Source organism: Cygnus olor, chromosome 7 (genome assembly GCF_009769625.2).
Source record: "Cygnus olor isolate bCygOlo1 chromosome 7, bCygOlo1.pri.v2, whole genome shotgun sequence".
NCBI lineage: Eukaryota > Metazoa > Chordata > Aves > Anseriformes > Anatidae > Cygnus > Cygnus olor.
The window spans coordinates 22235326-22379504 of record NC_049175.1 but is presented as its reverse complement, the minus strand read 5'-3'; the positions used below and the strand labels follow the sequence as shown (position 1 = coordinate 22379504).

Sequence of the window (144179 nt, the reverse complement as noted above, 5' to 3'; positions counted from 1 at the left end):
AGAAAAAAGAAAAAGAAAAAAAAAGAAAGAAAAAAAGCATTTTCAATATTTTAAGTATTATCTTTTACAATATTCTGTAAATGGAAACCCTTCACTTCATGAAAAGGTTCCTCTACCTCACTCTTCTATGAATATACACACAGCGTTTTAGCTAGAAGTGGATGCACTAGTGACTTCATAAGCCAACAGAAAATGTTCTCTATTCAAGCAACATTGAATTAGTTTTCCTGAGGAACAGCTTTACTGTAGACCAAGCTTAAACAGCACATTGAGTATCACCCTAGAAACCTTAAAGTTTGCTTATAATGAGGGTAGTCCAGTGTCTCTTCTGCTGATAAAGCAGATGAGTGTGTCACAGCAAGAGAAAATGTAGAATATAGATGCAATTTTTATCAAGGTTTTGCCACCACCTGCAGCAAGCCGACTTTAAAAAACCCTTGCTTCAGAAAGATAAATTCCATTTGAACACTAGGAAAAACAAAAACAAACAAACAAAAAAAGCAAACAAAACAAACACAAAAAAATAATATGAAGGTGGTCAAACACTGAACCACATTGCCTAATGAGGCTGTGTGTCCATCCTTGGAGATATTCAAAATGCAACTGGACATAGCCCTGAGCATCATGCTGTAGGTGAGCCTGCTTTGAGGAGCAGGGGTCTCCTCCAGAGGTCCTCACCACCACCATGAAGTAATACTACACCATTGCATTTCCACTGAGATCTTGTTACACTTTGGGAATTAAGTAAAATCAACACTACCGAAGTTTTTTTTTTTTTTTTTTTAAAGTTGTGATGTCAAAACAAAATAATATGGATGCAAATCACTATTTATATTAAAAAAAAAACACAACAACACTCAAACATTTAGACAATACAGCTGTTTTAAAAAACACACTTTAACTTAATTAATGCAATGTACCTATAGTCTTTTTCCAGCTACAGTTATTCAAGCCATTACAGAACATTTCATTTTAGTAGCTTTTCCACTTACTTCACATATCAGTTAGAAACATCTCTTTCCCAAGTATGAAGGGCTTATCTTCATTCTGTAGGCTTAAAAACTTCCTAATCTATATGTTAGTTTTAGCCAAGGGGGGCTAACTGCAAGGGGGGGGTCTGGGGGTTGCTATAGAAATTGGTCAGTATTTGGAGACTAGATTCTTACATTAATGATTAGAAAACCTAAACTTCTAAACATGTATTAAAGGGTAATGGCTTTTGGAGGCTACAGATGAACATGTAGCAACATTCTGGTCAATTCCACAATTTCCATTCAAAACTTAGCGGGCAGCACTGATAAAGTTCTGATACTATCACTTGTTTCACTGATACCAGGAGAAATAAGGACTGGACTGAAAGTAGGAACCTGCTTTTAACAGGCAAGAAAGTTCTACAAAAATAAGACAGACACCTCAGCAAAAACATAGAATTCAAGAGAACGGAGAGATTCTTCACTTTTGAGGTCTAGGAAACCTGGATGAGAAAAGGGCTTCAAAGCCCTTCCAGCAGAAAGGCATAATATTCTTTATGTCGAGCCATATGAACTACCTGTCTTCATAAAATTGTATTCAGAGAATTACAATATCTTCGTATCATTTCAACAAGTTTACCCATTGTAGACATAGGTCAGTCTGTTATTAAAAATTATAGAACCTAAGTAGATTTTAAATTAAGCTTTAAATTATTACTTTCCAATTCTGTAGCAAATTTCCACAGGTAATTCAATGATTCCATGGCCAAGGGTTGCCCAAGTTATCACAAGAATCCCAGGATATTTCTCCCCTATCTTTTTGACTGTTAAGTCTCAGGGGAACATCCACCTGAGCAGCAGAACAAAATGGACAGTAATTGTAAGTGGGGAACAGGGAAAGAAAGAAGCAATAGGGACACAAAGCTGACCTAGGAAATTAAACGAGGTACTAAAAAAAAGTGTTTCGTTCAGGTTCCTGTTCTTACCAACTAAGAATACAACGGCTTTCGTATTAGATTAAGCTTCCTCCGTGGATTATTGATGGACAGGCACAAGGTAGGGAATTTACAAAGGACCTAGCATCATCAGCAGAAATCTGTAAGGTTCTACACTTTATAAACAGTAAGTTGCAAGAAGAATCTAGATCAGAGTGGAGAGTAGACTCAAGAGTATAAAATGTTCTGCTTAAGACAAGAGGAGGAAGTGGCCTAGGCAACTCTTATCCTGATTTCAATGTATACGAAGCATTATAGGTTTTTTTTTTTTTTCCAACTATATCAACTATAAAGAGGACCATTAAAAAAAAAAAGGCAGGATAATTTCAACATAATTTAAAAAGATACATCAGGCTGGAGCAAACAAGTTAACCTTAAAAGAAAATATTAAGGTAAAGGATATCTCTTCAAATTTCAGCAAATAATTTGACATGGCATCACCCAGCAATTATTTATTGATTTGAAAACGGTGTAATACAAAAAAATAAAGTAGATATAAAACCAACTACAGGTGAGATAATGAATGGACTTATTTAAAAATCACTTTTCAGATGGATTTTGTCATGTGCTCATTTGTGAACTTGGCAAAAAGTAGAGGTGTTTTGATAAAAAGAGGAGGTATTCTTGATACAAGACTCTCACTATTCTACAGTGGACATTGGAGGACCTTTGGGATAGATATATTAGAAATGGGAAAACATTTAGCAAGTCTTCAAAGCCACATGAATGCAAATAGCAGAATTTCTGATGGCAGGGTATCTTATAATTTCAGAACTACAGGAAAAAAGAATTCACATCTCTACTGCAAAACTAATCCAATTAGGTATACCTGTAGAACAAACTTTATCTTCACCAGTATCTGATATGGTATTTTTAGTAGACCAAGTAGAGCATTAGAACTGTTATTTAAGACATAGGGGAGACACTTCAGGGACACAGCATTGGATGCAGGTGAGATATGTTCAGAATTCAGGAGAATCAAGTTACTAGTCTCTGTATGTATCTTGTTTTACTTGACAGATTTGCTCTGGCTTCTTTGATCTTAGCACATGAAAGACACATGATCAATGTTTATAATTTACTGAGGAATATACACAAAAGAAGGAATTGCCTTTAAGTAACAAAACTGAGACACTACAAATCAGGAATCAAAGAATATATTTAGGCTGGAAGTTAGAAGAAAGTTCTACATATTACAAGAGAGGTTTCAAAACTTTTAACCAGAAAGAGCAACAGGGCAAAGTACTTAACTAGCTTTAAGGTAGACTGTAGTCAGCTTATGACTGAGATTAGATAATGCTGTTGCCTAACCCTGAAAAGGCCTCTTCTTCATCCCTGAATTAGTATGGTGAAGAACTGCTCCCTGTTCTGCTCCCCTCCCTTCCCAGGTTTTTTCTTCCAACTATTCCCACTGAAGTTCAATTGGGGTTATAAGAGGACTGAAACAAACCTTTCACCTTTAAGAGAAAACAGTCTTAAGACTCAAACCCCCACCCTACTACCTTACATTTTTATAGAATATTGCATCAAAGTAGATGACTGGAGGCTGTCCTTGAGATCGAAAGACTTAATCAGCAACTAAATAGAGCAGTGCATTGTAAACATACTGAAATGATACAGCTTCTTTCAGTCTTCATTAAATATTTGTCTTCCTTGCTAGTTTAATAGATCTCTGCTTACTATATAAATAGCCAAAATAGGAATTTGATTATACTCTATGCATATAAGTCTGATATCCTGGCACTATCCTTTCTATAATGATGTTGCTATCTGAAAACCTCACATAAGATTCTAAGACATAGATCTAATCATCCCCCATGTAGCATACTGCTTTGATGTTAATCATTGACCACTCAAAAGTTTTCTTATGTCAAGCACCAAAGAGCGAATCAAAAACAGCTACAGAAAATAGAAAGGGTATATTCATATGACTACAGATATGGACCAGTTGCCAAGTAGTTATTTTTATAGCACTAAGAACATCAAGCAGTGGTGCAGTGAGCTAACTCTGATCCATTCAGCAACTTTTGAAGCCATGTCTATCGAGAAACATGCAGCATTATGGTCTCATCACAGAAAAATATACTCAGCCTGTTGCAAATATTGAGAAAGTAGGCGGGTCCATCATTCGCTGAAGTCACCATGCCTGCAATCTATTGTATCAAACACAATCATGTTATTATTGTATGCACAGTGAAATGCCTTGGCTGTAAACACATTTCCCAATGTCCTTCTGGTTGACCAATGATTTTTTTCATTGTAGATTAGAAAAGAAGCAAATGCTTTTCTGATGTAACTTGAACCACACTCTGGCAGCCAAACATAAATTTCACTTCAGAATCTACACAGGATGGGAACTTAAGCTATGACAGAAGTTGGTCAAACCCCTATTTTTTTCAGAATTTCCTTGTTATTCACATGTAATCTACATAGTTAAAGCACTGTGACCCTAACAATGCTGTTTAAAATGAAAAAAAGTATTTCTATTGCAGTGTTATCTCAGACCAGTAAATGGCTACTGCTTAGTATGCTTTGGCCACTTCGGGGACCATTGCTCGCCATAGCATTTTCAGTTAGAAGAATCAGAGAAGAAAATAAATTGCTCTCCTGTTTCAAGTTCAAAGATAAAGCCACGTTTACTGACTGCCATTTGACCTCTATCATCTCTTTTTCTGTGGTAAATTAAATCCAGAAAAACAGAATCCTTTTTAATTGGTAGACTAAACTGAGGATTCCACCTTAAATGACATAAACTGCTATATATGTGAATATGACTTAGTTCAGCAATGACATGAAGTACTGGAGAAAATGAATTTGACAGACTGTCAAAATTTCAAAATGTTTCCCCCCATCTCTCTAGCCTCCTTTACATTTGCTGTCTTTTTTACTTTCAGCCTGTGCTTATTTTTGGCTCCCTTATTCTATAGCTGTAGAACAGTGATAGGACGACCACTGCAAACATCCTGGTCTTCAAAGTAAGCATATTCAGTGGTTAGCCTAGCTCATATGTTCTTTCCTACCTCTTAGGCTTCTGGATTAGTATTAGTATATTTTATTAGTTTAGCCCTCTGCTGCCACTTACATCCATACACTTTTACAATAAGCCTACAACTGATGAAACTTTCAAATCACATGTGCCACCACTGTTGAAGAACACAACCTCCTTCATTCCTTCACTCTGATGACATGACTTAATGCAATGTACAGTCTCCAACTACAACACATGCAATCTTTTTAATTAGAAATTAGTATTTTTACATAATTGAAACAACATAGCAATAATATTTGTCATTTACAGTATTATCAAAAATATGTTGGGATACTAAAGTAATTAAATCCAATATATTTTAGTTCTGAAATGACAAAACCTCAGACTAGTTTTGTCAGCAACAAAACTAGTCATATATTGCAAAATTCACTTGTGCAATAAAACTAAATTAGAAATTAGAAATCAAAGAATTTTTATAATATGAAACCATGATCTCACCAGTCTGAAAAAAAAAAAAACCCACCATATTTTCTAATATATGAAGAAATATCTGACACAGGAATAAATATCCCTAAAAACAAGAATCTTACTGAACAGTAGCTCGCCCCAGTTCAGCTCATTTAACAGACAAGTGTCAAGAACTATTGTAGTATTGCCTTAGAGGCAGCAAGCAGAATTAGTGGAAGCAGCTTATCGCATTTTTAATGGTTCCCTCAAAGGATGGAAATAATCACAGCAGTCATCACACAGATTTCAGTTGCTGTAGTTGAGAAAGTCAGCCTTTTCAATGGAAGCTGTGGTCTCCCTAGTCCAAGTTCTCTCCCTTCTGTATATCAGAAAATACGGTTTTGTACAGACAAAAACCTAAAAGTAAAATGTAACAGCCTGGTCATTCTCAGTCTTTCCATGTGTAGCAAAAATAAGAGGGCATATGTGAAACTAAAACAGCATCCTTACACTGCCAACCATTTCCAAGTCTGCAAGAGATTTCAGGCTATAACGTGTAAATCATTATTATGTGCTCCGATAGTACTTTCTATTTAATCAGGAGAAAAGAAAAATCCCCTTTAGAATTACAACAAATAACTACAGTTTAGTTTTAAATGAAATGATGTAGTTTATATCTGACCTGAGTTTCAGTCTTTTCCTAGTGGGAAATATAAATTCAGCATTTGGATACATAATCCTACAGCTCTCAGGAGCCGATTTCACCGCGAACACTTTACATGATTTACAGCTCTCCTCCAGATCCAGATGACAAGTCTCGACGGAGCAGGTGCAACGGGGTATATTTCCTTCCTTCAGAGATAATTTCCTCGTGTGTAAATTAATTAGCAACTCTTCATCACTCTCGCGTAAGAGGGGAAGATGAAGCTAATGGATTACCAGCGGTTAATTTCTCACGCGGAACGAGTGACCCGGCAGGCTGGCGGAGGGAGGGGGCTCGGCGTTGTTACCGCCGAAGCCACGACGTTTTTGACAGCGTCAGCGGCGGTAAAAGTGAGCCCGGCTGCCGCACAGTGATGCCAAGAGAGCAATTTTTAAACCACGGGTAGGACTTGTGGCGGAGGGGGGGAACCTCAGGGACGCGAGGCGAAGCCTCCCCCGCGGTAAGACACGCGATCCTGCCTCCCCCGCCCGGCAAGTTGAAGCCGCCCGGCAAGTTGAAGGCGCCCGGCCAGCGCCGCCAACCCCGCACCCCACCCGGCCCTGCCCCTTCCCTCACGGCCGGGGGGACGAGGAGCACGGCGGGTGTCTCTCGTTACCTCCTGCGGAGCCATGGAGAGCGCTGCGGGTGCGGCCGCGGCCTCGACTCCGCGCGTCTGGCGGCGGCGGCAGCTCGGCACCGGAGCTCTCCTCACGCCCTCAGCCCTTCGCGCTCCGCCGCGAACCGGTGGCACAGCCCGCTCGGCGTGAACGCATTAACAGCGGCCGCATCATGATTAATGCATCAGCCCCGCCGGCCGGAGGAGGAGGCGGCAGGCGGGGGGCTGCGGGAGGCAGGGCAGGGCGTACGGCAGCCTCCCTTCTCCCGGGGTTCATCCCCATACCCGCCGCCCGGACGGGGCTGGCCAGGGGGCGCCCCTCGCGCGGGCAGCCGTTGGGCTTTAACGGCCGCGGCTCGCATCCCCTCAGCCCGCGCGCAGGGCGCTGGGGCCGGGGTCCGCAGGCAGCGCGGTGCCAGTCGCGTGAGGGCTCGCTCCGGGCCAGCGGCGCCACCGGCTCCTCGCCCAAGCCGGCGCCGATCCGGGCACGGGGCTTTCTCACTGTACTGCTGCTCTGAGAGGCGCCCTGGATTCCTTCACATCCCGGTTGTTTAAACTTGGGGTGCACTGGACTTGGAGTTGTTTCCAATGGGGGGTTAAGAAAGCAACAGCTCGGCTTTTAAGGGGGTCAGACAGCTGCTACGCGAAGAACTGCCACAAGAAACGTACCGCTCTAGGCAGGAACCCCCTTGCATGTCTCTGAGTTTATTTTTCCATTCCACAAACAGGTGGAAGTCCTGCAAGTCCAGCAGGCCTCTGATGCTCACTACCAGATGTACTAAGTCTACAGCACCAAGGAGATATTCGCTCTTCCAGCCTCCTCTCTTCTTTGGCAGCTCCCTAATCAAGCAATGAAATTGGTGTAGAACATGATTTAGCACCGATTTACTACTTCCTCACCTCAGCTATAAACCTGGTCTGCCTACCTAGTAGCATCTTCATGCTTCAAGGAACTGTACTTCAGTAGGAGATTACCAATTCTTTATTGATCATGTGCCAGGAGCAAAATTTTCTTCTGTCACCTCTTGTGGAAGCAAAATATTTTCGACCTGACACAGCTATATATAGAGATTACCGAGTATCAAACAGAATTCATAAGCTGTACATAGAGAGATCCCCCAAACTGTCACAAGTCCTTAGTTAGATAATCATAGACAATGAGGATTAAAGCTGTGTAAGGAGGAAGGAACAGAATATATGATGGAAAGGTGGAGCCGTTTTATGGGAAATTTTCATTTCCATGACGTGTTATTTTTATTTTTCCTTTCCCATTATGCTGTAGATTTTGTGTTACTTGCATACAAAAGAGTAATTACTTGCTACTCCACAGCTGAGGTTGTATTGTAATTTGCACTTATAGCAGGACTAAAATCTCTGTTTCATACTTGAGTGATTGCAGTTAGACTACACATTTGGCACAATAACACTTCAGAATTACAGCTCAATTTTCTTTTCCTTTTTTTCATAATATTTGTTTGCCTCTTGTAAAGCGAAGAACTTAATTGCCCTCTTTTTCAAATGTTTCACATTTTCTTCGCATTTCTGAACTCTTATAGAAGTAATTCTGAGGGTTCCCATGTATTGCAAGCCATTCTTCCTTTAGAATAAGAACCCAGGTAAAGCCAATTTTGAAGTGTGTGTCTTTACAAGTTTGTAAAGCTTGTGTCCTGGATTAATATTTTGATGATTTTTTTTTTTTTTTAATCTGATGTCTGTTTTTCATGTTGTGTTCATTTTCCTTATTGTTTTCTGATGGCTTCTAGCTATAGTCACTGTATTACTTCTTTGTATTTAGTACTGGTGCTCCAACATCATTAAATAATATTAGATGGAACTGTTCTGTCTGTTTTTATTGGAAAAATAAAGTTTGTCAGAATCATATTTTTCATACGATTACATTGGTTTTAGCACAAAAAGGTAAAAAAAAAATCAATTAAAACTTTGAATCACCAAGCTAAAACTCTGATTTTCAGCAAACTACATTATCTAACATCTTCTATAATCGAGTGGTTTATTTTAAAATCAGTCCATTTCACTGTTCCAACTGAAGGCAGTTCCTGAACATCACTACTGTGACTAGAAATCATCTCATTTTTTTCTCTCTCAATCACATCGTTGAGTGATATTCTCTTCTGTACACCATTTGATTTATTTATATAAAACACAGTTTTTATGTAATTCAACCAGGTCCTCTTCTAATCTCTTTTCATAAAGCGAGTTCTCTGTATCCCTGATGACCTCTGTAACCTATTACAGTTTGATTTAGTGTACCTTAAACACTGATGGACAGATTTTTACATGCCATTCTTCTAAACTCTAAGTAACATGCAAAATAGCCATTAAGTGTCTAATTTAAACAAAATCTTTATTTAAACATTGATACAGACAGTATTGGCCTTACTTTCTTTCATGACTTTCCAGTGCAGATAGCTTATAGCTTCTCTGTGCTCAGCACTAACGACATTTTTTTGTCATGCTGTTTGACTTCAGATTCACAAACTACCAAATCATACCAAACGTTTTTGTTAGACTCTAGTTCATAGTGATGTTTGTTATCCTATAATGTAACACCATTTCTTAGGTCCAATATCACATATGTGCTATTGGCAAGTTGGGAATCAACAGTAAATTTCATTTTTTTTTTCCCTAAGATTACTAGTGAAACTATTAAGGGATACTGAAATAATAAGACTGATTCTATGAAGTTCCATGTTATGCAGTTGTTTTCTTTTCAACACAAGCTGTCTTTCTTTTGCAGCTCCTTATCCATCTCAATTTTTTTGTGCTAGTTTTCATATATTCCATTTAAGTAATTGTCCATATGGAGATGTCTTCTTCTGGGCATCTAGCATTAAACTCTGGAAAAAGCATAGGTGTTTAATGAGGTAGTGGATGGATTGTCATATGTTTGAGAGACAGGGATAAAGGTAGAGTATAGACATACTGAAAGGCTATAGATGAAGAACATGTATGGCTAGCAAGGTGAGAAAGTCCAGTGTCTCTGCTGTGCTAGAATCTCCTATTTGCAAATAGCTTAAGACCGTGACTCAAAATAAAATCCACATGGCTAATTTGGAAAGAGAAAGGACATATTTTTAGTGCTTTCCACCTGTTCTAAGTATTTTTGGAAATTCTCCAGATTCCTTATCACAGAACTCCATTGCATGGGCAATTTCATTCATGAGTCATCTTGATGACTTCTGAGTAGCTATGTACCTAAAAAAAGTATTCAAAATGTCAAACACTGGATCTGTTCTATTGTTTTTATTTATTGAAGTACAACTTTATAATTCTAATAGATGATTAACATCCTTCCTGATGCCTTGCTGGTATTATAAGAGGGACAGATTTATTACATCTGGATGCATAGTTCCAACTGCAGCACCTGAACTTATCTGGACACAGAATCATTGGAAATGTTTCAAGTTATATCTGTGTTAACATTACAGATCACTCTGAGTTTCAGTGCTGCCACATCCAGACATTTCTTCTTGGCACATCTCTGCCAAAGACTTTAGTCTAAATCTTGATCACATAAAACTCAAAGAAATTATGCTATTTTTCTTCAACAGGGCTAGGATTTCACTCACTGAATTTTCTCTGAGGATTCACTGTATTTGACATGAAATCCCTAAATAAAGTAGTTAATATGAACATATAAACGTCAGAAGTTTTCTAGATTTCTTCTGGAAAATTAATTATATTGAAGGAAGACAGAATTAATCCTGATTTGGTAAAATTAAAGCAAATTATAATAGTACAGCTATCTGAAATATCCCTGTCCTGAAGGCCATATGACATTTGCTTGATTCAAGACTCAATACTCAAATTCTGGTCACCATTATTCATCCACTAAGGTTCATAAAGTCAATCTGATTTATGACTAATTCTGGCCACTACACAGAAACTGTGGTTTCAGTTCAGCCATGACTGGGTGTTTATTTCAGTCTGAAGCACAGACTAAAACTCAAGTCATAAAGGGTATCTTTTGCCTTGATTTTCAAATAATTTTAAAGTGAATTAAACATTTGACAAATAATGGGGAAAATCTATCTTTCTGTACTCAAGTCGCTAGAGTTCATTTGGAGTGAATTTGACTCAACATTTCCTTGTTCTGCAAAGACATTTTCTTTGCAGCTTTATAACAAAGTGAAATTATCTAGACAAATGTGAATTTCAATTTACATAAAACTTACACAGACTTTATCATATGAAACCTCGGGGCTTGGCATCTGCAGTATCAACCTTTGAAAGATTCCATGTTTATTTAGTAATTGAGTATTGTAATTCCTGACCTCTTAATTATCATGAAATGACTTTTTACTCACTGAATTTGTAAAGACTGATAGAAATCCTTATGAATACTAAAGTGATAGACACAAGTTACTGAGAGTACGTCAATGTTTTCTCTAAGATAACTGAAACTTATTTTAAAACAGTGGGGTGATTCTATAATTGCTGAAGGATTACTGAGGGCATTCCAAGAAAGCGTAGTTAATTTTTGAAGCTGAAACACTTTACCATATACTCTATTTCTGATTTTTAAAATTGCCTTTGATTTGAAATATCCTCACTTATAAGGCCCTTGCACTGCACTAAGTTGCATCACCAGATGCAGTAAACAGAAGAAAGGACAGCAACTTGGAAGGGTGAATGAACAGTCAGAGCAAGGATTAAGATGATCCAAAAGGCAATAACACCCCAAATTACTAGTCCAGCTTGAGTTTTACCTTCTGCAGACTCAGAGCAGACTGTAACTAAAATTGCTTTTGTAGTTCCCTTACCCTGAAAACATTCCAAAACTACACAGCCAGGGTAAGTTGCACACAGGGCTGGTGCGTATAGTACACCTACTCTGAACATCCTCCTTGGCCAAAGACAGCATTGCAGATGCCCTTCTAAATCTCGATGCATTTCTTGCTTCTGGTGCAACAGATGTGACATCACCAGAAGGAAAACTCACTACATCATAATGCTGAACCAAGACCTTTACTGGTTTGCTGGTCCTGAAGTTTCAGCTGAAATGTGGTTTATAATGCTGTAAAATTATAGGTCAGATAAACCTCACTGCAGCTCTTGGGTATAGCTGTCCCTCTTCATTTAAGATAGATGTAAGAAGTCATTATGCTCCTTTGCAGAAACAAGTAGCTGGAATGACCGTAGTCTCTAAACCCCAAACACAATTACACATCTATGTACAAAACAAAAGCTTGGAAAAGCCAGCTCAGAATGTGAATGAGGTGGGTGGAGTGGTTTTGCTCTTTTAAGAAGGAAATAAATACAAGTGAAACAAATAGAGGCTAAATATGGAGGACATAAACATGCAGACACAGCCAATATATAAAAAAGGAGCTAATGTCAAATTAAAGCCAAAGAACAGGTACCTTGGAGAAAACTTGAATAAGTTTTGGACTGCTGGTGAAGACTGATATGGGTTGGATCTCTGAAAAATGAAGCTTTCTCCATATGTATAATTTCTGGAAATGGGATTTTTTTATGTCACTTTTTAGAAACAGGACTGCACTGAAGAAAGATCAATCTCTATTAATAGTTCCTCCATCTAGTGGGAATATTCTCCACCCCCTCCTCCCCCCCTTTGACCAGCCTTTGGGCACAATAAAAAGCTGTGTGACAGATAGCGATAAATCTCAGATATAAATACACATACTGTTATTAAAGTGATAAATCTTGTATATAAAAATATATACTGTTATTAATTGACTTATGCAATTCCCACCTCCCATTTTCAAAGTAACACCTTTCTTTAAGGTGTTCGTAGGAATAATTTATACTTTGGGAGTTGAAACTGGTATATCTAGCTATCTTTCAAAGACCACAAAGAGTAGCTAAATCAAAAAGACATTCCTATACATAGGAAAAAGTTGGGAATTAACGACTTTTTTTTTTTTTTGTGAAGATTTAGGTGCTTAGAACCTCCTCAGCACACCTACACCCCTCTCTCTAGGAAGTCTAGGAAAAAAAGAGGGAGAGAATGTAGCCAGGTATGTTTTGAATTTGCCCCTGGAGCCCTGAAAAAAGTTTAGAGAAGGACAGAGCCTTTGGGGCAGTGGGCTGACTGTCTGTGGCGTAGAGCAACTGGTGAAGGAATATTCTATTGCTTTGTTCCAGGAAATAGAATTTTATCGTTTCTTGTAAACAAACAGAATCAACTCAAAGAAATAGCCTTGCAAGAGGACACGCCCACTTTGTCCCACTGTTCAACCCACTGAAGCACACTCACACATTCCTGATTTATACAGAGCAGTAAACTGTTTTCTCAGATTATCTTTTCTAAAGCAAATCCTGAGGTTAATCTATATAGCAGAAATGATTTCCTTAGTGCACATATAACTGGTGACTTTGTTATTAATCAGTGCTTTTTTTTTTTTTTTCCTATACCTGGAAATAAATGAAATGACTTACATGGAAGATGCAACACATTCATGAATGAAACATACGCAGTGTGAAAGAATGAAACATAAATATTTAAAATGGACATCTCTGAGCTTTCTAAATCTCACAGGAGATTTGCAAAGACTCCTAAGCTCTTTAAGGTTAACACCCAAGTATGGAATGATTTTTTATTTTTATTTTGCTACATAACTGTACATGATATTGTGTAAAGGCCACACTAGGGCAGATGATGATTACTGTAAATATGGTAAATATAGATGTTTAAAATAAACATGCACATATGTATTTTATTCAACAGCAGAAAAAAAACATCACAAAGAAGAAAACAGTAATTTCTTAAGTACTTAACACACAAAACAATTCAGGCTGTTAAAAAACATCTGAATGCCATGCTGGATCTGATCGAAAGTCCAGTACTCTGTACCAATGTATAGCTCATCTATTTTCCTATCTAGGACACTAGCAGATGGTTGGAGAAGACTACAAAAAGAGAACATGTACAAAGAGGTCCTTTGTCCAAGAGCATCCTTCTACCTTCTGGCAATAAGCAGTATTAAGATTTTCAGTAACAGGGGTTACATACTGATTTACCGTGTTTAATAGCCACTGATGGACTGAATGAAGAAAGAACAACATAAGCAATGTTTTAACACTTACTGAAAAGGAACAGTGGCAGCTATTGAATCTTCAGTGCCACCACATACAGCACCTGGGTTTTCCTCAGAGGTCTCCTATCTAATTACTCTCCAAGTTTGACTTGCTTAGTTTGTGAGATCTGACAAGATCACAGCCTGAGCTGGAGCAGCGGGGATTTAACTTTTATTTAGAAAACTTAATTAGGAGTTTTTATTTATTTATTTATTTATTTTTCTATTTTATTGCTGTTAAAAACACACATACATATGCACATGCAAATACATAAAGAGTAAAAACAAACCACAACAGTCGGTGATGTTACTTGCTATAGAAATAGCAGTGTTGACATTAGCACTTCAAAGGGAAGAAGCTATTTTAAAATTTAACTGCCTGGCAGATGCAGCAGATACAGAACAGGAACCAACGAGAGGTAAGGAGGGAGGAAGAGTAGGAAGAGAGGAAAATGAGTGAGTAAGGGCAGGAAAGCAGATGAACTGTACACTAATTCAAGGTAAAAATAGCCAAACTCTGTGTACCGACACTGAAATGTTGGCAATGTGGAACCCAGTAACAAAATTCCCATTGACTTGAGTGAAATCTATCTTTCACGCTACATCAATAGTTTTACATACTACAGTGTGTCAACACAACTCCTCTATGTATTTATTTCCTTTTTGTTTATAGTTGCCAATCATTAATTCTACAGTAATTCTGCAAAGGTTGTCAAATCAAGAAGGAAACTGACCTTCACTGATTTCAGTACTAGATTGGAAATCAGAATAGACACCTGTAAGTTTTTATGGCATAAATTGCTATTCACAGCCAGGGTATACAAACCATAAATAGCCATTCATAATATATTAAGCTCCTGTATTTTGAAGCAACTGGTACAGAATTTCAGCCACCTGACTCTTGGACTGGTAATCATCTACTACAATGCTGAACTCCAGACGCAATAATAATTTCAAAGGGAGGGATTTAAAACAGTATGTTCAGCCTGTAATGAAAGATGCATGGAATGGTTAGACAGTCTGTATTGTTGCAAAACTGCATTTTCTTCAGGCCAAAAAAATATTAATAGAAAAATATTTTATATACAGTCAGTCTGATTGCAGTGGCAACACTGAATAACCTTAACTGGCTCATTAAATCCATCTATGATAGAATTTTTCCTTAATCTGTTCTTTGATAATAGCAGAAATAATCATGTAGATAATTTATTAGATGATTACGATTTTGTCATTTATTCTTAGATCTGTTCTGAACAGACTTTAGATAGCATGGTTAAAAATCTTCTGCCCTTACCACTGCTGTTCCAGCAGATTGTTCAGGTAAAACATATTACAACAAGGGTGAAGAAATATACCTATGTTAAAATAATTTACAGGACAGCCTTTGCCTTGATATCACTGATCCATTTTGGAAGCACTGCAGGACATCATTTCACACAAGAGTTTTGGAGGAAAGTAGATGTATTCTCCTATTGCTCCTAAAACAACTATGGCATATACATTTGCTTGTATGATGGGAAACCAAACTCTGTGAACCATGTCAGGTTTTCTGAGTAGCGTATCAGTAACTGTATCTACCTTGAGGAGAAGCTAGGAATGCAGGAAATGACAGAAGGTGACCCATGAACTTCCACGATCATACTGGAAGAACTGTACTTGGCCCTCTGTAAGGTCCAAGAAAAGAAGGATACATACAGCTTTACTGAATAGGGCACAATTCCAATTTAGGCTCGTGACAAATGATTTTCTCTGTTTTTCATAAGCAGGAAAATGAGAACAAATTAGTCTGTTAAGAAAAATGCTACCAATTTTTTGGTTGTTTGTTTTCCTGAAAGTAGTACTTAAACTGACCTTTATTCATGTAAATGCTCAGAATATGTTAGATGGAGATTTGATTTATCCAGACATTACACAATGGTCATTATCCTCTTCTCAGTTAAAAAATTCATTGTGGTTTAAGAGATGACAGTAAAAGACACAAAGGATTAATGCAAAAACAGGGTAAATCCCCTATTTTAAGGGAAAATGTGAAGTCTTATCATCCTAGTGAAACAGACAGATAGATGGTTGTTAACAGTAATCATATCTCATATCTTTATCTTATTCACCCCGTCTTTTATGTGTTTTCTCCAGTTTTCCTTTCCATATTTGTAAAGTTCAAACCATTTAAATTTCTTTTATATGTTTGGTTTGGTTGACAGTCATTTAATTAATTTTGTAAAAATCAGCAGTTTTGCTCCATGGCCTCAACAGCTGAAGACCTTGTCAGAAAAAAAATCTTGTTATAAGTTAAGAGTTCTCGGCATCTTAAAGCTCGACTTTCTTGTGGAAAACATTTTCAATTGTTTACACATGTATCAAGAAGTGGACCTTTCACATCTGCTCCTACATTTGTGGAAGTCAATGGAGTCTTTGCCATTGACCCATGACAGAGGAAATTGAAAACATCTGACTGAAGTGTTTAAAAATTTGCATCACAAAATCAAAATCAGTGTCTGTTTGAAGCAAACTGTCCTTGCCTGAAACAGCCTAACTACAGAAATAAGACAAGAGGTGAACAAGGAAATACACACTTTTTATAAGTGAGACATTGAGGAAATTATGGTAATTAAAACAAAGGGTGGCCCTTGGCTTCATTTAGTTTGCTGATTATTTGGGATAGTTTTTGATATTTCAGTTAGATGTTTCCTTGATAAGTATGTACAGTAATTGGGTCACTTTAACACATCAGAGCACCATGGGACATTTTAGCTAAACAGAATCTACTTCTTTTGGACTCTAACCTATTAAAGAAACTTATTCAATAATGATATTAATTTTTAAAAGATCAGATTGATATTAAAAGAACAACTTAACATACCCGTCAAAAAAGAAATAACTAAAATAAGGCATTTATATTATTTCTATAAGAAAATAATGGTATCTGTGTTCTTCTGATGTTAATTATCTTTTGTTGTGGATTTTACTCTAAAATAATAAACCTAATCTATTGAACAACCTTGCCTTCATTTTAGGATACATAACTCATATGTCACAGTCAATTCTTTCACCACTGTGTGTGTAACAGTGGAGAGTTGCTTAATTAGACCTCCTTCCCTCCCAACACGATACAACAACAAAACACAAAAAATAATTGTATTCCTGTGGTTTTAGGTACCACTTAATGACCTAAAAAGAAAACAAAAGGCATATGAGCAAAATAAAGCCTATGTTATTAATACAAGATTCTTTGTAGGCAAAGGCTACTATGCAGTTTAACACAGAAAATAGTGGAACAATTTGCCTCAGAAGTTTTCCTGGATTGACTTAATTATATATTAACTCTACAGGTAGAGATAATTACAAAGATTTAAATATGTCTTAAATTCTGACATTTCCAACCTATGCAAACCTGGAACCTAATTTTTCAGAGTGGATTGTAATTTCAAAAGCTAGCAGACGATGATGTGGTAACTACAGGTACTCAACTGCTTAAAAATATTCCTATACCCAATATCCAGTATATGAGACACCAAAAGCAGAAGCACTTTTAAAAAAATCTTGTTTGGTACAGCAAACCTCTTTTTGTGAACTATATTTTACGTAATCTAGGTCTTTGGGTACCGTTATACAAGGAAGATAAAAGGAGCACAACAACAGCAAAAACCCTCCTAAAAATCGTCTTTAGTCATTCCCTAGATCTATTTTGCTGTTTTTAAATAAAATGGTCTTTAACTTTTTTTTTTGTTTGCTTCCAAGAAACAGTTGCCACACTCTTACTCAGAAAATTTCATAGAAGACATTCTAGAGATTTCAGAATGTATGCACAGTCATTTATCACTGGGGATCCAAGATATACCTTTTTTTTCTGTCTGCTGTGGAAGCAGACACCAAAGTTGAAAGTAAATATATTCATGTGACATTTTGGTCAAGTTCTAATTTGGGTCATTTTGTAAAGTTGTGGTGTTTTTACAGTGCTAGGCAGCTGAACACCACAACCGTTCCCTCAGTCCCCCTCCTTAGAAGAGGAGGGGAAGAAGTAAAGGAAAGAACAACTCATGGATTGAGATAAGGATAATTTAATTAAAGGGGAAAAAAATGATGATTAAGGAAAGATTATTATTAATTAAACAATTTAACTAAAGGGAAAAAAGAGAAAGGGGAAAAGGAAGGGGGAAAGGGAAAAAAAAAACAAAAAACAAGTAAAGGCTGTGTGGAAGTGCAGAGGAAAGAAATTACTCTCTACTTCCCACAAATGAGCGATGCTTGACCACGTCCTTGAAGCAGAGCCTCAATGCACATAGCTGGTGTTTGGGATGACAGACGTTTTCACAACAAGAGCCCACCCCTCCCCTCTTCTTCCTTTTTCCACCTTTTATTGCTGAGTGTGACATCATATGGTATGGAATATCCCTTTGGTTGGTTTAGGTCAGCTGCCCTGGTGATGTTCCTTTCTCACTTTTTTGCCCACCCCCTAGGAGGGTTAGAGAGAGTCCTGATGCTATGCCAGCACTGCTCAGCAGCAGACACAACACTGGTGTGATACCACTGCTGTTCTAGCTACAAGTGCAGAGCACAGCATTGTATGGACTGCTGCAGGGAAAGCTGACATCCCAGCCAGACCCAGTACAAAAGTTTATTCATAGATGTTAATTTCATGATGTACAGAAAACTACCATCTAATGCAATATTTAGAAACTTAAAACAGAAACTTAAACAAACAAACAAAAAAACCTACAAAGTAGATTTGTTTCAAAAAAATAGCCAAGTTAACAAATGAGAAATTGAAATTTTTCTTTAATATGATAATATAATTTGTGATGCAAAGAACATCTATTGGCTGTTGATAATGACCAGAAAGATGACATTTTCAAGAACATAACAGCAATTAGAATATTACTAAAATGCACAGAATACAATGGGCCGTTATGGTAATTACGTAGATTATCACAGAACAGTACTAACACTATATCTGTGCAGTTCCATAGTATGAGATGTTGCAAGCAATGAAGAGCTGATACTCTAGGTAGTCAAGAGCAGCAAAGAAGAGTTTATTTGGGTATTACAGATGAAGTAGTGAGGTCCAGAATGAATAAATGTCCCTTGTAAGGCTACACAGCTTTCTAGACAAAATAAGAAATAAACCTTGTTCATGTTTCTTCTGCAAATGTTAAGTCACTTCTGTTATTTACTCGATGAAAATCACTCAAAGCCTTAACAACAGGTATGAGATCTTAGTATTCTATATCAGAGTGTCCCACTTTGGTACTTGTACCCAACATTTCCTCAAATATTCAATGAGAGTTTAATCATTTTCTGAAATGAGAAAAAGTTTTCAGCCATTCTGTTCATCACAAAAGTTATTAGTGTGCTAATCTTTGAAAAGAAAGATCCTCCAGTATAGAACTTTGTTTACTGTTAAGGGCTTGAGATGCATCCTTGCTGGTGATGCACCTACCCTAATACCTTGGATCCAAACATCTCTACACCTACACAGTAATTCTATCCAGAATCAGATCTTGTTTTCTTCAGAATTCAAGAATCTTATATAATACTGCTGCTAATAGGATGTGGAAACTCAAAACCATTAATCTGACTGATAGGTCACTTCATCAAGAAGTGGCTTCAGTGCTCCTACTAACACAACGCAATTTTTGCCATGACTTCAGTGGTCTGGCGCCTGTAACTTAGACAATTTTCTCCAGCGTTATATATCTTGTTTCTCTGTTTCTTATATATATAAATTGCAGTCCCATAGATCATATTCTGTGCTGTTGAAAGATGCTTATGAAGAAGGAATGAAAGCTTACAGAAAATAATTTACAGAAAAGACCTGGGGTGCAGATATTCGGAAGTACCTTCCTTTTTCCTTCATGCTCAAACACAATTGAAACGCTGTTATAAAATCTTCATTGATAATTGCCGTAATAAAAGCACAACAGACATAGAGTTAGATGGGCTTCCAAGTCACTGAGGTCCTGAAAATTTATATTCACCCTTAAGCATGCAAAGGTATGGTTTAAAAGAAAGAATCATAATTTAAAACAGGCTTAAAACAATTTTGCACATGCATTCCATATATTTTTCCTAGCATTGTTGCTTTCTAAATTTGTAATAATGTTACAATAACTCCCTCTTATGCATGTTTGACGTGAAAAAATACCTCTAATAGAATAGTTGAAATGATCTATGATAAGCCTCTTCTCAGATAATTTTTTCCATTTTGCAAAGTGACCCAGAGTTACAAACTGCAGATTAAGTTAATTTAGATAAGATGAGTTCACATTTCAAGGCAAAAATAATCAGTCCCAAAGTTTAGCAGAAAGAAGGAGAGAGAGTATTTTTTGATATATTGCTATTTCTGTCTTTGTGGTTCAGCTAACTAGAAGGTTCAAGCTCCAAGGCTGAACCTTAATCTGCCTTTTATTTTATACTCCTGGGTTCTCTAGGAGGGATCTCCACAAAGAAGGCTTACTGATTCTTCAAGGACAGCTTCAAGAAGTCAGAGATCTCGAATATTGGCCACACTATTCTGTGGTCAATAAACAAAGGGAAAAACCCTACTCCTGAGCCAAGTTCCTCTTTTTGATGGTTTACCCCTGAAAAAGAAACCTCATCGTGAGCCCCCTTCTCTGAAACAGCTGGTGTCAGGAAGTACTTTCCTGTCTTCCCATTTTTGCCAGGCTTGAGTACCTTGTCAAACTTTACAGCTATGCAGGCAAGGCAGCACCTTGGCCCTGATGATGTAGGAAGTGAGATATATGTTCATGAAAAAGCCCAAGAAAATTCCAAAGAACTTTTGTGATGTATCATGTCAAAGCTCCATTTATATGATGTTTTGGGAATCTGTACAAAGAACTCAGCTTCAGAAGGGTTTGATGTACCTTGAGGCATTGTCCTGGAACAAAAGCATACAGTGCAATAGAACTTCCTTGCAGCAATTATTTTCTCCTTTGTAGAAACAACACCTCAAAATGACTCCCCAGAGTGAGCTGTTGATTGTGTGGCCTTTTTCTTGTTAAAGTCAGAATCTTAACATTTTAAAGCTTCTAATAAGCATTTTAGTACAGTTTGCTAGCATGGAAGCTGCTCATTATGAGCTAATTGTTTCAAAGAGTTGCTGAAAGTGCTTAAATGTTAAATACATGCTACTGTAAGCAAATATTCACAAGTCTTTCAAAGCAGATGTTTGGGAAATGGTAGGCTGTCTGCTCATGGTAGCAGTACACAAAGGACATGAAGAAGTGGGTTTTAATAACAAATATGCTCAAAGCTACATGGATGCTAATCCACAATGTTTCTTTTTAAAATTTCAATTAAATGCATTAGGCAGCAATAACCCTAATAGTTTCTGTAAAGCCAAGTTCACTGCAGACACCAGTAATTCCTGGCTTTCCCCTGTTCTCCCATTCACCTCTCTCTGCAGCTTTCCTACCCACTCTCACCCCTTGTATTCCTCTGTCAGCTAGGGCCTTGTGTGCTTTAATCTGTGGCAGACCACTCTATCATGGCATGTCTCCCACATTCCCTTTCCGCTCACAGAAGGGCCCTGCATTTTCTATGCTATTTGCTAAGTGAGAACTACTATTCCCTGACAGCTCTTTGATCCACTTCATGGAAAAGTCTGCATTTCCCCACCTTAAGGGTGCATTCCATTACAGACAGCTGCAGAAATACCAAAGCTGAGATTCTGCCAAACACATGGCAAAAGCTCCATTGTCTTCCCTCTTGCCTTTTGTTTTTCCCTGGTACACTCTCAGTTCAACAGGATGACGAGGACATTCAGAATGGCTAGGACATTCAGTACATAGCATGTTACAGGCAGAGAGATGCTATTACGTTGTTTTTCTGGTTTTACAAACTTGAACATTTTTACTTTAATATTTTTACTTTTTTTTCCCTTCTTTTGTACTACAGTGTTTACAGGCAGTTGCTCTTTGGAAGTCTGAATACCATATGGTGTTATTTATGGTGGTATTTATGGTGAATATATTTGATAGAATTTAAATACGTAGCACATCATAGTACTCTTTTGTCATTAAGACATCTGAAGGATCTTTGCACTACTGAGCTCAAAAACTAGGTAACAGACCCTTAAATCTGTACAGATTACCATTACAGCAAGACCAATCAGCTGCTAAATGAATGTCACATTGTTCTTAATGCACTGAACACAAGATCAGAACAAAACCCATTGCTGTACTTCAGATCTGAGCTTAAGTTGTATCATGAAGTTCCAAGACAGTAAATACATTACTACAATATTATACTTAGCCTAAGCTTATTTTTTCTGCTTGCTGATCCTTGAGTTTATTTTTTTAAACACATGATTTCTTATCCATTTCTCTTCCCTCAGAAAGTCTCTCAGCCTTTTATTATACTGAATTGGAGCTAAAAAGACCCTTCTGATCTGGTTCCAGGAGTGAATTAGAAGAGAGCTCTGCACAGACAAGCAAAACCTGACATCCAGTCTCCCTTAGCTACATTTTTCTGTACTTCTAAATTTTAACCATTATCACTCATTTATTGTAACCTCCTGTGGCTTTTGATATACACAGAGCTTCTTTGCTTGTCTCCACAGATTTCTCATGACTCTCTACTTCTGCTCACAGTTGTGCCCCTCCCTTCTTCCTTATTATTATACCTTTTCTTTTCATGGTGAACCACCCATGAGCTATGTCAGAATCTCAAAATAAGAAACTGAGTTTGCTGAATCAGCAAGTGCCTTAGAAAATATCATTGAAAAGTACTTTGCTGCTAGGGCAAAAAAGAAAAAAGCTTATTCCTTGCCCAAACATCCAGATTACACTTCTTAGGCTCCTTATGGTTACATCTATTCATTAGTTGTATCTGTTTAATGTTTCTATTGAAGTATGGCTTGATTAAATATCCCTTCAGTTAACTCTGTTTGGTGTCTCTAGATTGGACTGGACTCTTACAGATTATTGCTGTACCTGATGATTTGTGCACAGGGTATGCCAGGAGGGCTTTACTCATCAACATGGCATGGGGACTTCCTTCTTTCTTTGAAAATACCTGTGTTTAAAGCAGAATTTGAATGGCAGAGCTGAATCAAAAAGGGCAGTCATTATCGCCCCATGGGCCTAGCTCTGTTAAGGAACTTTGAGAGCAGACTGGAATTTCAGTGATTGCAGAGCTGAGTCCTTAGCACTTTTTACCATCTTACAGAGTTATGTTGAAGAAAATTGTTAGCTTACTTTACCAACCTGTTTGGCCACCAGAGGGCAGAGGCTTATGTCACTCAGTTTCATGTACTGTCATAAGAGAATGTCACTGAACTTTAATGGGGAAATTTATCATGGTTTAAAAAACAGGGTGAAAAATGAAATCCTATTAACTATTTTTAAATGACTTTAAGCTAAAAATCCAAACACAACAACAAAACTCTGTCATCTCTCCTGCAATGTATACTGCTGCCATGGTTTGTTTATAAGGCTTTAATTACTATGCAGTTATGCAAAATGGAGGCTATATAGAAAAAATATCATGTATATATTGCAATTTAAATAAAGCATATTCTAACAAAGTATAGATTTCTGTATAGTGATTTGTCTGCCACAACTTTTTCCAGTGCCTTCTTAAAGATAGTGGTAGACATGGTGGGAGGAGATAGAGCACATTTATGTCCGTTATTTTGAAAAACGTGTCAAGCCAAGATACTGGAACCTTTATGTAAACAGGGTCAGTTGTTTCAATGCAGTAAACAGGTAGATTTTGAAGTGGGAAGGTGTTAGGAATCCAAAACTATTATGCTAATTTTATGGCAAGTCACACTTTGAGTGTAAAATACTTCATGGCTCTCTTTTCTTTGTATTATTATTATTATATTATAAAGATAGAGCTAGAATTGTTCAAAAATTATCTGGATTTGATTAGAAAATGTTTTTTGTGAAATACACATTGTTAGACATTTACCAGGCTGTACTCAGTATAAAACTTCACACCTATACGGTCTCTTTAATTATCGCTTGTACTTTACTGGGAAAAGAACGATGACTTGAGTTTGTATCCGTAGAACAGCAAAAAGATGAGAAAAAAATTATCTGCAACTTCATCTAGTCTTAAATGTTCCAGAATTTTTGTCAGCAAGGAGTTTAAAAAGCAGTAGTTTAGTAATATTGTTTAGCTGGCAGAAATGAGTAAATCTGCCACTATAGGCATAAATAGGCCTTCTTTTAGGAGATACAGTATTAGAAACAATGCATATGTGATGCTCTGACCTGCTGTCATTACAACACACTGCTGGCTCGTGGCTGATTGGCTAGTAGGGAAACTCAAATCAATACAATAACATTTTATCTTTAAATTCTGCACTACTATAATCGTTTTGATGAAAAATGATTAAATGAAAAAATCAGGCTCCCTGTTTTCACACTGGGATACTTTCCATTTGCATACACTGACTTTCACCACATCAAAACTTGCTATAAATGGAAGTTGATAGAACTATGATTTAATGATTTGTCAGTTTGGATTTTTTGACCTCGTTTTCTACTGCTGCTTCATGAAAGAAGAAAAAAATAAACACAAACCAACCAGAATATATTCTCAAAATAGCAGCCCGTATATCTTGCCTATAATTAAATTCAGAGGTAAAAAAAAAAATAAAGTTTCCATAGATTATCAACTAACTTAACTATTAAAATAAAACCTCCCAGACCCATAAGTGATACATTTGTCATTAACATACCTTGCTTCAAAAGAGCAAGAATTTCTCTTTCCTCTTCCAGATATTGCAGCTGTAAACCAAAAGCAGTTCTTGCCTTTCTCAGGCAGTTTTTCTTAAGCATCAGCTTAGTAAAAAGCTATACTATATAAGCAAGCAAGAGGGGAGAAGTTAGTGCTCTTCGCAATTTAGTTAGAGCACATTCTAACAAAGTACAGATTTCTGTATAGTGATATCACTGTCATGTCCTTTCTCCCATGCATTCTTAAAGATACTGGTAGACACAATTGGTAGGAAGAAGTACAGCACAAATTCCTGCACATTTGCAAGCTTACCAAACTGATGGTGATAATTGCAGTTATCAAGGACAGCATGAAGGAGGTAGTATAAAAATTCTATTAAGATAACTGAGTTTACACATTGATCTGTCAAAAATGAACCCATAAGAGCAGGGGAAATAAACCAATGGCCTTTTCTCTGCTTTAAAGATTTTGAGAAAAAGTAATCAAAAAAAAATTCTTCTCTGTGGGTAAGCAGATTTCATATTCTAGAAGCTGCTATTACAGGTCTCCCAACAGGTGCCTGTATACGAAAAGTATTTAAATGTTCCCAGAAATCTCAGGAACAACATTAAATGCAATATGAAGGCCTATGAGATATAGTCTATACAAGTTAATTTAGCATGGTCACACATTACCATTGAAATTTCAGATGGAATAAATACCAAGCTAAACACACTTGCATAGCATGGGTACTACTGCTTCATGTTAATCTAGCTAAAGCGAGATGAATATAAGTAACATACATAATTTATTTTGGTATTTACAGTACTACTCAGGATGGTATACCAAAAAATAGCTTGTACAGGAAATGTTTGAGATAGCTATCCCACTCTTTTACAAAAAAGTTATTTTCACAATTGCAAGGACAAACAGCTTACTACTTTCACATCTAACACAGATCTTGAATGGCACATTTATAAAGCAGTGCACATGTGGTACACAAATATTATTTGTTGACAGGTGTCACCCACTGCTACAAAATACTACTGACTTGATTTCATAACTATCTTGGATAGAAACAATTTTCAATATATTTTTATGCAGCCACAGTCGAGGTTACGGCAGCACAGAGTATTTCCAACAAAATTCTAGAATATCAGAAAACTCAATCTTATTATTACTACATCTAAAATCAGGCCAATTGGATTTACTAGCACTAGTGAATTTGCAATTCAGGATTTACCATGGAAATTCCATGAGTTTTACAGGCCTAGGTAAAGACAGAAAAACACAGCTAATATAGAGGTTCCAGAGAATCAGCTTTCCCCCTTTCCTAAGTCCAAGTTTGACTTACATGAACACAGGCCTGACCAGAAACACAACATTTGGAACCTAGTGGGAATGGATGACTTGAACCTACACTACTATTTGGAGAATGTGTGTTAACAACAGCCAGCACCATGGACTGACTGGGCTGCCAGTCCTTAATTGGTCCTTCTTAAAAGGGTATTGGTCTTAGCTGCTTCAAAGACAGCTGAGGTTCTTGTTCTTAGCTTGTGCAAATTCAAATCTATCACTCCCACTTCCCAAATGTACATCCTAGCCACCAGAGTGTGGAAAAGCTCCTTATAGAAATTACAAAAATCAGGCCCAGTATATATTAGTTTTGGATTAGAATGAGTCAGGAACTATTTGCATAGTTTCCAAATATAAAACCTTGCAATAGACACCTGAAGCTCTTCAGTCACTGTTTTTCTGATGTCAGGAGGTGGCACATTTAGCTGTAAAAATCAATTGTGAATTCCCACAGATTTCAACTGGGACAGATTATCACTGCAGCACAGTAATACCAAAGACAAAGAAATGATATACTGTATTTTCCTTTTATAGCTGGATTAATTTCTACTTTATTCACATTTTTAAATGTCATTTTTCTATCCAGAAGGTCAGCTATCATTCTCATACCCTTTGAATAAGACAACTGTGAAGGGGACAGATGAAAAAAAGCCTGTCATTTTAATGAAGTTTCCGTTCTTGATTAGTTTTCTCCAAGAATCTTGCACATGCAGAATACCTTACAGCTAGGCCTGACTCCTGGTCGTTAGTTCTGCAAGTATAGAAGACATCCATAACCCCTCACAACAATGTAAAAGACATTTTTCTGATTAATAAATCTGACAGTTTTATTAATATTTTGGCCATTTAATATGCCTTTATATTAGGCATTTTCTCCTCATACTACTCTCTTCAGACTTGCTAATTTGCAAGTACCATTTATACCATTTGCAAAAATCTAAGTTGTAACCTTCCTTCCACAAAGATTTAATATCAATGAGGCTGTAAACAGCAAAGAAGGACCTGTTACAAATTTGGGGAAGGGGAAGGGAAGATATAGATACTGCTGTGAAAAAATAGCGGGTAGTTTCAGTGAGAAATAAAACTATGTGAGAGATAAAACTAGTGAGAACTAAAACTATGCCAGTATTACAGCTCAGCAAATTTGAATATAAGTCATTCAAACAGTGTTAGATAACTCATATCTGTATTCTAATACACATACATTTGAGCATTTTCAAGTAATAAATTGAATTCATAAAGTGCTTTATAAAATTATTTCCACTGCAAAGCTTGTCTTTAAGGGAAGTGATGATTTTAGACATTTTTTGCTATGTCAAATTAAACTGAAACAGTTGAAATGATTTAATTTTGACAAGATCCTGCCAAGGCTGTTAGGTCTGTGCACTTGCAAGTTCTGACCTGATATCATTTTTATCCTTTCTTGTCATGCTGTTAGTTCCACTGAAAAGATTGAGAAGTTTTTACACTTCTATGTTGGATGAATTTTAACAACGAACTTCAGGGCTGTTGTCTTAAGTCTTTCATTGCTTCATCCACAGATAAATTAACGTGATGCACTAAAAAATGTCAACAATTGCTGCTTCAAGAGGCAATATGGAAGCTATGTGCTAATTGGCATAGCTCATGCATTTACCTAGGACATTGATCATATCACCACAAATGAAAAAAAAAACCAACAAAACAAAAACACAAACAAACAAACAACAACAAAACCACAGCAGAAAACTTCTAAATGCAGAATAAAATATGCAGAATAAAACGAAGGCAAAATAAACCACTTAACTCCAAGCTGTTCTGCATAATAGCATAGAAGCATACACTACTAGAAGGATCACTGAGAAATCTTTTTTTTTTCCCCAATTTGATTTTACCTAACTTATGGGTACACTTTCAAGGCAAAATATATCTAATGTATTCGTTTCAGTTCAATAATTTACTTTTTGTAGCTGAAATATATTTAATTTCACAAGGTACAATTAGAAACAATGCAAGAATGAGGTATCAATGGCTAGCACATGAGCATTTTAGAAAACAGAACATTAAGATTCCAAGTAGTTTCTACTTCCAAGAATTTTCAAAACTAAAAACGAACCAGAAATATAATTGGATGCATATTTTTCAAACTTACCTAAAAAAAGACTTCTGCCTGAGAATAATAGCAATTGTTGATGTTCACAACACTATTCCTTTTAAACATCTCATGAAAGAATCAATTTGAGATTGCAAGGCAACTCCAGTTATAAATCCTTAATTTGCAAGAATTTCCCTTGAAAATCTGGAAAATGCTGACCTGTTACAGCTTTGAGTTTTGAGGCATTAGGAGTCTATAATACAATACTATCTTTTTTTTTTTTTTAAAGGAATTTTAAAGGAATTTGATAATGATGTAGGCCAACAATGACAATAATTTTACCAAGAACAGAAGATAGTTGGGAGATTCTATAAAACATTAAAAGATGATAATCATGTGGCAAATGTCACATAAGGACAAGAAAAGCAAGTCATAACAAATTTCACCCATCACTGAATTAATTAAAAAAAAAAAGGCAAACAAAAAACAATGAATCATTACAGCAACTTCTATGCAGTACAGTTCAGAAGGTTATGTTTCAGCAGCATGTGTTCTTGTCACCCTCATTATAAGTCTCCTTGTAAGAATATGACATTCATTTAAGGTTACTATGCTTGTGTTCCTAATTACAGAAATTCACATTTTCTTTCAAAGTTTGTGCAATATGAGCTTTTAGCTTTCTAGATGTTATTCTAAGTAAAGAGAAAAAATTGGTGCCTGAACTCTGGTGGTAGTTGAGACCATAGTATCCCTAATTTTACAAATAAAACTCTACAGGGTGATTAAATCTACATTTAATCAAAGCAAAATTCACCATGATTAAGTAAACCGGGACAAAATATCTGTTGTCCTCCAGGATTTAAGAATAATTTACTTCTGTGCTAAGTCAGTCTAATGCATCATCAAAAGACAAGTTTTAATATTCCACAGAGCAACAGTGACTAGAGTATGCCTGATAGTAGAGACCGAGGCTGACTGAACTATGTTACGGCTTTTAGGCTATATATAAGTTGCACACAGTAGCTTCTGTTTTAATTATTAATTCTGAATTATCCCACATTCTTTGACAGTGCTTTGTCAGCCCAGTATCATTATCAAAATTCTACAGACCTGGAGTGGGTGCCCATGAAGGATTTGGGGCAAGGATCCTCGGTGTGCCTAAACGCCATGTAGGAAAAGACCCCCAGAATAAACCAGGTCATGATCCTGATCTTTTGCTAGACTAACCTGTAACACAAAATTGCTTGAAAGCTTGTTCTCTAATCTCACCACTAGCTGGGGATTGACAGAGCTGTTAGATACCTCCAAAACCTCTTGGCAAGACTTTGGTCAACCAAGGATATGACCTAGTTTAGCTCTCAATTTCTTTTCTGCTGCCAGAACAATGCAAAGAGTACAGGATCATTCCTGATCTTTTTTTTGGGGCTATTTTGGGGCTACGAATGCTTCCAAGAATGGTCAGAAAACAGATCATTCAGGAGATTCTGTTAAACCAATGGGAAACAGATGGCAAGCAAATGGTCAGTCCAGTAACTTCTAAATTACCCGTAGCCCTCTGTTTTGGAACAGTGAGTGGCCAGAGGCTCCATTCAGAATCTCAACTTCTTTTTTTATCTTTGATTCAGTTAAATGTGATCTGGTAAGAAAACATAAGTGAACTCTGTTCTTTCCCTGCAGCATACTTTTTTCTTCCTTAGCAGGCAAAAGACCCAGACCCAGCAAAGAAAGTAGAATGTATTATTGTTTTGCTCCCAAAAATGTTCCCAAAAAGAAAGTAGAAATGGGATAATTTTTTTCTTCAAATTAACTATAAACTTTCTTGAATAATCAAAATGCAGCTCTATACAAAATGTTGTCACATTACCATTAATATTCATATAACATAGTAATTGGTGTTCCCATTCAGCAAGGTTAAGCATATGTAAGATAAGATTTAAGTCTGAAAATAGCAGCAATTACTATAATGGTGCTTGTAAATCCATATGGTAAACAATGCTGAGATACAAGTTGTTTAGCCTCTTTGCATTTCACCATATTACTCATTTACAATCACAGATTCTACTTTTCCCTCTCATATATTTAGGCTTTATCTATAATCACAGTTTTACATATGAAGGTAAGTTTTCAATATGAAAACATTTTTGAAGTAGTTAGAGCACTGCATTCATTAGAAACATGGGTTCATATTCCAAAATAAAAACAAAATATTTGCATTTTCCTTAAGAAAAAGCAAGTGTTTATCAATTTCTGTAATAAAGGTACGTTTTCGTAGATTTCTCCATTGAGTTAAATACCTAATTGTCGTGTCTACCTTAGAAAATCTTCCCTTAAATTCTTAACTAATCTGCATAGAGACAAGGTATCATATGTCAAGGGGGGAGGAAGTCATATAGCTATCATCTGTCAGTCTTGTGCACCAAGCAAAGGAAAACATTGGAATCTTTAGAGAAAGAAAGAACATAAGGACAGCAGAAGCAACTTAGGCTTACGCAAAAGTATTGCAAACTTCATAAAATATAAACAGCTCTCTGGAAACAAAAAGTACCCCCGTTGTAGGAATTTAACATAACAAAACAGCATAAAACCTTATGGAAGAGGAAGGTGATATTCATTTTAAACAAAACTGATTCTAGCCATTCATTCTCATTCTCTTGAGTTTCACTAACTAACATTCTCATATTTCCATACTCACAAGCACCATGATGGGTGTTTATCTGTGGTCTAGTCAAGATCCTTCTATGGAGGACAAGTGATGGCTGGTATCAAGACCTTGCTACATCTCTTCAGTTTCTCTTGATTGCTGGCAATGAACTGTTTTTTTGGGCTGGTGTTTTAATCCTTTTACCAGTTACACAATAAATACATCACAGTCTTCACAATTGTTTTGATGCCAGGTTATGGTCCACTGTTATTGTTTCTTCATTTTGGGTATCTTTATGGGTACCGCCTGTCTTTCTGCTGGGATAACAAGAAGGAAATACTCATGCGATGAGCTGTAACCATGTTTCTATCTTCCTGTTATCAGAAGTTTTCTACCGACAGTTCATCTGTGGTCTGACCTTACTGAAGCATAAGCCTTCTAGTCATGCTGCAAAAAACAAATTCTTTGGTGTTTACTAGTTTTAATGCAATCTGTCAAGTCTTTGTTTATTGACACAGACCTTTTATTTTATTCTTATTTTTTGTTTGTTTCTTGTGGTGCTTTCAAGATCAGGTATTTTCATTCACACTATATGCTTAAATCTTGGCAGCTCTAAGCAGATGATAATAACGTTCAAAAATTTGAATCTCATTCTATGTAGTTCAAAAACAGATCAGTGTTTAAATGAAAAAGGAGTAAACATCTTTACAGACATCTTTGCAGCACAGCAGTTACCTTTCTCCATGTGCACATCAAAACCCAAATCTGCTTGCATTTAGAATCACATACCTAAAAAGACTCAGCCTCATACAGTCACATTAAACATCACATGGCTCCCTCACACCACTTCTTACAATGTGGAATGAAAGAGTAAACAAGGGAAAAGGATCAGCATACAGAAGCACATCCCAGGACAGAATGACAAACTATTCTGCTCTGTGTAAAATTTAAACTTTAGTTAATTGTTAAGAGAGAACCATTCTCCTAATGAAAACCCTAATCGAGTTACTTAAAAATACGATCAATCTACTTACTGATTTAAAAACAAAAAACTAGATATCTGGCTAGTGCTGTGGACTAAGCTTCACTTATTTCACTGGTTTTAGTGGGCCTAAATAATTTTAAAATTAATTAGGATATGTAACAAAACACTTAATACCTAGACATTGGCCCTTTTTTAAGGTACAACTTAAAATCTAAACACTGTCCCATTTATACCTGTGTCCTGTGCCAAATGAATGGAACAACACAAGTATGATTATTGTTATGATAAAGATTTCAATTTTAAAATTTAGACTCCAAATTAGTTTAATATTGTAGACTAGAGATGTTAAATTTCTGCTAGCTATATCAATTGTCCACAAGCATTTTTAAGTGATTATACAAGGAAAAAAGATAAAAGATAGCACATCAGGTCAAGCATTGTGTATAAATCTATTACAACCCCAACAAGCAATTATTAGCTAATATGTTTCCTTGTTCACTACTACCAAAGAAAACAAATAAAATGGAAAACATTACTTCCCACATTTCATGCAAGTTTATATAAAGAGGAGATACTTATCTATCTTGTGCAAAGAAAATCCGATTAATGAAATAACCAAACAACAATATCATATGCATCGTGGTCCTGCACGTAACTTTCTCTTTAGAAGGGTAGGGGGAAGAAAGGGAATAAGGGAAGTATGGTTTCTCTTAATTTACTTTTGCTGTAAGGTCTAATACATGGTTCTGTGGATGGCAGATTGCTGCAGGGTGCTCATTCTTTATGTTGCTTATGCTTTTACATAATTGCCAAGGACGCCTAGGGCTCAGCATAGGCACTTCTTCATCTAGTATGAATTTAAATAAATACATGGATCTCACAAGCCTGTGACTTTGCACTCTCCTGAGAGCTTCTCCTTATTGTTCTTTATGAAATGTGTATTCTTGTAACCTGTAATTCAGCATTTTGCCTGTGTACATTTGTTTGCATTTTGCAGCAGTATGTCAATTTAGCTTAGCTCTGAAGATCTCTATATTTTAGAGAATGTGAGATATTATAAAGAGTATTATTTATACAGTGCCTCCATGGATTACTTTGGTCTACATCCACTAAGGTAAATGAGAAGTCTATGAGGGACATTAATGGTAATGGAATGAGAAGATACTACCTCATATCAATTCCTATGGTGAGACTCTATTGAAAACAGCTTCCCCCGAAACTTCTTATGTCCCCTTCAGAAATGCAAAAAACCCAAAGACATGATATTTTTCTGAGCAAAACACATATTTCTTCTTTCAATATATTTTAAAATAGATACACAGATGTTTTTAGTCTTTAAATTATGAAAAGGATCCTGACCAAAGTACACATGGCGTCCTGACAATTTGCTGTGCAGAGCTCTAAGGAGGAAGGTCCTGTTGCAAAGCATGTGATCACGGCCCAGAAGATAATTCCCTATCCTATGAACCTATCCAACATGAAAGAGTAAACAAAACTCTGAAATGAGTTTTATAGAAGGAGGGTAAAGAAAAGGTCTTTCCACTATCTTTAGGCCATCTTTGCCACCACCAAGAACTTCTACTTCAGTCAAAGGTGCTGAAGGCTTGGTCATGGGAGAAAATGAAAGATGCACCAATCCTTAGTACTGCTGTAATACAATGGATACTGTGTTGCTGGGTCAGTGCTAACTGCACTAAAACAAAGCATCACACACAGAAGACTTAATGATGGCTCAGTGTTGAAACTGAGAGCAGTAAGGAAATTTGCATATATTTCCTTCTTTTTCACTGGCATTTCATTTTTATTCAACTGTCAGTCTCCCACAAGTCTTATTGGCACTTTTATGGGTTCCAAAATTTCAGACTAGTTCAGTGCAATGAATCTGTTGCACACCTAACAGGTTTATAGAAGAGGAAAATAATATAGGGTAGAGCTTTAGCAACACAGTAAAAAGTGATGTCCAATAAATTAATTACTTTCTGTAGTAATCATTTATTGTGTACACAGCAATGAGCTTAAATATAAAGTGTAAAAAGCTTGGGATATCATTCAATGGAAATTGATATCTATTGTCAGCTTAGCTAATGATATTTTGTTTCTGGTTAGTATTAATATAGGTCAAAGAAATAAGCTAGAAAAGATAATTAAACACTGTGGCAGTTTATTTAAAGAGAACAAAAAATTAAAATTCAGGCAGCTTGTAGTTTTGAAGCTGGGTATTTCATAATGATTGCCTTTCTTTGGGGGGCATATGCCCATGAGTATCACCTTAGTGTTGTACAGTAAGGCCTAGAGCAATAAACGAAAAGAAAAATCAGTGTAGGAAGAGACTGCAGCTAATAAATATTTGATCAGATACACAAATTCACACAGTTTGATAATGCCCTGAGGAATTTGCCATCATTTATTAACTCCTGCAATGTAAATGTATGGTATTATGTTTCTTTAGAAACAGCAAGACAATAAACAGCTATTAATCTTTTCAATCAAATATTTTTTTTTTTCCAGAAGATATACATCTGAAATACTGTTGGACTTACTTGTGTGGATAAAAATGATAGAGAGGTGCTCCTGCAGTATAGAAGGTGTAGAGTTCTTCATGCTCTTCTGAAGAATTATACAGTTTTAATATGGGAATAAAAGGGTTTCCACAATTAAATTACTTTGCAAAAAATCAGTTCTACAGTAGAAAATATCATCTGGACCAGGAAAACATCTGGGCAATTATTCTGATTATTTAGATATTAAATACTACTTTAACAGAACACATATAGGGTAGCACTGAACTCCTGAGTAGTCAGAAGAGTAGCGTCACTCAATTAGATTGTAAACTACCAAATACATTTTTCATAGTTAGCTCACAACACTGGAATACTAAGCTACTACTGTGGTAACAGAACCTTTTTAGTTTCTAGTTTTGATAGTGTAGGTCAAATAGTGATCTTGAATATCTTACCTTGCTGTAAGGTAGTCATCACACTGAAATGTATGAGCCTGATAAGAGAAAAAAAGTACTGCTTAGATTGATCTTAAGAGAGAGAATAACTGTTTGTGATATGGGACACATCATCACAGAAAGACACTGAAAAAAACTGTGGGTGTTAGGCAGTAAGGTGAGCTTAAAGAATTTTCTATTACTGTTTTATTGGAAGGGGAAGGAAAAGACCTTACTTGTTCATTAGTTCTTAGGACGGATTAGAATTTAAGACATCTTGCATTACCACATGTAGTATCTGGGAGAATCTAGGGAGTCTTGGTTTTTTAATGTGGATTTTTCTCTACGCCTTCAAAGATATTCAGTAGCTACACATACTATGATACCTGTTATCCATATCATGTCACCTTTTACCCTTTTAGTTATTCCTTTATGGGCGCTTTAAAGAGGAAAGATTTTTCTTTTGAGTCATTCTAAAATATAGTCATGAACATAAACGCATTCCAGTCAGAATAAATCCATCGTAAACTGAACAGCACATAAAAATATTCATCATCTTCACATTTCTGAAACGTACGCTTTTCTCCCTATGAACCCTGTATGGTCTATAAAGCAAATAAAAATATTCATCATTTTCGCATTTCTAAAATGTATACTTTTCTCCCTATGAACCCGCTATGGTCTATGTCTGCAGGAAGCAACATAGTAAATACCCAGCTTCTGTGAAACTAAAATTGCTGTACGTGGCTGGACTTCTCTTTACAAATCAGATAACTTTGCGAAATCCTAAATGGTGTTAGGTAGAACTTACTGTATGAATCGGTGTATATATTAGCAAGTTTTCATACAACTCAAGTTACAATTCTGATATTAAAACACAGTTAATCACGTGTCATTTTTTAAGGAAAAAGAATGGTTAACATTTTCTTCACAGTATCTAAGTTACTGAAGCCCTTAAGCAGAGCATTTTAGTTTGTTAAATTATAATCTATGAAATTATTTGAATATGGAGTTTTTTCTCCAAATTGCACCTCTGTCAGAACTGGTATTAGCGCAAGAGACCTTAAACATATTTTATTTCATTGTACGTAGGGTAAAGGTTTCAGGGATTAATATTAACTAAAGAAATTGTAAATGCTTTGAAAAATTTCTACTCCTGTTAAACTTGCAGTAAAAAATCTGACTACCAATGATGAAATAAAACAAAATAAAAATCTGGTTCTACTGATCATCATGCACAGAAGAAAGGAAAAATTAATGCAGATGAAATGTTCCTATTTGAGCTGTGCAAGCTTCATAGACTAATTCTTACAGATGTCTGCAGATATTATGTTGGTATGGTCGGGACACAGGTACATTCTGAAGTATTCTTTTGTTTTAAATACAAAGTATTTATATTTTGTCTGGGATTGAAATTTTTGCAATCATTTTTCATTTAAACTTTTCTTGGCTTCATGAATGAGTTGGAGTCCATGATTATTGATATTCAGATATTAAGGAATCTGCCTTGAGTGGTTACCTCAAGTATGAACAGGAATAATTCAAAGTTTGAAATAGTATTTTAAAGGGCATGAATTTAAACTGGTTAAAAATATTAGTATTTTGTCAACTCCCTGTGAATACTATACAAATAAAACATCTGTCCATCTCATTTTTCCTAGAACTATAAATTACATTAATAAATACCTTGTCACATATTGAAGATTAATTCCTAAATTTCTCAAAAGCACAGGAAAGATATTAGCAGAGACTTTTACAACCACTTTTGTGACTGAAGAACCCAGCTCCCACTGAAATTCAGTATCTATGTACTCCTTTTAATTCCAGTGAAGATTCCTCTAGAACTAAATGTATAATTCAGCACTATTTACTGAGACAAAAAGCAATGTGAGAGTTTAAATACCCATGCAAAACCTAGTCCTACAAGTTAATTAAACAGTTTAGTAGCACAAGAGTACAAGAACCTACTGAGGCCCTGCAAAACAATCTTTTAAGGAAATACTACATGAAGGAGCTAATATATTTGAACATCTTGTAAAAGATGGCATTGCCATTGTCACAGCCATAAGTATACCCTGTATGAGCCATAATGAATTGATTATTTAGAGAGGAGATCCTTTCACATGAAGATGGATGGTGCACCTCTCACTGAGCTTATATGCAAAGAAGTCAGTCAATTCCCAGCCCCCCCCCGCTAACTTAACAGTCATACAAGACAAAAATTAAACTGGTGATAGGAGGAGGCACAACAAATGGATTGAACACTTTTTAAAGATTAGTAGCAGTCTCAGGGCCTAAAAATACTCTTTAAAAGTCACTGTACATGATATGCAATTAGATGGATGAGATTTTGCATAATTTGGCATATGTCAGAGATAAGATTCCCTGCAGAGCTGCTTTGACTTCAGAATATAATAGATATGACCTTTTAGGGTCGAAACAGTAGTACTGTTAAAAATCATATATTTCCAAGTATTTAAGAAAAGCCCTAAACATGTGATGTGCCATCCCAGTAGCAAATCAAGTTTAGTCAAGAAAAATATGAAACCAAACTCACTTTGATCAGCTAGGTAGTGTAAGGTCCCTAGGGCCCTAGATCTAGCTTTAAACAGGACAGGCCAACACAATCCAATACTTTCTTGTGATTGAGCTTTATTTCAATAACATTTTTAACTGGTTTTCTGGAACTCATAAAAGCAACAGATAATATAAGGAAAGACTAATCACCATCCTGCAAAAATCTTTACATTTTCTATGCACTTGAGCAAAGGGTGCAAACAATGTTGTTTTAAATTAACATAAATGACTGTACAAACATTAATCTAACTTATTACCTTCATTTGCCTGTCTCTGGTAAACCTGTATGTATTCAGAGTGAAAAGTCTTTTTTTTTTTTTTTTTTTTTTTTTTTTTAAGAATACTCACTATTGGTCAAATAAGGACTTGTAGAATTTGATCACAGACATTTCCTGGTTTGTTTCCAAGGAATTTTGCATTAGTAGCAAGAATACTTATATACTTTAGTGAAAATCCCATAGTGATCAGACAGACTGGCTAAGGATGATGAAAGCCCACTGAAGCTAATTACAGCCCCTCAGCAAACAATTCAAGAAGAGCAAGTGCAGCTGAAGCTCTCAACTCCGCCTGAAGGATAAGCTATAAGATTTACTTTGTAAGGCTGGAGAGCTGATAGGAAGATATTGAAATTTTCAGAGCTATATAGCACTTATAAAACAGTTAGAGCGGAGAAAGTTAAGTTTGAAATCAGCTTTCATTTGCTATCTTGTATGGTCTTTATTGCATAATTAAGTGACGTATTAAGTGACAATTAAGTAACATATCAAATAGGATTTCAGATTACTGTCAGACAATGAGAGTTCTTTTTACATTGTTTCTCTTCTTCTTAGCATCAGCAGGTTGATAATTATCTGAACTACTCTAATAAGTAAAATTCACTGTCTTTCCCAGCTTAGTAATGAGATGTGTACAAACTGTGAAAAGGAAGAACACGCTGATCATCTGTCTACCCAATGTGGAACTCAATAATGGTAGTGGAAAGCAAAGGGTAAACTACAGGATCTGAGGAGTTTGAAAAAATGCATTGACATCTTCACTGCTGCAGCTTCTGCAAAGGCATCATTCTCTCAAAAAGCACATTAAAATGAAAGAAGTGTCAAGACATAGATGATACGTTTGGCCTGAGGGCAAGTGCCATCTGGCATTCATGTTTAGAATGACTGTGAACCAGTTAAATAGAGTGTTTCAGAAATGAATGTTGTAACAAGAAAAATTATAATGCATTTCAAGAGAAAGCGTAAGAGTGAGAGGCTTTAGATATTTTGTTTTAAACAATGTGCATATTTTTTAAAAGGTTACTGTATGATTTTCAAATATCACTGCACATCTGTGCATCCATGCATTGTTTCATAAGCCCTGGTCTCTTTCACTCAGTTCTGGGAACCTCCTTTTTCTTCAAAGGTTTCTGAACTGATCTGAACTACTGGTAATTGAGATGCCTTTGAAGACATCATGATGGGAAGAGGATGTGTGTTCCACAGCCTGAAAGATGTTTGCCAGTCAGTGAAAATGCGGAAACTTTACTGTCACTAGTGGAACTGGTGTGAAGCAGAACGCTCGAGTTTGTAGGTCAGGTTCTTTTAAGAAATCATACAGAGAATGGGTCAAACAGCAGGAGGACACCAAATAATCAATGCTGTGAAGTTAGGAAGCAAACAGAATGCAATCCCAATTTCAAGTGAGCTCTCAATATGTGAGTATATTAGCTTAAGCTGAATTTTTGCTGTTGCAATTTGACTGCTTCTGATACCATAGTTAGCTTGCTTACAGATAGCTTGGATATCGCTGTACTAGGTTTAAATCTGTATCCTCATAACTAAACTGAACTGATATGACAAAAAAAAAAGTAAAGAAAGACATTTTTCAGTTGCTTGTTTGTCAGTCCTATGAGACTCCATAACAACTGTAAGGAACTGGAAATTCTCATTGTGGAAAAGGAATAATTAGCATAACTGGCATTCTTGAGACTTGATGTGATGATTCGTGACTTGAATGTTGATATAACTGGTTATTATAAATTCAAAAATGGCAGACAATGTAAAATAGAAATAGGAGAAAACATTCCACATATTCAACATCATACATCTGTATATTTTAGAATAACTGGTAAGACAGAAGTATAGGTTTCATCTAAATGAAAATGATAACGACACCTAGGTAGAAATCTATTAAACACTATCAGATCAGAAAGTGAGATGAGTTCCTTGTAAACTGCTTGTCAATGATGTGTTCAAATTAAAGAAAAAATTTTTTACATAAATTGGGAACTACACATCTGTCTACCTGGTAATAAAGCAACTTTTTTTTTTTTTTTTTTTAAATGAGAAATTCACCCAACTCAACTATTTTGATCCTCAAAATCATGAATTAAAATGGATTAAAATAGGAGGTTGATGGCTGCCTGGGAAACAACCTTCATGACCTAGATTTAAAAGCATGACAAAGAACAGGATGCAGCTTCTTCCCCATCATCTGACAGAAAAAACACACTATGTAAGGCAGTGTTAATGTGAGGAAGAAAGTCTGCTTGTCAACTTTCCTAAACTGCTGGAAATTATTCATAAAGTAACTACAAGGAAAAAAATCAATGAAAAATGATCCAATTGAAAGATCTGTGAAATTAAATAGTGGAAGGCCAAAATAATGAGTACAACACAAACTACTTACTTTAACTATGGCTTCAAATTTGATGAAAGTCCACCCTGGCTGAAGTCAGCAATTTCTAATGCAAGTCAATGAATCAAACAGTAGAAAAAGGAAACTATCAATAGCAATAGGCATCAAGGTTGAGTTTACTGATAAGAAGTTAGAGAAACATATGACTGACAATCTAAAAGAAAAATAAGATGGATCTTTTAATCTACTTCAGGAGAAAAAAAAAAAAAAAGACCTCTTACTTTTTTCAGATAAACTGTGGGATTTTCATAGACGAGGTGTAAAACGTATGAACATTCAGTAAATTTATTTGTGCTGTATTTTGGAAGAAGTTTGACAACATGATTCAATCACCTAAGCAGAATGTAGGAAGAGATGTTAGACAACATTTACTTAGAGCTGGTATTTTATAATCAAGACACCCAGAGTATCCCCATCCAAAGGACTTACAAAAAAATACTAGGAGTATTAAAGATCACTAGTTCCTAGTGTTTCTAGTGCTCCTATGAAATTTCAGATGCCTGGAGGAATGCTAATGTTGCATCAATATGAACTAAAAATAAAATAATTAGAGGGGGTGATAGTATTCTTTTAGTCTGGCATGAATCTCATGGAAAATATGGAAACACTAGTATGAGAGTCAGTCGTCAAAAATTACAGGTATAAAATAATATCAGCTTTGTTTACTGAAGTGACAGTCATTAACACACGTTCTGTCTCATCTATCTGGTTTCATTCTTCAACAAAATTTCTGGTTTAGTTGATAAAAGTAACTGAAAAGATGCAATGGCTTTTGTAGAGCATTTGAATTAGTGCAGTAAAATAATCTGATAGGAAGTTAATGCAATATAATACCTATAAAGCTTACACTAAATAGAATGAAAATTGAGTAACTGAAAGACAAACCAAAACATTTCTGGTGGAGCTCTGCAGATATCAGTACAAATCCTGAAGCTATTCAGTACTTTCACCAATGAAGAGAATAAAAAAACTGCTTCTGATATAATCTGTGGATGATGAAAAGGCTACAGAAGATAACTAATAATAGGAGCATGGTAATCTTGTATCAATGTACTAATATTCTTTTTATGATAACACTATAACCTCCAAAGCTGAGTGGGTCACATAAGCACATAAGACTGGAATAATACTGGGACTATGCAGACATAACAAAGCAATTTTCAATTGATTCTGAAAAAAAAATAATGATGAAAATGTTTGCATTTTTATCCTACCACAAGCTTGCTCTTTTCAGATACGAAAATGTCAGTTTCATTTTGATATGCACGGTATTTCAAGTAGTCGGTTGTTATATGTTACATGGTTTTGCTGAATTAGAAATTCAAAATATAAAATGCAAAAGTGTGGATATAAAATCTGTACTATGTTTGAGAACAATCCAGTATAATATTTTTTTGAAAGGTTAGTTGCAGATCAACTATATAATTTTTCACAAAATTCTCTAAAATGTCCTAATACTGTGCAGTTAAGAAACTGCAAATCTCAAAGTTTAAGATTCATCCTTACAGAGTTTCTATTTCACACAAGACTATTAGCCTTGAGGACCATTAGTGCTGCATGGGATATTATCTTCTTTTGCTATTCATTTTACGCCAGCAAAATGTCTTTTGGCACAGGTTGCTGTCTAATAGCATTTATATATTGTTATTACATTTAGTTGACTTCAGAGTAAATGATGTAAGTAAATATGCAACTCTGAATTTTCTAATGTATTTTCCACTGGGGGCAGAAGCATCATTTGTCTTCACATTTATGTACATAGCACACATATCAGCTTACCCATCTAATACATCTCTCAAAAACTACAAACATATCATACTTCGATATGTCCATGGATATCGATACTAAACCTTATCCTAGATATGGCATCTATAGGTGCCACGCTTCCATTCTCCTCTTTTCCCTTCTAAAAACTGTCAAACAGAAGACCCAGGAATCCCATACTTAGGATGGAGATGCAAGTGCCTTTCTGCTTCTAGCTACCTGCCAACTTCCTAGTAAACTGAGGACACCATGGACAGTATGTACTTGTGAATCCAACTCTTGTGGCCTATCCAATGCTCTTGTGGTGCGATATAAAGGCATACCTGATAAGCAAACAAGTCCTTCTGGGATTCTTTATCTGAGTTCATATCATTTGCACATTCTGTAATCTTGAGTTGTGAAATCAGTAGAGTGATATGGATCTTCCTCATTCTTTATTTCCCCTTCTACATATCCTTGTAATATCCTTTGCTACTGCCTATAAAGATACACAGCTAAAATCCAGTCGTTCTTAAACAAAGAGAATTCTGTACATCCTATCATGAAAATAAACATAGGTCTGGCACTTGCATTTTATATGGAGCAGAGAGTTAAGAAGGAATAAGATTGACTATTTTTAAAAACTCATACAAAATCCTGAAACTGAGAAGACTATCTGTTCACAGGAATTGATGTGGAAATAAATTAAACAGACATTTTTCTCTCTTGCTTACAAGAACTATGAAAAGTGTATTGCTAAAGACACTGACAAAACCCAGCAGATTACTCATCCTGACAGCCTCTTTCTACTATTTGGTCTTATTTTCCCAGATGTCTGCTGGGAAAATCCCGTCTGCCATACCTCTTCCCAATCTCCCTTCATTTCCCTTTAATATCCTTGGTCCTACCCCATGATTACCAATCTGCAATGTCAAATCTACAACATAGGTGATGTTTTGTGCTAGTCATTTGCCTAAGAGTCCCTACTGCCAAAAGTTGACCGACAGCTTTGGAACAGAAAAAGCAAACTATAGTAGCCATATATATTTGTTGCTGGCTACAAAAATATCCAAAGGGAATAAGAAAAACAAATTGGTCCAGTTTTTCATCAATTTTTCAGGTCCAGTTTTTATCAACATTCTCTACAGAAAACTATTAATGGAAGAAATGGTTTTCCTAGTCTTTTAAATCACTCTGACTATAATACAATTTCAGATTAATTTAAAGGAACATAAAGCTATTGATGCTCCAATTGCCTCACAAATCAAATGTTCTTGTTTTAAATTGGCGAGTTTAAACCAATATTACATCTTTAGGTACTATCACTGTCCTTAGTGTCCTGACAGAAACAAAAACAAGAAAAGTAACCTGCCCACTGGTCAAGAGCTGATTCTTCGAAGATGCCCTATTTTATTTGCATTCATTGTGCAATCATTTGCATTTATTCACATAGAACCAATACTATTTACATGCTATAGATATGGATACAAAACATCCACATTAATCTTTGGGGTATATTTTGTCCATCTACGCCACCATGCTTTCAAATTCCACTTCACCGTGACATTGCCTTTCACATTTTAAAGTTAGAAACAAACAAAGAAAAAAAAGCAGTTCATGAAAAAAATGCCTCAGTGGTGATACGCCCATCCCTCGTGGACTTTTTTTTCCCCTCCATTTTCTTTATAGACAAAAGCAACAGAAATTACTCAGTACTGCAGATTCAGCACCTGAAATACAGCACCTGCATGAAAGGACAGGAACAATCCTAACTAACTAAGGGGTTATTGAGAAATGACATTTTGCACCAGGTAGCTGTCTCTTTGACAGATCAAAGATCAACATAAAGAGAGAAAATATATGCACCTTTCTACTGTTTTGCAGTGTATAGGTCTCTCTGTACAAGTCCATAAGTGAACTGTGAAAAATATTACATAACATGTCTATGCAGCGTCTAAGTTCTTCGCAGTGTTTTTTTTTCTCCACCAAACAACCAGATAACTTCCTATGTTAACAGATAAAACAGAATCACAGAATCATCTAGGTTGGAAGAGACCTCCAAGATCACCTAGTCCAACCTCTGACCTAACACTAACAAGTCCTCCACTAAACCATAACACTAAGCTCTACATCTAAACATCTTTTAAAGACCTCCAGGGATGGTGACTCAACCACCTCCCTGGGCAGCCCATTCCAATGCCTAACAACCCTTTCAGTAAAGAAGTTCTTCCTAATATCCAACCTAAACCTCACCTGGCGCAACTTTAGCCCATTCCCCCTTGTCCTGTCACCGGGCACGTGGGAAAATAGACTAATCCCCACCTCGCTACAGCCTCCTTTAAGGTCAAACCTTACAGACATCTTTCAACATAAGGGATCTTATAAATTTATCAGCCTGTACAGAATTCTGACTTGTCCAATTCTTCCTTATCTTCTCACATATTTCTGTCTTCAGTCCTTCTTTTATCCGGCTAGATGGAAAACACTGGGAATAAAAGTACATACATTGATTCTTTTGAAACAAAGTCCTGAATATTTACTGTGTATTTGTAGATAATGGGCTGTCCTTGGCTGAAAAGTAATTGCTTAAAAGTTATTTTATGGGGAATAAGAGCTGGTCTGAGACTTAGTACTTGGTACTACCTACTAAAAGCCATATTGCCACTATTAACCCTTGTAAGGGGTTACATCAATTTAAGTTACTCAGGATAAAAGATCTACTAAAGGGCAACCAGGCTGAAGTCCAAACAATAACAATGCAATCTATATACAGTCATCATCTCCTTTAATTTTTGGTCATCGAGCTAAATTATGCTTTCACTTTATACCAACGCAGCTTGAGTTGACCAATATTAGGTGACAGAAGAGCTTAGCTGATTGAAGTACTTTAAGGTGATTCATGTGGTGCTAATAGCATAGGCACCAACAAGGGATGGTGAATAATTAAATGAAAAGAGACAAGCAACATTCAATTAGGCTAATTTTGATAACAAGTGATAGCTACTATTGATAACTATTATATAACTTCATGAAACATGTACAGCAAATGCTTCAAATGCTACAGGTTACTGCATATTACTTAAATTGTATGCAGGTATCCTGTACTCTGAGATGTTAGTGGCACCTTAATTGCTATCCGTTTGCTCGAATATACTTAAAAAATGTAGAAAGAACTATGCATGGATGCATCACAGAGAGGTCATAGGTACTTAGAAGTATTTACTATTAGCTGAATTTAGTTTCCATCTGTGTATCTTATTGGCATTAATATTCTTGTACCACCATGATCAATTTGATAAAAATTTGATGAAACTAACATCAATATAAAATACAGATGTAATCTGATGGTAGGTAAAATTTGCAGATGGGCATTTTGGATCTGGGTAGTATTCTGACTTCTAGACATGACATCAACAAGGGTAATTAGGTACATAATTCTCCTGGGTTTCAAAGGCAGTTAAGTTCCCAAAAGATAAATGAAGAATTGGGCCAAAATTTATTACATAAAAAAGTGGCATTGCTACTACTACATTGTCCTTCTTGCTCTACTCCAGTGGTTGAATTTTGAACAAAGGGTAAATGAAGACGTATATTGGTCTTTCATGAACGAAAGGCGCTTAGTTACGAAAGGTTAGAAATTATATTCACCTTCTCAATGTTTCCTTCTTGGATAATTTACTCATCACATTGGGATTCCAATTGGAGGCTTATAGCTTATTTACACTATATATTCACTATAAGTCTTGCAGGTATCACAGCATTTCACTTACCATTCAGAGTCCCCTCTGGAGTCCAGGTATCCAAATGCCTACATATAAACTGCAGTTACAAGAATCTACACTCTGTGGCAAATAGTCTGACTTGTTGTAGCGAGAACGTTTGTAGTAAATGGATCTTCTTTACATCATTTTATTTTGTCTTTCTTTATCATACTATCTTCTATTCTTTGTCTGATGGAAAGAAAAAAAAAATAAACCTTTGTTTTAGGAGTGTAATGCTAACTGTTGATTATGCTACTCAAACCCCAAAGTTGCCAAAAATAGATGGGCAATAGTTGATCATAATTCATAGGACAATTAGTGCCTTAATAACCAAATACATAGGTGCTTTAATTTCTACTTGTAGATTTTTTTTCCCTCGTCTCATAAATATATGTGATATTTTCTGTGGAGTTCTATTCTCAAGATTCTGTATATTTTCTAGTGCCATTATTGTTCTCTAAGATTTTGGTTTGTAATGCCAGTTCACTGTTGATGGTGGCAACAAAGTTTATCAATTATGTATTCAACATTTCAGATGTCACAGGTAACACTGTGAAAAAAATCACTGCTTTAAAGTCAATTTTTTGTTCTCATTGCAATTGATTGAAAACTAGGTCAACAGCCACTCCAAATAGACAGTGATATTAAACGTGGGAGAAATATTATACAGAAATAATTAAGCACTTACTATCTTAAACTGTGATAACATTCTTTCAACCATTCCTGCTGACATAAATTTGAAAGCAAACTCTTTTGCTTCATGTAATATCCAGTTTCAGGACTACAACACAATGAAAACATCACTTTTCTTTGGAGCCTCAGTAATTACAATGTGATAAACATTCAGGCATGCCGCATGCTAATGAGTGGGCTTATATATAGTAACTAGTAATTAAATTTTTCTTTTCTTTTTTTTTTTTTAACTACCTTAATTGGTAGTTAATTTATGCACCTGATTTTTCAGGTGCTTTTCCACACTCATTAAAAATGACCTCCAAGAAAAGCAGGCATGCTGAAAAAGGAGACAGAATGACAGCTTGGTTGCTACTAAGTGTACTACTTCCCTTTCTCTGTGTAGGGAAATGCTTTTTAAGTACTGTAATTACATATGATGGAAATAGAAGAACAGTTTCAGAAACTTTTCGTATTCAACCATATTACAGCACTAGTTACAGAGCTATCAGTATTTCTTTTCCAAGTTCCTGTTTACCATTTTCTAACAAAATTCACTACTGGCTGAAATCTGGTTTGTACTGTTCTAGACTGGAAAATTTTGCATTGTTTTGTTGTATCACATCTGTCTCTTTGTCTGAATATTAAGTGTTGTGGTTTAACCCCAGCAGGAAGCTAAGTACCTACCACACAGCTGCTCACTTGCTCTCCCCTGGTGGGATTGGTGAGAGACTCAAAATGGTAAAAGTGTGAGAACTCATAGGTTGAGATAAAGACAGTTTACTAGGTAAAGCAAAAGTTATGTCTGCAAGCAAAGTAAAACAAAGATTTGCTGCTTCCCATTGGCAGGCAAGTATTCAGCCACCTACAGGAAATCAGGGCTCATCACTTGTAAGGGTTTCTAGGGAAGACAAATGCCATCATTCCCAATGTCCCTCCAGTTTTACTGTTCAGCATTAGGTCATGTGGTACAGAATATCCCTTTGGCTGGTATGGGTCAGCTGTCCTGGTTCTGTCCTGTCCCAGCTTCTTGTGCACCCCCAGACTCCTCACTGGCAGGGAGGAGTGAGAAGCTGAAAAGGCCTTTGCTCTGTGTAAGCGTTGTTCTGCAACAACTAAAACATCAATGTGTTATCAATATTATTCCCATCCTAAATCCCAAACACAGCACCATACTGAGAAGAAAATTAACTCTATCTCAGTCAAAAACAGGACATAAGAAACTGCTTATTATATTCTAATTTTATGAAGTAAACTAAAGTGTTTTTTTTAAATTATACAATGCAGAATAAGTGGACTAAAATGTGGTTTTTAACAAAACTGTTAGACTACATAAAATTAATCACAACACGTGTACAACGACTTCAGCTCAATACTTTAATGTCCTTAAAGCTTTGCACAGACTGGGAAGCTGTGAAGCATCTGCTGCCTTGTTAAACAAATGCCTCTCACTGGGGAGAAGTAAACATAGGTTTTCATTTTATGCAATAAATGCATTGATAATGTTTGAGATCTAAAATATCCATGTACATAGCAGCCACAATGGCTTTACAGATATAGGAATACAAAAGGTAAATTACTGTCTTCTAGGAATAAGTCTGCCTCGCTATACTTTCACAGGCATATTAAAAATTCCATGGGCATCTGGTGTCAGGGACAACCACTTTTCTCACTGGTGATCCTGCTAAACAGTTAAATAAATGCACTGACAGACCTATTACCTGCATGTTCTGGCCAAGACAAAGTGTGTCCAAGCATTTCAAAATCTTAAGTGACCTTCTCCAACCACTGATCCACCCACCCTTGATTTGCCTCTTTCGTACTTTGAAATACCCTTTTCACATCAAGAATAACTATGGGGGCAGATGTGTGCTTGGTAAAAGGCACGCCCACTAGTGTTTTTGTTTGTTTGTTTGTTTTATTTTATTTTTTTTTGAGTTTTCATCTATCTGTGGCTGAATTCATCACTGCTAAAACAAGGTGCTCAACTCTGCAGAATATTGTGAAGACAATCTTTTAAAGCTGTCTGAAGTGTTATAATACTCTACTAAGTCATGTCAAAGGTCTTTAGAATCACTTCAAAAACATTAATTCCAACAGAATGATTTCTTAGGTATTCTGCTATATGATTTGATACAAGAATGCTAAAATGGTGCGGTGATCTCAATCTCTGAATGATCAGAAGACATAAGAAAAACAAATAATAACCAGGCCACTCTAATGTGTTTTACCTGTCTTTCTAAGCTTACTGAAGCTTTATAATTCAAAGACATGGTGAACTTTAGATCAGGAGCCATGTCTTCCTAAGTCCTTATACGGTAGCTAATACAATGGCCCATAATCAAGGCCCTACTGAAAACTAAGTATTAAATAGCAATAGCAATTCAAATAATACCACCATCTCTCTAGAGCGTAGTACATTGATTGCCTTGTACTTTTCATAGAATAATTTTAAAAGCAAAATAAAATGTGGATTGATTGTACATCAAATATGGAATAACATTATGTATAGTATAAGTGTGGTGAAATGTTCTCTAAAGGAAAATGCATACTAATATCTAAAGCCTGCTCTGTTCTGCTTCCTTTTTCATTATAGCTGATGTTTCATTTTAACATATAGATTTGAAACTCACTTTATGTTTTAATGGAATGCTCTGGGCCAAATTGATCCCCAGTGTAACGTTGCATGTGCATGTCAGACAATTATTACTATTTTTAATGGCATGAGTTTGGGGTGGCTGCATTATTCATGTGGGGCATATTGTTAAGAAGGTCATTAAGGTCATTGCAAGAATTTAAAATACTTCCGCAGTTCAGAAATGTACTTTTTACATACATACTTTTAAAATGTATGCTTACTAGCTTTTTTTTTTTAATTATTATTATTGATGAGTACTAATACTATTTATTTCACCCTCTGTCTATAAGATCAAATTTCATTAGCTACTATTTGCAGGCTTGGAATGACTACAATAAGCCTTAAATTAGAAAATCTCAAAAGAAAATTCCAGTGTTGTAGCAGATTCTCACTCTCTTAGAAGATTAATGGAGCAGACTTGTAGTACATTTTCTGTATCCTGTGGCTATTCATTTAACGTATTCATTATGCCAGACACCATGTTATGTTTGAGCATTTTCAAGAACCTGATCTATTTTTTTTTTATTTTTAGCACCAAAGCTCTGAATTATCTTCATTATGAAAGTATTGTTAGGTTGTGCAGGGCTGTCTATAAGAATTACTTGAAAGAGTTCATTATATTTCTGACATAATTTATAACACTAGCCTGGAGTTATGTTTTATCTGTTGTGGTGACTCTATGCCCTTTTTTTCTCACAGCTCCTGCCATAGGGGATGCAGCCAAGGTAAAATGGCACTACATCTATATTGCTAATAAGTAATTTCTACTCCTCTTAAAGTTGTTTTTCAGCTGTGAACTGGAGAAACACAAATAGGTCTTGTAACTTACATTATTGTCTAGACCATCCACAGGCAGCTCCCAGTATTTGGGATGCAGAGACATGGTATGGAAATTTATCCCAGAATTTTATAAACTACCAACTGAATAGTATGAATGCTTACTTTGACTGGAGGTGTATAGAAAATGTCCTTCATTTTTACATAGCAGCATCATATGACTTTGCCTTGACCAAGGGCTGTGTGATTCAGTATAACTAGTCATAGTCAACAGGACACTGCAGACAAGGCCTAAACAAAATGAACCATGGCTGACATGGCACTGCAAGTAGGATCTGAGTGTAATGAGCCTTGGTGTGGGCCACAGATTGACAACTGACAGGAGAACAGTACCTGAGACTGCTGGAAGTTTGTACTGCAATCTGATTGGCAGCTTGTGCCAACATCCAGCTATAAAGAAGACACTTGGCAGTAAAAGCTGCGGTTGGGGGGAACATTGTTATGGGGACATCCAACATTGTGTTGAAGAAGAGTACCTGAGGTGAAATTTTTATGTGTTGGTGCCGAGCCTCTGACCAAGAGCCTGACACTGTGCCTGCTCAGAAGGAGTATCACATTCCCCTGCTCTTGACCATGCTGCCTCACTGGGCTGGTAATTGGGGTTGGTTTCAATTAGTTGTGTGTTTGTGTATTTGCATGAAAAGCTTTTTCTGACACAGTCTATTCATTGCTTATTGCAATTAAATTGACCTTAGCTCTGTCACAATGTATAGTGTTTCTTTTCCCTCGGTGACATCATTCAATTCTTGTTTGCAGTATTCAGGGATGAACATATTATTTAGGTATTGGTCACTTTTAAGAAGCACTGAGTATCCCTTGCCTTGAACAGCTCAAATCAAGTTAAGTAAGAATACTATGGCCTATATAAAGTACAAGCACTCTAAGTAGAGCTGGAGAAACCTGAGTTATCTTATATGGTTTGCAAGCATTTTGTGACATACAGATACAACAGTGTTTGGAAAAGGTAACTTCAAGCAGGAAAGTTTTGAAAACTCCTAGTAACAGACATAAGGCTATGTTTCATATGCTTAGAGAACTGGAGCAAATAGTAGTAACACTGTATTGCCAGAGAGCAGACTTCATTTATTCTGCTTTGAAAATTCTACTTGCTTTCAAAGTATCCAGAGGTAGCTAACCAAATCCTCTGCAATCAGGAAAAAAAGCCCCTGCTGATCTTGCTTTTCAAGAAATTATCCTGTGTAAATTATTGAAAAGATGAGTCACTATTTCCACAATTTCCTGTAAACACACGTATATTTCATGAGATTCTGTGGGAGAGGAATATTTTAGAAGCATAAGGCCATAAACTTATAATTAACTTCTGTACTGTAGAAATATCTGGCACACGTGGGTCAAAAAAAATCATTTTTGAACTAAAGGTTTATATTTTCAAGAAAAATATCAACTTTTTTTTTATTGCATAGCATTATATTCTGACCATCCATTCTTTAGCTGTGCTTTTTTCAGCAGATTTTCATCATGCTTGCTAGTGTTAGAATAGAATATACCAAGACCAATTTGTTAACTAAATCCCTTCTTCCTCCTTTATTCTTTTTTTTTTTTTACTGTCCCCTGCATGTTCTTAATATTAATTATGAAAAACCTAAAGAGTGTTTCTTGCAAAAATTTCAACTCAAGAATTCAGCAGTGCCCTTTTATATCTAGACGCTGATTTAAGAGCCAACACAGATAAGAGCATAAGATAGTATGCTGTTCTAGCACATTAAAAGGTCAAATTTAAATGAGTTCAATATTGAGATACTGTTCTTCATCTCAGGAAGTAACCAGTTATGAACTCAAGTTAAATATATATGCCATTTCAGAAAAAAATCATGTGAGTTATATTGATGAATTTACGCCATAATTATGCCAGTATTAACAAATACTTAACATCTGACTCCTAATCAGTCATACAAGATTTAAGAAATATTTAAGGTTTGCAAAACAAAATTATGTATTAATGTTTGGACTTCTTTCTTCTAACGTAAAGGTTTGCTGTGTGTGGAACAGTATTTCCCAAACTATTTAGTCCAAAGGACATTCCTGTTCTCCTCATGCAGAGTAACTTTTACCTTGTTCTGATCACTTATGTTGTTTTTAACAGTTAAGAGATACTGAAAGAAGTCTGATAATTACCTTCAGTGCTTCTGTTGTGGGCAAGGTCTGACTGTGAACATTGCATTCAGGAGCTATTTTCTTTTTCTTAAATTTCTTCATGTGAGGTATCTGCATTAGATACAAGGCCGGCAGAATACAGGATCCAGGTGGAGCCTTTTCAAGAGCTTTTTCTTCACTGTTGCTGAGATCATTTATCTGTGTGGCAATGTCCTATTCAGATCTTGCAATGGGATCCATTTTGACTATGGAAGTTCACAGTAACATCAGCATGTCTCTCTAGAAGTCATTCTTCACGAAGGAATGAGTTCTGTATACCTAAAGTCATATATTAAAAAACAAACAAATATATTTTACTCTTCTGCAAACCACCGTCTGTGTGTATACATGTATTTGTGTGTGTTTATGTATATATATATGTATACACATATACACACATCAAGTCAGATGAAATATAAATAAAGTGAATAGGGGCTCTAAGCATTGTTTCAACCTGTTTATTCTGAACAGCTGTATTGTGCTTCAGTGGAATCTGTTGGACTTTTGCCATTGACTTCAAAGGAATCAGATTCAGGCCACTAAAAACACCAATTTTTATAAGCCAATAATATTTTAAAAGCCTGGCTTTGAAAGTCATGATATAAAGCTCAGAGCTTACTCTCCCCTATGTAGAAATAACCTGTAGGGGGGAGAATGGGACCTTTAGATAATTAACTATTTGGTAATTCTTAAGCTGCTCAATAGTGCTTTTTATCTTCAAAGTGCTTTTTAAACATTAACTAAGTAATCCTCTCAATCCTCTGAAGTAAATAATTTGATATTTTATATCCTGGTGAAGAACTGCTATAAATTAACAGGAAGTGCTGAAAATAGTACTTTCATTTACTTTTTTTTTTTTTTTTAAGTAGGAAAATGAAAAAAATGCAAAAATCTCAGGCTGTGAATCTGCATTCCTTTGGTACTTACTCCATTTCAACAGTTACTGATCCAAAGCAAAAATATAATCTGTATGACTTTGTCCATTGCCAGAGATAGGAAACCTACTACAGAAAGCAGCTGCCTCGGAATTCCACAACTCTTTCAAACAATCATACCCTCTCTTAAGTGAACTTTTCTGGCACGTGCTTCAAGTAGACTTCACTGTCATAGAATCATTTAAGTTAGAAAAGACCTTCAAGATCATCCTGATTTGTGGAAAGATGGTTTGACTGTAAACTCTCAATGCAGAGGAAATTTAGTGTAGATAACTGAGAAGTAGTACAGCTGCGAAAAAAATAAATGAACAGATACAAACAGAACATTGCCACTCACAAAGAAATCCTGTGGCTATGAAACACAGTTCAATGAAAATATCAGCTACATGCTCAATAGCATTAAAAATATAAATAAATGCAATACTATGAATGATTAGGAAAGGTTCACTTGGGCTTCATTTTCAGTATATATTTTAGTTGATAATCTATTAATTCCTATATATTTACAGTTATGTACATAAGTAGACTGGAGAATAAATGTCTCATAAGCTTTCAGGTTTTGGTGTTTTCTTAGCGTGTGAATTAAGCATGTTTTCTACAATGTTTTTCCAGTAAACTATATTTCTCTAACAATTGACAGCCTATGACCCACACCAAAGCCCTCCCAGATTTATGATTGTGTTAAAAAAGACTGAGAAACAAGGTAAGCCAACAGATACATCAACAGATAACATCATCCAACAGGTATATTTGCACTGGAGATCAGTAACACTAACTTAACTAACTTTACAATCTCCTACAAAATGCTGAACACAATACCAAAACACTAGCTAATAGAGTTCTGATTGGTATTAGTGGCCATGAAAAAATGAAAATCTGAATGAGATAACTAGAAACACTTATGATAGTTATATCAGGAAAGATGTGAATTTACTTTATGATATGAATTTTTACATATTTTTACATATTTTAAATTATTTAGAAAGTTTATTCTGATAAAGAGTAAGATATTTTTCCTTTCTGCTGATTACTGAGGAAAAATGTCAAAGAACATCTTTTCCCATGGTAATATGACAAAAGTTTCCACATTTTGAAGAAAAAGGATCTTGATCAGAAACAAAGAAACAAAGAAACAACCAAACAAAAAAAAAGTGGAAGGAAAGAAATGCCACAGTCTAAGCCCATTCTTTTCTCTTCAGGGACTCAGAAGAGTCCTTCAAATCTTTCTTTCACCACAGCTTCAGACAGCAACAGAATCTACACTGCAGGTTAATGACACCAGTCCTGCTTTGTCCTAAATATCCAAAATGAGTGTGCCCTAAAATGCTTATAGGAACTTTTGACACAAATAAGTGTTATGCAACATAAACACATGAAGAGTCCTTACAAGAAGATGCAGACTTTATATGATTTGGGGATGTCCTTCACTGCATGTTCATGTAGAGGCATCATTCTTTGTGTTCTCATAGCTCCAACTCCCTGTTTGAGCTAACATTGGTCTTTTCCAACCTTAATGATTCTATGATTTGTATAAATATCAATATTCATTCTGTTTGAGTACTCAAGATGCTCTAGGCAGCGCTGTCAAATGTTTTTCTTTTTCATTTTTTTGTTCAGTCCAAGGATAATGTAAAACCTCAAAAAGATCCAAGAATTATATTTTTGAAAAAAAATAAGTTATTTTTTGTCATATAAAAAGTTGAACTGTTAATAATTCCATGTCTCTTCTCTTTGTCCCTCTTTGCAGCTATGTATGTAGGATTTTTTTCAGGATCTATTTTCATGATCTACTGTTATGTATATAGTTTTCCTTAAAGCTGTCATTTTTAATTCAACATTTATTGCTATTTCGACATACAGTTTTCACCAAAACCTAGTTTCCCAACGTTATAGTTCTAGTAAATGAAACAATATTTGGACTAAGATATCAAAAACCTGTGGACATTTTAGTAGAAATATAAAGCACCCCACCTACCTAAAATCCTACAAAATGAAAGCAGTTTAAACATTAATGGTAGGAAATGTCTTATGTCTTTTCCCTGAAGATTAAATTGTTAGCAATTGTAATTAATAACAAGTAAGATTCTAATTAAATGTTAGCTAGTAAAAGGAGAACTATTAAAAAGGTTCAGCACACATGTAGAGTTTATCCACAGTTTATTTTCTATTCCACAGTTGGTTTACAAGCTAATTTTCCTCAGATTCTAAGTGTTCTAAAAGAAAGAACAGAATGAAGAATTTCTTAGAGGCTGTTGTTCCTCTCAGTCTGCTGATCTAAATCTTACTGCGGAACCTAGTTACTGTACTCTTAAAGGCTGCACTATTTGAAAGTTTTAGCTATTAAATTTTTCATCGCTAATACACATTTAAGGAATGTTTGCCAATTGATAAAACTGTTAAAAATATATCTTAGAACTTCAGAGCACTGAGAATCAAGGTTTTGAAAACGTTCAGCCATAGAGTATTTATACATATATATATATCTATATATAAACAGAATTAAACATAAATAAACAATATGAATAGTATTAAATCCACAAATTCAAATAACTGAATTTTGAAACAAGAAGAAATCTGAAAACAAACAAACAAACAAAAAACTTAGCAAACTGTCTCATGTCACCTGGAATAATTTGATTTTGGGAGAGAAGTATACTTCCTAAACTGTTGGAGACAGGAAAGTATTTTAATATACTTGGGTTTGAGATATGTATGTCAGTTCAAACCTTCCACATATACATCAAAGACAAATACAACTAATGAAATATTCTGTTCAAAAAGGCAACAGGAGTAGTTAGAGAGTGGTCTAAAAATCAAAAAGAAAAATATTAATGTATAAATAGTAGATATGCTGCATGTCAAAAAGCCAGTTAATGCTTGACATGCTTAACAAAAAAACCCTTTCACTTTGAACTACCGTTTCACTCTCCCCTTGAAACTACTATTTGAAGCATCTGACACTGCCTGCTGTGAGAGTTATGACACTGAAGTAAAAGGACTCACCAGTACAGTTACTGTTAATTTCTGCTGCCCAAAATTAGCATTCCCACTGGCCTTGAAAAAGTTCAGATCTTGACCAAAACAGTAACATTAGGGACGACAACTCCCCCCTCATACCTCCTATTTATAGATATCCCCTCACAAGAAAAAGTGTGTATTTATACACGTTTTTATTTAATATAGTGTACTCTTTACACAGTACATTTATACTGTAGCAATGAGAGCTGAGGCTTAGAACTAATAGAACCAATGATAATGGTTAAAAAGAACTTGCTCAACAATTGGACAATTGATTCACCATGAAACTAATATATAAAAGACACTTTACAAGGATCTTCCATGAGGAGTGTTATAAAATATTCATGGGGTGCCTCTACATCCAGCGTGTAACTAGGATACTGTTTCTGGAGATACCATTACAGAAATATGATATTCAAAATATGAACATCTGGTAATCAAATGCATGGCAGTGTTGTACTTACTTGAGAAGCATGATTTATTCCCAAGGAAGGATATTAATTCTAAACACAGGTCTTCCAGACTTTCTGGAAGACAAAAATATGAAAGAGACAGGGGGAAAGTTGAACTGTGTGTATCAGGAGGAAAATCAGAACTGAAAAATTGCTGTAGTGAGCCTCAGAGCAACATAATGAATCAATCTGGGATTAAACTGCTAGGCAGGAAAGAGAATAAGGATAGCACTAGGGAGGTTGTACAGACCTCCAGGGCAAGACAAAACACGAGAATAAAATTCTGCTTAAAGTTGAGGTGAGAAAAAGAAGGTTAAAAAAAAAAAAACAAACAACAAAACACAGTAAGAATTGGTCATTTCAACACTCTAATAACAAAAAAAAAAAAAAGAAAAAAAAAGAGACAGAGGAGGAGAAATATGGCAATGAAAATATAGTGAATGATTACATCTAAATTAATAAATTAGGGACACAAAGATGTGAATGTAAAGACCCTATTGCCAAACATATTTGTTTAGCATTAGCTAGCGACAAGGATAGCATTAATGCTTTTATAAAATTGAGATAATTTTGCAAAATACATTTAGTGTAAGGAATTGACAGACCTTATGTATTTCAGTACAGTAATGCAGGAAATAAAACCTTCAGAGATATGCCAGTTCTACATGAATTTATACAGGCTAGCTGGAAAAAAATGGGAAGAGAAATGCTGAGTAATGGACGTGAAAGACAAATTCTTTGTCCCTGTAAAATGGTGCGGCTCCATTAACTTTTTCATACAGTTCAAGGCAGGAAGAATCCATTAGATCATCTATTCTGACCCTGTATATCATAGGTCATTAAATTTCATTTTCAATTGTACTCGGCTCAGTAGTTTATGTTTAACATATTACACAAAAACATCTAGTCTTGATTTGAAGGCAGAGAGATGGAGAATCAGTGTCCTTGGCTTTTTGCTCTGAAGGTTAAATACCTCTGCTGCTGTGAAATTGTGCCTTATTCCTCATTTGAATTTGTTTGGCTTCAGCTTCCAGTCAGGAGTTCTTATTACAAGACATTTTTTTCTGCTAGCTTAAATAGTCTTTTAACTCTTCGTATATTTTTTATTGTTGATCTACTAGATCATAAGCAAGTCACTTCTCTTGCCTTGGAAAGCCATACAGAACAAGTTATATTTTTGTTCATGCGCCTTTATAAAGCTTTTTCTCCTGCTTTAATTGCTTTTCACATTCAGACCCCACAATACTTGCACTGGTGAAGGTAAACTTACCTCTTTATCCATATTTCTTCACCCTTTGCATATACCTTTTGGTAATCATTTTGACAGAGTATCACAGAATCACAGAATCGTCTAGGTTGGAAGAGACCTCCAAGATCATCTAGTCCAACCTCTGTCCTAACACTAACAAGTCCTCCACTAAACCATATCACTAAGGACTACATCTAAACATCTTTTAAAGACCTCCAGGGATGGCGACTCAACCACCTCCCTGGGCAGCCCATTCCAATGCCTAACAACCCTTTCAGTAAAGAAGTTCTTCCGAATATCCAACCTAAACCTCCCCTGGCGCAACTTTTGCCCATTCCCCCTTGTCCTGTCACCAGGCACGTGGGAGAATAGACCAACCCCCACCTCTCTACAGCCTCCTTTAGGTACCTATAGAGAGCGATGAGGTCTCCCCTGAGCCTCCTCTTCTCCAGGCTAAACAACCCCATCTCCCTCAGCCGCTCCTCGGAAGACTTGTTCTCCAGACCCCACACCAGCTTTGTCGCCCTTCTCTGGACTCTCTCGAGCACCTCCATGTCCTTCTTGTAGCGAGGGGCCCAAAACTGAACACAGTACTCAAGGTGCGGCCTCACCAGAGCCGAGTACAGGGGGACAATCACCTCCCTAGACCTGCTGGCCACACTGCTTCTTATGCGAGCCAGAATGCTGTTGGCCTTCTTGGCTACCTGAGCACACTGCTGGCTCATATTCAGCTGCCTATCAACCAGTACTCCCAGGTCCTTCTCGGCCAGGCAGCTTTCCAACCATCATACTGACTCCAGCTTGAGCTGCATGCATATCTACTGTGGTTTTTTGAGGCAACAAAGCTCAGAGTTTTAAGTGGTGTACACTTCCTATATAATTAATATACAGAGATAGGTTCCTTTAGAAGCCAAACAATATTTTACCTCATTTACCACAGTGAGAAGACATAGGGACTGAGGTCCTTATTTGGAAACTTTTTGGTATGAATAAAACACTGCAGGACTGAAGATACACACAGAGATGATTCAGCTCTCTAAAATGTACCTGGAATTTTGTTATCTTTTCTGGTAATTTCTGCAGCCACTAGGGAGAAAAAGCAAGTTCTTCTAATCTTGTTATCTGATTCTTCTCCTGCTCTGTCTGCTCTCCACCATTTCTTCTGTATTTCATACAGAAGCTGTCTGCAAATTCTTGGAAACAGGATGTCTGTACTATTTGGTGGGGAGTTCAACAAAAATTCAGAACACTTAGTTAACCTCCTCCTTCTTGTCAATCTGTCATTGTTTCCTCTTCACCTGTACTACTAATGAAAGTTTCAGGTGCAAGGGTAAAAAACACAACCCAAGCCTTTACCTATCTTTATATGCATGCTTATTTCTTACTTCCAAACCACTTCTGCAACCAAGCACTCACACTTCAACAAAAGCACTAATGTTGCTTCAGCACTTAACATAAAATATTACAGTCCGTCAATGCAGTCTACAACAAAAATTGGTGTTCCATAAACAGAACTTGTAGAGCAGGCTGATTCTGTATACACCATTTATTTCTACTGATGACTTTCCATAACTCACTTCCAGGTCTGTTTTGCTCCATCACTCCTGAGTTATGAGGACACCTATAACTCATGGAAATAAATGATATATCACAAGTTCTCTTTTTGTAAAACATTGTGTTAAATATATTAACTTGTATCGTTTGGATTTTTTCCTCAGAAGAGGATATAAATTTAATACATAACAACACATTAATTTTTTTGTAGACTGGGTTAAAGTAACAATAAGGCATCTCCTCTGCTCCTATTTCTATCACCAAACATGTAAATAAATATTTATGTAAATAAATATGTAAATAAATATTAGACTGTAATTTTAGATTTTTACAATATTGAACTCCAAAGGAATGTACATCAAGAAATCTCTTATCGAACTGGAAAAAAATTGCTACCTGAAGCATTTTTCCTAAACAACCTTGAATAGAATAGAATAGAATAGAATAGAATAGAATAGAACAGAACAGAACAGAACAGTTCAATTGGAAGGGATCTTCAAGATATCTATTCCAACTGCCTGACTACTTCAGGGCTATCCAAAAGTTAAAGCATGAGGGCACTGTCCAAATGCCTCTGGAACACTCTTCTTATGTTCTGGTTTTGTCATCTAGAGTATTTTCCTCCTCCTCTTAGGCACCAAACTAAATGGTACTGGAAAATGAATAAAGCAAAAAGCCAGTCCATTTTGTGATTTCCCCTGCACCATCTTGGTTGATCAGAGGCTATTTATTTATTTATTTAGAGACACTATTAAATGTGCCAAACACTATTAGGTTGCCATCTCATAAACGAAATGACATGGTATTTACATGCCCTGCAACTAACCTTTGGTCCTACCCAGGCAAAAATTTGAATTTTCTAATAAATCTGTTACAGCAATGAGACCAGATGGCTCAGGTCAAGATGTTGATCTTGAACGGCATTTATGATCCTGGGTCACTTTCTGTTGTCTCATAATTCAACTCAAGTAACCTCTGGATGACCACAATTTCTGAGTGCCAACATAACAGGAAGATTGATGAGAGTAAGAAGGATAGGTAAGTACTGTGCCTGTATGGTGGGTGTTCCTTTTGGTTTTTCCCATTGCAGGATCCCAGTTCAACAGCCAACCCACAATTCACAAAGGGTGCACAGCAATGTAGGTAACAGGGAAATAGTCTGTCTCAGAGTTTTAAAAACTTATTTAATGATAAAGATTGACCTCCGAATCCTCGTAACTCTATCTATAAAACCCTACGTAGCTGACCTCAGCTGATGTGATAGTGAAAGGAAAAATAGGATGGTGCTGAGGTGATTTCCGTCCAAATCAGATCTTATAAATAAAATTTCTTGAGGAATAGTCTCTGCAAATTTATCCAGTGAAGATGAGAGAAAAGAGTTGTACTACTACTATTTTTTATTATTTTTTAAAAAAGACCCTTTATTTGAGAAGACAGTATATTTGTCTAAATATTTAGGCAAAGTACTAGATAAAACATCAAGAATAACACAAACTAAAATTGCAGATAATTATAAAATGAACTTGCTTATTCTCAAATTTACAAATACATTGAAAATCTTATTTTTTCCTTAAAATGATTATCAGAATAAATTAAGTAGCTTTATTATAATGATACTGCAACTGATTCTATAAAGTTATTCATTTTTGTGAAATAACAGTTTTTAATTGCTTTACAAATATTAAGTATTACTTAAAGACTGTTTTTCAAAGACTGTCATTAATAATGGCACAGAGCATCATTATATAGTGCTAAAGCTCTCACTTTTTTTTCTTTTTGTCCTTGATTTCATAGTAGATTTTTGAAGGGTGCTTAGACATTGTTGATTTCTTTCTGTTGGAGAAAAGATTCACTGGTAGTCTACACAAAGCCAGCTAAAAACTGTAAGATGTAAACCATGAGTTTTGGTCACATTTCTAGTTCTTTTCCTAAATAAATTTCTTGATTAGCATTGCTTAGAGCAGTTAGTGAGTTATCTGAAGAATTCTGAAGGCAAGTACTAGAAACATTAACTTGGTGAAATAGAAAAGTATCATTTTCATTGTGCTAGTATTCCTCTCTTGAGAGAAGAATCAGGAATAATGGGCTTCTGTCTTTCAGCAAAGAATGCAGCTCTGGACAGAGTAGAGGCTTTCACTCATGGGACAAAAGTCTATTTTTGTTACGTATACTTGCAGCCAGATTTCATTCCACACACTAACCTCTCTGTAAACAGAAAAGCAATTATTCTCACTGGAGGAAAAGGATTTGGGGGTAATGTTTCTGCTGATTTACTGGGGGTATAAACTGCATGTGTTTACATCTTTAGCATGCATGGAACATTTCTGGGTGACCATGGTGCGGGGAGGACAATGCAGGTGGCACTTCTGTGATGCCCAATCATGTAAGCTGCCTTGTCAGCTATTGTAAGTTGTGTAGGCTGTTTCATAGCCTGTGAAAGTTGTAGACAAAAGGGCAAGTAGCTGACTTTTGAATTCACTCCTTGCCCTTTCCTTTCTCCTCCTTTTTCTCCCCATTTGAACTGTAAAGCATTTGATCTATGGTTCATGTACCTTTTGAGGCTGTTTCACCATACAAAACATAAAATTTCATGACAATCAGAAGAGAGCCACAAGTTTCTTTTTAAATACTGGAAAACACCCCCTTTTATTCTTATGATTTGGGTCAGATGTCACCTACATTTTTCCACATAATTAGCAATAAGAGATAGCATTGAAAAACTAAGTAGGTAGGAAGTATTTCAGACGATGCCTCTAAGGGATAGCAATAATTTAATAAAGGATAACTAGCATAGTACAGCACAGGGAAAATTCTACCCATCTAACTTTGTGGATATTATAGTGGAACTTACAGATTTTAACAGCAGATGACATTACTTATTTATATATTTTTTTAGAAAGCCTTTGATGAAGTTCCTAATGACAGACACCTATTAACTATAGAGTTCTAGAGTCAGACACCGAGAATCCATTAGTAATCTAATTAAAACATACTAAAACACCAAGTGATTTAGCTCACTGGACAGAGTTCTTGTTCCAGTAAGGTCAATCTTCAAGACTCTTTTTAAAGCAAACATACAAAAACAGAAGGAATTTTTCCTCACCTAAATTTGGTCATAGTTAAAACAGGCTTAGTTCATTGCCTAGAATTCCTCTGTAGGTATCTAAGATGAAAGGGATGAACCTTCTGGCAGCTCCTATTTGTCTCTAATGATTATCGTGTGAGTCTTGGTGACTAGCAGAGTGACAAATAACTTCTGATGGCTGAATTAAATCAGACAATGAATCCAGGGTTGCAAACTCTTCCTTAAATAAATACTCCTCAGTTATTCAACAGTCAATTAGTCAAATTAGAATCAATGATATAGGAAATCAATAGGGATAGTTGTTTGTATAACCATCTGCCACCTTCACATTCGGGGATGCGTATGACACTAGTTCAAAAAAAAATGCACATACTGCAAGATGCAATTGAATTTAAGTGGAATTATTTAGGTGAACAAACAGTATAGTTTACATTTATCAAAGTAGACCATATTCCACTAATACTTGAATACATCTGAATTTAAAGGAAGTAAGCATACTCCCCTCTTGTTACACAAAAATATATTTGCTTTCAAGGAATAGGTGCTTCTAGGAAGAAAATAATTTGTTTATTCCTTTCTTTTCTGAAGAAAGGAATAAACAAAATAATTGTATCACAGTTGTAAGAAACAACATCTCAATGTTTTCTGTGATCACATATAATAAGCACAGAAGAAAAATTATCTTGGGCCACAGTTTACATAGTGCTTTATAGGTCACCCTGGGCAGTACAGTGCAAATAAATTCTGATTCTAGAACATCTCATCTTGAATAATCTACCAGGTTTTGACCAATCTAAAATTTGTTTTTAAAAAAGCTAGATTGCAAAAAAAGAAAAAAAATATATTGAACTGAGATCATAAACATATACATACTCTTCAGAAAATTGGAATCCTTTATGGAAAGTACAAACAGCAACTACATGCGAAGTTGTGCAAATTACTGGTTTTCACTGCAGGGAAAGAAACTGATTTTCAGAATCCTTATGTAAAAATAATTATTGTTACTGTCCATTTTGTCTTTAACTTGAATCTGAAAAAAAAAAAAAAAAAAGAAGAAAGAAGGTAAGTACCACAATACAGAGAACAGACAGAACATCCTAATCTCAGAGAGACACATGATTTCTTCTGTGATCCATATTCACTGGTGGATGACGTCTATACCATCTCATGAAAATGGTTTGATTCTATTGATAAATTTACTAATCATTGATGACAGTAGTATTTTAAAATTTGTCAGAGGAAAAAACGATAACCATCCTGGAAGTGTATGTTGAAAACTTGCAGTTTCATATAGTATCACAAGAAATTGAGACATACGAAGTTATATTTAGAATGAAAAGATGATCCAAAGCCTTTCTGAATTACCAGTAGAAGATTTTGTTATCTTCAAAATTCTAATTTATTTACATGTATCCTCTTGTAATTTTTTGTTATGACAGGAAGAAAATTCAAAAGACGAGTGTTACCAGTCATGATTCAAAGATGAAGTTTACAGCTGTAAATTCAGATGTATTTCTGGAAACTTTCCTTTTACATCCCAAACTATTTCAGTTTTTTCACTCAGTTTTACTTCGCATTTCTGAATATCCAGAATTACCAAAAAGCTCACTAGGTACAATATCAGCAAAAGCAAATTTCCAAATATGCAGACCAGTCTAACGTCTAGGCAGTGATCTGACAAAACCGTCCGAACATCAACATTCTCATAGCTAAAGTAGTCCTATATGCAGTTAAGCAAATAAACCATTAGAATTCTGTGACACCTCTAATTCACTTCTGTTATTTGGTGCAGTTTCAAATTATATTGAAAAACACCTAATGGCAGGATGCTACGGAAAGGGACATCTCTGCCTGCACATTTTCCCTCCTTGGCCTAATATTCATATCACTTCTATCCAGTTTGTTCAGTTGGTGACTACACAGGGAGTAACCCTGGAACCAATTTAATAGGAAAAAAAAGCCCCCAAAACATTTGATTTCCATCAGACCTCCAAGTTGTGTGGGACGCGAGGAGAAAGGACTGTCTATTTGGGGAAGGCCTATTGATAGGTAGGTGCATGCATAAAATCCCTCCTATCATTCCTCAGATAGGATTAATCTTTCCCAGTGTTAATATTTAGATATACAAAGTGATCTGGGCATTTAAATTTTTGCTGATACCTGCCATCACCTGCTGAGCACCTTTCAACTCTTACTGAAGTCAATGCGAGATGAAGAAACTCAGTATTCCAGAAGGCAAAACTCCCACTGAGCCAAAAGCTGAGATTTGAGACTTTAGACACAGCAGGCACTCATGGACTTACAGGCTCTAGCTACTCTGATTTCATCACAAGTTTTGCCTGAGTTGCGGAGAAACAGGATGAATTGGTAAGCACATCCTCTGAGACACTGAGCACCTGCATCTCCTTGTAAACTTGAGCCATGTTGAAACACCACATATTATTTATGCTTCCTTACAACGTATACATTTGCAAACAGGAAAAAAAAAAATTGAACCCTGAATCTTTGCTGTTTGAACAGATAGGCAGGACCTGTGAAGAGGTATTTGTATGAATATCTGTGCAAACACAGGTTTACGTAGAGAGAGAAACAGGTAACGGGAAATAATGGGAAAAAAAAAGTTTTCGACTAACTTTGTTAGCAAACTAAACACATGCTGTTACTTTTATGGAAACATATCCACAAACTAATGAGATCTAGCACATTATTACACAACACCCCAAGACTGCAGACAGTTTGCAAAATAAATTAAGATGCCAAACTTACCCCCAAGGAATTTACAGTGTAATTTTAGATATGACACAGGCACAATGACAGAGAAGAAAACTGAGGACAGGAATGATAACTGTTAGATGGTGTCATGGTGTGCATGTTTTAATGATTGCTTCAGATACTTTAAATATAATATATTTATTTATATTTATAAAATTTATAAATATATAAAATTTATAAAAAATATATTTATAAAATAAATATAATCATGTCCTTTCTCCTCTAGCTCTTTTAATCCTGACCCTCATCTTTTACTGACACTGTTCATTCAGTATGCACATACAACTGAAATAGAATGTTTTTGCTGTATATACTCAAACTGGTGAGCCAATTGTCTTCAGACTCATTATTGTTTTGATGTCCGGTTGTTTTTCTTTCAAAATTAGAACTCCAACATCAGCACATCACTAATATAATTACTAAGGAAAACTAGAGAAAAGTTTAGCATATAGATGCACTAAGTAGGGTTTAAAAACTCTGACTGCATAACATAGGATTCACAACAAATATTTTAGTCACTATCAATTTTCAAAACATTTAAAGATTGGCATTATTAGCTCTTAAATAACAATTCAAAGAAGTTAGAAAGTCCAAAGCCATTCTAACCAAAGTCAAGGAAAACATGGAAATTCTCTGTACCACTGTAAGAGAATTTGCAAATGCTAAATGAAAATTATTACACTTCTGGTAATCTGGTAAAAACACATTATAAATAACTTAAAGGAATTAAACTTCTTGTTAGCGATTTTAATTGCAAAGACATGATTGACATTAAAATAGGAACTATTATTAGACTTGGTAGGGAGAAAAAAAAACCACCACCCAAGAACACGTACGAGAGTAGTCCTTTGAAAACAGTAGTTGCTCCTTTGCCAAAGAAGCCAGATAATCTCCTCCTAGGAAATTTCATATATTATTGTTAGGGTTTTTTTGGTTGTTTGTGAAAACACTGCTGTCCTGTTCTGAAATCTGATGCCTCTGAAAATGCTTTCAGCTAGTATCAACTATTAATCACTTGCATTAGAACTGACACTTTCTGATGAAATTCTGAAAGACAGATTTTACTTATTAACCTGGATTGCCTTAGACAATGCCTTAAGAACGGTCCATGACACTAAAGTGATATTTTGATTCAACAAGGATTTAACAAAGATACATGTTCTGTTAGTGAGTTCTGTGATTTGTATAGAACGACTTTATTTAATTAGACTTTTACTGCATTGCTTTCACGCTCTTAAAGCATTACAAATTTCAAAAGGCATAATATTTAACAATATATATAAGTAAGCTTTTAAGCAAAGGCTTGACATTTCCAACATGAGCCAACATCAGTCCCGAAAAAAAAAAAAAAAAGTCTAAAAACAATCAGACAAAAAGCTTGTAAGCTTTGCAGATCTGATGAATTTACCTTGGAAGGAGTGTTTCTGAGCCACCTGTTGAAATACTCTGGCACCCTGAAATTCTTAAAATAGCTATCATATCACCATGAAATAGTCCTAAACATGGTGCTTCCAAATCACATAGGACCTTCTAAGGCTAATTGACTCCTGGTATGTCAGTTGAAAGTTTCCAGTTGATTTATAGAACACAAATAGGAAAGTCCACTTATGTAAGCAGCTGCATTCTTTTATTTCTCTTAATATCATTATGCAGGTCTTCATATCGCAATAGAAAAGGCAAAACTACAGATAAATTTTAGGGGTAGGCGAAAGTAAAGTACAGAATCTCCTTGCAGACCAGATTCAAGAAGCAAACCAGGTAAAATATTCTCAAAGTATCTGGGTATCTAACAGGACCATTAGAAACAAAGGACAAGAATTTTTCAGACGTGCCAGTACTCCCTACCCAACACCTACCTGTGTTTTTTGAACATTTGGCAATTTATTCTCCCCCTGCAGAGACATGAAGATAACTAATATCATCATCCCACTAATAAAAGCAAAATCAAACAAATTCTAGACCTATTCAAAATCTGACTTAATTTTAGAAACCAGGCATCATAAACAATCCTATCCAGAAATGAACTACAGTTGAGAAACAAATAACAAAATTCTTATACAGCTAAGCAGTAACTACATCCAGATCCAAATTTAATAACTTCAGCCCCTTGCTTAGATAAAGACATAAATACAGGACTACTTAGAGCTGAATTGTCTATCAGAGTTTTTTATGTTGCTCCCCCACACCTCCCTGAGATCTTACTACTGAAGTACAATGCTGGCATTTGTAATTCAGATGTCAGTATCCTTTCTAGAGGACTGCACCTGTGTAGGAGTGAATATTTTCAGAAAGGCATTCTAAAATTTTCTTACTTTAAAATTCTAAGTTTCTAACATTCCCTATACTTTTAAACTGTTTGCTAGCATAAAATTAAATGGTTCAAATCAGTAATCTATCAAGTGGACTTGGCAGGTTTGGTATTTAGAAAAAAGGTTAATAGCTGAAAAAATTAATTTTAAAAGGACTTCCTTATGTATGTCAGTGAAGTAACTACTTTTCATAAAGATTTTTATTGTATACATTGTGTGATTAATCTATATTTCAGAAAAATGCATAGTAACCTACACATGTGTCCAAACATTAAAATGCATTACCAGCATACCACGGTGCATTGTAGAGCTGCTGCTTGGAGCAGCTTTAGAATATTTAATAGTGATATGTAATAATGGAATCTCTCTTGATGCAGCAGGTTGTTTCAGGCTTACAGGAGAATATTAAAGACTGTTCTTTTTAATGAACATCTATTTCCTATATTTTATGGGGGTTGTTCAGCCTAGAGAAGGGAAGGCTCTGGAGAAAACTTAGAGTGGCTTTCCAGTATTTAAAGGGGGCCTACAAGAAAGGTGGGAAGAGACTATCAGGGAGCGTAGCAACAGGACAAGGCATAATGGTTTTAAGCTAAAAGAGGGTATATTTACATTACACATTAGGAAGATATTCTTTACTGTGAGAGTGGTGAGGCACTGACCAGATTGCCCAAGAAGTCGTGGGTGTCCTGTGCCTGGAAGTGTTCAAGGCCAGGTTGGATGGGGCTTTGAGCAACCTGCTCTAGTGGAAGGTGCCCCTGCCCATGGCTGGGGGGTTGGAACTAGAAGATTTTTAAGGTCCAACCCACAGCATTCTATGATACTATAATTTCATAGTGCAAGATCATTACATTTTCTACTAAAACTGAGAGAAGGAAATGACAGAGATTTGGCCAAGCCAAATCCCCTGAAAATAATCATAGAATCATAGTATATCCTGAGTTGGTAGGGACCCACAAGGGTTAATGAGTCCAACTCTTGGCTCCACTAAAGACTACCCCAAAAATCAAACCGTGTGTCTGAGAGCATTGTCCAAATGTTGTCTGAACTCTGAGAGGCCTGCTGTGGTGACCACTTCCCTGGGGAGCCTGTTCCAGTGCCCGACCACCCTCTCAGTGAAGAACCTTTCCTCAACACGCAGCCTGACCCTCCCCTGTCCCTGCTGCATGCTGTTCCCTCAGGTCCTGTCTCTGTCACCAGAGAGCAGAGCTCTGTGCCTGCCCCTCCTCTCTCCTATTGAGGAAGCTGCAGGCCTTCGTGAGGCCTCTCGTCAGTCTGCTCTTTTCCATGCTGACAAAACCGAGTGACCTCGGTCGCTCCTCATACGTCTTGCCCTCACCATCTTTGTACACACTCTAGTAAGCTACAACCTATTACCTTCAATGTATTCTGTATTAGATTCCTTAAACAGCTTTGGTGAGGAGAAGATTAAAGATAGCACATGATAAAAAAAAAATCCACAGGAGTTTATAATAAAAACAGAAATACCTAATGGGTACTGACAGGAATGTACACTTTAACAGTAGTGACTCCTGAAAATTGCTCATTGTTTACAAAAAAATATCCGGAAATATGAGCTGCTTATTTTTCTTTAATCCACAGGATTCACATATGAGAGATAACCTTTAAGCATGTGAATATATATACTTCGTGTGTAATAACGCATATAATACATATACTTCAATGTGTAATAACACTTCAATTGTCATCTAGCCCCATAATACAATACTACTGCCATTGCCACTAACAGGCTATAACCTTTGTACTAAATTAGAGAAGGCCTCAGCACTGAAGCTTGCCAGCCAGTCTTTCTGTCTGAACTTTTCTTCTCCTATCTGCAGCTGTCGTTTACTTGTGACAAGTAAAAAACAAAAGTCATGTTTAGCTGTGACAACAATTTCTCCAGTTGACTGTGTATAGCTAATTTGTCTGTTTTTTACCTTCGTGTGACAGTACTGTTTTACATGCATAGTCATAACAAACAGTTATTCTATGCAGAATGAAATATTAAACAAAAAGTAAAAAGGTATAAGAAGAAATCTCATTGTATTTATGGGCTTGTCCTAGAGTATATAAGGCTGAAGATTACACATCATCATTCTATTAATTGTAGTCCAGCTTTTTACTTCTAGCTCTGAAAGTGGTGGGGTGACTGACAGATCAAATAAGCAATTCCAAGCAAAAACTGGCATAAATTGTACTTATTTTGGAGAACAATTTTCTCATTCTTATCTAACCAATAACATAAAGGGATAGATATACTTTGTGATAGCTTAAAAATGGAAGGCAGACAAAGAAGATAGAAGATCAATAAAGAAATCAGTAACATTAACCAGAAGTTAATATGAGACCTTTGCATGCTGGAAAGCTTCCAAAAATATCATTTTCAAGTGATGTACAGAAAGTGTTAGAAAAGGTAAAAGGAAAGGATAGGAAAATATAAAATCAGAGATATTGTTAATTATATACGTATTTTGCAATAAGAAGGGAAAGAAACAGAAAACAATTTAAGTCAAAGCTACAAACGTACATAAAAGAGGGAGAAAGGAAGGGATTATCTAAGTGAGAACCCTTTCTAGCGAACTCAGTTGTTATGATCTTAGACTTCTACCAGGATCATCATAAGCCCCTGCTCTTAAAAATGAAATTGCTGACCTTGACTCAGCTGTGATTAGTTTGAAATCCAAAGCAAGCAAGACAGGACAATGACAGGACATCAGTTCAGTGTTCTGGTCTCTTCAGTGGTTTTCCTCTGAATGCATGAATTCTGTAAATAGAAATTCAGAAATAGGTTGCTCACCTCCAAAGCACTCTCTATAGAGTTGGACCATATTATCTGAGAGTTCATCTGTTTTTGTAAGTATACATACATAGTAAAATAAAAAGTGATGCTTCGATGATCCTTGAGACAGAAAAAAAGAAAGGTTATAAAGTGAAATAGTGTAGATTTGCCACCTCTGATTTGGAAATTAATTAATCACTCAACGCAACGAGAGTAACATGAAAATCCTGTACCATTTTGAAAATAATTTCTACATTTCAACAGTACAACAGGCACACAAAACAGCCATACCAATAGGTCTGAGCTGCCGATCATTCAGGGAAAATTTATTGCGTGGAGTGTACCATAGCTGCTAATTGCCTGTTTTATGCAGGTTGGATTCCTACAGAAAGGTCATGTGAGAAGAGTATGGTATGCCCTGAGCTTATCTAAACAAGCAGGTAAACTACAATGGATGTCTGCACTAGCAGCCAAGTGCTACTGAAAACAGCAGTTTTGATACTAACCAAGTGACTTGGATGTAACACATTTTATACTCTCTCTTCTGAAAAAAAAAAATATATATATATACATATATATATATATTTAGTCACAACTAATAATTAATTTTGGAGGGACCTTTATATGAATTTAAAATTGCATACATGACTAACTGGTTTCACTAGTAGAAATCTGTGAATTATAGAATTCAGTCAAAGTTACTGAATGACAAAATAATTACAAAAATAATCCGAAGGCACTTCCAGGAGTGAAAGCCTTTATTGTTATGGCAAAAATAATTCCTCCAAAACATTGATCCAGCATGAAACTGAAACACTGCACTGTGAATACCAGGTAGGTAATTCACAATAAAATTCAGGCAATCTGTTGAAATGATAACATAGAAAGTACACAAAAATAAGTGTTTGGGGTATCATTTAAAACACGTTTGGAGTATCATTTTAAATGCCTGATTTATTCACAAATAAAATTGGGAATTAATACTTAGCAGAAAATGAACTTGTCTGTATTTGTAGCATTTATTGGTCCATGAATATAAGGATGTGCAACATCTTGCAGCATTTAATGTATAAAGCCTGTAGCCAAGTATAGCTTGCACATAACAGACAATACTGGTGATTTCACACCCTTGTAACTTCTAAATCAAATGTTATTACTTTAAAATACTGTATTGGGAAAAGCTTGAATTGTGTGGCAATCTAGTCCATCTATTTTGACTCTTCTTTTCAGTTACAATCTCCTATTTTTATGTCCTCCAATATTTAAACATTGCAGTATAATCTGATTCTTTTATCTTGTCTTTTTCCTATATTTTTCTCAGGTGGTATTAACTTTCACATGTTCTGGGTTGAAAAGAATAAGATCTATACTGTTTCACTGCCAGACTGAGAAAAGTATCTCTGTGTACTCCAGGTCCTTGGCTAATAAGTTAATTGTTCAAAGGTTGTTAGGTAGAATATGATGACATGGAACACATGGCCACAAAATATTTGAATCCTACCAGAACTCTTTCTTAGGCGTAGCAGTTTGACTGAATTCAAAAAGCTATGCCAATTGAAACAAAACTGTGATTTTGATTATGCAAAGGGATAACGATGGAAGTTCAGGATAGCACATGACATTGGTATTCGTTACAATTAACTAGAATAATTTTCCCCCACCATAAAATTGAATACCTTTCCATAAGTATTACATACAATATAGTATAGAGTTCATTTCATATAGAAATCAAATCTGAATTATTTAAATATTGATAGAGTAGTCAGTGGAACAGCAATGCAGGCTACATGCTAAAGTTCAGTCAATAGAATTAAAAATCAGAGGTGGGTGAGCTGGGAATATATTCCACTTAGTGCTCATATAACACCTCCTGTCATTTCAAGTTGCAAATAACCAAATGAATTTTCACAGGCAATTAGTTGTTAGAAATACCTGTGAAAGCAAGTCTACTCCCAGTGTCTCTAAGTAATTTAGACCAGCAGGTGTTGAGGAAGCAGTACATCTTCAATAATAAACAAAAAAAGTTTCATGTTACCACTGGTAAGACCAAAAGAAATTAATTTCAGGAGGATAAGCCTATTGTTTCTATCTTATATTTAGCCAAAAACAAAACAAAACAGAAAACAAAACAATACAAACAAAAAAAAACAACCAACTACAAAAGCTACTCACACAAAAGTCATAACACACTTTGGAGCTTTGTAAACTGTTCTCCTCAATTGGAAAACTATTTCAAAATGCAGTACTACAAGTGTTAATTACACCATAAAAGAGTAACCCAACAACACACACAACTTTATTGCAAGACCCATAAACCATTAGAATATGATTCTGATTTGTGTCTTTCAGTGTAGGAAAGTAAAAAGCCTAGAATATTTAATTGAAAATTGCAAAGTGGCATGGAGGTGTCACATAACAGTGAAAAAATGATGAAAAATACACTTTTCATCATACACTTGCATTTAAATATATGTGTACTTGCATATAGAACACTTTTAAGATGAGGACTGTTATGATCTTGTGGACTGGGAAATAGCAGATAAATGGCAACATTCTTAAGTAATCCTGCTTTCTGTTATACTACCTATTTTAAAGGAGAAAGACACTTCAGTGTGCATCTACAAGATATCTGTTATTTTGGGGTGACTGAATTTGAAATTCTATGATTCTATGTTAGTCAAAATCCAGAATTGTGCCAAGAAATCTTTCTATGCCTCATGTTCAAGTACAGAAATATTGGGGGTTGGGGGGAGGGAAATCAGGCTTATCTCAAGGTAGAAAGTTTATTCTCTTTGTACATGGACATTGTTCTGTTAAAATATTGAAAGGTTGTAAAAAAAAAAAAAAAAAACACTTTTCTAATTATTTCCATTAAAAAGTTTAAAACCATTGTGTTTCCTTTGGAAAGGATTAAGGGAATACCCTTTGAATATTTAATGCAAATATATTTAAAGACATTCTGTTTAGAAAAAGAAAAAGCTTAAACTTTGATGTGGATCTTGTAGATCCCATTTACTTTGAGATGCAAATAACAGATATGGGCAGGATGAGTAGCTTTTTGATTGAATAGAAATAAAAGAGTCAAATACAATTTAGATATAGCAGAGATGATCTGAAGAAAAATTACAATCACTGCTTCACTACATGACTCTGAAGTTCCCATGTAATTTCATTATGGATTATGGCCCTGGTGTAATGTAAACAAAGCATTAACTATATTTTTACATTATGCAAATGGTTTGAGATTTATGTCTATAGAAACACTAGAGTTTGCTCAGTGATTATAATATTCATAATCTCTATGATCAGTCCTCCAGGAAGAAAGCAGCTCATCTATAGAAAATGGAAAGAATGTAGGAAACAAAGAATATAAAGATTTTTTTTCCTATTTATTTAAGGATTTATCTGAGATATCAGTACTAGAAGCTAGTACCCATAGTTTTCCTCTGTAGTTGGAAAGAGAGATAGGCGGCTTATATGTCTGAGTCTGCTTATGCATGAGATGATTACCTGGCAAGCATCAACAAGGATCTCATTCTGGTGGGGGTCTCACTTTAATGTCTAAAAGTAGGTAGACTTTTGCTACCCTGCTGCTGAAGATCTGGTATGCCTGTGTGGAGACGGTACAGGCAATCTCAGCTGCTGAGATTGTGCAGAGAGCTCTCCACAGAAACTGTACATGTGGTGAGGCTACAATTTACCATCTAGAAATAGCAGCTTATATTATACAGTTCTCTTCTGTCCTGTGAAGTGTGTCACATAGGACCACTTTACCATCTGAAAAGGTGCTGAAACATTCTTAAGAGCTTACTTTAAAGTCATAAGCTGATACTTGCTCCATAACTACATTCTGTGTATTTTTGAAGGAGCAAGTTTAAGAAATTCATGGAACTAACTAGTGGGCTCTTCTGAAATGAAAAGCTCGAGTTTAAATGTAGAGAAGTTGCACGTGAAAAATGAAAAGGAAACCTTTAACTAACAAATAAATGGTGTTACAAGGCTTCAGCTCTTAAATAAATGAATAAATAAAATAACTGTACCCTGAAATTCAAAAAATAAAACACACAAAAAATGAGAGCTGTCAGAAGTCACAGTGAACTTGACTTTGCATCAAAAGTTAAGGCTCATCATTAGGAACTTGTTCATCTGGAAGTCTAAAAACACAAGGAAATAAAAAAATTTCTATGGAAGATGAAAAGAGTGCAGATTAATAAAACCCTTGACATATGGGACAGCAGGGACCTAGAACTAAAATTCCTTACATTTATTTCCAATAAGACTGCTATAAGCCTGATAGCCAAATAAAAACAAAAACAGATGGATAGTAGGAATAAGGACATGAAATGAGATGCTCTTATTTAAGATAAAAGCAAAAGTAGGCTCAGTTCATCCATTTGAATGGTGGTGGTAAACAAATATTCATCATACTAGAATTTTTTACCTACTCTATCAGATGAGCGTGGTGCTTAACAGGAAGTGTATAGCAAATAAGAGACCTATATTCGAGGAGCGGTGAGGAGAGGAGAGGAAAAAGAGAGAGGATCTAGGCAATTACAAACCTGTCAGTCAGTGGTACACACACACACACACAAAGAAATCAGTGAAAAAACAGTTATATAGCAAAATACAAGCAGAAGAAATGCAACATTGCTTTACTGTAATAGATGTAATGAAATAGATTTTTCCACAGGTTTCTTGAAGTGGACAGTTGAAGGTTTTGACATAACAACCACAGGAGACTTCAGGCACATTTGAAACACGAGTTGCTGTTACTTAGAAAACATACTAGTGGAATCAAGCTCACTAGGAACTAGTTAATAAGAAAACAAGAAGTAAAGTTCCTCCCATATCAGTTTTGCAATGACATTTACACCAACCACAGCTCTGCTAGACTTTTACAAATTGCGCTGTACACTGAGTATAAAAAAAAAAAAGGCAATAAAAACATACTATCGTGTAACGGAAGATCTGTGTTGTGCTGGTAGTACTCTACTAGCTACGGCAATGTAACAAATAGGAAAGGATTAATTGCCTTCCTTGCTCAGGTATAGTCTGCACACAGCTTTTCCTATCAAATCACATTGCATATTTTTGTCTAATGAAATGTTCCTTCCTTTGTTTTCCTTTCTTACTTTCATTCATCATGATATCTTTCTAACTACTTATTTCATGGTATTTTTATCTTGCATTCATTTTTTCATCCTTCATTTCTTAATTTGACTTTTACTGTATTTCCTATTTTTTTCTTTAAGTTCCTTGCTCCTATCTTTTCCCAAAAACACTAAATCAAATTTTGCTGATTTATGTAATCATTTAATCAAAATTAAGACCTACTGCCTAAATTTGTTTACTAAAACCTTTTTTTTTTTCTTGTTTATTTTATAAGAACTGAAACATATCAGGATGGAGAAAATGAGTTTCAAATGAATAAATTCATCAGGAATGTAAGAGAGTTTCATTCTGTGGAGAGTGGATTGTTATGGCAACAGGATTTAGCTGTGTTTAACAAAGCAGGATGAATTTACAAAATTAAACAAGAATCCCATTCAATTTTCAGATGAAGAGAGACTTACAACACTGTCTTCTAAAATTGTTCCATTTAAATCTTTGAGTCATTTTCCTTCAAACAACATTAATTTACCATTGACATCTACACAATATCATTGACATCTACATCTAAAATAAGAAGGTTATCATGTAACAAATACATATTTATGTCTTTACTTAAGGTATAAATTAGAACTATATTCTCTTTCAAGAACTGTAAAATAAGCATGTGAGTTATTCTTACATAGAAATTCCAAGCAGCTTCTGAAGTGTAATCAGAAAATCCACATCGATGTGCTGTTGAGAATTTCACTCTGCTCTGTAAGCACGGTCAAGTATTTGACTAGTTGGGTCACAGATATATAAATCCAAAGTAACATCACTGAGAAAAAAATTGCAGGAGAAAGAGCCCTCTTCAAATTTAGTAATCCCTGCTCTTTTCTTCTGTCTTTCTGAGGGTGAAACTGTATGTCAACTCAAGCACACAAGAACATGCTTTTCAAAAGAAGGTAAGGATTTATTGATCAAATGATGAACAACATCTTAAGAGTTTCAGCCACTCCAGTACCTGTTGTTAAAGAGAAGTCTGAATTTTTCTGGTATTTTTGTGAATCACACAAGGCTGTATTTCATATAGTAAATTATTTAAATCCAGTATTTTGTTACATGCATTACCCTTTTACCAGGAGGTCTATAACAGCCACTGAACTTGGTGGAAATTTCACTTGATATCTGTGGTTGTTGGATTGGACCCCTAAGAACGTATGCTGGAAGTGTCAAGATCAGTTAGGTTTTGCCATTTCTGTGAAGCTGACTACAATTTTTATATGGTATATTGTTAGCAGACTACACATTAAGAACAGCAAATTAGAGAAGTCAAAAAATAATGGATTTGACTATAACAAGCTGAGGTCAGAACCTAGCCCACATTTTTATCAAGAAGAGATGTGTCCTGAATTACTAACATCCTAATAAATTTTATTTTAAAAAGAAAGAATAAAGAAAAAAAAACAGACCCCTCACAATGCATTGATCAGCATATTAGAATGGACTAAGAACAGATGAAAAAATGTGAAACGAACAAAATTATCAGATCCACCCCTCTCAAATATACAGTTAGGATTTTAGTGTTAATGCTCTAAGATACCTTGAGAGTGCTTCAGTTAGAAAAGTAAAAAGCTGTAAAGCTTAGTTAATTTTTTTTAAACAGCACCAACAAAGCTATGAAGATTATATAAGTCTTTAAAGGACCTGGAGAAAAAGGTTGAGAATTTAATATTAGTTAAAACATTCCATTTCTGTATCGCTAATATAACAATTTGTCATCTGCACAAAGACTCCTCCACCAAATTAAGATAGATACAATTAATTCAATTAAGTCATTAAGCATTATGAATCATTGACATATTTCATTTCAATTAGTTCTAATCACACAATTTACATATGATTTCTACTAACAAAAGATACATTAATATCACATGTAGGTAAAAGACTTTCTTTGTACATCTTAGATTTAATCAATCACAATTTGTAATCCATTTGAATTTTGTATGAATGTTATTTAAAAACTTCTTAATAGACGTTTTCTATAATTCATGACAAAAACAAACAAACAAACATGTTGTGCAACCCAAATAAATACAAGGATATTAGCTGGTTTGTCTGCTTTCGTGAGGACAGTACACCTGATATGAGAGGTTTTTTTTCTGTAATATAAGCTAGTTTTCAACTCATAGGTGTGTTTTCAAGCAATTATTTCTCAAAATTAGATGGCTTTCTCCCTCTCAGTTATAGCGAGACTCTTCCTTTACAACTGAAATAAAAGGGTAAATATCTAAGTTATATAATCCATAAACTATATTTAAAAGTGAAAAATCCCTTAGTTTCATTTAGTATCCTTCATTTTCAAAACCTTATAGCAGTATGTAGGGAGATGCAAGGTACACTAAATTTTAAAACTGAAGTTAATGATCAATAGGGAAATATATTTGGAAATAAAGCAAAGAAGTTCTAATTCCTTCTGTTATTCTACACATACACCAGCTTTGACTCCTGTATCAGCAAAATTGCTGTGAGTCTCCAGAGGAACCTTAAAAACGTAAGTCAAATTTATCAGTAAGCCTAGATACCTTGCAACAGAACAATTTTATAGGAACTTACACCATAAGCCAAAAAGCCTCAAACTTTACCTAGGAACAGAAGAAGTCTAAAGAGTCTTGAACTCGAACTTTATTATATGTACTTCATTTTGAAAGAGTTTACCTAACTGCTTTTCCTCTCCATTCAATAATGTTGTCCTTAATTTTGTTCACTTTCATGAGCATTCTTGAATTTTTTTTTTTTTTTTAAAGACTATGGTTTTTTTCAATGCTCAGCTAATCTAATTAAAAAAAAAAAAGACATACATAAAATAATGCCCAGATCTCAGCCTAGTATTGGTCAATCTCTATGTAGCAATAGAAGCCCTACTGCACAACAGAATGATATGATCAAGATGCAATGTACTCCAAAGGTACAATGATAAACTACAATTTGGAATTCCCTTTCACTAGTGATTTTGTAACAGCAAAATCCTATTGAAATATCACCTTCTGCTCAGCTTTTAAGATCATTTGAACTGTTTGGATAAATTGCAGCTTACAAGCATTGTTATGGTGTATAGGGACTTGTCCTATGGAAATGTCCTGATAGATTAATTTAGCCATGACACACATCTCAGCTGCTAGGCCAAATACATGCTTTGGAATTCTCTTATTATTGTAATACGGTAGTTTTCAATAAAACAGTAAGAACTTAGCAAATAAAAGACTGTGATGAAGGGTTCATTCTACAGACTTTATAGTACATTTGACATTATAATCACATTATATATAATTTTATAATATTACATATGTAACATTACAATCACACATAATATATTTAAATCATAAACATTTCACAAAAGAAAACTGCTCAAGAGACTATGTTCCTAGACTGGTCTAGCACAGGCAGAAAACAGATGACATACTTTTGATGAAGTATATGCAAGCATGATGCAAAATAAGAGCTTGCTTTTTTCCTCCCTGTTGTTGCCATTGTTGATAGAAGTTTGCACACTTGAATATTCAATTTGAGCATTACATCATCCTTGATCAGCCTTTGTCTTTAACCTTCCCTCTACTCTCAGCACATTCTGTTTTGGAACTTTTCTTAATATGAGACATTTCAAATGTGAAAAGATGACTTCCTTTTACCCATGTTTGTAGCAATAGCTGTTCTCATAGGTTGCTGCATTTATGAAAATGAGACAAGCTGATTAGATATATTCCATAATGAAAGAGAATCTAGGGACCAGTCAAACTAGGCAATGTTATTTATATGAAAATTGTCTAGAAAATTTTCTGTTTTGGCATAAATGCATTTTGTTTTTTATTATTAGCAAGTTCATTTTAAGTTTAAATAGAATAAAAGACCCATTAAACTATTTCTGAAAGGCACTCAAGAATCCTAAAATGTTTTCACAAACGTGAAACAAGTAATAGTCTTCCAGAATTAATAACACCATTAAGCAAGTTTATCAAATAATTAAGGTTATTGGAGTATGTGACATTGGTATGGGTAGTAAAGGTCTGGCCCAAACATGCAGGTCAGTGCACTGAAAGACTGCTGAATGTCTATGGTATTTCAGACTACTTTGGTCACTGAGTCAAGATTAACAGTATTAAGTTGAAAATCAGAGTTATGATTTTATGCAAAGTGATTGGTAGTAAAGCTCCACTGCAGTTTTCTAGAGAGAGAGATCAATAGTCCAATACACTAAATGAGTAAGTTAATGATATTAGCCATTATAATACTGTGTGAAAAATATTGGCCATTATATGTGAGCAACTGAACATTCATCATAAAGAATTTAAATCTGAAATATTACTTAAGTGCTTTAGCTTCTTTCCCTCAAGAAAGGTAGCATAAGCTAATTACAATATGCTACATTTGAAAATGAACACTCATATTCACCTTATTTCATTTCTTTGCGATAGGAACCTTTTTCTGACAATTTATTTTCTGAGATCTATATTTCAAGCACCCAGTTTTCACTATAATTTAGAAAATTAGTTATCTGCAACAGTATATTCAGTGAAATAATTCCAATAATCTAAAATCAAAAAAGTTTTCAGTAGTTAATATTAGTATTTATTCTATTGAATTACCAACAATTCTATTGAATTACCAAAAATAGTCGACCAAAAGAGGAAGTAGAAAGATATCAAATGCAGAGAATAAATAACCACAGAATTGTAAATAGTGTGTATGGTTGGCATTTATCTGGTTGAGTTCTGAGTATCTCCAAAAACGGGGATTTCACAACCATAAGTTTTAGTCCAACTGGTGAGCCTGTAACTCCCTCTATCTAGAAGGATCCTACAAGAGACTGTATCATAAGGCTTGACAAAGTCAAGATAAATGAATCTAATGTTCTTCCTTCATCCACAAAGCCAGTCATCCATTGTCGAAGGCAATCAGGTTGGTTAGGCAGGATTTGTCTTTGAGAAATCCATGCTGAATGTTCACTGTCACTTTCCTGTCCTTCACGTGCTTGAAATGTCTTGCAGGAGGACCTGTTCCAAAATTTCCCTGTGGTCTGAAAAGAAAATGTAATTCCCCATCTTCTGTTCCTTCACCTTGAATGGGTGTGTGTGACACTTGCCTTTTTTTTTTCTTCTTCTAGCCATGGGGAACCTTCCTTGATTGCCACAATCTTCCAAAGCTGCTAGATAGTGGACAGCTACCTCAGCATACTCCCCCTCTCCTCCAAACCCCCTCCCCCCCCAACCTGTATGGTCATATGAACTTGTATGTTTTTTAAATACTTTTTCCTTGCTGAACATCAAAACACTTATTGTGCGAATAATAGTAACATTTACCCACTTAAGTGGATTTGAATATTTCAACCATACAAGTATTGAGTAGTAAGCCCATATTAGCATATTGTATGTCTGTGTATAACACGTATATTGGCACTAAATGATAAACTAGTGAAATATCTGAAATATCCATATTTCTAGTAATTACCATAATCGTCTCTTGCTTCAGGATTCAAAGGTTCATTTTCAGGTCTCTTGGCTGTCTTAATTTTAAAGCCTAAAGTTGCATTCAGATTGCAGCTTAGCTCAGCTTCTGTGTTCCTTGAAGCTTTGAGAACAACAGTGTCTTCCTTCCTTGTGACTGCAATTGTATGGGAGCAGGAACTTCAGCTTTATTTCTGAGATTCAGGTGAAAAAATATAGAACTTTGCATATATAAAAGAATGAGGAGATTCTAAATCTCCTTGTCAGCTACTGTTGTATTTTATAGAACTTTGCCAGACCACATTTTGTTGCAGAAAAGCAATTCAAAATATTTGCAAAACTTTTCTACCTATGACTACCTTCACACTTAATCTCTATTTAACTGCAGATTCATAGCTACAAATAGAAATAAATGTATTACAAATCGAAGCAGTAAAGTGAAATTTGCAGAACAATTGTAAAAATACATTTTCAATGAGTACAAAATTAAGAAAATTGTACAAAGTATATATATAGTCACATGTAAAAACAGTAGGCATTTATATATCACTTTTCCCATTATACTTCTGATCTTTCAGTTTATTGATGCTTCATAAATATCCAGTATTATATGTGAAAAAAGCATATAATATGACTATATTGCACTGCATAATATAAATGCATTCCAGATTCCAGTTGTAGTTACCAAACATATCTGTTTTATACTGATAACCATGTGGACTTTGAAAAGAAAAAATGATGGGATTCAAAATGAACAAGAAAGACCTGCAAGATATACAACAAGGGCCTGCAAAATTCTTGAACTAAACTCTGAACAAATATTGTATAAGATGTACTTAAGAAGAAAATTGCCTTCTTTCAGACTTTCACAACTGAGTCAAAATAGGGCAAATATTTGTCAGGTCTGGTTATGAATCTGTGCCTAATTTATAATGGAATTAGGCTTGGATTCTGAAAAAGAAATCTGAGCACAAGAAGATGCAAAAAAATTACAGAGTTGTTTTCTTTTTAAAAAACTCCTTCTAGTGTTTCATTAGCATAGAAATCCAGTGGTGCTAAGATTAAGATTGTCAGAACTCTTTAAGGATTTGTAACCTAACAGTCAAACTATCCCTTGTTACTATCTTAACCATTGTAAGATTTTTCTGTCAAAAGTGTTAAAAATCCCCAGAGGGCTAGACTGAAATAATTACATAGCATACCTGCATTTCTCTAATGATAAAGAAAATATGCCCTAGGTTGTAAATGGAGACCTCTTGCACTGATAAGAACGTGGCAGCCTAGTACATAAAGGAGAGCTGGAAATGACCTAACAGTATGAAGAATATACTTTTCCATAATAGACTGCGCATCTTTGGTAATCTGTATTAAAATGAAATGCAACACAACTTCTGTACTAGAGCAGTATCACCACCCATAATTGCAGCTTCCAGACATTTAAAATTTAGGTTGTAAACAATAAAAAACAACAACAGAATGTGTGTAACACTTGTAAAATGAACTGTAAAGCAAAGTTTGCAAGGTCTATCTTTTTAAAATCACATGCCTTTTCTTTACTTCTTTTACTTAAATCATGTACATTATTGCTATGTCCTTTGTGTGGAAAAATAAGTATGAACAGTCAAGGAAATGGACTGTGAAACAAAGACCAGTAAACAGAAGAACTGTTCCACTGGAAACATTCCATCCAAATTTTGAAAAAAACAAAAAAAACAACCAACCAAAAAAAAAAAATCACTATTTTATTTTTAACAGAAATACCTACAAACTTGATTTTGCACAAACTCAGTTTAAGGATGGGGGGGTAGGAGTGGGCACAAAAAATGCATTTCTTCTGTATCAGCAAATCAGCAAAACATTGATTTCACCATATTGGGGACAGGACTTTTTTTTTTTTTTAATATAAGTCAAGTTCAAAAAGTCAATATCAAAGAAAAATACTTAAATTTTAACAAAGGATAATGCTTTTAGCCACATATGAATTTTCATAACTTTTCATAGGAAATTTAAATTGCTTTCATCCTATATTCCAAAGTCTGAATAGAATAAAAATCTGATCTCCTTTTGTCTCTAGCTAGTGCCCTCCTTGATAGTAACCTTGTGTACGACCTTGGGAAAACTTTTTAATCTCACTCAGTTCTGTCTGGGAAAATAATAGTTCCTCAGATGAGTGCTATGGATCGCAAATTAATTGATTTTCTGAGACGTTCTGATAATACAGTGGTATCAGCACAGCATACCAGAAATCATCTGAGGATAACTCCTCAAGAATTGTAGTCCCATAATTTTTTAAATAAAGCTATGTCATAATAAGTCTCAAGCAGAATTTAACTGGAGCAGTCTCCTGTTCCTGGCTTTCTTCCAGGAGTGAATTGAACCCTTGGTGAATCTTATTTCTTTCTACATGCTACCAAATCCTTAAGACATCACTATATAAAGAAAGAAATATTTTTTGCCACTTAATAGTATTTTAATTTGCAAATTACTAAGATGATACTTGAAGATCTGCAAAAGTAAGATCTCAATTCACTAGAGAAAGCAAAAAGCAAATTAAGCAGGTTTACACTGTACTAAGTATCACCCAAGGACTCATTAGCGTGATTTACATGATTAGTTAACCTGTGTAAGTGTGAACATCATGAAAACCATGACTTTCTATTTGTTTTTAAATGCAAATGGGTTAAGTGTCCTTGATATCTGAGTCACAGTTCCTGAATTAAGTATAGAACTTTATTCACATATTGCAGTAATTGAGTAAGCTCAGAGCTGGATAGTGAGGGAGAGTTCACAGAAGTTTAGCACATTTTCACTTCTCCAAAATTATTTCAATTGTCTATGGATTTTGTGAGTGATAGATTTTATGAATTCAATGTATAGGTACAGGTAGCTGAGTACAAGTCTTCTGTAACTGGAAAACTCTAAGCCATATATTAAATATCATAGGCTATGTATATGTTTAGTAAATGTTACAGTATGATATTTTATCTATCTTCCCTCTGCAGACAGAGCAAGCAAATCTGAAGATCATTTACATGTTTTAAAATCTTGTGCTGTTTAAGTAGCTCAAAGAAATATTAGAACTACCAGACTACTCAGTGAGATCACTATAGAATGAACCTGAGCACAGAAAGAAACAGTGCAGTCCCTGACTCTTGTGCTCTAATGAGAATACACACTATCTTCCTGCAAGCACTATTCCTTTCTGGCAGAACTGTAGCTACAGATGAGCAAACTCATCCCTTTATTATCCACAGATAAATAGGTTGATACCCTTTCAAACATACATGAGAGTGTTACAATATTTAACTGAAGCAAAGATTGACAAATCTCTAGAACAGAAGCAATGTTTTAGTATGCACAGGTCTAATGTTTAACAGGATAATACTCAAAATTAAAGTTTGCCTTCTCTTGATGCTATCACAAGTCACATAGTAAAAAATAAATCATTTGTGGAACCTAAAGGTAAGAAAGGAGAATTACTGTCATTTGTTGTGACGCGCATCATATAGCCTATAGTTCCACAATAGAATACTGGTATCAAACCTGTAAGTTTTTGTTGTTGTTGTTGTTGTTTGTTTTTAATGTAATAATTAAAAAAGCCAGCCAAAAACACCAAAACCAAACAGCCAGACACACACACACACACAAACACCCTGTGGATTTAAATACTTGAAGCAGTGAAAAGTACACCCTCTGTTTCGCCCTTCCAAATTTCCCAGATAAAGTATGCATTAGATACCTAATCTGAATTTGTTTGGTTTCAGAGTCCAGCCATCAGGTCATTTTTATACCTTTATCAGATATATTTAAAGGCTCTTTACTATCAGAAATTCTCTCTTCGTGGGAATACCAATAGATATATTAAATTGCTTCTTCCCTCCCCAACCCCCCCCGAATAAAATAACTAAGAACTTCCTGTCTTTCATTCCAAATCAGGTCTTCTGACCTTGAATCATTGTTGTGGCTGCAGGGGAAACATTGCAATTTTTCAGCATGTATTTTAAAGCATGGAGGGCATAGCTATAATTGTCTCATTAATGGAATGTAATAGAGCATCACTTATTTTACTCAGTATTTTCCTATTTGTATACCAAGGAACCTTGTCTGTTACAGCATTACTTCATTATGTCTTATATTTCTGGCTCTGAATTATGATCTCTAAACCCTTTTGGTATCACTATTACCTCAGGAATAGCTCACAACTGTAAGTCTTCCTCAGAGTAAACATGTTAGAAAGAATTGAACAATTGGAGACAAATATCATCTTATTGGCCATCAAGCTGGAAATTCACTTTCTTACTCCCTTAAATATTTCTTGTGTAACTTTGGATATGTCTCTTCTGGTTCAGATTCTTAACGTTATTTGGGTGTGGAATTCAAACTAAAATATATCAATGAGAGATTCTTACCCCAATTGTTTCAGTGTAGTTATTTAGTTGATAAAGGATAATTATAACCACATTGTTTTGTATCACACAAGCAGAAGGATTTCCTTGAATTAAGTCCAATTAGACCTTTAAAGTCCTTCCTTTCCAACCTTCTCACCACAATTGTTGGTCGTCTCTGAAGCTCTCTAATATTTTAGCATCTTCCATGAATTATGGCTTCCAAAAGAGAACACAGAATTGGAACACAGAATTCCAAGAACAGTTACTGTCCTGTTCATACAAAGGCACTATTAATCATTCCACCTCTTTTTGGTATCCTGGTATCCTTCTGCTTTTGTCTTCAGTCACTCTAGCCCTATAATTCCAGCATTGCTATGATCTTCTACCAGTTTTCTGCCCGGACTCCAAATCATTTTCTAAGTCATTGATTTCCAACATAATATCTCCCACTTTATTGGTGGGCTAGCATTCCTGGTTCTAGATGATTTTGCATTTGGACATAAGAAATTCATATTACTTGCTTCTCCTAATTGACTGTGAAATACTACAGAAGCTTTGGGGGATACTAGAATTTCAAACAAGTATCAGTGATGCTTATTGTAATTATTCAGTGGACACTCCTGAGTTAAAAAGTACTGTTAGAAAGCTTTTAAAATTTATTTTACTCACTTGATTTGTTTTCTGAAACAACATAAAAGTGATACATAATTAAACAGGATCAAAAATTCTGCTAGGAAAAGAGCATTTTGTGCCTGTTATACAGTGATGAATTAATGTTAAAACAACCTGCTGAGCAGTTACCTTTTTTTTCCCTTTGTAATTCGTAATAAAACCCAGTGACATTATGTCTCCCAACAGCCTGAGTAAGTTTAACAAATTGTAATAGGAACACTAAATCAACCCAATTCAATTTATTTAAACAAGACAAAAACACCGAGGAGACCTTCATGCATTCATTTAAATGACTAACTCAAAAGTTAGGACCTAAAATAAGCAGTGAAAAAAAGAGTTTAAAAACCATATCCAATGTGCGAATGCTTTATGTCCATTTTGGTACATCCAGGACTTCACAAAAATGAAAACTAAAATGTCAAAATGGAATAAAAGCTGAGTATCAGCGAGTTACTGTTTAAATAAATTATAATTAGGATTTCCTACCTCAGAAAATTTGCATTCTGAATGTTTTAATGTATCAGGGTCTTTAGGATGCTGACATTAGACTTTACTAGACTTTAGAATCTTATCTATAAGTAAGCATGCTTCTATACATACATGTGAGTTTATAAGTAAACATAAAGTAACAGACTGAATCTTCATTTCAGCTTAGTCAGTTCAGTCTATGCAGGTCCCTGTGGTCTATCAGGTCCCTGAGGGAACAAGGAAAAAAAAAAAAAGGAAAAAGAAATGCGGTGCATTGTTTGAATTTAGTTAAAAGTGGCAAAAGAGTTACATTAAAAATTACATGATCACTGGAATTAGTCTGTGGCATCGAAAGACGGGAAACTAGCCCTTAATGCCTTTCATGAGAACATCATATTACTAATGTTGAGAAAACATTTTATTCAGCAGTTGTTGATAAAGGAAACAAGCAAATGCATAAAAAAAAAAAGTCTGGTAGAAGAAGAAAAAAGTATTTTCCAAAAAGGACTATGTTCAAATGGCATATTTTGCAAAAAACATTCCAGAATTCAGATTACAAAGTCAGGATGAAATAAGAACAGCCTGTTAAATCTATTTTTTTTAGGCAATCAGTTGCACAAGGCTCAAATTACCTTGTACTTCAACTGGAAGGTCTGTGGCAGATGGCCTGCAAACACAGACTGCAAAGTCATCTGCGTAAAAGCAACAGCACAATCTACAAGGAATCACAAAGACCACTAATGTGCCTGAAGAGGAAAGCGTATCACAGTAAAGGGAACCCTCTGGGGCACCTTGTTAATTATTGCAGGGTCACATTTCTGTGTAAGATTATGTTGATTACTCTAGAGCTAATTTACACTCAGTTTGGTGTATGGTTCTTAAAGCCCAAGGCCAAAAAAAGAAATTATTGTAAAAATTTGTGAAGGACAATTTGAGAGTTTTCATCAGTAGAAATAATTTTCCCATTATTGGTGATTAACTAGAGACTGAAAACCAATTCCAAACAGGAACCAGTGGATCCTGAGGTCTAAATTCCAACCTATAAAAAAGGCAAAAAAAAAAAAAAATCCCAGTCAAGATCATGGCAGTTGTGCCATTCACTCCTAACCAAAATTCAGCCTGCAGTTCGAAACAATTTTAAACCATAATATATCATTCAGACCTTTGATTTGAGGTGATGTGTTCCCTGTTTCCAATCTACCAAAGTTTTGGATTAAATACTGTAAGGAGCACTAGAACAGGTTTGCACAGAAAGGTTGTGGAGTCTCCTTCCATGGCAATATTCAAAACCCACCTGGATGCCATCCTGAGCAAGGTGCTCTAAGTGATACTGCTCAGCAGGGGGGTTAGGATAAGAAGTAACAGGATCCAAATACTCCACACACTCTTTGGGAACACGAGCGTAGTATGCTGCTGATTTCATATTGTATCATACCATCGAAAACAGTGCTCTTCTCCCCAAAAATATGCATCCTTAAACGGCCTTCAAACAAAAACAATACAGGACATCCAGCTATCCTGTTTAGTATAAAACATAAGGAAAAAAGTTGCACAGGATGAAACAAGAAGAATGTCCAGAGTTCCAGGGAAGGAGCCAAAAGGAACAAGAAACAGACATTAACAAACCAACTACATACATAAGCATTGGATATAGCGCTAAAAATGTTTTGTCTTACTGTCTATAGCTCCCCATGACCTACAAGCGTTTTTCCCCTAAGCAGGAGAGACCTGCATATATAACACCAAGTCAGAGCCTGGACTTGAGACTCAGTTTCTTTCCCAGCTTCCTGATGAGAGACAATTTTGTAGTTGAATTTCAGAGAAGCCATATCAAGACTGAATTCAATCACACTCTTTTGCAGATAAAACCTTTCTGAACATCAACTGTAAAAACAAACCTTCCTTGTTAAATTGAAACCAATAGAGCCTTATCACTTACTTCACTGGCAGCAAGATCAGACATATAAATCTTCCTTTACTAACAGATAATTTGATTATCCATCCAATTAGATCACACAGTCTGATTTGTAAGACATCAAGAGCTATGTGTGACCCTCTTCTAACACTCCTACAAATAAATATTTTCTTGACTTTCAGTTTCAGATGATTTTTCAAAAACAAGGTTATGTACTGGAGACAACCACATAAGAATATTCTTGACAACGTTCTGCCTATGAATCTTATTACAAATGTTTCCTACTGCTTATTTCCTCTCTTAATATCAAGTTCATCCTATCCTCAACACAATTTCTAGTAGTGCTTCCTTTATTGTTAACCATATGGTTGTAATATATGGCACTATTTTTCCAACAGCTTACTGTTAATTGTGCTTTTGTAACATCATTTTGGAAAAACAAACAAACAACAGCAAAAAAAAACACCCTTCATATTACCAAATGTAAAGCATACTTTTTTTTTTTTAAACTTTTGTCTAAGAACCTCTGATTCACAGTTGTCTTTCACCAAAACAGACTTTTTGTGGACCTCCTTTGTTATTATCATAATATTATCAAAAGCAAAGAGCACAAAACTTGGATCTTTTTGAAATGGAAAACAGAGAACTTGAATTTAGTTTTTAAATAATGATTCTCACTTACATTCATAACTAACAAAGATGCCTTATTGAATATCTCTGGATTTCTGTCTGCAGGACAGCACTGGAGTGTTACCCTAAACAAGAATCATTCACACAATTTTGAATTCAAATTAGGGGGCTCAAAATATTTTTATTTTAAAACAAGTTAAAAGTGATGCTGTGTCAAGCTGCTTTGACCCAGTTGAGTCTGACCCCTACCCTGTTGTCAGTTGAATTGATAAAACAACTGCACTTTAAAGTAGAATGCAGAGCCAAACTGGAAGCCTACCAACAGAAAAATATAAAGAATATTAACTACTCATATTAAGAGTTCAATTACCATTAACTAATAAAATAAGCTGAAATGTCCTTCTTACCATGATTAAGGAGAATATTTCTTAACAGAGTACGCCTCTCTAGTCTATCTGTTATTGTATTTTAGATAACATCATATTGCTAGATAATACAAACAGGAAAAAGGAAAAAAGTTATTTTTATTGCTCTCCTCTAACAACAATAAAGAGATGAAGCATTTAAGAAACAACATATTCCATCCAAGTTCTCCTAAATTTTGAGTATCAGTTCTCCGTTTCGTTCATTTTCCTCAAGAACTCTGGCAAAGTCTTTGGAGTTCCTAAATAGTAATACCACATGCAGCTTATAACTTCACAGGTTAAGAGCTCTGAAAAAGGCCAAAGTTATCTTTCATGTTATTTATAATAATATTAGGTGTATTTTTAGCTAGACATTTTTAGCTCAGATATTTTTCTAGAGGATTAGAAGCAGTGACCGAAATGTGCTATGATGAGAACTTTTAAAGGTCATTACTAAACGCAATCAACCACACCTGAAAGAAAAAAAAACATTTAACTGTTGTGTGGTGGATAACTTAAAGAGGATATCTTCTAAACCATAATGGGGAAGAATTTCTGCGATAAATGTTTTAATGGGAAAGTAGAATAAAGAAAATACTACAGGAAGCTGAACTGTGGCCAAAGCTGTGATTTCAATTAAGTGTACATAGTACACTTTGTTGATACTATAGAAAGGAAAATCATTTGATCTCTCTTCTTCTTGAATAATATGCACTGCAAAACATGTGTGATGGAGCTGGAAAACAACAGGCTATTGCCTTTGACAGATTTTAACTGAAAGACTGTATACAGATTGGAAAGTGGAATGCTGTCTATATGAAAATGTTATGCACTGACTACTATGTAATAAGAGTAATAACATATGAAAGAGGTCTGTGAAAAATGGAGAAATGCACATTTTTAATTGGTAGATAGGGAAAAAAACAACTTTGAAAGGGTTAATCCTCATTTGCAACAATTTAATTATCCCTTATGAAACTGATGAAAAAAAGTTTGAAAAGCTTGTAGGTGTGTTTATAAGTCTCAAAATAAACCTGGGAGGCAGCTGACTTGAAATACCAGAGGGCTCTCATGCCTCAAAATTATTGCATATTAAAATAGCTAGTGGCAGACATGAAGGGATAGGCAGGAGCAGAATGATCTACTGAAATCCAGCAGGGATCTAACCCAAATGGAAAATTTGTGCATTCCTTCTGGGCTTCCTTCCATGCCCTTGGGATGCCAAAATAATGTCATCTCAAGTTACCAAACCACCAGAGGAGGAGCACAGAAAGAACCAGATCCTCATGAAGACAATTCTCAGAGGCCCCTCCTCATTTGTATCTCTGATGCGTGAATATGGGAAAGCCTATATTCCACAGTCTGTATCCCCAGAGTCTATAAAGACTATTTTCAGTTACTCACGAGAATAAGCTCAGTATTATTCTGCTGTATTCTCTCAAATTCATACGGCATTCCGCAATTCAGTCTCTGCACAATCCTTATTCTCATTGATTAAGTTTGCTGCCCATGTGAATACTGAGTGAGAACTTCAGGAGTTAACACAGTAATTACACTCCTTGCTATAAATCAGGAACTTCAATAGAGAAGGTACACCTCACTAGGGAGGTAAGAACAGATCAGAAGTTAAATGCTGCAGGACTCCTGCCCCCACCCCAGTTTCCTCTCCCCAGCAGGCACCTGCTTACTGGGCACAACCAGGCAGCCCCACTCCAGCGAGCGTACAAAACCCTGAGCCTGCGCTTCCTCACAGCCAAGTTATGGAGCTGAGATCAAGCAGAGGGTTCCTGTCCTGCACTGCAACAGGTGTCCTGCCTATCACTACCTCTTCATAGTCCTGGGAAGGCCTGCTGCAAAACCTTCTTTAGCACTAGATTTTTGCTACAGCTCCACTGTGAACCACCCCTCTTCCTCAGTATTCAATACGACCTTTTCCTCCAATCTCTCTCTGCAAGTCACTGTGACATCTCCTTTCATCCTGGTCCAGTTGTACTGTCCCCAAAACACAGCAGTAATGGTATTTCAGCTGAGAACAGGACAGTTAGAGGACAGAGGTCAATGAATGTCCATTTTTTCCGCTCAGATAACTAAGAAAATACAGGGTTCATGAAATTGGTTTACTCAGATAGAGTTAGGAAGCTCCATTTACACAAAAGGCTTGCTGTATAGAGAAGTAACCATCTAACAGAGTAAAAGTCTTATTAATAATGTATTAACAATCAATTACTAGTGAAGTGCATGATTGCCAATTTTTCCAAAGTCAGCTGGTCTAAGTTACAAGTGGACTATAACATGTGACAGGATATAAGACAGGACAAATTAAAAACATTTCAAAAATAATACAAAGTTTTTGGGTGCTAGAAAATTAGTCGTGACTGTTGACAGCTAAGGTCCAGGGGATGAAGCATAATTTAAAAATGTATGCAGAGCTCTCCTACAATCATCTTTGGTTTTCAATGTAGAGCTTCAAATCACTTTTAATAGTTTAAGGGAAAAAAAAATCTGTATTGATGCAATTCACAGATAATTTGTTATTTATGAGATGGTAGTACAATCGTTTTGTTCTTCTCTCCAAACGTTGTCCATGAAATAATTATAATACAGATAGGTTTTTACGTCAAACTAAATTAAAAAGAACTTTTCTAGGTACAGAAGAATTCAGTGTATTACACTCATACCTGAATCATTTCATCTCAGTTCTTGGTCACTGTACTGTCTTAATATCTATATAACCAGAGATTTGTAGCCTCTGCAAAAAGGTTAAGGCACATGCTCAAGATAAGCTAGATAGTACCATAACAGTAAAATCACAAGGTGGTTGTTTGATGCCAGTGGCAGAAACACACAAAAAGTTACATGTTAAAAACTTGAAATTATATTTTAATCGTGTTTTATCTACAGGTGGAGAACTTGAAGGAACATATTCCAACCTCATGTATGAGTTCTCAAGTTGCCAAAAGAAATTACAGCAAGTGTGTTAATATCTTACTTTACCATTTATGATAACGATTCCCTGTTTTCCTGCCATTGCAGATCACATTGCTTTTTCTGGTAGCACTCATGGGGCACACACTACAGCACACCCTCCAGATACCACACCTACTGCTTACACAAATCACACACCAACACTTCCCAGAATCACCACATTTAATGATCACACTAAGTACAACACACTCTCTGCCCAAGTAAATTCCCAACTGATTCTGGCTCCCACCAGAAAGGCCAGAGGGTAGGAACATGGCCAAATGTAGATCATGTGAACTATTCTAGCAGCAACTATGCATTCCTGAATAACAGCTTCCCCAAAACTGCACCAAACTATTATTGGCACATGTGAAATTCACATTTCTTATCTTTTCATTAATTTTTATGTCTTCTTCAAAATTCCTACCGTCTTTTGCCTTCCAGGAGAAACTGGTCCCACCAAGAGGCTATGTAAATAACACTAGATCTAATCAAGACCCCCCAAAAAATCACTGAAATAAGTTCTGTGTGTTGGAAGAACAGTTGATAGTGGTTCAAGAGGGTGACGTTCATCAGCCCATGACCATAATAGAGCATTAACTAATTAAAATGGTGCTACTGGATCAGTTATATATTACCAAAACACCAATGAATTTCAAATACTATTATGCTTGCTGAACATTCTGTGCCATTTTTTTCCAATGTGTTACAAAATGTGATAAAAGTACTTACATTTGGTACGCTAGTTTTACATAGTTATTTATTTAGTGAATTGTCTTCTATTCTGAAGCTTGCAAAGGACTGTTGAGATTGATTAAAACCTTGCTTAAAGGCTACTGATTTCTAGTGCAGAGGAAGTGAGAACTATTTTCTAAGCTTTTAATCAGACTGAAATTTCTTGAGTGCTTTATACACTGCAGACAAAGGGCTTTGATTCAGCTTGTTAAATTCACTAACAAGGAAAGATTTTAGTAGTTTACTGAACATTTCCCTTCAAGGTCAATGTACAAGCTTTGTTTTTTCTCTTTTTCTCTTCTTAGTATAAATGTTTAGTAGTTCCAATAAAAAGTTCAGAATATGATTATGAACCCTTTGCTTCCCCATCTTATTTGACAATATTAAGAACAGTTTCTAATAGAAGCATTACAGTAGACGCCTGAAGTTAGCCAGTGTGAAAATTTCCTTTAGCATTTATTCTTTGTAAAGTATATTTGAAGGGGCAATAAATAAACATACAGTATTTGCTACTCATTCTTTGGTGTCCTCTTCAAAAACTTTCATTTATAGAGGAAAAATAATATGCAAGTGAGCAGTAACACTTGATAAACATTCAAATTAACGTCAATCAGACCACAGTCAAACACACAAATTATTATAGAATCATGGAATCTTTTAGGTTGGAAAAGACATGTAAGATCACATAGTACAACTTTTAATAATTATATTTATTATTATATTTAATTACGATAAATCTTAAACTTGTAAAAGTAATCTTTTTTCTCTATTTATTTTATTTATAATAATTTTATTTGCCTCAGTTGCTCTGACTTGACAATCAGTATCTGGAGGCAAACTAAACTAGGAAATAAAGTGATTTTGCAACAGGATCGTGGATTGTCTAATTAACCATGAAGTGTGAAATAAACTCAGATGAGCATTTTTTAATAATATAATTTCCCTATGACTTAAGTACTTGTGCACTGCAAGAAAAAAAAAGAATAAGAAAATCCCTGAATAACATAAAAGTTAACATACTTCTGATCTAAAGAGTATCTTAAATATGTGGTTGTGCACAGAATACAATAAAACATGAAGAGAAAAAATATGAACAAAATATGCCATGCAAGGCATACCTATTAAAACATACATTCAGCATTGTCAATGCTGAAATTAAAGATTATTAAAAGCTGTCTAAAAACCCTTTACCAAGTGAATACAGAGTATGATTCAAGCGAGTACTCAGAGTCAAAGAATAAAGGCAATCTTAGAAATACATTCAGACAACATACTTGAAAACTAGTCTACACACACATTGATGACATCAGTGAACCATGCAACAGCATTTTGAGGAAGAAAAAAATCTACATTAAAAACATTTTACAATAAAGGACAAATCCTCTATGACATGCTCAATAAAGCAAAAGAGAAATTTGTCCCTGGTTATACAAAGTATTTGGACAAAATGTCATTCTTTGTCTATGATGATGAATAGGTTCTTGCTAGCTAGAAGAGAAAAAAGAAAAACGAAACAAGGATGTTCAGTAGGCACTAAAAACTTTTCCACTCAGAAGATCCTTCTAAGGGTGTGATCTTGAAGTATGTGAACTCTATGCCTAGTTCATTTATCCAGAGAAAGGGGGCATATTCTTTACATTCAGTAAGCATGTAATAACATAAAGATGGAATAAAGTGATAAATGGACAAAATAAAAATCCACACAGTCCAGCTGCACATTACAAATAGGTTTCTGATAATTTAATGCTTAAGCAACTACTTTTTCAGTTTAATGCTTATGACACTGATTTTCTACTTAGGCAAAAGCATGCAGGTTTACTACACCTTTCATTAGGTAAACATCCACTGAGTGGTGAAAATACAATATAAAGTCTTTAAATGAAAGATTATCCAAACATGCTGCTAACAAGCAGAAAATACGAAAAGTTGAATTAAGAGGAAAAGAGCTATGAACATAATATCTAGAAGCACAATTTAATTAGGAAATTTGATGAATTTCATATTGTTTACAGCTATACATGACTCCCATACCATCACCAAAACTGATTTTTAGCCAACCAGCCTGTCTGCAAGTCAAGTAAAGGCATGACAGAAGTCCCTGATAAAGGACAGTAGAAACATCATGGCTGAACGGGAAAGAAAACATTTGGTAACCTCAGATACAACTAACTCAACTATGAATAAAACAACAGGAAAACAGATGCCAACTGCTCTGCCAACGTACAAGTATTTTTCTAGAGTACTCAAACAACTATATTTGAATAAGTAAGTAGTTAAAAATCGTGTAGTTCAAGTCCCTTTACATGGCTATTGCTTCTAGCAATAAAATTCAGTAAAGCATTGTTGTCAGCATTTAAGCATTATCTAAACATGTCTAAGTGAGACGTTTCTTAACACAAATTATTAAAAAGAATTATGTAGAAATTCAGCACGCGAACATATGTGTCATATGAATATTTAGATTCTTTGGGAACTCATCCAGACCCCTAGAAGAATTTTATACACTGGAAGGAACATGTTAAATAATACACGAAATGAATGCAGTGCTTTAAAAATCTCTTATTATTTAAAATTTAAATGTGCTCTAACTGCCTCCCCTCTGCCACCATGGTCTTCCCACTTTTAATTTAATTTATCATATAAATTGTCATTTGGCATATGTAAGGTTATTTTTGTTATTTACCTCTCTGAACTCCTTAAAGTAGCTCACTGCCCCACAAGAATCTGTGGACAACAAACTTGCTCTTGTAGTTACAACACACACAATATTTATTTCAGTTCAGTGAAAACTCTTCATTATTAAAAATCAAAAAAACCCAGGGCCTTCCAATACGTAAAGTTACTGACAAAGAAATTGACAGAAATTCCCTTGTGAACATAGGCTTCTGTTCTCAAAAATAATAATAATTTAAAGAAGTGTATTATCAACATAAATTAATGAGCTACTCGCTTAAACTCATTAATTACTTCTGTAAATATGTTTTTTGGTCCTGAATACACTATTTTCTTCTTTGAGTAGAAGACTTAAGAGCCCCGTGAAATGAAATAAGCTCAAAGATTCAGGCTGTTTCTGCAGGTCTCTGCTCTGAACTGTAAACCAATAATGTCAGGCTTTGCAGCAGTGTAAAGTGGAAAATCACAAGAGAGAGTTATTATATTCTCTACCTTATAGACAGCAAGGTTGTTAGATGAAGCTATATCTCAGGTTTTCAGAAATAATACAAAATTTTATGCTAAAGAGTAGAAGATAAACTGTCCATTATTTTAGATTGTATGAAAGAATATTCTTCAGAATATACTTTGTACTTTCACCTGATGAGAAATACACCATTGGAATTCCTAATATATACTAGTTTATTTACTATATTTTTATTGTGATTAATAACTCATAATAATAATACTCACAAATAACAATTATGCTGAAAATGCTTTCAGATAGCTATGATCTGGCACTAATTTTTAAGTAACTCAATAAGTTCAATAAGTCCTAGCCCCTAAACAGTATACACAGGAGGAAATAAAGTAAATGACTTGGCAATGTAAAACATCACAAGAACAACCAGGGAACTCCTTCTTGTAGCCTACCTTTTCTTCCGTTTTCTTAACTGCTATTTGATTTCAGTCAACTGTCTGAAACATTGCTTTAATAAAATCAATTGGGAGCATGCCAAAATAAATTTATTGTTAGATATTCTCTCTCCTCTCTAATCAATTTGAAATTTATTTCGAATTTAATCATCTACTATTTCCAATTGCCCTCAGGAAGCACAATTGGAGAGCGTAACAAAGACTATAGGGTTTTTTGGTGGTAGTCTCATTTCTTACAGATTAAAATGTAGGTTATTATCTGTTCAAAAAACTTGCATTAGGTATAAATCACACTGCATCCACTTTCATTTTAGGTTATTGATCATTCATCTACTATTTAGTCCACATATTTGTGTTTTGTGTGAATGTCCTTTAGTCATCTTTATATGTCTGCTGATACTGGTAGAGAAAATGATAGGTTTATTTACAGAAGTTGAATTGTTACACACAGAATTCTCTGAAAATCACTGCAGGAAAGGCTGTTCTTCCCATTTGCCTAATTTTCAGATATGCTTCAGGAGAAAACAATAAAACTAACTAAAAAAATCCTTTTTGAAAAAAAAGATTTTTTTCCATTTAAATTTACTCACATTTAATTACATAATTTCTCGTGGATATTCTAAATGAATGTTAATCAGCACAGTAGCAAAAATAAATGGTATTAACTAAGCTGCATGGTGGTAAAAAGGCAATTTAAAGATCTGCACAAATGTACCTAAATCTGTTTGCTTAAGCTGGAGAGAACTTGCAAAGATTCTTGCTGAGCAACAGAATAAATTTTACAAGATAGAAAGTTTGTTGTCTCTGAAAATCATGGGATTGTTTTAATTATATAAAAGCACCATAAGGTGATAGAAGAGCTGAAGGAGACTGTGAAACATTCTTTAGCTGTAGCATTCATCCACACCTTCTTCCAGTTCCTGCACATTAATCACTCACAACAGGCTGGGAAATGAGTTGTATCTTTATTTACAATTAAAAGTGAACATGGCTGAGAAGCAGAATTATCATCAAAGATGCTAGGAGAATACCTGAGAAGACGATAAAAGTTTTTCTTCAGGCAGACTTAATTCTACTCTCATTCTCACCAGTGGAAATCAGTCATCCTCCTCTGGAAATATGAGTCAGTTAAATAAATAAATAAAAAAAATAAAACCAAACAACAAAGAAACAAAACAAAACAAAACCCTCACTGCGAGTGAAATACGTTCAAAAGTAATACTGTTGACAACTACAGTAGATTCCATTTTCCAAAATCTGTTCTGTTCATGCCCAGTCCACAGAACCTTTGTTATTTCTTAGTTTTATTATTTGATGGATCTTTAACATGAAACCCTGGCAGAGCTTCTGAAGCACTAAGTTTGTGGAGTCTTCTGGGTTTCGAAATTTGTGGAGAAGTGGTTAAATTCACACAAGTCCAGCAAATTCAGTAATTTCTAAGAAATAATTATTGGAAATTATCATTTTCAAAATTGAAGGTGAAGATGAAAATAGAGCTTGCAGTTTGCTAAAATTGATATATTTCTAGAATAACATCTGGGAAAACAAACAAAACAAAAACCAACTAGTTATCTCAGGTGACATATCAGTTTCTTCCTAAAATACTTCAGGTAAACTAAAAATCAAATAAGCAGAGAAGAAAATCATCACTGAAGGATGCTCATATTCACATCTCCTGGAAAATGTCCTTTATTCATCACTTTTAAGCAACAGAAATTATTTTGACCTATGATAAGAAACTGGTAAGTGGCCCGTAATTATAGGACAGTGATTTCCAAAGCTTTACTTTATGACTTGCAGACCATGAGATTAAGAAAATAGTAATTTTGAATAGCTGGCCTCAAATGTATTGGTATTAATCCAATGAAAGTCCAGTTGTCAGTTGAGAAAATAAAGGCCTGAAGTTACAAAGCCAATGGTATGGTCCACTGATGTAGTAACATCCACGTCACATAGTGAGTCCTACAGGGTGGTGTTATCAAGCATCAAACTAGAAGATTTGAAAAACTGAGCTTCTTACATTTCTTCAAAACCCACATATACTTATTGTATCTCTATACTGCTTCTTCATGCACTCTAGTGACCTTACATCATGTTTCAGGAGACCATAATGGTGAGTGCCAAGTTGTTTGTAAAGGACATCTAGGCATACAGCATAAACCTTTTATAAAACACCAGGTTTCTCAGAGAAAGAGAGGGCCTTGCTGTTTTCTTGAGCAAAACCTACTGATTAGTTCTGACCGAACTAATCAGTTCAGTCTCTTTGTACACACACCAACCCACACAGACTCCAGACACCCCACGCTCCCTTTGCTAAAGTAGGGTAAATGAGTTCAGTTGCAAGTGAACATGATCATTATTTGTCCACTGGGAAGAGCTGAAAGATTTTAAGCAAAACACACAATGTCTGGAATTAGTAATATAGGACCTTTAGTCTGCCTTCTGTAATTCTACAGGGTGTTGAAGAGGAAGCATGGGTGAAAAATGTACCAACTGTGAAGAGGCCAAGGACCTCACACCAATATTCTGCACAACTGGACAGGCAACCTGATCTTCAGCATATCCAAATATTGCCAATGTAAGACATGGAAACAAAAACCAATACTGTGTATGAACTGAATGTGTGGCGCTTTTATATATATATATATATATAAATGATTTTATATATATATATATATATATATATATATATATATATATATATAAAAAGCACCTATCACCATGTTGATAAACACTCTGCGGAAACATTCTGATGGCAGGGGTAAAACAGGAGTTGGCCTGTTAGTACCTCAGCACTTCTGCTTCCAACAAATTAGAGAAAAAAAGCCACACATACATACGTGTGTATGTTCTGTTCTCATAAGCTTTAGGAGACTAAGAACTGGGTGCCTGAACATTTTGTAGGAGCCAGGCATCAGACAAGTCACAGTTAGAGGACTGACTCAAATAAGCAAGCACACTAGCATTTGCCAGCAAAGTTATAGAATCATAGAAAAATTAAGGTTGGAAAAGACCTTCAAGATCATCTGATCCAACCATCCCCCTACCACCAATGTCACCCACTAAACCATGTCCCTAAGCACCATGTCCAACCTTTCCTTGAACATCCCCAAGGATGGTGACTCGACCACTTTCCTGAGCAACCCATCCCAATGCCTGACTGCTTTTTCCAAGAAGAAATGTCTCCTAATTGTTTTAATTGTTGAAGAGTAGTACTATTTGTTCAACTATTTAATTGTTGAAGAGTAGGGGCATGACATTTCCCTTTTTCCACTCACCAGGGACATCGCCCAACTGCCAGGACTTTTCAGCTATGATGGAGAGAGGCTTAGCAACTCCATCAGCCAGTTCCCTCAGGACCCTGGCATTCATGTCATAAGGTCCCGTAGACTTGTACCTGTTTAGATTCATCAGGTGGTCTCAAACTTGCTCTTCACTTACAGTAGGTGGGACTTTGATCCCCCAGCCTCCACCTATGGGTTCAGGGAAATGAAAGACTTGGGAAGCCCGTCTACCAGTGCAGACAGAGGCAAAGAAGTTGCTGAGTACCTCAGCCTTCACATCTGTTGTTACTAATCACTCAGCTATAGAAACCCACTCCTAATATAAGAAATCAGCCACCTATAATCGCTTACACACTACTATTTTCACCCCTCGGTCTATTTTAATAAATGTTAAAGGCGCATGGTGGCCCTTGGGGACTCCTCCTGTCACTCCAACACAGCAGCCCGGAGGACGCTGGGTCCTCTCTTGTGCTCTTCCTCGAGGCTCTGTGCAGAAGGGCTGCCACCTCTCGCACAAGGGCTGGGGGATGGGAAAGAAGCACTCACGTAACCCCTGAGAATCGGCAAGAGTTCTTTATTGCTGGGTGTTTGGTGGCTCCAAGCTAATGCTTGGGATGGAGCCTGAGCGATGATGAGTAGGTAGCTCGCCGGGCCCTGCTGCGAAGCTGTTGGTGTTCCCTGATGGCACAGAGCAAAGACCTGCCAGGGTAGTCCCAGGTCTGATGTGGCCGAAGTGGATCCACTTCCATGGGTTCGTCTGCCTCTTCTTGTGGACCCAGCTCCACGGGCTCCATAGTGTTAGGCAGGAGGACAAGCCAGTCCTTGCCCGGGACTGCCCACATGGGATGCCTTCCATCAGGTATGTTTTCAGGCCAGGGTGCCAAACCAGGGGGACGCCCAGTTCCATGTTTAGGTCCCATGCCGCTGTCCAGTTCATTTCCAGGCATGGAGTCAACGCTGCCATCTGTTTTATGGCCATGGCTGGGTCCCACGCTGCATTCTGGCTGATAGACACGCCTCTACTCCCCACAGCTCTCTACCTTACGCTCCCACCTTTGCTCCACACCACCACTGCACCACTGGTTAGGCCCAGGCCCCCTGCTGCTGTATGTCTGAGGGGCCAGCCTATTCCCCTCATTGCTGCGGTGCCAATGATATCGCTGATACGTGTCTGTGGGCCAGGCACCAGACATCCCCCGGGCACTGGTGTCTTTTGTGCTGGAGGTGCTTTCCCTCTGCCCATGACACATCTGCCTCTTGTTAGCTGCCATCCTTCTCGATGCTTCCTCAGACAGCTTCGCTGTCCTCACACCGAGGAGGGCTGCTGCTCGCCTTGCTCCTTCTCTAGCCTTCTTCCTGCCACGTATGCTGGCTCTCGGAGGACCGAGTAGCTGAGCAAGTGGTGGGCTAGCTGCAGCGGTCCTGTTTTATAGGGCCCAGGGCAAAGGCGGGGCAGTGGTGGCCACTGTGACCTCAGCAAGCCTTTGTGATGGAGTGGCCCATGTGAGGCCAAAGGTGGCTGTGTTGGGAGAGGCCTGGAAGATGCCCTCACATGGAGGAAGGAGGAGGGTTGGGGGGGGGGGGGCTGAGGGCCCCCTTTTCTGGGGCTAGCTCCCCTAGGCCATTTGGCTTGCCAGAGAGAAAGGCTGCCCCATTCAATCCTGCCTCAACCCACTTTTTCTCCAGATCTCCAAGGGTTAGAATCTCTCATTAACAAAAGAAAACACCACCAACGAAAACAAACCAGACCAATTCAAAAGGCTAAAGCAGTCAAAACTGAAGTACCCATCATGACTGTTCATACCTTGCAGAAGATTTTACTGCAACACACACGTGGTGTGGGGGGAATAGAAATTACATTCAGAGTCTGAGTCTGGAAATTTGTGCCTGAACAGGGAAAAGCAAGGGATGTCAAATCAACAGGCTCAAACACGTTCTTCTTATAAGAGAGTAAAAGACAGCACTTAAACTTGACAACTCCTTACAAATAACAAGTGAGGAATAAAGATAGGACACCGGCATTCCTCAAGAGGGAGAAGAAACGTGAAATAGAGTTAGAATTAAACACGTCCTTTACACACACACACGCACTGTGTATTGTAGAGTACAACATGAGTGCACGTCTAGTGATTTCCCTATCTGCACTCCCAGTTGGATTACTGGTGTCTTATCTCCGTGCCCTGCAGTACACCCTTTTATAAACCATATGCTTGATTCACTGGGGGGGGGGAGGGGGGGGAAGGTGGGGTTAGGAGCTTCAGCTGAGAGTAGGGTCCTCTGGTGGGAGTCATTAGATATTCCCCAACCTCTTAGTAACACAGCAGCATTGAAATGAGTAAGAGAAAGGAGGCTGAAATGCTAAAAGGGGGAAACTTTTGTTTAAAAAGGCTTTGGCAAAGCCAGGAACAGCAGTCAAGGTGTCTGATCAGCAGCCTTGTGCCCTCAACAGGAAAGATCAAGCAAGCAAGTTTGGTCTTGTGTCATAGCCTGCCAGGGCTACAAGAGCCACTGTAAAACACCCAACTGGATTTTATTTTAAATGGGAGCAAAAGGGGCAGGATAACGAGGAACTAAAAACTTCTCCCCCTCCAACTGGACATCACAGTGGGACTGAACTCATCCTGGAGAGCACCCCCACCTTGATCAGCCAAGAAACAAGCCACCAGGACCCTTCTGGGGCTCTCCCCAAACTTGGGGACCAGGAGCCAGACTTTTTCACTGGGGTCTTCTATAAAGAGCTCAGCCACCTGTCCTGCCACAGCTCCCAGGCAGCACCAAACACTTTCCCAAACTGATACAAATGCTGTCACCAGTGGGTATGGAGGAATAAAGGCATCCATCGACTAGGGCTTCTGGGCAAAGGTGTTGGCCCACCTCCTTCACAACAGGCTTCACCAAAACTGGCTGTGTTCTTGTGTGCCCAGCATCAACAAGATCAAGCCAACATCAAGTGCTTCGCATCAACATAACTGTAAGAGCTATCAGGTAGTTACAGTAACAGGTGCAAAAGAACAAATTGTTTTGAATAGCTTATGGTCTTGGAGGGAAGGATATAATTTTTTTTTTTAATAATAATTTATTTTTATGTTTTTCTTAGTTACTTCAATTTACTGCTAAGATTGACAATCCCTGCAACATATGGAAAGAAGCAAATAAGCATAAGCGAGAACCTATTAGACTAACACTGGTATGCAGAAACAGGCAGAGTGACTGTCTAATTCAGAGTTTACTGTGGCACCCTGGCTCCTCCATTTCCCCAGCATATTCCATCCTTCCTTCCCAACCATTCACCTGAGTTGGAACTGTCCTTTTTAAAAACTCTCTTTTCCCAGGAAAACCAAGAGTTCTAAAATAGATTCCTTTATCTAGATCAAGAATAGATCCTCCATATCCTATGACCTTTCCATAACACCTATAAAATGATCTGCCACTTAAACCTTCCTATCTGCCATCCCCGGGAAGAGACAGCTGGTGCAAGTATGAGAGCACAGTAGAGGGTGAACAGGCATACTAACAACAGGGACAAGCCATGAGACTGCAACACATGTAGCTGAATTTTAACATTTATTCCACTGTGCTAATCCTGGAATCATTTTTTTTTTTTTTCCAGGAGATATAAATGATCTGTGTAAAGGGCTCCATGAGAGACCACTGCCTTCTCTACAAGGGATCAGAATTGTCCTGTCTGGTCTTTGTTCCACCTTAGTAGAAAACCCAGACCGCTAATGATATTACAGGTGTCTTTGGCAGAAGGTAAATGATACAAGGCAAATTCATCCATAAATGTACTTCCTATAAGATCTTTACTTTTTGTGCCCTCTCCCTACCCAAACAAGTTTATACTTTTTTTGTGTGTGTTACGCTGCTCTTTGTTTTCTCCAGAAGCAGAAACTTGCTGCTATGGCAACATGCTTTGGGGCCATAATCTGAGAAAAGCAAAATGAAAACAGGAATTAAAGGAAAAAGAGCCCTTAAATGTAAAAACTTTCATCCAAATTGCATTAACAATTTGTCCATTAACACTGGACTGTCAGATGTATTTCCTCAGTTTAAAGGTCCTACACAGGCATACCAATCATGACAGTCTAATCAGGCAGTTTTGCTCAGCTGTATGTCATTACTACATTTACAGTCCTTTTAATTTCAAGAAAAGAGACAAAGAAATATCATGAGAAAGAATTAAAATAGTGGTTCAGAGAACTTTTCGGTGGCTACGCTGTAGCATACATACAATAATCTGAGGGTGAGAGAGACAGGGCAAGGTCATCTGAGTTAACACAAAAAGAACTTGGTTTTACAGTTCTTGTCATTCTTGGAAAATAGCAATAAACGTAGGCACTTGCTGGATACATGAAATATATATATAATATACATACACAAAGACTGAGAAAGGTATTATAAACAGGAAAATGAGCACTTTAAACTAAAAGAGAGGACACCAAGTATGTGTCATAATGAACAATTAATACCGAAGTGCTGCAGACTTGAAATTTAAAAGGAACTTTTAGCACTTAGCTTGTAGCGAATTTTCTGAGCAATACTGCTGTTGATGAGATGATTGTTACTTTACATTTTCATAGCAAGGAAAGTTACATTATGTCAGTCATGGGGAATGTAATTATGCAATTTTACAAAATGCCCAAGCCTGAGAAAGAACTCCAGAAACTTGAAATGTGAAAACTTCTAATTCAGATCCATTTTTTCAATTTCCTATATTGCTGTCATCTTTCAGAACAAACTTACTGAAAAATAAAAGGTAGATTCCTAAGGAACAAAAGTCCTAGAAGTCTAGAAGAGTATCTAGACAACATATTATTGAACAGTTAGATTATATTTAATGCAGCTCAGCAAACCATTTTATTGCATATTTCTTGGTTAAAATAATCAAAGTAAGATGTATCTTTTCATAGATAAGATACAGTTTATGGCTGTGACTATGCAGTTTTCGAGAATATATGGTATATGGTATTTTATATAGTTAAAGGCAGTATTTTAAGCTGCTTACAGATACAAACAAACAGGTTAACACAGAAATGCTTCTCATGTTTGCTGGTAATGATTTAAACTTATCAGGTGGACAAGCAGAGACACTGAAAGCAAAGCAAATTCCTTTATGTCATAGACCAGGAAAGAACATAAAACCACTCTGCCTGCAACCCCAAGATCGCTTCCTTTATTCTTTCAATACTATTCAGAAAGGATTACTTTTCTTTAAAGAAATCTACAACAACTTGTGACAGGAATTCCACATCTTTAATGTTGAAACTAGATTTCTACCTAACTGGAAACTTCAGAGCAAAAATTGTACTGTCATTAAAAAAAGTTAAAAGTTTGATGCAATACAGATTAAGCAACATTAAAAATGTCATCATAATCAATTTTTTGACTTTTAAAATAAAAAAATTCTCACACATTATTTCCAATAGTCACACACTGTATTAATAGGCATTTTAACGTTTTTCATTTGAATGAAATTGGCCTTTTTTTTTTTTTAGTTGAGTGCAAGGGTAAGATGGAAGCTTTTGTATAAGAATGAACCCATAAATAGTGAATTCCTAGAGGCACAAGCCATTATAAACAAGTATCAGACATTAAAATCAATATAAAGACCCAAGGAGCTCACTTACATCACATATCTGAAATTAAGATCTGATACAGGTGAAGCATCCCATCAGTCAAAAAGTGAACAATTCCAAGTTAGTACCAAGCAAAATGCCTAAGAATAAGAAAGAACATTTGAAAAAATGTGAGAAGGAAACCAGTAAAGAAAAATACGGTGCCTAATGCAATGGTACCTAGGTCCTACATAATTCTTAGCTCCTACGCAAAAGCAACGGCACACAGTTATCATAGCCATGTTTGGAGTACAGCCACTGAATAATTCAGAAAGTTCCTCAGGACAGAACTGGAGAACCCTGAAGAATGAAACCAAGCCAGCAACAGAAAAAGAACTTGATTACAGTTTGAAGAGAAATTATAACAGTTATTCTCTTATTTTTGAGCAGATTACGCCCCTTTCTTTCCTAAAAGCAGAAAGGCAGAGTACATTGACAATGCCACAACCATGGTAAAATATTCAGAGCCTTGCAGTTCTAACACTCACCAACCCAGATACCTAAAGTTAAGAAAAACCCTTGATCTGCTCAAATTTAATGATACATCTCTGCTGCAAAATTAAAAATAAAGAAAAAGAAAAAGAAAAAAAGAAAAAAAGAAAAAGAAATTTCCACACAATGGTTAACTTGGCATTAAAACCTGGTTGGATTCATGGATTCATAGAACATCTGTCAGAACACTTCAGCCAGTAGCCAAAAGCTTAGGTTTTATTCCCAGGTAGGTCATGACTCATTTTATAGTGTTCTACCTCACATATACTAAAAATAAGAAAAATATACAGCTGAGTTGTACAACTATCAAACTAGATCAAGCAAATACAGACTGGTTTGATTTGATTTATTTTCTGACTACACTTTGCATGACTGAATGGACAGAATGTATCCAAAAGATTTAATGAGAAGAGGTTTGGAGAACTGGGGTTTCATAACCTAGAGAAAAGACTAAAGGAGATTCCTTCCACCACGTAAAGGAAACTTGCAAATAATAGCAAAACAAGATTCTCTAAGGGAAAGGACAAGACAAAAGCTACAAGCTTCATCAAGAAAAATTTGAAATAGATGTAAGGGTGGGGAAAAATGTCACAGCATGTTGAAGCAGTGGAGTATTTTCTAAGAGAAGTTGTAGAATTCTGAGCTCCCGGAGACACTCTAAATAGATGGACACCCTGCAAGTTAGACCCGCTTCCTTCTACACTGTGGCTAGAAAAATTCCAGACATCTGTACTAACCTGAATTTTTGTATAATTTTTGTTTTATGGTAAGTGTTGTTTTGTATATATTACAAAAGTTTATGGAATTACAATGGTGAAACCATTTCAGACCAAATCCAGAAGGTCAGCAGTTGGTACAAATTCACTGCACAACTGTTTGGACTACAGTTAGAGCATTCCAATTATTAGCCATCATGTTAACAAGTAGAGATTTCAGTTACCTTTTGGAAGCAAAAGTTTAAAAATATACATACAAACCAAAATAAAATGAAAAAAATGAAACAACAATGGTGAGGATGCATAACATGGAGGAAATTTCTATATAAAATTTAAACTGTCAGTAGCCCTTTGCAATTTTGGAGAGTCTGAAGAATGCAGATTTGTGAAAAGGCTGAGGCACAGATAGATTAAAAGCACTCACAGGCAAATATGAAATATAAAATCCAACCTTCCTTTAAAAAAAAGAAAAAAGAAAAAAATAACAATAATAAAAGATTAGGTCTGTCAACTTTAAAAGGGCATAAGGAGCTTCAAAGCACTCATTCACAACAGCAGGAAGCAAGCCCATTTGTCATGGTCCAACCAGTCACTGCATCATAGCAAGCAATAAAGGCAATTTTCAAAGACAAGTGAGCTAGTGCTGCTGGGTTAGCACAACACTGTTGTTTGAAAAAGGTGTTATCAACATAGAGCACAGCATCTTAGCAAGCCTTTGTTAAAAAGTTTAGTAGGGTGTGGACAAGTCACATAAATATTTGTCAACAATTTTGACAAAATAAAAAAATCTGACTGAATCATTGTTCATATCTACTCAAGACTTTTTTCTTGTGTTCTTAACTACTCTAGATATTAATTTACACTTATAAATTTCTATGCCAAGCAGTAGAAATCCAATAACTGGGATAAATGGATAGCATATTTCATTACAGCTCAAGTGGGAGTACCCTCCCGGTCCCCAGAGTGATGCGCTACAGGCCACCATCATTGCTTTGGAGGAAATGGCAGTGAGCGCTGTTTGAGGAGCACACACTGCCCAAGAACTGAATGGCTCCAGATGTCTCAGAACTTGGCAAATAGGTATCTTTTACCTCCTGTTCCTGAATACAGCCAGTCACATAGACCAAAAAGCTACTACAGCTAGCTGCATCACAAGAAGACAGCCCTAAAAAATGGTATCCAGCTTCCTTCAGTGAAGAGGCTAGACTAGCCTGTGACTTACATTGATCAAAAGGCAACCAGCACTGATTTGGAGTCAAAATTTTTTTTTTTTTTTTGGAGCTGAATGCCAGATTGTCGTAGATAGAGTAATCTGCAAAAGGAAAATTAATCTGCTATTGAAGCCAATGTGATCCTCTAAGTAGTCATTCCTATATACACACACTCCTAAAGGTAGAAGTCACATTGTGGTCAGTGGGACTAGAAAATCTAGAAACTGAAAAATTAATTGTAACAACACAAGCAAGCAATCCTTAGGGATTTATGGTTAAGTCAAAGATTCTCATTCAAATACATTCTTCAAACCACAGAAGCTTTTCAGCATTGCAGACAAGTAATTAAAAGATAACAGGTGCTTCCTAAGTAAAAAACTAGATTTTACTTTACCCAGATTAGCAACTGGCGTTAGCAGGCCACACAATAGGCCACAGAATAAGGAGCTATTCCTGCAAGAGGAGAGCACTTCCACTACTTTCCATTGGCACTTCTGCACAAGCGGACAAACATGAAATGGAGAACTGCACCTCACTCCTCACATTGCATGTTTTTGAGATATTATGTTGTGCCTTTGTTTTCAGGCTTAGAGAGAAACTTCCTATGACAGCCAGCACATGAAGTTATTTTGTCACTGTTGCCAAACGCAGCAGGGAATTGCAAATAAGGAAACAGATCTGGCTGATTTGCCTATCAAGGAGCACAAAGCCAACTTCACAAGAATGATTTAGTAGTGATTTCAAATGCAGTCACAAACAACCTGTGCAGCCACCTCTGTTCACTCCTCTCAGTTAATTTACTGAATGAGGACTTATACATATATTTAACTCTCTTGGATACTGTGACATATGGTGTACCGGATTTTTGGGGAGAACCTCTATCAGATAGGTTTGTGTCACTAAAATATAATGAAATTTACACCTGAATTTTCTACAGTTTAGATTTCTTCCACTCTAGAACATTCTGATGCAGGTATGTAGTTCAATAAATCATAGCAAGGTCACCCATGTAAAAAAATACAGCTTTTCATTACAAAACAGAATAATATTTCATTGCTGTCATATTTAACAACTGTTCTTCAAGACACAAAAGAGAGATTCAGAGCATTTCCCAATGCGGTATGAATAGAAGATTTTTCCTTTTCCCCACAAATTATTTTAATGGCCCCACTTGTAGAATCTGCACCTCTTCTGAGGTCCACCACAAGTAAGCAATGTCTTGTAACTCATAGACAGAGTACAACATCTAGAAGCCATCGTGGCCTTCTCCCAGTTCTTTTAATAGGATTTTAAAAACACAAAAGAGTTTCACTCAGGATTTAGTACCACCATATTGCATGTATCTGTGCAAATTCCCTCTTTTAGTATGCGGTAAAGAAATGGGGTGAGAAAATAAAAAATAAAAAAAATAACCACCCACAATTGTGGTTTTCCTTGCTTTATGCTTTCCAGTCCTCAGAGGTCACCTCTTCTCTAGACATCACCACATAGCACTTAAAAACACCTTCTCGAGTCTGAGAAGTAAGTACAATAAGCCGAATGGAAATTTGCTCAGCTTTTGCAATTCATTCTCTGCAGAAACTGGGGTCAAGACAGGTTACCGAAGTCAATGTAGGCTTCAGAAAACGACCTTGCACGAAAAACTACCAGAGTACTACAGTCAAACTGTATGGTGTTAAACCTATCTTTGCAGGGTCATCTGGAATAAAGTAAAAAGAGAAATTGTATAGAACAGATTGCATAAAAAAGCAAGTAGGTTTTTTTAACCTCCGTTTCCTCAGAGGAGCTACTTTTGTAGTAATACACTGAAAATATGAAGATAACAGCAAAATAATGGGCTCATCAAAATTAAGGAATCCCTGTGGATTCCTTACTAAGTGGCATATAGCAAGAAGAGACTGTATATTGTTTTACAGGAAAATGTCATTGCATCAATGTGTGGTGAAGAACACAATTTAGTATAACACAGTAGGCGAAAAGCTGGTTGCTTCATGTGAAAGGAGCATAGCATACTAGAGAAAACAGAACTAGAAAACTGCTAGAGGAACTTCAGTGACTTCCACTCCTATATTACTGTTGAAATCAGTGAGACCTTTTCCCAGTTACAGTGAAAAAATGTATGTTAAATAATAAGCCTGCCTTTAAATAGCACGGCTTTTTATCTGTGATTTTAAAATTATGTGTGTGTGTATGGACACATGCTCAAGACAGTTGCATTGTTTAAAGCCTATTCTCCCTTTAATTATCTGAATGAAATTATAAATTATTGCTAAGCATACCTATTAAAATAATATAAATGCGTTAAGGAATAATACATTACATGTGAGTCTGACATTTAGAAAAAAACTATTTCTAAAAATTTTCCTCCTAAAAAAAGTAGGGCAAAGTTTAATCCTAACCACAAAGCTGCAAAATTCATGTGTCACATGCAATTAGGTAAGTATCAGTTAGAATAAAAGATAAGTTTCTCTAACTACAACTGCACATCTGACTTTTCTGGCTGCATTAGGATGCATCATGTTAATCTGTGACAGAATATACCATAAGTGACAAAATATGAGGCAAAATCTAGGAAAACATGCTGCTTGTTGCTGCCAGCTTTGTTCCATATTAGATATTACAACAAGTAGAATGTTTTACAAAATCTCCTCTGCTCTTTGAATGAGCAATCAGTGCAGAAAACAGAAAATCCAAATTTAGACCTGGTACCTCATATTACTGATATTGATTCTATATGGTTTATTACTAGGCAGCATACTTACACAACTCTTGTTATAACACAGTACTATTTCAGTGAGCTTTTTCCCCTGAACTCTAATAATACAGATTGCTTTTAACCAAATTTTATTTTTATTAGGAAAAAAAAAAAAGGAACATCCACCATTTGCAGTTCACTCTGACCGACTTGCTATCAATAGGAACAACTTTTATTACAGAAGTTATTATTTTTTAAACAGTACCTTCAGGAACATCTTGGACATTAATTTAGTGTTTTACAATTAAACATTTTAAGTTCAGAAATACATGTAAGAATTTATTATACACCATTTAGTAGCTGGAAATTCAGATCTGGTTCCTTGCTTAGAAAGAAAAAATTCAATTTATCAGGTATCTGGAACTGATCTGACATGTTAAAAAAAAACAAAACAAAGTCAATTCTAAGTTATCTGGTGATATCATATGGTCTTTTCTGTCCTTTGTGCTTTTTCTCTATTGGGGTAATTTTTATTTTTTATTTTTAATTATCTTGCTTTATAAATAATAACTTTTATAAGGCTAGTAATTTGACTTCTCAATTTACTCAATTTAAACATCTGAAGATAAATACACTTATTGCTTAGCTTTTCTTTTTCAAGAGTGTACATTTAGCCCCTTAGCAATACAGTTAAACAGGAAAACAATGAACTTGCATCCCTAACAATTATATGAGGACATTCATTATAAAGGTATGTCACATTAATGAAGTGTGGTTCATGCCACCTGTGTAGAAACATTACCAGCAACAGCAGCCCTGCAGGGCCTCAAAATTTGTCGTCACTTTGGAATGTAGAATCAAATTAGCAAAGCTGGGCTCAGACGAAGAGATCCTGTAAGGTTTTTAAACGTCTCAGACAGAAATTCGATTAAGATTAATTCAAGCCAAGCAAGCAATTTTAGAAGAGTTGGAAGCAATTTCCTTTCACATCATGGTTGTGTGCTGTTTACATGAATGCCTGGAGAAAAACGTGCCAAGTTACCAGAGACAAGATCTTACTGTGGAGAGGGAACTATATCATGTCCTTGTAAGTTTAGTTTTCATAATAATACTATGGTAACAAGTCTTGTAAGGAAACATACATAATATTCATCATGCATCATAAATAACTGACTCTAGAGACAGGGCATTTCAGATACCACAATCACATTTTCAAGCTGGTTTGTGTCATCAACTTTTAAAGGTGAGTCTCTTCAAAAGAATTTGCTGGATGAATAAGATTTAATCTAATGCCATTTAAGAAAAATGATAGCAGTGCTCATCAAATTATTAGTGCACTGGAAAAGCATCTTGAATCTAAATCCTTCACCACTTTCATTTATTTTATGATGTTGAAAAGGTTATCCTTCAAAAACTGTCAACCAATTCATATAAAAGATTTAATGTTTTAAGGATAGATAAGAGGAAAACATGTCATTATATCTTTGAAAGAAGATGGATTCTAACAACTGTAAAATTATCATTTTTCAGAAGATGGAAGAAAAATACATGGACTTTTCACTTCATTCTTAACTCAACAGAGGCAGCCTAAAGCTATGTAATTATTTTCTAGACGTAAAAAAGTTCAAGGAAAAAGTGACTGAGTTTTTCCCTATTGAAATAATCTTGTGAATTTAAACCTAGGAATAACTTTCATCCATTTTCAATTTATAACCACACAATGTTTTTCCTCATGAATAAAGAGGCAGACTTCTGCATAGCTACTTTTAAGCGTGTTAATAAGTTCTTTGATTTTCTTAGTCACCAGTAACAGACCTTTTTATTGTAGTATGTGGACCAAAAAAAGAATGATAAAGCAGGTAAACCTAACAGCTCAACAGTCATGCCCATTTGGATGTAAGAGTCTGACTTCTTATGCAAGTTTTAAGGAAAGAGAAAAAACCATGAAAACAGGAGAACATATGAAGTGTAAAGACTGGAATTAATAAGAAATATGAACAAAATTCCAAGGAAATCTTAAGACATACTAATAGTATAGCCATACAAGTTGGTTTCTATAAGGTTTAGCAAGGTTACAACAGACAAAATGTTCCATTTCACCTGCATAATGACATCATTCTAATAGTATTTTGTTAGCTTAGTATACCCTTCATGACAGGGACATGTTGTGCTTGCAGATTCCTTGTTCCAGTTTGTAGTGGTTGAGAAATTCTAAAGCAATTTCTTAGCAAACTCAAGCAATTGACCATCTTCACCACAAGCACAGTTGAAGTGAGAAATTAAATTGCTATGAGTAATGATTTTTCATTCTGGACTACTGAGAGATCACATTTGCATCTTTTACTTTCTTTGATCAGAAATGACATACAGTGACAGCAATCTTTTTGCCCTCAAATGTTTCTGCGAGCAATATTTTAACTCAGCGTAGTCTCTGCTGCAAAAAAAAAATAAATAAAAATAAAATAATTCTTCTGATTTTGTAGGTCTTACCCTAAGGTTTAGATCTCACCACTCTTAGTGTGAAACCACACAGATCTTTATTAGAACTAGCAAAACAAACAAAAACAAAACAACAAAAAACAAGAACTGTAAATGGACAAAAGTATTCAAAAATTCAAGATTTACAACTGTGGGAAAAATACACTCGTCACAGCTTTTCCATTTTAGTCTTTTACTTAATGAAGAACAAGCCCTTGATACACAAATACTGCTGATAGTTCTCATTCAGAAGACAAAGGATCAACCTTCTGTTTTAGACTGATGGAAAAGATGTAGTGTCCTGCTCAACTCTGGAATCCCCTGCCTTAAAAAAAGGAGAATTAATCCAATAGTTCTGATGGTTTTTAATAGTTTTAAGATGGTCATAAAAGCTTGTATACATTATCTATTGTCTATACTCTTTTTGCAGCATCTAGAAAAATCAAATGGATTTTCAGTGACTAGAGTTAGCTGTCAAACGCTAAAATGGCAGCCTCCTTGTTGTTCCATATAGTTCCAATATTATTGATGTAATGAATGTTTTTTTTCAGCCACCAAAAAGTTTTTCCTTTGTTGAATTTCAGACCATAACCCTTAATCGATAATGGGGAAATCACCTGTCAGGCAGGGTTTCAAGTCATAATTCAATGAAATGAATGCAGACCAAGCGTGAAAGCCTTAGACAAAGGAATGTCCAAAAATTATCTTGCTGGTTAAAATGACCTCAAAAACTAGCACCAGCCAAGCTGTTGCTGACAGAAAATACAATACAGATTTCTTTTACTGGCTATCAGTCATATAAATTGTACCCAGCAATTTTCACCAAAAACAATAAAAATCCAGTAGACAGTTTGTGATGTAAGTTACCGAAAGACAAGGAGGAGGGACGTTGGGTAACAAACGTTAAAGTGTCTCATACAAGGCAGACGGAGAGAACCATCAAAAACTATAGGCAGGGAGTAAAGGAGATATTTTAAGACCATTTACAGGAAGATGGCAAACTGTTTTGTAAAGCACCTATAAAAATCCTCTCCATGTGTAGAAAAGATATTCTTGAAAAATACCACAGTGTCAGACAAGCATGAGTTTTTAAAAACAGTTTAAAAAAAAAAGATTTAGTTCCTCAGCTGTGTCACATCTTGCTCACAAACCCAGGGTCAAACTGCTGCTCAGATCTGAGGTGTAACAATGCAGTTTCCATGCAAGAACAGAAAGAAATCTGGCAGTTTGGCTTTCACCTATGGTACTACATTTTTCCATAACCCACCCCTTCCCCCCCCCCCAAAAAAAAAAAAAAAAAAAACCACAGTCATTTGTTGCTCTGTCTTCTCCCATTCTTTCCCTTAGGCATGGCACAACTTAAGAACATAATTTCTGCTCAAAGTACAGAAAGATTTAGACTAGTCCAAATTCTGAGGTTTAAAATAGCTAGGTAAAACTGAATGATTCATGATACACTGGACTAAATTATTGAATGGGTCCTTCTGGATTCTACGGCATCGTTACAAGATTGTGGATAGAATGACACTAAGTAGAGATCAATGTTTAAGCAGAGCCTGACAGAAAATTTTAAAGTTTCTTAGTATCAAGAGACTATGACCAAGATGAGAGTAACAAGCTATGGATGTGAATGTAACTGAAATGAGGAGGACATGAGTTATAGGTTCTTGTAAGAGTTTAGGCAGCAGTCAAAATCAACAGTGTCACACATGGGTGATCAGCAAATTTATGGGCATAAGGAACACAGGAGGGTTCAGAATCAGGGAAAATTCATAGCTAAAAATAACTTGAATGAGTCTTTTTATTATTGTATTCACTTGAAGTGTCACTTCACACATGCTATTTGCTTGAACTCCATCTTCCTCCTAGTTTATGTTTTTTTGTACACTGTTTCAACATCCTCCAGTTCCATAAGAATAGCACCACTTGTTAACCCTTTTAGGAGCAGCCACCACCTCCAGAAGTTCTGGGCCCTCTTCTCTGTATGAGTTTTTCCTTTCATTTCCACAGAGCAAAGTAACAGAACAAGGAAAAATAAAAACAGCAGAAACACTGAATGAAGGTGAAATGAGTAAGGATGCGGCCTTAATTAAATAACAGCAAGCATGAATGGCAACCCTCTTCAAACACCTGAGGGCTGTGCACACCTGACAATGAAATCAAAGAGCAAGAGAAATAATATTCCAGAGGAAGTTTTAATAACTTCTTGCAGAAATACTAATCAATGCCACAGGAAATACATTAACTTTATATTACGGAGAACAATCAAAGTGTAAAGGATAGTGAAGTTGTTTTATAGGATTCACCAGTTCTGGATTTCTATTTATCCCCTTTACTAAATTCTCCAAACTCAATTGTATGGAAGCTGTTCCATCATTTTGATCATCCTCCTCATCTTTCTCAAACTACGTTCTTTTTGAAATAGCAGAAGCAGAACAGTCCACAGTTACCAAGATAAAGCATGGATTTATACTCTATCATCATAATGTTCTTTGCTTTGTACCCCATTTCTTTTCTAGAAATTCATAGAACTTTTTTGGTGAATATTGAAAGCTGACATTTCCAGGAACTGCCATCATCCCAAATTCTCACTCCTGAATAGTAATGGCCAGCTCTGAGGCCCCTATTTTGGATGTGATATTAAGACTTTTCCCTTTCTTGTATGATTTTGCATTTATTTGGATTGAATTTCATCTGTCTTTTTATTGCTCAGTCTTGTGTCTTGCTATATCCTTCTTAAATTACTTAATAGTCAAAGTTTTTTTTTGTAATACACTGGACAACCAAGAAACCAATAAAGCCATCAAAACCGTTTTACCTCACTGTTCATGCTTTTTCATAAAGCCATTTGTGAATAGTTTTGAAGAGTAACGGTCCTAGCAAAAATCCTTGACAAATTCTACTGGTGACCTGCCTCCACCACCAAAATAGCTCCAATGAAATAATTTCAGGAATTTCTACCCTGCAAATGAATTTTCAGATGTATACTGACAGAAGTTTGTGAGTATAAAAAAAGTAACCTTAACTGTTCCCATGTATCTATAACTTCTGTTATTTGAGTAAGCTTTGACATTAAAAGCTGATTCTCACTTGTGGTTAAATTCTTATTTTCAACAGAAGATACAGGCTTACTGTAAGCTATCTGAATATCTAGCTTATTCTACATGGGAAAAAAAAACAGAATCCTTGAACTCATTCTGCATCTTCAGACCAAGATGCAGGTAAGTGTTACGGAGACATGACCATTACTGAAATTCACTCAAAGAATGGGTCTAGACACCCACTTTCTCTACAGTGTAATTTTTATATAAAATATATATATTTTATATATATATATATATATATATATATATAAAAACCATGTTGAGAACAGCATAAAGTGGATTACAACCAATGAGTGTAGAGAAAGCAAAAAACAGGGAGACTTTTTACTTATATCACATTAAAACTTTTTGAATCTATTGATGTCACAACAGTGCTTTGTAATGGCGTCATACAATGAGAAAAAAAAAAAGAGATCATCAGCATTGTCTCTACCTATTTCATTTCAGTTCACTAAAACGGTGTCTAGGGCCAGAAGCATATTTATGAGATAAACACAGTTGCACAATGTGGAAATAAAGGATTCAGAATTAAATGGTCATTCAGTTGGGTAAAATAAATACAAGTGTTTACGTCAGTATAAAGCTGCTCCCTAAGGAGTCTATTTTTGCAAAACATCAGACTTGATGAAATCTGAATAGTTGAAAGATTAAATATCGTTATCTAGCTTCAGTCACCTAAACTGTTTACACAGACTTAGAGGTATGAAAGAGAGGTTAGTATCTGGTTTTGGTATGTCTTTGCCTGTCAGAACAGCAGAATAGCTCAATACATGGAGACACTAAGATTAGAGATTGTAACTGATATGCATCAAGTCATCTACAAGATAAATTATATGTAATACGTATACAAAATCTGTTTCCATTTGGAAATATGAAGAGAAATCAACATGAAAATCAACCTGACAATTTTGCATGATTAGAAAAGTGATATTCAAGTCATTATCTCCGCAATCAGATAAAAAGTTTTCAAAACCAAATTGTTCCCATTTGTGGTCTCTTGATCATAGCCTGTCTAGACTATTCTAATAATTCATTCATCTTAGATTAAATGTTTGCACCATCAGCACTGTAAACGAAGGGTAAAAAATGGTTTTGAGACCGCCACCTTTCACAATCTTCCAAGAACTCAGCTTTGCTACAAGGACAGGGAAGCATTCTTCAGAAGTCAGTTTACTTAATCATTTGTATTTGAGGCACAGGCTTTCCTCACCACTGAGATAAGCAGTTTCTACTTTTATGCAATGAAATTTTCTCTCCAGCACAAAGTTATTCAGACAAAGTGCACAAAGAGCATTGCTTCAAATATCTTGAACTTGAAAACGAAATCTCCCAATTGCTTTTGTTTCTGAAATGCTTTTAAATCACACCACACACCAGTAGCTCAGTAGCTTCTGATCCTAACTTGGATGAAGTGAATACCATTTTTTTTGTGGCCTGCATAGATTGATTTTTTTTTTTTTTTTTTAAATGTGGAAAACGGTAAAAGAGACAGTAAGAATAATTCTTTGAAAGATCAAGTTTGTTTAGAAATCATAGTTGGCTTTTTCCTCACTGAGTATATTATCAATTATTTGTTTAAAAAAAAAAACAACACACAAGTCTTCTATTTTACAATTGTTTCAGAGGAAGGAAAGAATGAAACTTATCAGACATGATTAAATTTAAGCTCCACATAACCATAAACTTCTCCAAAGAGGATTTCATTGTAATAATTACTGTATATGAATGATAAAGACAAAAGAGATCACTGAATATATGAATAAAAACAAACATTATTAATGTATCTTACATCTAAATATACACACAACAACGCATAAAATCTATTTATAAATATATTTACATATTTGCTTAAAATTGCATTTATACGCATAACCTTTTTATACATAACTTTTTTTTTTTTTTTTAAATACGCATACAGTGTCAGCTACCTACTTCATTAGTTACAAGAATAAAACCAGAGCTGATGGTGATGGCAGGGACTGATGATCAAGAAGCAGGGGGATAAGCCCTCTAGAGAAGCAAATTTTTTAGAAACTGTTTCAAAAACTTCCTTTCTACCTTTGGTCAGCCAGAAAGAGATGAGTTTCAGCTAACACTTCATTTTTTCCTCACTTTCTTACCCAGGTACACATAGTTTATCTTCCCTTGCCTTTTGAATTGGCCAGGTCTCTTTAGTTCTATAAACTTTCTCTTGGTAGATAGACCTCTCTAGGTGTGACCAAGCAACTAATCATCTGCTCTTGGAGCAAATAAGCAGTTCCCCTAACAAATATCAAAGTAGCAGATGCCTTATAGCCTACCCTGAAGTTCTTGTTTGCTTTCTGTAGTCTGTAGACTACTACAACGGTAAATTAAATTAAAAAAGAAAAAAGAAAGAAAATAAGGAAGTGTAGAAATAAGAAATAAGTGTAGATCAGAGAAATGCATGTAGTTTGTGAATTACAGAGTGATAAAGATGGGGGCATACAAGAATTCAAGTCTGCGGATCAAAGCTTACTCTTACTGTTTGTTTATATACACAGGTCAGAACTAAAAGTCTAGTATTGAGCTTTATTTTCAACATAGTCTAATAATGAAATGTCAACTGATTTCTGCCATTAGAAATAAAACCTCATGAAAGCACTGGAAGTACCCAAGCAGTTACTTTTTTCCAATCTGGTCCTGAACTCAAGCCTGTCCTAGTCCTTTGGGTGCAAAGCTGATGTGGGACTGTGATTAAGACTTAGATTGCCAAATTTACTGTTTTAACTTCTGCAGTAGAACCACGGGTTTATAAAGAGAAATGGTGAAATTAGTATTTTGCATATAATTTAATATGCTGTGATACAGAATGTTCAAAGATACACGGAATATGAAATGAGTACCTGTTTTCTTACATGTACATACACACAATCACTCCTATTTAGGATTACCCTAGTTATGTTAAAATTAAAACATGGAATGCTAACAAAAACGTCAGAAAAACATGTGAAGCATACAAAAGCTGTAATGTGTTAAACTTTCTAGCCACAGACAAACTAAATGTGTTACTGAAAATTGCAGCATTTGTCTTTCCATCTTTCATGATCAAAGCTGTGATTTTCTCAGTGTGTTCAGTAGCAAATTGCACTGTTTTGAAACTAATAAAGTCAGTAACACTTTGCTGTCTTTGGTATTACAGAAAGAATACTAAAAATACTAACAATAAGTAAATTCAGAGACATCTGTCCAAGTGCAAGCAATTTCTGCCATTATATTTGCCATTTTAGTGAGAATGCTTAATCTTTAGAAGTTTTGAATAATGTGGATTTTATATCTGCAGATTTCAAAGAATAAGATATGCCTAATTAAGCGTATGATAAACAGCATTTCCATCTGCTTCAGCCAAGAGTAGGATTATATACATTTCTAATATGAACAATTGACCAAGAATGTAGTATTTCACCTAACTTGAGAAATAAACACAGTATCCTCCCCTGTACCCTAAACTAACCTATTTCTAATCATACATATAACTTTGAAGAACATCAGTTAAAAATAATCTTCACACATAAGCTGTCACATATCTAGAGAGAAAAATAAGTGCAAGCATATTTTAAGTACCTGCTGATTTACAGTGCATGTAATTTCTGTAACAATAAATAAATAATGTGTAGTGGATTAGAGAAAACAAACACAAAAACCAATCCGTTAGACCATAAAACTTAGTTGAACAGTGAATTTCTTTATAAACACCTACAGAAATATTTTTTGGATTGCTTGAAGCCAACAGAACATTTTCTGTCACTGAATAGAAGCTGCTGAGTGAGCTGATGAGGCTTTGCTCGTTATCCTTACTATAAGGAAGTGACATTGGACAAAATTCATACACAGCAGTAAATGGAGAGTACATCTGTTTATCCAGTCCTCTGTTATTTCTGAAACTTCCTGTGGAGTTACTCTTTTAGCCAAATAGTTGCAGTTTGTCACTGTTATGACATACTTTCCCTTCACCTTCTAGACCACCACTTCCTGAGACCCACACAGAGTGCCACCTCTTTGGAAAGGACTTTTTGTTATAACTTTTGTTATACAAAACCTGTTTATCTCAACATACAGGTACTGGATCATGTACCTCTTCCTTCCCCTTATTCTGCCCTTAGAAGAATTGCTTCAACCTAGCACCATAGCATTAATAACAGTGGCCTCTGAATCAGGTTGTCCAGATATTTTCAAACATGGGTACAGATATCATTATGATATCAATATAAACCACTTCTAAAATTACTCGTTTTTAAGCCTTCAAATCAACACACTTGCGTAACTTCTGGTCTTCCTTGGTTAAGTAACAATAAGAAGAAAATGCTCTATTATGTGGCCCAGCTGTACTCATGAGTGTAACAAATAATTGTAAGCTGGTTTACTAAGTGGAAAACCTGAACATTCCACCTTCTGGTTGTTAAGCAACATATAGATTCAGGAATAAGTGCTGTTAAGAATAAACAGAAGAATAAAAAGAATTTCCAAGTTATCTCTGGTAAAAGTGACTCATCAACCCGTAAAGCTAATTCTGTAAATATTTCCAGAGTCTTGAACTGAGAAACATATGAAAACAAAGCCTGTGTGGTATTTAAGCCGTAAAAGCTAATCTAGAATAGACATGAAAGCAAAGAATGTGATTTTTTGAATGTACATTTATGTTAAACAGGAACACCGTTTGTTTTCATTTTCTTAAGACTAATAGCTGTGCATCTAAAAATGCAGAAAACAATAAAATGTGAAATTACTAGTTTAAAAGAATCTCAATAATACTAAAATAGAAATTTTGCTAAAAGTAACTAATCAAGTTAAGAACAGCATTACATCCACATTCTTACATTACATTTTACATTACATACATCCTTATTACATTTTAATTGATGTTTTATTCAATTTGCATATAAATAAAAGGTTTAAAATTCTTTTCAAAAGGTATTCATTTAATAGGTATAAATTGTCATATTAATAAAAAAGCTGTTACTTCTTTGTATTAGAATAATTATGATGCAGGGCTCATTAGCATCATAATTGTCCTTAAAAAGGGACCATATAATGTAAATTAAATGTCCATTTTTAAATATGGAAAAGTAAAAGCTTCAATAATACACATCTCCAAAGATTTCTCTAAATTTTTTTTTTTTTTTGACAGAAGCAACCAGATGGAAAAGTTTATGTTTATATTCTGAATGCTTATTTAATTCTCAGCTTGTTGAAACTTTACCAGGAAAAGATTGACAACATCGGGAAAACGCGCTTTAGAAATTAAATGAATTGAAAAAAAGCATGAATGATATGATGGAATACAGAGTGACTTCTAGCATTTGCAGACAGGCTTGATAACATTGTAATAGCTCATTTTTATGTCTGAATGAGAAATAAGGTTGGAGCCATAGACGGCCCTCAAAATGTGTTGCAAAACATAGTCAGAACAAGGAAACTTTTGGAAAATATTGTCAGAAAGAAGGTAAGTTGTATTAAAGAAGGCAGTTCATGCATTCTTATTTCTATGCCACAGTAGTATAAAAAGAAAGGGGTACTTCTAGGACAATGGAATATAACCATCAACCCTTCTATGTAGTAAATAAATACCTGATTGTCAGTAAATATAAATTAGTAAGAACTCCAGAAAGATTAAGAGCTTCCTGATTTGTTTCTATTAGATCCAACATGTTTATACTATCTATACATAAATAAATTAACTAAAAATCTGAAACCAAGTAGTATCTGAAGAGCTGTCTGAAGAATTGCCCTCACCTAGCATTCTAAGAACCCAAACCAAACCATCCTTTTCTTCAGCTGTAGCCATTACCCAACTGTGTATATTTGCATGCTAAAACCAAAAGATTATATCAACATACAGTTTTTGTTCTACTCCAAAGCTTAATGTTTTTCACATAACAAATTTCAAACAGCAGTAGTTGAGTCAATGTAGTATTTCCTCAGTCAGACCTGTCTGAAGAAGACAGGAAAACAACCGTATTTTGCCCAAAATGCCAATTTGTCAGTTTGCCAGATTCATTTTTTTGTGAACATGAATGCTTCAGCAGGAAGCTGTGTGAAAATCTGAAGCCAATTTCAAATGTAAAACATATCACCATCTATTTTGGTTTTCTTTTTCCTCTCCTGCATACAACTTTCACAGCAAAAGAAACATACTGCAACTGTGCCTATCCACTACAATTATTTAATTTCCTTCCTATTTATATGGCAACAAAAACAACTCTTTGGCCACTGTCCTTTCTACAGCATGTCAACATGGATCCAATTGCCAAAGACCCCAGCCTTCAGCAACACTGAGCCGGTAATAAGAATTCAGTAAGAAATTTCCTAGCTTTTTCTGTCAGAATTCTAAGTATTCTGTGATGATATTCAGACCATTCCCCATTCCTCAGAAGATTACACTTCCCCAGATGGTCAGAAATAAATTTCAGAACCTCTAGTAATCAAACTTTCATTTATTGATCTCCACAAGGAAGAAAAAAGTCAGTAAACCAAAGGTGTAAACCAGTCTTTCAGACTAGCGTATGTGTAGGTTACACCAGAAAAATCACCCAACTCATTCTAGATCCTAGAAGGTTCCCTCCATTTGCTTTATCAGAATCACCTTAAACCAATACTCAAATAAAACTTTATCCAGAAACTAAGACCTTTGTCTGTGTCAATTCACACTGGTATGGCATGACTTCTTGTCAAATTTTCAGTTAAAGTCACTGTTTTTGCAGCTGCTCTCTGCTGCCTCTAGTTTATCAAGGATTCATCTTTCTTTCTAACCAAGGAAGAACAGTTTAAAATTTCTGTGTGAAAAAGCTTTTTTTTTTTTTTTTTTTTTGAAATGGACCACGTTCCTCTATTCATTTTTTTTTTTAGCTGTACACTAGAAATAACAGCATTTACTCAGATGCTACTCACATATTAAGATGAATTAGAAGCAATAGAAATTCTTTTCTATGTTGGTGTCACTGGCTTTACAGGTGCTCCTTTTGCTGCTAAGTACTGATGGTGAGAGCAGGATTTGCTTGCATATGTTATAAGGAAATCCCATTTATACCAATTTAGAGAGAATTTGCATCAGCTGGACGTGGTAACTACAAAGACAGAAAGAGGAGATTTCCATTATAAACTGTTTGCCTTCTTATGCTTGATCAACATTAGCAACAAAGTAAATAAATACAAGCATGAAGTTTGGTAATTTAATACAATAAGAAAACAAAACAAAACAAAACAAAACAACCACTGAATTCACTGAACCACTGAAGCTGCTATTCCACTCAGGGCATGATTACACAATGATGACCAAGAAAGCAAAGCAATACTAAGCTATACAGAGACAAATAGAGTACCTGACAAATGGCCAGAAACCAGGCTGACATCCACTGCACAATTTCTCTACATAGCCTATAACAAGATAAACATACACCGTACCTTAAATATCCCTCAGAGCCTATGCTTTAACCTACCCAAACATTTCAGCTAAAATGAAATCATCAGCAAAACATTTAGCATCAAAAGCAAAGGTTTTTACCTCTACCTAACTTTCATCATCAGGTTTCCCACATTCTAACTTTCTAGCTTTTGATATTACTTCCCTATCCCTATTTATTTACTGAAATATTTATTTATTTCTGATTTTTATTACCCTTCACAGCTTTCAGGCAAAGTACTGAGGTTTGCAAAGCGTTAATTATTTTTACAGAACTGTATGTATAAGCACACACAAGTTAACATAAAACCACAGTGTTCTACCATTCTGGATTCCAAAAACCTGCCGTTATTTCAAAACCAGGATTTTCCATCCTTTTTTCCCCATACAGAAAGTTTAACACATATAAGACTCATCAATGCTGACACATCTCAGCTTCGCTTACGCAACCAACTCTAGAAGACCATGCAGAAGAGGAAGTATGTGCCCAAGTAATAGCAGAAAAATAGGAAAGCTATTTGGGCAAAGGATAAATAAATAATTTGCTGATAAGGTCACATTATTTCTTTACTTCCAAAAGCTTTTCTCACAGTTTTTGAAATAATTTTTATTTGATTTTCAGAATTCTCCAACCAACATCTCTGTAGCTGAGTCTCTTCATAAGGAAGACAGAAAGAAACCAAAGAAAAAATACATTAAAATTTCATTTAAAAATTAAATGAAGATGTTTATATAAACTCTATATCACAATTCAGCTATAAATAAGCTCTAAAATCATTGTGTGGCATCACATGCAATTGCTTTTGTTATTTGTTGGGTGCAATTGGCAATTCATGTCTCTTCTGATAACGGTATGCCACATAAATATTTAATGCCACAATAATTATGTAATACCTATTTGTCTGATAATGGTTGCCATGTATATAGGTACTATTTTCCTGCATGCTAGAAGCTAATTTGAACAACCCATCATGCCTTGATCAGCATAGGACATACATAGTTTTATATATATATATATATCTCCATATCATTCCTATCAAAACAGACAAGCTTAAATTAGCTAGACAGGCTCCTGAACAAAGCAGCAATCCATGACATTATTTTATATAAACGAGCACTCTGTTTTTGTCTAATGTTGCTCTTGAAAATATGTATTTCAATACCACAGAACTTTTGCAGTTAATACCCGACACATGAAGCAGGTGAATTCCCATAGAAAGATTTCATTATTTTCTTAATTTCTACTGAGAGTCACAGAGGTGCCCTTTTCTTTGCCTTTCACAAACAATTAACCTTTTGCCATGTATGCAATTGGCTGAGAGCAATCCTAAGAGGCTCAGAAAATAATTTACAGCAGAAACTGTACAAAGTTAATTAGTATTAGTCTAAGAAGGTTATTCATATATTATCAAACCCAGTAAGCAGTCAGGATGACCCTCGTGGAGCTTTAAGCTACAGCTGAGTTTTGTTAACATCAGCTGCAGAGTATTATTGCTAAAAACTCTCAAGTACTGATACAGGTCTTGCAGCTGTGGTCATTTCAAGTTGATGGTTGGACCAGATGATCTTGAAGGTCTCTTCCAACCTTAATGATTCTACGATTCTAAGTTTGAATGATACAATACCCTTCTGAATGTAAGGGTAGGTACAAGCATGCAAAGTAAATTATTCTATTAGTCATTTCTCTGGGGGAGGAGACACCAGAAATATTGTAGTTCTACTTTCTTCAGTGAGAACTCTTAACTCCCTTTTTTACAGATCAGTTCACACAGTTTTTATGGATTCCTTCTGCCTAAAAGTAAATGCCCATTAGAATTACTTATCAGCACGTATGACTCCAAATGCAGGACGAAGGCATAGAGAACAAAGTCACTTGGAAGATCAGACGGCCAGAAAGGGAGCTTTCACTGTGCTTATTAAATCACCTCAAGCGCACACCACTAGATTTCCCAATATTGGTTGCCATTGAAAGTTAGATAGCTATTAACTGTTGTTCGATACTTCTGTTTGGTGCCTATGGTAACTGTGAGTCTCAACAGTTGAATAGATGGAATCCCTTTCCAAGCCTGCATGGATACCTATTTAAATTTAGCTGGCAATCCTATGTATAATATACACTTATATTTGACATCTGGGGACATAATAATGTAAGTTGCTGACTACTTAGCTGCAACTCGGACATCCAACCCCAGTGGCTCAACACCTTACTGGGCTCCATCCAGGCCATGACATCCCAAAAAGAAGGCCTTTTTTTAGAGGGTGACCTGTCACAAGAGACCTTTGAACCTCTTTTAGCATAATGCGGAGCCACTTGGCTCTCACAGATGGGCACAGTTTCTCTGGAAGGGCTGAGAGATGAGCTGCTTTCCCAGGAAGTATCAGACAGGGCTGCGCCCAGTATGGCATTCAGTCACAGCCATGGCAGGTTGACACACAGGTCTGAGCTGCTGAACATTGTAAAGGCACCTACTCTGCCCCAGGACTGCAGTGCAGGGCGGTCATTTTTCAAATCCTCATTTCTGAGGGTATAAAAAAAAAAAAAAAAAAAAAGAAAAAGAAAAATGAAGAAAAGTGCCATCTGTGTAGGCTGCTCCACTCCCAGTGTGTAGGGGTGGCAGCAGACCGTGGGGGCCTAAGTGGCATAGAAAGGCATTTCTCCACAGTGGCAAACGCAGGAGGCCCAGACAAGCCTGCATGGACACCAGCTGCCTGGGCCAACCAGCTAGGCCTGGAAGCAGCCCCCAGGTGGCCAAGAGAGCCTTGCCAGCAGGACACCAAGGAGCCTTCGCTGCAGGCGGACATTTGAGAGCAGGGGTCTCCCCAGGCCCCTGAGAGAAGAATGAGTTCAGGGGCTGATGCTGGCTGATATAAAGCTTAAGATAAGGAAAATGTCTGAAGGCTAAAAAGGCCTTAGAGTGCGTGTAGTGTGGAAACACTGGGTCAATAATAATAAAAGTTACAACTCATCACCACAGGTTGTATAAAATATACTTATATTTGCCATCTGGGGACATAACTGTGTAAGTTGCTGACTACTTAGCAGCAACTGGGAAATCCAACCCCAGTGGCTCAACACCTTACTGGGCTCCATCCAGGCCATGACATCCCCAAGAGAGGGACTTTTTTTAGTGGGTGACTTGTCACAAGAGACCTTTGAACCTCTTTTAGCATAATGCGGAGCCACTTGGCTCTCACAGATGGGCACAGTTTCTCTGGAAGGGCTGAGGGAGGAGCTGCTTCCCCAGGAAGTGTTAGACTGGGCTGTTCCCAGTCAGGCATTCAGTCACAGCCATGGCAGGTTGACACACAGGTCTGAGCTGCTGAACATTGTAAAGGCACCTACTCTGCCCCAGGACTGCAGTGCAGGGGGGTCAATTTTCAAATCCTCATTTCTGAGGGTATTAAAAAAAAAAAAAAAAAAAAAAAAAGTACCATCTGTGTAGGTTGCTCCACTCCCAGTGTGTAGGGGTAGCAGCAGACTGTGGGAGGGAGGCATTTCTCCACAGTGGCAAACGCAGGAGGCGGCCCAGACAGGCCTGCATGGACACCAGCTGCCTGGGCCCACCAGCTAGGCCTGGAAGCAGCCCCCAGGTGGCCAAGAGAGCCTTGCCAGTGGGACACCAAGGAGTCTGTGCCACAGGCAGACATTTGAGAGCAGGGCTCTCCCCAGGCCTCTGAAAGAAAAATGACTTCAGGGGCTGATGCTGGCTGATATAAAGCTTAAGATAAGGAAAATGTCTGAAGGCTAACTTAGCCCTTACAGTGAGGGTAGTGTGGAAACACTGGGTCAATAGTAATAAAGGTTACAACTCATCACCATAGTTTGTACAACAAAAGCAGATACCTGGCTGAAAAGACTTGTTCTTGGAACGGGGATTTATTCAGCAAAGTTCTCTGGCCCCTATTGCAAACGAGGTCAGCCTGGGCAATCCCAATATCTCCCTTTTGGCTTTATAATCCATCAGTCTACAAAGTCTAATTAAACTTAAACGTGTGCTGAAGTGAATACGGGCAGCTGGCCAAAACAGCTCTGCTCTGCAGATAGCCATATGAATTAGTTATCTAGTGAACAATTTCTCATCACTGATCAGAGTCTCTTAGAGTCCATGTACAACTGACTTCATATCTTAAAATCATTTATATTTTAGTTTAAATAATGTCTGCTATAAACATTGTCAAGCAGAGTTAGTATCTCTATGGTTGTTCTTTAATGGAAAGTAAAAAAGTGATCTCTGGTTACAGAAAAACTCAAAAAACTTGCCATATTAAATCACCACTTTAGAGAAAGAATTAATCTCTTTTTAAAAATACTGAACCCTTGGAGATTTCTTTTCTGGGTCTCCTAAGGTTTTTAAAGTTTGAGTATAATAAGGAATTTTTATTTCTTTGCCCATTTTCAAAACAAAGAGGAAAATGTGGTTTTGAAAATTAAACTCTGATTCCAGTGTAAGATTTAAAGTTCACTAAAGTTAAAAAAAAAAAAAAAGACAATGTAAAGGAAGGAAAATCCAATATATATTAAAAAAAAAAAAAAAAAAAGATGACTAGTAGAAGAGATGAGCACAGAGCACATGAAGGGAGAACTGAGGCTCAGAAAAAGTAGGAAACAAGCAGATAAATTAAGTGTTGCATATGCAGGCTACCTAGCAGTGTGTTGGAGGTATTTGTCTGCCTTTGGAATGGTATAATTTCTTATTTTGCTAGAAAACTGCTCACTTGCTGTTGACCTCTAGAAGAACATTTTAGCAACAAAAGTAAATGGTTCATCAACTTGAATTAGTTTAATGAGCCCCCAAAATAGCAACCAGCTCTGAACTCAGGATAATTAGGTATTTTTCTGGATTCAGATGGTAGTTTCTTTTGTGAAGCCAATTTTGATACAATGCGCCAGCATACCAATGGCAGAGACAGGCTGGTTGCAAAAATTATATTCACAAATAACATGTTGGATGGATTAAAAGATATCTGTTCAGATTTCATAATAAATGTTTTGAGGACCAATTAATGGTCTGCTGAAAGTCAGTATAAGTTGTCCCGTGGATTTGAGTGACTTTGGCTCCAGTCCTAAGGTTCCACCACTTACTGTTGTGCTTGGACCTACCATGCCCTGGCTTAGCCCTGTGAAGTAAATGAGACTTTGCATATGCCAATACATTTTAAGATGAAGTGTCAGCACCTAATTTATGTGTCTTATTGATTGATGTATGTCCTGTTTGACACCTGCCTGGTTTGTCTGCTGTTCTAAGCAATACATCATTGCAGATAGGTTCACAACTAACAGAAATAGTAGCATTATGGCTGAGTGTGTCATGTATCCACCTAGGGATTTATCAGGGTTTTTAAGCTTCCTTGTGTTTAATGTTTGTTTTTTAACAATCCATTATACATTTATTTTACCTCCAAGCAAATATATGGTAAGCTTACATTTCTTTTTTACATAGTAGTACAAGAAAAAATATTATTTGTTGTTAAAAAAATCTCTTGAGGAAATTATCATGCATTATTTCCTGGCAAAGTCATGCTACTACTCTATCCAGACTGCATTGCTAATACATAGGAAATCCTTGCAAAGTCAATGCAAATATTTTAAAATATTTGTAAAAATACTCAGACACGCTACAAATTGTGTTGTTCCACCACATTCCATCTTTCAATCCCTTCAGATCCAGTGGAATCATATGCAAGGAAAGTATGTGGCAGGCTGTCTAAATTACCTGTCAGAATGAGGAAAGACGACATTACAGAAAGAGCAAAAGAGATGACAGGACATGACTGGGGTGTGTACTGTAGTTCTCAGAAGAAGACTGAGGCCAACTGCAGAAGTAATGATCTGAATTAAATGTACATTAATGTCATGAAGAACTCTGTCTCCTTATCTGCTTAAATCAGGCAACAAAGGTAACAATACAGAAGATTTGTTTGGGAGGAAGTAAGCTAAAAATTGAGAACCACAGAAACTAGAGTGTAATTCTAATAGGTTGAGTAATACTAAAAAAATAAACATGAAATTTTCTTCTGCTTACTTTTAAGCATCTTTCAAAACAGATTTGATCACAAATACTTTCTATCATCCATTCAGACAAATACATTCTTGTGCAGTGTGTTTTATGGACACAGTTAGGACACACTAAGTGGGGCAAAATGTACATACTTTAAGCATATTATTACAGAAAAGATTCTGCAGAAACAGTGGAAAAGAAAGTGCAGTTAGTATTAGGTACATCTTCAGACAGATGATCCTGAGGGAACCTACAAATTTACTAAATCTTTGTAGAAGTCCCTTCAAATTTCTATTTCATCCTGCCTGAGCAAGCTCTCATCAAGACAGACTTTGGGTTGGAGTATCATTTTCCACCAGTTGTAGTGAATTCCCTAGAACCTGTTAGTTTTAAGGAAATTAAGTATTTTAAAAGCTACACTGTTCTTTATGTTTTGCTATTAATTGAAATCTGTGAACTCATTTCACATTTCCTATTTATGGCAACACAAGTTTTTGTTTTTTTTCCACTTATTATGTAACTTCACTGTTTCCTAACTGCCTTACCATACAGTGTTTTTTTCTATTTTACCAGCGCCCAAGTCAAGTTGAACTTAATCTTAGCATGTAATAGAAATGAAATTCATTTTAGTATCTTTGAAAGTAATAAAAGCACCTGGATCACATACCAAAACAAAGCACCAAGATTTCAATTCATAACAATGTGCAGATAACGTAATGCCATGCAAAAGGTTATATGCAGAATGTGAGATGCTATTTAAGCGAGCAAATACTTCCTTGCTCTTTATTTATTGTAAGAGTTCCCAAGTAGGTCCTTATGTTCTGAAGTACTGCAAAAGAGCAGGTTGGTCCAACTTGTTCAAAGAATTGGAGCATGCACACTTGATGTTTGACAGTATTTGTAACTCTCTGGTATTCTCCCTCCATCCATCATTATCATCAGTCCATTGCCTCCCCCCAAATGTGAAAGAATACATCTCTTGTCTGTTTGCCAAGAAAAAGTCACTGTATGATGTGTTTGGAGTGATTTATGAGTTAAAAAGGAAAATAGAGGAACTGAATAATCAAACACACATACACATAGCAATATCATTTAATCAATTGCATTATCCACTTTTATGATACACTTGTGAATTATGTTCTTTCTGCATTTATAATTGGAAGGTAGAACAGATGGTGAAAGCTTAGTTTACAGAGCTTAGATAAAGTTTTAAAATAACCAAAGCTGCCAAGTGATCATTCACTGTAACAGGATATATTTTTTATTAATCTCTGTTTTTGCCATGGTCTAATACACTAGATGGTAATGAAACTGTAAAAACATTACTCTCCAGGGTCTTGCTCTACCAGAGTTCTTTGTAATGGAATGTGAACATGGAATGGAAGATTGGGGGTGGCTCCATGGTACATTGTCATCTCTCATTTAAGAGTACTCTAAGGAATCATCACTCTGAATAATCAAGAGGATCATCTCTGAGAAAAAGCCAGCACTGCTTTTAGAGAAAAGAAAAAGATATTCCAATATATAAGTATATAATCAGTAATAATGGTGTAGGCATGTTCAATGCTCAAATAGAGACATTTGGCAGAATCGGGCAAAAGAAGAGTGGTGTAAAAGGGAGAAATACATCCAGTTCATTAGTGGCTGGAATGACTAAGGGCAGAGTGTAGTGCTAGCTCATCTTTCTGTAACCCTAATCATATTTACTTCTCTTGAACAGAATATCCCATATGTTATGAAACACAAATATCAAGATTTAAAATACATTCTTAAAGCAAAACAACATTCTGGCAATTGTTTATGTGGAGTTTTTTTGTGTTGTTTTTCTTATTTATGCATTTTTGCTAAAACAGCAGTATCAAATTGAATCATTTTAACTTATTTTCTCTTTTTGGCTGCTCTTCACTAGTTTCGATTGGAAAGCTTTAGTTTGGGGGCTTGTTTATATCAGAAAGCATTTGTAAAACAAGTTTGACGTGAAATCAAAGTATATCACCTCTTTTTTATTGGTTTCATTTAAAAACAAACCTGTGCTTCTGTACATTTGTCTTTTTGTGTTTGAGTGTTATACACTTCCAAAATGGGTTAAAGCAGAATACTTTCTTTGTTAGGAATAAGTGAGTCCAATGAGGAATCCATGTGAAATAGCTGCATGGGATGTTTCTTCACATACAGAATGCCTTGGACAACTCCTGGCTGCTTGGAAAAGCATCTCATAGGAAGCAGAATCTCTGCAAACTTGTCCATTCCCATACAGAGCAGTGAAACATTGATGGACACACATCTTGCTGGAGGAGTAAACAGCAGTTCGTTTACTGGCTTGCTTTTAGGTCAGGATGGAGATGTGTGACCTTGGCAAAGATGCAACCACACTCTTGGAAAGTTCATCTATCATTGCTGATGCTGACTACCTGATCAATGTGCTGGTCCAAGCTGGTGGGGGGTGGTGGGAGGGAGGATATGTACTGAGTTTCAAGAATTATTAGCTTCCAGGCCAAAAAGTTTACCAAAACAAAACCATGCTTATTTAACTCCAATGGCATGTCTGGAAGAAAAAAAAAAAAAAAAAAACAAAACAAAAAAAAAAAAACATTTTCCCTTACAAACACTTTAGAAAGCATCCAGCTGATGTCTCAAAAAAACATGAAAACTAACACAATACACTTGGGTGAATCCTCTTTTAAAATAAAGCTCATTATATCTTTCCATTGACTATAGAACTGAGAAAGCAGCACATTTGGAACAATAATACTTGCTAGCTTGCACTAGTTATTGTACAAAGCTAGAAAGGTTATTTCAATGTTTGTTTAAATATTTACAAAGATATGTCTCATTTATGCAGCTGGCAATGATTTTCTTTTTGCTGTTTTGTGACCAAAAAAAAAAAAAAAGCCAAAAACCAGCAGATGCTGATTCTGTCAGTTTTGTTATTTTTAGGTTTATACTAATGATGCATTCATTTTAATGCTCCTTGGTGCAGTCTAAGTGCAGTCTGTAAGAAGGCTAAGAAATAACCAACCCTACTATTTTTTTAAAATTTTACTGAATTGTGTGGTGGTTGTTCACTAAGAGCCCAGTAGTTTCATAGCTGAGAATAATCCAACATCTTTCCAGACTGTAACATTTCTTATACCTTTTAAACCACATGCCTTGTCAACAATCTAACATATGTCTTGATGCCATGTCCCCAACATGTTTCTCACACTTGTATTTCTCATGTGATAGGAATGGTGAAATGACAGATGGTCCAGGTATTCTTAAAAAGCAATCTTCTTTTATAAAGGTTTTAAATGCTAACAAACATTAACTGAAACATTCTTATTGCCATTCTTGTTAGGAGTGCTGTATATTGAAGACATGCAGCTGGTAGCTATCCTATACTCTATTATCTAAATATCATTCAAAGAAAGCTGCCCACTGATGGATGAAAAATAATTCCTTAACCCATTACTAGAAATCTAGATTGTTAATTTCACAAACCAAACACAATTAAAACCCTTTGAAATTGCCGAACTAAATTATCTCCATCAATAAGAATATTTCTTCAGGAAGACCAGACAGCAACTGTGGGAGGAAATAAAGTTGTGTCTGGGGCAAGGATGTAGAGGATGAACAAATGCTGCAGGAAATCACTGACTTATTCAAGAACTCTTTAAACTTGATAGGATCGTTCCAGTTCCTTCTACCCTAACTGTGTACATTAATTTATTTGTATCCTTTGTATTCCTGATCCAAGAATGAATTAAAGAGCAGTAGAAATAGTTAAGTGGTTATGATTAGTTGTCAGAAAGAACTCCAAAATAGCTAGAATAGATCATGTACATGCCAAAAAATGAAGTAAAAGTACCATTTTTCAGTATTCTGTGGAAAACTCAAAATTCGTGTAACTTCAAATTCATGGAATTTGTGATAGAACTGCAAGTATAATAATACATTGACAAAGAGACTCTGGAAAAAAAAATCTAGAACTGTGAAATGAGAAAGTCATAAATCTAGTATAGTCAAACATATCTCGGGCAATTATTTTGAGTAAACTCTCCTAAGAGCTGTTGTACAGATTTTTGAAAACTTTTCTTTAACTATTGTTCAAAAGATCATTCTTTTTTTTTTTTTTTTCAACACCTTCACCTGCAAATGCAATGTTCTGTTTGCTCTGTAAATCTGAACATTCTTAAATAAAAATGCTAAGTAGAGTTAAAGATCACAAAATCTTTTCTCTATCTGGGACCATTTTCATGTTTTATTAAAAACCTTGCTGTGGATCAGAAAGAGAAACAAAAGCTGTTTACCACTGGTAATGGGACTTCCAAGAATCTTGCAGTCATCCATTTCTAATCCCGATAGTCCACAAGCTTTTAGTCTTCAAGGTTGTCTCAGACCTTAAAACCACTTCAAGTTTAAATATTCACTGTTCAATCAGTTCTCATCCCAGAGGATATGGATCATGAGCATACAGCATGGATGAAGTTCGTTTCATTGCTTGGATATCTTTCTCATGTGGATGTCCTGATTTTTTGAGAGTGAGAAGTAGAATATTTGTCTCTCAGAAAATTTTGGTGTAGGATTTAATTCATGGCAATTCAGTTGTCTGATACATGATTCACTGAGTCCGCTCATATTTTTAGAATAATTTATTAATTAGCATTCTCCACATGTGATGGTCACACAAAATCCCAGTTAAGAGTTCCATCCTGCCTTCCATAAGTTGCAGCTAGTTACCTCTCAGGAGGCCTTACTACAGGAACAAAACAGATACTTCAGGATTAAAGAAAAAAAAAAAAAAAAAAGCTAAAAAGGTTATTGCTTGCTCTTTGATCGTTTAACCCAATCAAAATCTTAGGGAACAAATCTCTCAATCTTGCAGTAAAAGGAAGGGAGAATTTGGAACTTTTCACAAGGGCAACCATTGGCTTTTAGGTCCTACCATAGTTGTTATGGAGCACAGACAGAAAAGTCCTTTGAAACAGCAAATATGACAGATTTTAAGTACTCAAAAGCTGTGCAACAGAGGTGCCTTTTGCAACTAAAATCTCTACTACTGACCTTAGTAGAATTTACCTAACTGAGAAACCAGTTCTGCATTTTTTAAGTTCTAATTTGTAGTTATAATGTCAGTGAACAAAAATTTCATCATCAACATCATTTCAAACATTTTCAAAATAATAGCTTCCTAGACAAAGTCTCAGTAATATGTTACAGATAATATTTAGCCCAGCCAGGATTAATATTTTCTTGGTGTTGCCTAATGTGTCAAAGACAGGACTAACTTTCAAGACTTTTTCTCTGCTTTGCTGCCAGGTACCTTGAGGAACAGGTTATATTACTTTGGCTCAATTTTTTAATCTATGCAATGAAAATAATCATACCAGTCTACACTGTAATGAGGTATATAATGAAGTATCAGTCAGCTTTGAGATGTCACGTTATCTTATAATGCCCTGGAGAATAGTCCACTTGTTTAATGAGTTGAATTTTGATGTGTCATTTTAAAGTTTCACATATTGCTACAAATGAAATGTTTAAAAGTACACAGCACCTAACCTCAAGACACATATCAACAAGAAGCTTAGTTTGATCACATCATTATGAAATACATATAACTGATGGAACAACAGAGGAGTTTGAAGGACGAGAGTATTGAGGGATGAAGGATGAGGGCTACTGACACAGGAGAAACAGAAAGCTCCTAGTAACGGGCCAAGGGATAAAAAAAATGTAGAAGAGAAGATAAAAAAATAAATAAATAAATCTGGAGCATAGAAGGAGAGAGCAGCGGAACCATTAGGAACACAAAACTATCATGATAGTAAAGCCTTCAAATGGGTGAAACAGAGACCAACAACACAGAACAAGGAGCTGGTTAGTGTAAACCATTAAAAAAGATCTAATGGCTGATAAAACCACAAAGGTTTTTAGGGAGTCATTAAGGAGCAGGCAAAAACAACAGTATTAGGATGAGAATACAGGAGACAGGCTTGGGGGAGAGTGGCTCAAAAGCTGTGCAGAGGAAAAGGATCTGGTGGTGCTAATCGATGCTCACCTGAACATGAGCCAGCAGTGTGCCCAGGTGGCCAAGAAGGCCAACGGCATCCTGGCTTGTATCAGGAATAGTGTAGCCAGCAGGACTAGGGAGGTGATCGTCCCCCTGTACTCAGCTCTGGTGAGGCCTCACCTCAAGTACTGTGTTCAGCTTTGGGCCCCCTCACTGCAAGAAGGACATTGAGGCCCTGGATCGTGTCCAGAGAAAGGCTATGAAGCTGGCGAAGGGCCTGGAACACAAGTCCTGTGAGGAGCGGCTGAGGGAACTGGGGTTGTTTAGTCTGGAGAAGAGGAGGCTCAGGAGAAACCTTATTGCTCTCTACAACTACCTGAAAGGAAGCTGGGGGGAGCTGGGGGTCGGCCTCTTCTCACAGGTAACTAGTGATAGGACTAGAGGGAATGGCCTCAGGTTGTGCCAGGAGAGGTTTAGGTTGGAAATTAGGAGACATTTCTTCTCAGAAAGAGCAGTCAGGCATTGGAACAGGTTGCCCGGGGAAGTGGTGGTGTCACCGTCCCTGGGGGTGTTCAAGGAAAAGTTGGACCTGGCGCTTCGGGACATGGTTTAGTGGGAGACATTGGTAGTAGGGTGATGGTTGGATCAGATGATCTTGAAGGTCTCTTCCAACTTAATGATTCTATGGTTCTAAGTGAAGAAACAGCACATTTTCCAATGTCACCCCTCTTTCTCTCAGCTTCCCTTTTTAAAAATTTTAAAATCTTTAATTCTTCTTCCCAGACCTCTGCTTCAGCCGTTTTCAGGCAGACTTTTTGATCTCATTGGGAACTGCCTTGTGTCATCATCACAGCTTCCAATTCTCCTCCTTGCATTATACCCCACTCCAGGATCATCAGAGCATATGGCACTGAAAAATATTTTGCAGGTTTTTGAGATACTACTGGGGACTATAAACAGCATCTAATCCACGAGCTGGCTGTCAATGAGTTCTAGCAATAAGGAAATGAAACAGATGCTTTGTATTACATACTACGTATTCATGTTGCATTTGTATTTTATTGCTTCTTTGAAAATGCCAGTGTATAAGAAAATGAAATGAGAATGACCTGACCATGTGTATAATTGATAAATGAGTAGTAAGAAGAAGAAAATAAGCACAGTGAAAACAAGAGCAGGTATCTAAGTTATAGTAGGGCCAAAAACACATCTAGTGGACAACAGCTGAAAATGGCAATTTACCATACTGCAAGATCTGTCTTTATTAGAAACACAATCTACTTGATAGTTAAAGCCGTAAACCATAGTATTTCCCAATGACAAATTAAAATGCCAAATAGCTCATAGTATTGTAAATTTAACCACTGGTTATATGAAATGCAGTTAGAATTTGTATGTAATATTCTTAGCACAGTAGCACGGTTTCTCCAGAATGCTGTGGTGGTAAATAGGCACTGCTGTTCTGCTGTAACAGCTACTATTCAGTCTCTTAAACAGTTGAAAATAACATACTGTATTATTTATGTTAAATTCTTAGCTTTAAAAGTTTTACAAACAAAAACTAATCATCCTGTCATCTTTCACATTTTAAATATCCAACAGTCTATTAAAACCATGATCCTTAAAAAAAAAACACTGTAAATTTTAAATGATACAAATCAAGACAGGTAGCAACCCTCATGACTTCAGTGTTTGCTGTTGGTGTGGTATCAAGAAACAGAACATGCTGCCACATCTGCTTAATAAAAAAAACTCTTCACAGGTTTTAGAGAATCGGGTTTTATGCATACTATAAATAATGCAGCATTTCAACTGCAGAATATAACTACCATGAAAGCTACAGAAAATCTTGCTCCATAACTAGAGGTAAATTGTGTAATGCTCATTAATTTCTCCGATCCCATTTTAACCACTATACCTCATATTTGCAATGGAAGCTTTCTATGAGCCTTAGATCTATTTTCATTTTGCTATATTACATTTTTATCTAAAAGAGTTTCAGAAAAGAGGATTTTTGTGATGACAGAGGGGGAGTTCAGCTATGAGACATAGCAATCTGCACCATATTTAAATCTCTCCTGCAACGGAAGAGAATTCCCTCACTGTCCTGTCTATTGCAACCCTGCCAAAAATACAGTCTGTTTACTTGGTGAACTGAAATCCGGAGAATCACAGCCACTGCTTTGATTCCTTTTGAGTCTTTAATTTACTTAGCATTTTTATTTCTATTAAACTTCATAGAAACTTGCTTACTTCAGGCCTTATTTGCTAAAGATTTATTTTTAAAACTTACATTCCTCCAGCTTTTCTGTGTCCATTTTCTGCTGTTGTCAGGCATATAAAATAACCCTACATCTTGGCCTGTCAATGCCGGCACCTCTGCTCCCTCCCAGGGGAGAGCAGCTTCCTGTGAATCCTATTACTGACTCACTCCCCAAATCCCCTTTGCTTCTTGGATTTCACTCCCTTGACTTCCCCTCCTACCCTCCCCCCACTTTCATCCTTCATTTTAAAGCCTGTCAAACAAGATTTCTGACAAATTCACAGCAATCGAATTGTTTTGCATCTCCACAGCTATCAACACCTACTGTTCTACACACTCTTCCATGTTTTCCTGCCAAATGTAAACACTTGTTTAAGAAGGTCCACAGATTCAGAGTGCAGCTTAATAGAAGTAGTATAAAACTCACTGATCTTCTTTATACCTGTTTTGTTTCCTCAAGCTAAAATACTGCAGTAATCATTTACAAAATATTGGATCCGATCTTTTTTTTTTTTTTTTTTTAATATGTATATATACACCTTTTTGTTTTTTAGTCTATTTGGATTTTGTTTACTGCCATTTTGCTTTGGTTTGTTGTTACCACAATTGCTGAACTAAGAAATCTCGTGTATCGTGTAAGCTTTCAACTAATTGTGTTTGCATTCAATGGCCCCCTATCTCCTTTAAATCTGCTATGAATTATTTCAGAATTATGTAACAGCAGATACAAAAATTTTTAAATTCTTCCAATTCTTTACACACTTCTTTGTCTTCTTTCAGTCATTACTGCACTGCAGGACTCTAATGAGCATATTTAAAGTACTGTAGTACTGTGGTTTTGTGGTTTTTTTTTTTTTTTTTTTTTTTTTTCCTGCAGTGCCTATATTAGTCTTGTCTAGCTGCAATTTGGAGACCAGTGGTCAGTTTCTGACCTTGGCCAGTTTTGAGATTTTTTAATTTCCTACAAAGCATAAGCTCAGCTCTGATGTCCCTCAGAGCACTCCAGTCTTGGCCCAGCACTGCTCCTAATCTACGTGCTGGCACTTAGAGGCCAAATTCTTTGGCAATGTCTGCGTGACCCTGCATGGATGCTGATACTCAGTTACATCTTTCTTCAACACCTTCTGTCTGTCAGGCATTTTTATTGCCCTTACATCATTTGTCTGATCTCCACTACTGGATGGGTTGTAACATTTTCCATCTAAATTCAACAACAACAAAAAGAGAGGGAAAAAATAGTAAAAATAAATAAAAAATAAAGAAAAGCAGGCTATTCTTACTGGCAAAGGTTGTTTGGCTGCTATATTTCTCTTTAGTACACAGCCATTCCTATGTCTAACATTCAGTCCAAAAAGGAGAGAGAGATGAGAGCCGCTAGACTGGTGATTGATATTTAAGACTTATATCCATTCTATCAGCTTATCTTTATTTCATCTAAGGTAGACCACTCATATTACCTCAATATTGATATCTTGGTCTGTGCTTTTATTTCTTCTAGCAAGATAGCCATGAACTGGACCATATTTCCAAATCTATTTGCTGACAAATTGGAGTTTATCAAAAATGCTGTTGTCTGTGTCTGCTCTGGAATTTTCTAAACCATTTGTGTTCAACAGTAAAGTTTCTCACTGTTTGTACAGAAGAGGCCTGAAAAACTTCTCGGCCCCATTTTTTATTATTTTTTTTAATATCACAGAATAAACCACACATCCCAGAAAAGATTCACAGAAAGCAAAACTTTAAGCTGCAACAACAAAGAGAAGACATGTGGCTCAGTTATGTCACAGATAATGGACTAAAAAGTAGGTATTTTTGTTGGAGCACTGGTAGCACAGCTGGGCAAACCAGATGTAGCAAAGAGTTTAGCCCATACACAGATCCCTTTTAGTACTGTGAATATCAATCCATTAATTATATTTCTTACACAATCACAGAATTGTAGAGATTGGAAGGGACCTCAAGAGATCATCAGGTCCAACCCCCCAAAGTAGCAAAGTTTGGAAGCAATCTAACGTACAGTTTTTAAGAACTATTCACTGCATTTTCAGAATCTACTCTTTTTTAAAGTACTTACAGTCAGAAAGGTTTTTCATCTTGTACTTGAGCAGTCAATTCCATTGCAGATGACTAAACCTGCTGCCTGACTAGCACTCACAACTCATGACTGTGCAAGGATTTGTGAGACACTTCAATTGACATCCTTAAGGATAAAAATATCCCTCACATAATGAATGCATGGAATCAGGAGTACCAAAGTACAGCACTACAAAGATAGACAGCAAATGAGTTTGCTGTGAACAAATAGTTTAAAAATAAAGGAAAGGTTTCACAGACGTTTCTGAAGTACTGCCAGTGCCACCCTTTTCTACAAGATATGGATGCAGAACAGTGATGTTCCCCAAGACTTTCACTTCTGCCTCAGCTCTCCCAATAAGTTGTAAAATAAAATAAAAAAAAAATTATTCGTCTAAGCACTTAAAATCAATTGAAAAAATAAATCTGAAAACAGGATACTCTGAATCAAGAGAAAAAAAATGACTGAAAGCATTACATTTTACAGACTGGCATGGCCCATATAATTCTAAAACTACTGCCATTTTCCAAAAGCATTACCTATGTTTTTATATTAGTACAGTACATTGGTGATATATGATTATATTAATTTATTGATGCTATTTATCACTATTAAAGATACAATAGCTTTATCATTGATACAGATGAAAATAGGTATGTCATAATCATGATTTTCATCCTATAAACTAGAAAATGCAGCCAGATCCAACAATACCAGAAATTGCAGCGTCATCACCACAATGAAAATTCATGCACAGGAACTTCTGCTGTAGAGGAGCATATTCATCTATGTCCATGCTATATTAAAGCAACTCATAACTGCAGATGATGATTACAGCAGTCTGTCAGTAACTGGCTTTAGCAAAAGCCATCTGGATGGGACATGGTGCAGTAATTTCCTCCACCATCTCAAAAATACTTGCAGCTGAGTTTTTCCTCTTTTCAACATAAGAAAGTAGTTGAATGCCTCTAACACAATAGACTGTCAATGTCCAATTTATTTTTTCCATACAGTATCTGAACATATTGCATACCACGTAAGCTCTGCAGTTTATATTTACCAACAGATGTTTTTCTTTCTGGAGCAGATGGTATATCGACTATACCGTGACATAACTCACATTTGCATTATCAGTCATGAATGTTAATACTTTCCATAAACTGAGTTTTGTGTTTTGCTAAGATATTTCTAATAGCCATAACATCTTTGTAAAAATTAATTAGTTTGATAACAAAATCGATGAACTTTTTTTTTGTTTTGTTTCTGTTGCAGAAGCACACCCAAGGGTAAGATTTATCAAAACAAAACAAAATAACAACAAAACAACAGCACAAGAATAAATAAGGGGCAGGAGATAACATTTTGTTATTTCCTTTGTCTGCTTATGCTTGTTCTGTTTGTGGTTGTTAAAAATTCAATTTCAAAGTTGAAATTACATATGTAAAAAATTCTAATTTCTTAATTTATGAGCTAAGTAATATCTTTTCAGGAAGAAAACTGGATCAATTTACTTCATGAAGTCCTTACAGCCATAATTAAAGTGAAATAATTGTAAGTTGAACAAGATGATTGCCACATAAAGGTAGCAGCTTCACTATTCTTGGGCATGGTGATAGTTCTGCTAAATAATATATATATATATAAATATATATGTGGGGAAGTATTCTCAATTTACATTTTTTTTTTGCAATTATTTTGGGAATAATGCCACTAAGATGTATCCAGAATGTCCTGATAAGTAACTTTCTAAAAGGGTCATGTCAAATAACATGCAGGTCCCGGAAGTATTCTGTTTTTATGGTATCTTAATGTGCCCTTGTGTACAAATTATTGAACAAATTTCTCTGTTGATACAGATCCAATGTCTTCTAAAGTAAATTTACAATTTTCTTGCTCTGTTATTTCAAAGTCATCCCAGACCTAATAGTTTTCAACAGCTCCTAACTCTTGCTGGTACTGTAGTTTAGGTTTTAGTATCAATACTTGGGGAGATTCTGGTGGAGAGTAGGGAGTCTTGTCACAGAGTTACATATAACAGTGCTCCTTTTCAGATTGTAAATAGATTTCTGGCTATAGAAAATTGTTTTCTCTGCTTTTTTTCTTAGCAAATTCATGTGCATTTTAAATGTAATTTACTTCACAATATAAACACTCAAATTAAGTTCACCTGTTGCAATATTAAACAAGCAAATAGCATTGACAGTTATTCATATGGAATTACAGAAATTACAAAATCTGGAAGGTGGATAACTTTGAAGAAAGCATTCCCCTTCCCTACCATAAAATAATTACCCATAATAGTGATTTGTCACAACTAGCCCGTGGAGGTAGCTGTTTATCATATTATGAGATTTAATGTAATTTTTCTTTAACTCTGTTAATATAATATAATTTACTTCAGCTCTCAGGTGGGCCTCAATTATTGTTTTACAGATATTACAACCTTATTTTAAAATTTGTATGTCATAATAGCTCATCTTCACTCATTTTCTCTATTTTTGCCTATTTGTCTGTGGCTGATTTGTCCCACTTTATACATCAAAGTTTGCTTTTGCAGGGTTTAGTCTGCCCCTACATTATGGGGCATGAAAAGTGCTTGCTTCCAGTGGGATTTGCCGCATCTCACTGTGGTTCCTTTGATTTCTCAGGGGCTGGAATCACTGCAATATTAAATTCATCTTTGACAGCTTTGATTATTCTTCATACCTGTCCATCCCTCCCCTGTGTTAGAAGACTTTATTCTATGTTTAGTCTTCCTTCTTTTTAGTAGTTTGTAATTCTTGATTTGCTGATAGTTTTGTATGATCATTAAACTTCAGTTCAAATGTTTCTTGGAGGCACTTTTTTATGTTTATTTGTGGTTTGTAGGCATTAAAGTATAGTCATTTATCATCTAGTCAGGATTGTCATAGCAGCCATCTGTCACTAACACAGCAGAGCAGCCCACTCATCTATGCTTTCATTCTCACTTGGGTGCTTTTGAAACTCTTTCCCTATATACACACATATACCAGAGTAGCTTGCAGCAGCATTTTTAAAATATCTATTTAATTAGGCCCCAGTTATTTGCATTGGACAGAAGTTTTCTCAGTGATGCTCCTTATCCCGCTTTCTGGTTATATGCAGTCAAAGGGGACCTCTGGGTCCTTTGGGTGAGTAGGTGAAGAAAGGCATTATGAGTCCCCTTCAGCAAGGGGCAGGAGAAGGGCAGGACCTGTTTTGTAGTTGCCAGTGGAGTTCATTATATATATGTCCTGCTCCCCTAATGAAGTCAGGTCAAACTGAGGTCAAGTGGCAGGACAGAATGGGAGAGAAATGTCTGTATTCCCTCTGTAGTCCTGACATTTTGTCCAGTACAGTTAAATACTGATATTTGTGGTATAAGGATTCTTTTTTAGTATTGATATCATGAAAGATTCAAACTACATCATCCATCATTTGTAAAGTGCCCTGCAGCAGCTACAGCCATGCAACTAGACCAGGTTTCCAGAGAAACTACTTCCCACTCACATACCACCAACACACAAATAATTTCTAGCAGCCTTTAACCCACTTAAAATTGTAGTGTAAAGGTCAAAAGGCACAGAACAGTTTAAACCAACAACACAAGGATTTCAGGATCACTAGGAGCAGAAGATCCTAGCTACCCTGCTCAGCATTAATTTTGCTTTTATGTGCCTCGGAGGAATGCAAAAGCAGTGTTTCCTAGCCACTGCATAGTGAAGTGTGGGGTTCATAGAGTACAATTATGGAAGACACAGGACCATATGGTCTTTCAAAGAATCCTTAGGCTACCAAAAAAAAGATCAATTTTGGACTTCTATCATCAGTTTCTAACTGCAGAAACACTCCTACCTAGTCACACAATTGCATAACCTTGTTAAACTTCATTTTTGAAGTTATATAAACTCCTCAGATGCTCTACCCAGCTGTGAAGACAATTTCAAACCATCTCTCTATTGGTAGCTAGAAATATACGAAGATTACAATTTTATCTTCAAAGTGCTAGGATGAGGTTTTTATTATTTGCTCTTCTTTTTTTTTAGGATGTTACAACCATCAATTTCTGGAAATTATCCACACTTCCCCTAGCAGAGACATCACCCACTCTTTAAAAATTGAGACCTTCCTTGTTATTTGCTTTTATGTGGTAATGCATAGTTTCCTGAAGAGAAGAAGACATCGAAGCTGACAGAAAACATAGAACAATTTGTGTATGATGTGTGTACATATAGCAACAAATAAATGAAATAATGTTACTCCTGCTAAAAAGGCTTTTCTTATTTAGTAGAAATACTTCTGAGTTAGTTTTATATAAATATTTTTCCCTTATAACTTCAAAAGTAACAACAAAGGAATTGGGAAGCTTAGTCATTTCCAAAATTCATTTTGAACTAACATGATTTTGGAGAGGACAGAAGAAAAAGGTAGTATGTGGCAGTAAATTTTTATTATTTTTATTTTGCACAGGCACAAAGGGACTAGAATCTAATGTCCACAACAGCAAAAAAAAAGGTAGTTCATTTTTCAAGTGTATTCACTTATTAAAATACAACAAACTAGAAGCCTTAATACTTACCCAATACGTGACCTCCCTCCTCATGATCAATCACCAGCTGCAGTCCTCAGCCATGCTGATCAGCCAAGTGATAAAATGTTTACTCCAGCACCTGGAATTCTGAGATATGTAGTTCAGTTGCCCCCACAATGCAAATCATATAGCTTGTCTGTACTACCAGTAGTATTTGAGAATATTAGTTATTTGTAGGTATTAGGTGGAAAAATATGGTTAGATTTTATGGGTTACCTATAATATGCAATTATTGAGGAT

General features: G+C 35.8%; 1 long non-coding RNA gene across 4 annotated transcripts; it reads right to left on the bottom strand.

The window, feature by feature from the left end:
- Positions 1 to 27547: 27547 nt before the first annotated feature.
- On the bottom strand, positions 27548 to 122711 carry LOC121073368. Of its 4 annotated transcripts, none has more exons than XR_005821651.1 (8): positions 122510 to 122711; positions 69671 to 69772; positions 62666 to 62822; positions 55917 to 55979; positions 51482 to 51778; positions 45208 to 45387; positions 34463 to 34500; positions 27548 to 30968 (listed from the first exon to the last, which is right to left on the bottom strand). It is a non-coding gene; the product is annotated as an uncharacterized LOC121073368 (long non-coding RNA). The 4 variants fall into 4 exon arrangements; XR_005821649.1 differs by having other exon boundaries at positions 27549 to 30838; XR_005821650.1 differs by lacking the exon at positions 55917 to 55979 and having other exon boundaries at positions 27549 to 30838.
- Positions 122712 to 144179: the final 21468 nt, after the last annotated feature.